Source organism: Vitis riparia, chromosome 11 (assembly GCF_004353265.1).
Source record: "Vitis riparia cultivar Riparia Gloire de Montpellier isolate 1030 chromosome 11, EGFV_Vit.rip_1.0, whole genome shotgun sequence".
In the NCBI taxonomy this organism is placed as follows: Eukaryota; Viridiplantae; Streptophyta; class Magnoliopsida; order Vitales; family Vitaceae; genus Vitis; species Vitis riparia.
Genome location: NC_048441.1, coordinates 6,264,520 through 6,408,698, shown reverse-complemented (window position 1 = coordinate 6,408,698; position 144,179 = coordinate 6,264,520). Strand labels below are relative to the sequence as shown.

Sequence of the window (144,179 nt, the reverse complement as noted above, 5' to 3'; positions counted from 1 at the left end):
ACATGCTTACACTGTATACAATACCCAAGCATATCAAGGTAACTGCAATAGAAAACAGAGAAAATTTGCACTATGGACAAATCATCTTAGCTCAAATGTAACTCTATAATAATTGATCACTTAAAACAACAAATAAAGCTTGAAAACAAATTATACACATATTACCTCTTCGAATTTTGTCTTCCCAATGGCAACCTTTTCTTTTGTTTCCGACATGCCCTTCCTTAGAAAAGTACCTGTAGAGGCAGCAGCTGAAAGAAGACGGTCTTGCACAGCGTGTCTTGTTGATGGCTGCTGAAGGAGTGACCACCTACTTTTAACCATTGAACCAAGTCGTCCTGCCACATCAAAAACGTTGCCTTTTGCATCCTTCGCAGCCTCTCCCATAAAGTTCCAGCAGATTGCCCAGCTTCTTTAAGCTTCACCCCTGTATGCTAATCATAAGTATGCAAAGGGACAAATTAAGAAAATGATGAACAAGAAAATTTTTATATAGTTGGTTGGAACTAACCTGAAGTTGAAAAGAAATCACCAGCTTTCTCATGCCACTGAGGTGAGAGTGGAGAAGGCATTGGATTGACACCAAAAATCAGAATTGGATCCAAAAAAGAATCAACAAAACCTGATCCAAATAGACCCATAAAAGAGGTTCTATTATATGTTAGTAGAACTTCCCATAAACAAATAGTTAAAAATCACTGAGGAGCTGTTTGGCTGCCAAGAAAGGTAAGAAAACATAACAATATTTGAAGGCTTATATTTTCTGCTTATTAGTTCCCAAGGAAAGGAAAAACGCAACGTAACCAAATATGTACAAGATTTATTGGATTTAAAAAAATAAAATTAACTGTTTGGCTACGAAGAAAGGTAAGAAAACATAACAATATTTGAAGGCTTATATTTCCTGCTTATTAGTTCCCAAGGAAAGGAAAAATGCAAATTAACCAAATATGTACAAGATTTATTGGATTTTTTTTTTTTAAAAAAAAATTAACAACTGTTTGGTTGCCGAGAAAGGTTAGAAAATGTAGCAATATTTGAAGACTTATATTTCCTGCTTATTAGTTCCCAAGGAAAAACACAACGTAACCAAATATGTACAAGATTTATTGGATTTTTTTTTTTTAACAAAAAAAATCAAGTTTATCACTTATTTCTTTTATTCTCTCTTCCATGTTCTCAGCAATCAAAGAAAGAATTATTCAAATATTCCAAAAAGGTTCAAATCAAACCACTTTCAACCATTTATTATTTGGATGCTTAGAAAACCGAGGAAAGGATAGGGAAAAAAATAAAAGAAAACAAATTTTGAGCCTTGTGATTCCTATTATCTCTATTCCATAAAATTAGGAAAACCTAGATCAACTAGCCCATTAGGATTCTCACGCTTACTCGAGTAGGAGCCCTTAGTTTCTCAGGTTTAAACATCCTTCAAATTTTGGGTCTCTTCTCATTTCCTGTATTTTCTTGGCATTCAAACAAGTTTAACAAAATAAAGAAACCACCGATCAATCAACAGTAAAACTCTTAACCCGTTTCATTTATTTAAAACCAACACTATGTTGTTTCCTCATCATGTCAGCAAAAGCCAATACAATTCCACCAGGATCGATCTCAAAGAGTTTTTCAATCATCTTGGTGTAGGCAGTTTCGTCTTTTCCCTTGGCTTTGATACCATGTTGAAAGAGAGAGAGAGAAAACCTTAATTCTCATTCATATTCTTAACTTCTTACAATAGAGAAATATATATACAAGGCTAGGTTTAACTAACTACCATATGTGACCTATATTAAGAAAGAAAAGAAACTTGTACACTATAAAATACATTATATTCAACAGATTATTTGAACTTTCTGGCAATCTCCTTTACAAACTTACATGCACCTGAGCATCTAATAATTAATGTGAAAGATGCTAAGAAGTGGGAGAATTTCATTGAGAATGCAAGCACAATTTGCAGCGGCTTAGTTGTTCATCTTTTTGGTTGTTCGTTCTCATTAATTTTCACCATCATCATCATGGTCACAATCAACTTAATCATCATCATAATCTTCGGTGTTGTAATAGCTCTTAATCATCACATTATTTTCCCACTACTATTTTTTAGCATGTTTTCCTTTCAACATTTTCTTTAGCAGCCCATAACATAGGCATAGGATAGCAATATCTTGACTATTGATTTGTTTACGTTGAGGCAAAACATAGGATGGTGTCCCAATGATGAGAAACCAAAGGAATAAAGAATAAATTTAGATAGAACTTAGGATGTCATCCCAATGATGAGAAACCAAAGAAACAAATTAATAAGCTTAGATAGAGCCAAGGATGGCTTCCTGCTGATGAGAAAGCAAAAGAACAAATTAATAAGTTTAGATAGAGCCTAGGACGGCATCCTAATAATGAGAAACCAAATGAACAAATAATAAACTTAGATTGAGCTTAGGATGACATCTCAATGATGAGAAATCAAATGAATTAAGAATAAACTTAGATAAAACCTAGGTGGACATCCCAATGATAAAAAACCAAAGGAACAAACGAAGAAACTTAGATAGAACCTAGGATGACGTCCCAATGATGAGAAACTAAAGGAACAAAGAATAAGTTTCGATAGAACTTAAAATGGTATCCCGATGATGAGAAGCTAATGGAACAAAGGATTAAGCTTAGATAGAACCTAGGATGACATCCCAATGTTAAGAAACAAAAAGAATTAAGAAGAAACTTAGATAGGAGCTAGGATGGCATCCTAATGATGAGAAACTAAATGAACGAACAATAAACTTAAATAAATAGAAAGAAAAAAATAAAGCTATGCATTGTAAGCTCCAAAGCTGAACAACCTTCTTGAATTTATTGATATCTTTTTGAAAAATTAAAAAAAGGAGAGAGGGGAAAGAGTTAGAATTAAGATTTGATAAGTATCCATGATTATAAAAAGATGAGTTCATTTTTACTCTGTTAGAAGTTATAAGTTATAAACATTTTTATTTTAAAAAAGTAAAGAACAAATATTGTAAAGAGATTAGCATATTTAACATTTCTTTTAATTTTTTGATAGACACGATTTCTCATGCTCGTTGTGTGATCATTTAGGAAAACATCTAAATACAATGAGATAATGACTTTGATGGAATCTCATAAAGGAAACAAATATATATAAAAATATATCTATAGATTAGCACTAAGATTATGCTAAATGCTAGTTGATGATATATAAATATTTGTTGCCATATTCTTTTAAAATGTGCTCCCATGGATAAGAGGGTAGGATGTGGTAATGGACAAAAGCAAGAAATAGTATATTCTTGCTTGTAAAGCATGGATTCCTTGGAATCACTTGCTATCATTGTGTAGGGTATAGGGTGCTAAAATGGATTCATAAATTCTTCCCCTAAAGGATCTAATTCCACAATTAAGAAACCTTAAAAATTTTGGGAGCAATTCATATTTAAAGTGTGACCACAATTATTATAATGGTGTATTCTTGGCAAAGTCAACTTGATTTTAATGTCCCTAAGCATCCAATTAGTAGAGAGATTCTTCAAAATTAATTGATTTTGTTTATTCCCCTCTAAAATATGTCCATTACAAATTTCAAATGGACCATACATAATTGGCTCACCATGCTTGGATGGAATTGAGAACAAATTCGCAATGAACCTAAGTTAAAAATAAAAAATAAAAAATGAGGGTAATTTTGAATCAATTTGTTTACTATTGGTTTAGGTTTAGACACACTCACTATTTTATATTTTTTTTTTAAGTTAAAAAATAATAGTAACTTTTATATAAGAGATAAGTCTAAAAGTGTTATATTAAAAAAATTAATAATTTCAAAAATTATTTAAAAAATTGAGGTATCAAAAGATTTCAAATCAATGGATATTACCATGTTGTATATTAATATATGTCTTGTTTTAAAAATTTTGAGAAAAATAGAAGGGAAATAAAAAATATATATAAGGAAAAAGTTAAAGAAAATAAAAAATAGATTTAAAATTAATAAGTTAGTTATTGTAGGCCCTCCATTTTGTCCTCCTAGCACATGTCCTTTTATGTGTTTGTTTGGTACTTTACCGTAGTTCCTTGGTGGCCCATTGCTGCTCATACTACTTACCTTTTTTTTTTTAATCACCTCGGAAATAACAATGGTGATGAAGCACATGGGTCCACCTGCAATGAAGATACAGTGAGGAGAATTATAATTCCTCTTCAGTTTTCATCCGATCATCCAAATTATCCTGGTCATGGAGATCATATACTCTCAAGTGATGTGGTGATTGAAACAGTTAAAGCAGAAACAGTGGCTATAGGTGCTGCTAGTAGTGCTAATAGTGAAGATGTAATTCCATCCAGTAATCAAAATTGTCTAGATCCAAAAGATCTTTTAATCTCAGGTGATTCAATACCTGAGACATTTCAAGCAGAACCTGTAGCTGTGGCTGCTGCAGCTGCTTCTGGTGCCGACGGTGAAGATGATTTTCCATCTGGTTATCCAAATTATCCAGATCCTAAGGATCACCTAAACTTGGATGATTTAGTAATTGAATCAGTTCCTGTGACATGCTCTGCTCATTTTGCTGCCAATGGACTACATGGCTGTTCACTTTGCAAAGACTTGCTGGCCAAATTTCCCCCAATGCTGTTAAGATGAGGCAACCATTCTGCATGCAACCTTAAGATTCTCCTCCAGAGCTTGTCAAGAAAATGTTCAAGGTCCTTCATTTTCTATATACTTACCCTGTAGTAGTTGACAGCTTAGCAGTGGATTGCTCCTTCATGTGATTAAAACTGCAATTTTCTTGGGTTACTTCAATCGATTGAACAAAATGAGTTTGTGCTGAAGTTTTGGAAGAGATCTATGAATCCTTTAACATGGACAGAAATACCGTGTCAAGTTTTGGTCGCAGCTGGTTTTGGTTCAAGAAAAGGTACCTTGCGGAAGGAAGCCCTTGATAAGGAACTGAATTCTATGGTAAAGTATGGCTTACGTCTTGGTACTTTGAAGGGTGAACTGTTTAGTATTTTATCGAATCAAGGAAATAATGGTATGACAGTTCCAGACTTATCAAGGTGTGTGCAGATTTCTGAATTGAATCTTGCTGACACGACTGAGGAGTTAGAACTTCTAATGTATTCTACTCTTTCAAGTGACATTACTTTATATGAAAAGATTTCTAGCTTTTCATATGACTCTGGAAGCACTGACGATGACTTTAAGAATAGCAGAAAATATAGCAGTAACGATGATTCTGACTCAGATTCAGGAACTTTCAATTTAGAGAAAACTGGTGGTGGTGTGGAGAAAGATCAAGAACTAAATGTTGGTGTTGTTGTCCGTGATACTGTTATAGTTGATAACCAGGATGGTACTAAAGGGGATGCCTGTACTGATAAAAGCGAAACTGCTGGTCTAATTAATAATGAGGAGAAACAAGAAACAGAAACCAAGCCAGAAGCTGATTCTGAAGCCACAAAGAACAAGCATATTATAAAGGTAGTTGCTGATGGAGTACAATTTGTGTATAGAGGGAAAGAAGTTGTTGGCAATGAAGATCAGGCAGTGGAAAATGACGCTGAATCTACCACAGAGAACCTAACACTTGAGTCAAACAGTCTTACACATGTTAATGCGTAGGGCGCTGAAATGGAAAATGCGGTCTCTGGCAAATCAGAGTCGCCTGAATTTGCGGATCTCAGTTCAGTTTTAAACACAACAATAAAACTAGATGAAACCAATCATCACTCAGATGAAGATGATAAAGAAAGTGAGATTGAAGGCTCGGTCACAGATGAAGAGTCTAAAGGTATGGTTCTTGAAGGTTCTGAAGCTGCCAAACACTTCTTGGAGGAATTGGAGCAAGTATCAGGTGGAGGTTCTCACTCCGGTGCAGAGAGTTCTCGTGATCATTCACAGAGAATTGGTGGTCAAATTGTAAGTGATTCAGATGAAGAAGTGGACACTGATGAAGAAGGAGATGGAAAGGAGTTATTTAATTCTGTTGCATTGGCTGCTATTTTGAAAGCAGTAACAAATACAAGTTCTGATAGTGGCAGTATCACAATAACCTCTCCAGACGGATCCAAGCTTTTTTCTGTTGACTGTCCTGCTAGATTGGAATCTGCAAACTGGTCTCAGAAACCTGCTCCCCTCCCCGACCAAACCATCCGATCTTTTTACCCCTTCTAATCTTGCAATTGGGGGCGACTCAGAGAACACCTTGAGTGAAGAAGATAAAAGAACGCTGGTTTTTTTTTTTACAATACAAATGGTGCCTGGACATGTGAAGATTGAGGAGCCTTCAAAATCTGAAACTGGGCTTGATTTTTGATAAATCTTCCCAGAATGCTGAACTTCATTCAGTTTACTCTGTCTTGAATTTAATGAAGATGGGAAGAACTTCCAGTGATAGTGATGGTCCAAACCAGATTCTTTTTACCTCCATTGAGGAGCTTGATTATGCTTCAGTGCATTTGGGAGAGGAGGAAGATGCCTTAATGCCCGATGCAAGGCTATCTTCCATCTCTCCAACCCTAGCCAGAGTACCAGGTTGATGCTCGTGCAACGAATGACCAAGAATCTTATTACTCTATCCATTCTCTCCAGAAAGTATGGTCTTCTGATGAGAGAAGCAATTGAGAAGTATGCTAAGGAAATAGAAGATGCAGCCTTTGCTACTGTAAACCAACACTATGAGAAGGAGCCTGATGGTGATGGAAGTTCTGCTGTGCAACCTCATGCTAAAGAGTCCAGTAAGCTTATGCTGGAAATCCTTAAACAAGGCCCTAAGACAGAGGAGGATGGCAAAAAAGACTTCTTACCTACAACGACCGAAATTTATTAAGTCGTCTTGTTCTTGATAAGTAAATGTCATCATAAGCAGATTTTGTTCTTTTTCTTCAGCTGAGAATCAAATGCATCACACCATCGCATGGTTGAAATCTTTGAGGCGGAACAGAGAAGGAGGCAGAACAGAGAGAGCAAGGTCTGAAGGGAACCATTCAAAATGGATCAATTAAGAAAAGTCTAAATGGTATCGTTTCTGCTGCAATTGATAGTTCGATGAGCTTCAAGGCTAGAAATGAATTAGGGAATGAGGTTCTAGTCCCAAAATGCATAAGTGCCCTACTGCTTATCTCGGATAACTTGTTGCAGTCCCGTTCTAGATTTTCCTCTGAAACTACGGAAGGAAATGCAGTAGGATCTGTACCTGACTTGACTGGAGGGCATGCTTCTTTGTCTATTCCCCCAGATGCAGAAAACGAGTTGGCTTCTGATGCCCATGAGGAGGAACCTGATCCCACTCTTGAGAAAATATTAGGCAAATCTACTGGTTATTTGACAATTGAAGAGAGTCGTAGGGTATTATTAGTTGCTTGTGAATTGTTAAAACAGCAAGTTCCTGCTGTGGTCATGCAGGCTGGTCTATGACTGTGTGCTCGCCTAACAAAAACACATTCTCTAGCCTTGGAGTTCCCTGAAAATGGAGGTATGGCTGCTCTTTTCAGTTTTCCAAGAAGCTGCTTCTTTCCTGGATATGACACAGTAACATCTGCTATCATTCAGCATCTCCTTGAAGATCCGTAGACACTTCAAACAGCTATAGAATTGGAGATACAACAAACTCTAAGTGGAAGCCGGCATGCTGGCTGTATGCTCCCTTGAGCCTTTTTAACATCAACGGCACCGGTTACCTCTAGAGATCCTGTGGTTTTCATGAAAGCTGCAGCTGCAATCCGTCAGTTGGAATCATCAGTAGGGAGGACTATCATCGTGTTATCAGAGGAAAAAAAAAAAAGAGAAACCAAAATCCTCCAGTGTTGAACGTGATTTATCTTCTAATGAATGTGGGCGGATTCATGAAAATAAGATACCTGATGGACCAGGAGAGTGTTTTAAAGGCCACAAAAAGATCCCTGCGAATCTTACTCAAGTTATTGATCTTCTTCTTGACATTGTACTGAAATACCCTGCTGCAAAAAGCCCAAAAGATGGTACAGGTTATTCAACTGCTATGGAGGTAGATAAGCCAACTACCAAGGTAAAGGGTAAGTCAAAGGTTGATGAGGCTAAGAAGATTGAGTCAGACAGTCTTTCCAAGCAATCTGCAGGATTTGTTAAGCCGTCTTAATGAAGGGCACGGGCAAGTAATCAGTGAACTTGTTAAAGCATTATCTTTATTTTCAAAGCTGGAGTGCAATTCTTCGAAGAGTATTTTATTGCCAGATAAAAAGTAAAAAGCATGATAGATAGAGGAATGGTTCAGTGCCTAACTAGCATTCTTGAGTGATCAAGTTTTCAAGTCTGATGGTCTGAACAAGAAAAATCCACAGCTTTAAACAGAAGATCTGATGATCAGTTGATCGCGCCATTGGTTGCAGAGATTGGTGGCGATAACCAGAATAGAAGCAGCCAACAGGAAATCATGGATGCGGCAGGAACAGAGTAGCGACAGCCTCAAGGAATTTCGCAAAGCGAAAGAAATCATCTATTCGCAGATTCAGTCCGATAATGGATGAAAAGTAAATATGAGAAGTCTGCTTAGTGATGAGAGCAGACAAAGAACCTGTAGATTGCTCGAATGCTCATGTGGTCGTTAATAGATATACTTCAGATTTTTTTTGAACTCCTAATAGACTGTCAAGTTCGCTAAGGAGTAGGAAGAATTAGAGAAACTCTAAGTCCATGTGCAGAACAAATGCCTACAGTCCGCTCAAGCCGAGATGTTTCCCTAGAACCTGCAGAATCCGCGCCTTCAATTGCAGAAAGAGACTCAACAAAGTTTGTTGTCTCACCAATTAGTGGAGAGCTAACTCCCATTAGTGAGATGGATTTCACTCCATTCATCCCAGATACAAAGAACAAAAGGAAATGATGTTTGCTAAGGTTCGAGAAATTCCTGTATAGGATGACCAGATATCCAGAAATATAGTGGGGCTTGTTGACACCACTCGTTTCACTCTCTTCCAATTCAATCAAAGTTCCAAAGTCTCAATCGCCAGGTAACGATACACCCAGTGTTGACAATTTCTGGTGGATAACAGAGATCATTGCAAGGAAATGGGAAGGTGCTGTTGCGGTTCTTCTAAGGGAACTGAACTGAATGGCATTCCAGCATACTATCACTGCCCAAAAGCGTCAGCAGAACATGAAATCTTAGCATCTCATCATGGAGCAGCCTCTATGCTCTCTACAGGGCTCTTGGTTGATACAAATCTGGGAATATCACCTCCTGACACTTATAAACTACCCTCTGCACCCATTCCATATGATGTGGATTTAGGACATCCTCAAACTCCATCAGCTGCTGAAAATGCCTTTAATGGAAATGTTGAAGTCCATGTCCGGGATTAAGTTTCTTTGTTCATTTCCAGAGATATATGAAGGTTTACATAGTCGGTTTATATTTGATCAAAAGCTAATCTGAACAGTGCTGGAGTCGCCTATGCAGCCATGCTGGACACTGGAAACTTGGTGCTTGCGGGCCACAATTCCACTTATCTGTGGCAGAACTTCAATCATCCAATAGACACAATATTACCCACCCAGATGCTGAATCAAGGCAGCAAACTTGCCGCTCGTTTCTCGGAGGTGAATTATCCAAGTGGAAGATCCATGATTATATTGCAAACTGACCAGAATCTCGCACTTTACACCACTGATTTCTCAATGGATTCCGCAAATCCATACTTCGAATCATATAGAACAAGAAAGTTGCTTTGATGCTCCTTCAAAATCTTGTCTAAAAGAATCTTCAAGCGAACCTTTGGTCTCAGAGTTCCCATTGCAGTCAGCTGAAAAGAAATTAGAGAGTCCTAAACCAGCAGTAGATCCATCAGAGCCAAGTTCAGTTTAGAGAGGCCTGATTATGGCTTACTGACTTCAGAGGAAGAAATGGTTTGAATCTGTTCTTACCTGTACAAACTGTTGAAGATATAACTTCAAGACACGCTCCTGCATCCTTACAGAGAGAATTGATCCAACCTCTGGACCACTTAGCATTGGAACTTGCTTTAGAAGAAAATAAGCTTTAAAGCACTTGCCAAAATTCAGAAGGGGTACCACACACATACAGTTGGGAGATGTTGCTACAGTCCGCGTATTTATTCGAAAAGCTACATCAGTGAACTTCCCCATGCAAGCTAAAGATGATCAGTTAGCACTACTGAAAAGGCAAAAGATGAAGTTCGTGATGAGCTGGAAAACTCAGATTCTGAACTACAGAAAAATCCAGAAGTGAACTATAAGAAAATTGATGAATCAGATGAACTTCTGAGTGAAGATTTGAAACTTGAGAATGAGTGGCAGCAAGTGAGCACATGCTCTGAAATGAATACGGTCAGTTCTTCTCCAAACATGCCAACAATGTACAAAGGCCTCTTCACACGTCCACCAACAATGCAAACTTAGTCATACCCCCTGGTCTCACTCCAACATGGCCACCTTGCCACACATCGTACTCCTCCTAGTGTTTCTTCTTCTTCTCTTTGTGATCTTATACATCTTAAATCTGGATTTCAAAACATTTTTCTGTCAAAAATAACTCTAGTTTTCTTTAAAATTCCTTAGGAGTTTCTAAGCATAAAAATCCAGATTCTAACACACCATTTGCTGTCATTTTCCTTCCGGCACACGTTTTCACTATTTTCTTTGACTTTCAACCATTTTCTTGATTTTCTCGATTTTCCACAAACATGAATAACCTTCATGATTCCAAACAATGGAATTCATAGAATCAACTCATGCGAAATTGATTAGGGCTTTGGAGGGGGCCCGACATCCATGATATTTCCTTTAGCATAGCTTGTTTGATATTTGATTGATTGTGCTTCCTCTTTGTGGTATATATGAGATTATTTTGAATTTTTTATTAGGCTAACTTCGTTTCCCATAGAGGAGTACTAGCTTGCTATCCAAGTACGCTCCTCCACACCTACCCTTGAGAATTCTATGGACACGTATGCTACTGATAACTATATCCATACTTGATGTGATTCTTGGGTGCTTAGGTGTATACTTGATTTGCTTGGATAAACCCCGTGTTGTGTGATATATTTATATACTAACCATTGATGTTTTATGATAGCACTTAAGAAGTGGTTCAGGTACGCACCGTAACTCTCCTTTATTGTGATTTGATCTTTTTTGGCATGTTATTTCTTGTAATCATCTTAGTCAACCTAGGTATCCTTAGTTAATCAATTAATTGCCACATCTCCCTCAACTTAGTCAGTCGAGACCTTTATAGAGCTTAGAGGGGTGCTACCTCTTTGAGGTACATTCCCAATAAGTAACCTGATTCCCAAACCTAGACTCAGGTTTTTTAAAGACATGCTTTTCCAAAAATTATGGAGTCACTTTTTTAGGGTTTTTCTTTCTTGTTTTATTTTCCCTTTAAAATAAAAATAAAGTAAGTGGCGACTCCGACTTTTCCAAAAATTAATTTTTCACAAATAAAAGCGAGTCTCGCCAATCGAGTGGGGACGCACGTGAAAAATGCGGGTCCACAGTTATATATATTTCCTTTAACTCACTTCACTTAAAGAGTATTAATAATATTTCTATTTGAAGTACTTTTAGTGAAAATGTCTAATCTAAAAGCGTATTTTAGAATCACTTATCAAGTGTTTCTCTATAAAATATTAGAATTGATTTTTCAACCATTTAAAAGTGTTATCTAAATTGTGTTAAATGCTGGATTTTTATTTTTATTTTTAAACACTTTATACTAAAAGTGTTTCCCACTTCCAAACAAACCACCTTTATCGTTCATCATCTATATAAAGATTAAATAGTTTATAAATACATATTTTTTTAATTAATTTCAATTATATTTGTTTTTCTTTATATTTTTCATGCTAAATCAAACTTGAGAAAATCATTTTCTTATATACTATGTTTGTTTCTTGAAAATTTTGAAAAAAAAAATGGAAAGGAAAGAAATATAAAGAGAAAAGGTAGAAAAAAAATGATTAATGGAAGAAATAGAAAATAGATTTAAAGTTAATCAGTTATTTTTTTCAACTACTTTAAATTCATTCTACTTATTTTAATTCTTTTATACAAAGATTAGAAAATTTAAAAATACATTAATTTCTAATTATTTTTAATTATATTTAATTTTCTTTCATATTTTCTATAATAAACTAATATAAAAAAATAATTTTTCTTAACATTTTTCGTCTTTTCTTGGTGCTAATCACGTTTGTTTCTCGAATGTACACTCTTCAATTTGTAGTGAATAAATTGTTCAACTTTTATTGTTGTCTAGTTCTATTTTAAGTCATATTGGAAGCCTCATGTTTATCACGTTCTCATTTGGAGAAACCAATGTTAGGATATTATATCTTTTTTTTTTATTCTATTTCTAATTCTCTTCACATGTATTTGTCATCAACAACAAATAATTTCAGGAAAACAATTCTTTCTAGATAAGAATGTTAGGTGTTGTGAAAAGTTAGCATTTCAGGGTTCATGGCAATGGAAAGAACAAAATAAAGATGATGACTAAATACTATTTCAATCAAAGAATAATTTTTATGGTTGTCTTTTGCACATATTATTATGTTTCTAAGTTTTAAATTTCAGTTTCATGGTAAGTTTCACATTGGTATAAGTTTAAGTTAGTTTGTTTGGAAGCGTTCTTGCCAATAGTGCTAAGTGCATCAATCGATTTTGAATGAAGTTTAGTGCATTTGGATACTTTTGGTCAAGTTCATTTGTTATAGAGACCCAAAATATTCATTCATCTTAAAAAGCCTGGCCTGGTTTAGATGCGCATTCTTCAAATGTCTTTCCCCTCAATGGTTACCTAGCCCCAAAAGAAGAAATAGGGGCAATTTAAAATTGACTTTTACCGAGTTCTTGCTTTAGGCCCCTATGAGTGATGCTTGATATTGGCTAGCTAGATTCCTAAAAGAATATCGGGGTCGTAGCAGGACTTACTTAGATCATATAATAGACAGTTGAACTAATAAAAACTGTACAAAATCTTCCTAGTTGCATTAGAACAACTTATAAGTGCCCTTAGGCAGCTCAATGCACATTTATTCGCATTTATAGAATAAGGTGAAGATGCATTTCAAGTAAAAACTTGTATTCCGATGAGCCACAAATTTAGGACTAACTTTTTGGTTGGATGTTGGGTTTGGGGAGTAGGGAATTGCTTTGAAACATTTATTCCTAGATTTGTGTAACATGAGTGCCAACAAAAATGCTTGGGTAGTTGATTTGTGGGGGATGATTGGGGTCATCCAAATCCAAGATCATTTCTGCAATTAGGCATTGGAGTTAGGGAAGTCAATTTTGCAGCTTATCCATTAAGTGGTGGTTTGTGGTGGGGATGATGATAAGATGGTGTAAATATTTCCAATATTGTTTTTTCCTTTAATGAAGTCTTGTTGCAAATCTTTAGGTTTGGAAGTTATTTGTTGTTTTATGGAAAAGCATGTGTGAGGTTCTAGCTCCTTCCTAAGTTTATTTTTGTTTGATCACTTGTTAATGAGCGTTGTTAGTGTAAAAAGAGGAGGAATTGGTGATCTCCTCATCCACTACAAGTGTGTGTGCTTGTGGTCTTTGTTGATCTCCTCATTTAGAGTATGTTGGGTACTGTTTAGTTTGATGTGAAGGCTATAATGTTGCATTGTCTAGTTGGTATGGAATTTTTTTAGGTAAGGACAAGAAGTGAGCATTGATGATTGCATCTTTGCGATTGTTTTGTTGTTTTTGAAAAGATGGGAATTGTTGGGATTCTTTAAGGTTTGAAGCCCTTTACTTGTATGGAAAGTTGGTTTTCTCTCAATTCACATCAAGACATAAAGTGAGTTTTCTATGAAAAATGAGAACCATGGAAGAGCACTGTGGACCCCGCATTTCAGCTCAATGCATTTCCCACTCGATGGCGAGCTCGAATTTTTATTTGAAAAATTGATTTTTATTGATTATTTGAAAAAATGACTTGGAGTCGCCACTTATTTTTGTTTTATTTTTAAAGGGTAAACAAAATAAGAAAGAAAAACCCTAAGTGTGACTCTTTATTTTGGAAAAGGCGGTCTGTGAAAAACCGGATCGGGTTCGGGGGTCAGGTTACTTATCGGGAAGGTACGGTAAAGACCGTAGCACCCCTCTAAGTCCCTAAAGTCGGGTCTCTACTAATAAAATGAAGCTGACATGGCAATGGATGAATAAATCAATGAATACTCAGAGTGGAACATGCACATACGGGAGTCAGAAAATGCACATAGACTAAACAGAGTAGGAATGAGTGTGTACCTGAGCAGCAAACCACTATGCGCTATCAAGAGAGGGGGTTAGTGCACAATAATGATCACAACTATGTCACTTATGTCACCAAACAAGATAAAGAAAGCATCAACAGCACACATAGCCTTTCATTCAAATTCATTTTTATTTTGAAGAAAATTTATTTGATGTCGGGCCCCCACCAAAGCCCATTTATTTTTGAGTGAATCAATTTCATAAATTCCATCATTTGGAATTATGAAGATAAATTCACGCTTATTTTAAAACGTTTCAAAAAACGAGGAAAATGTGAACAAGACTTGCCGAAGAGAAATGGCAATCTATTTTATTGAAAAGCGGATTTTTGGAATCTAAGAAAAATGCTAAGGATGAGAAAATTTGAAGATTTGAAACTAATTAAAAAAAACAAAATTAAAGAAATCATTTTAGAAAATGAGGTTGAGGAAACTTATTTTTAAAGTCAAAAGGGAAGAGTTCGGGAGGATGACACGTGGCCCTAAGGTGGCCATGCAAAAGGTAACCATGCAGAGAATAGAGCTATTCTGGAGGATAACTCATGCTACTGCCTCTTATTCCAATGTAGAGAACCCAATTTGAAAGGCTAGGTCAATTTCAGGACTTGCAGCCTTCCAGCTTCTTGACCACTTCTGGAATTTTGGGGGCCATGAGCGGGCAAGTGTAGAGTAGACAATTGAGTCACTTCCCTGGTGTCATCACTCTTCGTTTCCTTCTGTCTTGAAACCTTCCAATTAGCAGCCAAGGATCCCTCCTGAGTGAATCTGGAATTGAGATTTGCCAAGCAATCCTGCAACAGGAGTAACGTCACCGGTTCCCCAAGTAACTGTTTGGCAATGAGAGTCACTCTCATTCAAACAAGTCATGCACCAGGAGTATGTGGGGGCAAAACGGAGCTATGTGAAGGCTATTGAGCATTGGTTATTCAGTTTTGAACAAGCCCGGTTTGCTGAGAGAACAAGGCGACGACCCCGAAAATAAAGAACATGAGAAGCATCCCAGAGTACTCAAAGTCATTCGTGTGAGATGGGTTCAAGACCCCATTCACAAAGAACTTGAGATGAGTTGAATACAAAAAACCCTGTGCACATATCAATAAAAGTTCCGATTGCCACCACATAAAGCTCCAAGTATCTAAGCCTTCCATCAAAACCAGACACTGGGTTCGACACCCGAACCTGAAACCCCTTTGGGTTCGTCACAAATTCACTACTGCGCTGCGTATGTGCCACAAACTCACTGCTAGAAACAGCATTCCAGGCAGAACATGCTCCATGAATGAAACCTATTCCTTTTCAACCAAGATCAAATCAGAGTAACAATTGATCTCTCCAACCAGTTTTTCCTATTTCAACAATATCTTCCGCAGCATCGAGAAGAATTTGGAGATATATCCGCAGCCATGGATGAGAATATCTGTGACTAAGACCAACTCGGTCAACTAAGGAAACCCACAATTCTTTATATGGATCCCCTTAATATGCTTGATTGTCAGCGGTCTTTCTCAAACATTCGTGATCAAATTTAGTAATATTCAAAAGAACCCGTTTTCCTTCAGTCATCTCCTTCTTTACATCATCTGATTCAATAGTCGATTCACCTGGACTGCCACAAACAACTTTTTCAGTCTCGGGTTCATGTTTTCATCTTCCCGTGATCCCATTCCCTCATCATATGGGTTTAAAATGTTTGCCTTAGTATTATTTGTTGCTTCCTATGAATCTATTGCTCCTTGCATCACTCGTCTCACTTTACAGCATGTGAAGTCCTGTACTGCCACTGGAGCCCATGCTAAACTGGTTATGGGTGGCTTGATGTAGTTGCACTTTCTCTCTCATTCTCATGGTATTCCAATCTGCTTCCACGGATGCTGCAACCGACACCACGGCCTCTTGAACGCGAGTGGAATCCAGATGGCAATGGACCTAATGGAGGCCTCTCAATGGGTTTACTTTAAGAGCTTCTTGAGGGCCCAGAGGATATAGCAGAACCTGGACTTAGGGCGCAATCTGAAGGGATTATCATGATAAAAAGGACCACGTGGCAGTTATGTTGGATGGGTCAAAGTTCCATGGCTTGAGGCAGCAGCTGGGTGAGAGATTGATCTGACACGGGTACATTTTGTATAGGAGCAGGAGCAGTCATGACCTGTATATTAGAAGACACTATGTATCCCTACAGGACATTGGGTATGGTAAGTGAGGACATCCTTAATGAACAAACATGGTGATGGGCTTGATGAATACAAGGGATGGGAACTTGGGCGTGTTTATGAACTTGATGAGCATGGGGGGAAAAGAGATGAAGGGAATGAATGATAAATGGCGGGTATGGGTATGGAATAGGTGTGAAGAGATGGGTGAACGGATATGAATGCATGGTGACGGGTATGGTGAGGACCATTAGGGGTGATGGAAAGTGGTGAAGGGAGAATGGACATCTTTGATGAAATGAATGATGGATGGTGGTGAGAGAAACAAGTCTGATGGGTATTTGAAAAAAATGGAAAACGTGGGCATTATGGATTGGGGTTGTGGGTGGATGGATATGTTGGGGTATGAAAGCAGTGGGTTTCATGGGGGAGTGAATAACGAGAGAAATGGATTAGTGGATATTGAGAAGGTGGTGGAGAAATGGAGTGGATTTGTAAGGCATGATGATATGGGTATGGTAGCATAGGATGATAAATGGGGAGAGAGGTATGGCTATGATGCTCCAGACGTGTAGTTGTGTGGCTTGGAATCATTGTTTGGTATTGATTGGACTGCTTCTGCCACTCGTATCGCCACTGGATAGATAATCAGCATCACAGTACTGGTGTTGAGAGATTAATGGTCTTTGCATGTGAAAGGCGGTTGAATCAGCTTCATTACTTCTCTGTGTTGAACAGTGTCCCTTAGCCTTGAAACAGCTTGAAGATCATCATTTCTCTGAGATAAAACTCATGGCAGAAGTGATTTAGCAGCAGCGTAATGACGATAGTTGGAGGTAGGGCAAGCAGTTGGAATTGAGCAGTTTAGTGGTAGGAACTGCCACTTTCCTTTATCTAAAGCTTCGGTGATCTCTCCCTGATGTTATAATGGAAACATAGGAAAGTTGTAAAATAACAAGTAGCCACCGCGATAGGTTCAACATGACCGCAGCCCCTACTAAACCATATCCCAGTTCCAACCTCTATCATCAGCTAGGTACTGCATGTATCATCAACACCACTGCCGACATCCACTAGGATTATCAAGCCTACTATCGATACCTCTAAGTACCAGGTAGGAAGCAGGCCCATAGCCACCATATCGTAGCCACGAAACTCCTACAGCAACTGACGTGATGATCCATGTGGATTAACGTCAGAAACAACCTTCATCAGAGTCAAGGTATTAATATATCCACTGTCAGTGAAATCTAGGACATCAAGGATCCATGGCTTCCAATACCAAGCAACTGATGCACCGTCTGATTGATGATCATTACCACAGGAGCTTCCAAGCGTCAGTATCTTCTCTGTTTGAGTGCTGCAAATCGGATTGATATCATTCTGCTCATTGATGCAACAACCCTCTTGACTTTATTCACTTCAAAAGTGACATCAGTATCAGAACCCCAACGAACTTGCAGAGAAGCTGCAAAATCTGCTGTCATACCTATCTTAGCGAGCCACCGGAGAGATTCTCCTCTCAAATTCTCAGGTGACATTTCAGCTATGTACACAGGCACTGTATAAGAGATAATTCCCACACCAAATCTTTTCAACAACTTTCCTATGTACAGGAATGAACAATCTTCAGCAAATGATATTGTAAGCCATCCGATCGTATTAGGAATTATAGCAATCATCAATGACCCTTTTCGCCCAATAGATTCAGCAATCTGACCGAAGACTATTACCCCAACCATGGTTCACCTTCACAACTTGATGAAATGAAATGCTCAATGGAACCCATTGATTCATAAAAGCCCCCAGAATGATATTTGCAACAATGGGATGGGGCACTGAACAGGTTCCCATTTGTGTTGACCCCATTCTCAATACTGTGACTCAGGACACTAACACCAGCTGAACCAAATCAACCACTGCGAGGCTAGTGCTCACCAGAGAGCCAGTCCCGACTTAGCAAATCTTTTACCACCTTACCTCCTCAGACAGAGATGAAATAAATGATGTATGCCATGGATGGATATCAAGAAACAGGGGAAGATGGAGAAACAGAGCATAAAAGAAAATGAATAAATAAAGAAAAACTCAAAGTCCTCACTTCATGAATCGTCAGTGAATCCTCTGATTTGGTGAGTAAAACCCATCTCAAATACAACTATGGGCATTGGCATAATAGAGGTATAGCATACTCAAATCAGCAATGGCAAACATGGATGCAAGATTATCTCAATAAGCAAACAAGTGGCCTTCATTATCCACCCCAAACAATATAATGCTAAGAAAAACAATAGCAATCTGAGGAAAGACAGTGAATGAGGAGAAATGAAAAGATTGCAGAGTTCATACCTGAGTTCTTCAAGCAAAAAGCCTACCCAAACAGAGAATCCCTTCTCTAGCTAGAATCTGTTCTCCTCTAACCATCCAGCTTGCTACCCGAACTCACAAAGCTCTCTAAAAAAAAAGGTATCTCTCTCTCAAACGCGCCCCCTGAAAATCTCCTCTAACAGCTGCCCAGACCACCCTCTCCCAGCTGGAAAAATATCCCTCCGGCCGTGAAAAACTCTCTCTCTCTGGCAATGGAAATCTCCTAGCAAAAATCCTCTCCCTGGTTCTCTCTAGGTTCCAGAATCCTCTCCTCACTCCTCTGCTGCCCTCCTTCACCAGCCTCTCCCCCTAGCAATGGAAAAAGACCCCCCTCTAAACCTGCTGCCCTAGCTCTCCAAAAACAACCAAACAACTAGCACCTCCTAAAGGATCTCTGCCACCTTCCTCTTCTAGGCCCCCCTCCTCAGAAAATATCTTCCAACGGCCAGGAAAGAGAGAGACCAAGCAGCTGGCCACCCCGCTCCTCTAACCGTCTGCAACTTTTTGCAGATTCCTCCGACACGTGTCGACCTCTGGTTGGTCCTCCAAACCACTAATCCGATTCCTCAACAACCAACCATGCATGGACACGTGGCTCCTTGAGATCATGACACTTGGCAAAATTGGGTTGTACAAAAACGAGCCCCAAATGGGGGTCTACAAGCACATTATTCAATGAAGAAATTTATGGGTCCAAATGACATGAGAAGGTGGTGTAATGAGAGCGTCATCAGTTGATTGGTAATGTTAGCAGTCGAATTGGTATTAGGATAGGTGTAGAGTTCAGAGGTATGACAAATATTAAGTGATATGCTGGAAGTGCATAATGTACCAATTTATGATTACTAATTGATCATCTACAAGCTATTGATGATGATGAGGTTGAGAAGACTACTAAAAGCTCAACAAATACTAGGGCTAACAAGCCACTCATCATCATATGTCTAGAGCTTTAAAAATAACTTATCAAGGGTAGAAGCAATAGAAGACTCTTTGTCAAACGAGCTTGAGAGATCAAATTAGTTTTATATATTTTTCATAAAGTAGATAGCCACGTGTGGTAAGCATCTAGCATCTTAACATTAGAATTTTCAAAGAAAATGAATGTCTTTCATTTTGAATTGGGCTTGTGAATTTGAAAAGAAAAAAGATTAAGGTCTTTTTGTAAGATGAAGTGAAGATAAGCATAGCTTCATTGCATGATTAAGGCTTCATTTGGGATAACTTCTTGTTTTTGGCTTTAGTTGGAAGTTGAAACTAAAGCTAAAGTCACAATTTCTAAAGCAGAACATTGATACTATAAAAGTTTTATTCAAGAACTTCTTACATAAGCCAAATAGAGCCTCTACATGAAGCTACATTTTCCTAACTTCCACATTAAGCTCTTGTTTTAAGCCATAGGCTTTTTGAACAAAACTAGTTAAACATGCATAGAAACTCTTATTGAGCTTAAAAAATAGTTTTTTAACTTCTTAAAAGTCTATCCAAATAGGGCTTAACCTTGTGATTATAGCTCTAAGCTATTGTGAATTTTTGGTGAAACCCTAGTGACTATTGGAAAATGGTACCAATAAGCCAGTCAGTAGTAGTGAGATAGGATGCTCATGGTCAAATTGGTGTTAAAGGCATTTTTGCCTCATCCAATTTGCTTTATATGGAATGATGTTGAGATGTCTTACTATATGTTGAGCTCCTTGCCTTTGGATAGGATGTAAAGGGAGATGATCAAGATGATTTTAAAGATGTTTTTGGAAGTAAACTCTTCAAACATCATTGGGTCAATCATAATGTTTCAGTTTCTAGGAGAATTTTTTGGTTGCTTAATGAGAATATTTGTGTATCTATAAAACGATGATTACCATATCATGAACCCCCTTAGTCTAAAAATTTAGAGGGATTCAAGGACTTGATGTTAGGCAAGTTCATATCCTGCTTTTAGGCTTATGTCTCAAATGTTGATTTTGAAAGTGTTTGCCAACATTTGTGGGCTCAAATCTTTTGTAAGGACTGGCTTATGCTTCCCTACTTTGAAGCTTAATTGTATTACTTTATGAAAATATCTTTTTTAGCTTACAAATGTGCTTTTGTGCATGATAATGATATTGTTTGTCATTTTTCTTGCCTTATTTTATTTTTTGAAAATTAAACTATACATTACTAAAATTGTGGGTGCCATCCATTTTTTTTTTTTAATTCCAAAATAATTTATAAGTGTTTTTTTTCTCTTTCAAGAATTTGTGAAAGAATTTGCAATGACTCATCAAATGAATTTCCTAACCCTTGTGGAACTCAAGATTTAAAATAAATATTTCTGAAATTTGAAATCTATTTTTGTTTAGAATTGATGTTAACAATATAATATGATCTTCTAATATGGTAATCTTTGTTACCTAAATTCATTTTCTTGGAGTTGTTGGAATTTTGATCAAGTTTCTGTAAATCGTTAATATGTAACACTCTAGTTTTTTTTTTTTTTCACTTGCTTTATCTTTAGAAAAAACAAGTTGATTCTTTTTTCCCTAGTTTTTATTATTATTATTATATATTTTTTTTCATTCTGGACCTAAATATTTTAAGTTCTCATAAAAAAGTTGACTCATAATAAAAAAAAAGGAAGAGATTGCTTTTTCTACGTTCTTTTAATTGTATATGTGCTTGGATTCTATTAGTTTACAAAAAGTTTGAAAGTATTTCTATTTTCCTATGGTGTTCTAATTTCTTTTCTTTTTTCACCCATCTAATTAACAATTTCATCATTGCAATCAAGCAGATATTTGTTCAGACATGCTTTCATAGGTGATTCATTGTACCTTATTGCTTGTGTATGCTCAGATCTTTTTTTTTTCTTTCCTATTCTTATGGTCAAATGTATGACTATCCAAATCTCTTTTCAACTCTTGCTCTAATGTTCTCATATGTTGTAAACTTGTTATACATGCAATTGGTTTCATAAACTCATCCTTTCTATGTTTTTGCCTTTCTAAGAAACAAATCCCTAAGCAAAAAGCACTTTGAATAGCCAAAAGACATTCAGAAGCTCAAGCTTTTGGCTTCTAGGAATCCAATCCAAGCAGAACCTGAATCTCTATCTTGAAAGGAAATGATACTCTATAACTCATATTTGTAAACAGACTTGGTTAAAAGGACTCCAACAACCTCTAAAGCCAACCCCCTAGTTCCAACAGTCCAATATCAGCTAAACTGTTAGATTGAACAAAACTGGCAAGCAATCCTTCAAAAGGTCTTACAGTACCAAAAATTAGTGCAAAATTTAGTTGAAAGGCCATTAGAAACACATTTTATCTTGACAGTCCCACCAAACCATTATTATTTATTTCCAAAGCCCCTATTCTCTAGGGTGTCATTGCCCCCACACCCAAACCACAAACCAACCACCCACCACCACCACAACACCAAACCCATCCCCACCCCAAACCCAACCAAGAGTCTTATTAGATCAAACTATTTCCTATCTTACCAAATGAATATTCCTTCTGTTTGAGTCATAACCCAAGGAAGTTCCTCTTGATCTTCTTAAGTCTTGTTTGCAACTTCCTTGGGATCAGAAAGAAGACATAACAAATTGGGAGACTAAAATGGCCAATTTTTCAAAAGCATAATTTTGCCTTTACTCAATAAGGTCCCACAGTGATGTGATTTTAAAGGGACACTTAATAGCAAGCCAAGATATGTAACAGGGATTCCTTGCACCATCATAGCAGGATGTCTTGCCCAACCAATGAGGAAAAAAAAAACCCATAAATCCAGGACAATAATTTACCATAAACAAGATTACCTAAGTTCATAAGCATCTACATCATCTTTCAGCATTGATGTAAAAGAAAGAATTCAAAGATCCTACCTTGAGTTACCTCATAGTAAGACTATTGAAACTGAATTTGGTGTCAAATGAAAACCGTATAATTTTCATGGTTATGAAAATGTTTTTAAATCATCAACCTTTTCTTTTTACAAACTTTATTTTTTCAAATAGGTCAACCTATTAAATTGTAACATGTATTCCTTTGCACCTAAAATAGTAAGGGAAATTACCATTTGAATGTTTACAAGTTGATAATTCCTAAAACTGATTAGCAGTTAATTAGGAAATGATTAACCAATGAGATTGCAGGCAAACCTTAAATGTCCAAGGTAGAAGAAAGAAAGCCATTATAACATATTTACTACTACGGAAAATGAGAATTAGGCTTTATACATTCATATATTTTATATGACCTAGTGGGTCATAGAAACATTCAACTAACAAAATTGGAAGACATGGGGTGTGTTAACTAATTTCTCAAAACCCTTCATAAAATCGACCTTTGAAACTGGAATTGGGTGACAAGTGTAACGACCCACTCCTAACCATGTAGATATTGTCATTTTTCAGCTCAAAGAGGACAATATCTACACAATTAGGAGTGGGACATTACAAACAGTATCGAAACCAATCCTCGATCTCGTTGTGGTGGTTTATTTAGCCCTATAAGGGGTGTTTATTTGTTTGGGCCCGCAATCCCATGAGACACAACAAGAACGATGTGTCTACATGGGTGGGGGGGTTGTTTATGATATTCCACATGGGATAGGGGGGAAAGTTACCAGAACTATATATGTATAAGCTCTTCTTAACCTTATAGACTCGTTTTAAAACTGCGAGGACTCTTTTGGATCCAGAGCGGACAATATCTACATGGTTGGGTGCAGATCGTTACAAATGATATCAGAGTCAATTCTTGATCTTGATGTGGGAGTTTGTTTGGCCTCGTGACAGATGTCTATTTGACCCCACAATTCCATAGAACACAACGAGGACGTTATGTCTGAATGGGGGGAGGAGGGGTATTTGTGATGTCCCACATCAGATAGAGGAGAAAGTTTTTAATGTTATATAAGTATGGACCTCTTCTTAACCTTGTAGATGTGTTTTAAAGCCGCTATAGCCTCTTTAGGCTTGAAATAGAGAATATCTACATGATTAGGAGCGGGTCATTACAAATGACATTAAGGCCAATCCTTGACCCCAATATAGGGGTTTGTCTGGCACGTTATGGGTTGTTTGTCTATTAACCCTACAATCCCATGGGACACAACGACGATGTTGTGTCTACATGAAAGGATGTTTGAGATATGTCACATTGGATAGAGGAGAAAGTTACTGAAGCTATATATGTATGAGCTCCTCTTAACCTTGTAGATGTTTTTTAAAGTCGTAAGGGCCCCTTTGGGCTCGGTTGGGTGCGAGTCGTTACAGCAAGGGGCTAGACCAAGGATAGGAAATGTTCTAGATTTGATTCCTGTACAAAGGAAAATGAAGAAATAGGCTATATACAAAGAGAGAGAAAGAGAGGGAGAGTGAAGGAGTCAGGGTCTTCATAATAACAAGTTATGGAAGAGCATTGAGATAAGAGGTTGCATTGCTTTTGATGCTTATATTAATGGGAGAATTATGTTTTGGGGGTAGATGGGTCTCCAAATTAACAAAAGGTCCATATAACTCTTCAAATTGAGCCCAAGACCCAATGAAAGTATGGAAATTGAGTTGAAGGATATCATCTTTCAGTATTTCCAAAAATGCCCTTTGTTGATTTTGAGAAAAAAAATTAATATTTTTCAAAAATACTTTTATTTAATTTAATATTTTTAAAAAATAAATTTATTTAATTTAATATTTTTAAAAAATAAATTTATTTAATTTAATATTTTTAAAAAATAAATTTATTTAATTTAATATTTAATTTAATATTTTTGAAAAAAATTTAATTTAATATTTTTGAAAAAAAAATTATTTAATTTAATATTTTTGAAAACTACTTTTATTTAATTTAGTATTTTTGAAAAAAAAATTTATTGAAAAAAAATTATTTAACTTAATTTTATAAAATATTTTATATGTGTTTTTAAAGGGTATATTTGTCCGTTACTATTTCATATCCTTCAACTCAATTAGAAGAGTTAGATGGACCTTTTGTTAATTTGGGGGTCCATCTACCCCCAAAAGATAATTCTCCCTATATTAATCTATATGACTTGATTATGGTAAAAAAAACAAAAAAAAAAACAAAAGGTTCAAAAGACTACTCTCAACACCAATTGAAATAAAACATGCAAGATGATCATTAAGCAAATAAATTAGTAAATTCCTAAGGGCATGTTTTAATATGATATTTTATGAGAAACCCATTGTAATTATGCATAATGATGAAAGAAACAAACATTCCCATCAGAAGCCCAATCCCAACTGAATCACCAAAAACAAACAAAAAAATAAAACCTAGGCTTCATAGTGGGATTTCATATATTTATTAGGAATCAAACCCTCCAACCCTGTAAGAACATAACTCTACCTTTCTTCTCATAAGAAGATTTCCAAACCCTACTGTTATCCTTCCTGAAATCAAACCTACTTGTATAATTCATCAATGTCGCATCAAAACCTTCTATTGTTTCTCTAATTTTTTTCTTCTCTCATGATTGGACGTGAGTATTCTTCTTCAGAATTCTCCTTTGGGTTCATTGACTCGAACGGATCATCAAAAGCATCCACAGTAATGTCTGAACTTCAAACATTCAAATCATTAAGCAAGTTGATAAACCCAAAATCAATTAAAACAAATATATTGATTCCACTAAAAACCAAATGCTAAAATACATGATGGTATCAACTTATTTTTTTTATACTCTCACTAATGTCAAAAATGAGATTATATAGAAAAAATGGACTTTCGATTAAAATGTAACTATTGAGTACCCTATGTGTTGATATTGAATGGACAATATGGATGGAGTAATGTCTTGAGTCACTAAACTACTAATTTTGTTCAAGTTGTTTTATTAGATCTTCATAGATGAAATAATCACAAAATAAGTGCATATTTTTAAAAGCAAATAATGTCGATTCAGAAAACAGAGAGATCTTCCAGGAATTTGGGAGAAATTGGTGAACACTTGCCTGTTAATATGCGTACAAGAGAGAGGCCGTGTATGAGGCCGGGGTTTAAATAACATCTATTTAGAGTGATTTGAAATTAATGGTTTTGGAAAAAGGAAAAATGGTAAATAAAAATTATTAAATTAAAAAAAAAAGTATTTATTTCCCTAACAAAATTTTCAAAGAGGTTTTTCATAAACTTAACGACAGCATGATTGCTATTTATTTTGAAAATCCAATTTTACCATTTTTGAAATGGTCTATTCCGAATTTCGGATAAGATATTTTAGATTTAGAGTTTGCAAAGATGCCATTCAATTTTCTTTAATCCAAAAACTTCCACATTAATTTTTCCCATTTACAATTTCACTCCCCAATAACTCTTTGAATTTTATTGTTATAATAAAACATTATTTTATATAAATTAAATAAGTATATGCTATGTTTCTCCTAAACTTCAAAAAAATTTATTTACAAAACTAATTTATAACAATTATTTTAAGAATCGGAAATTAAGGCCCCATTTGTTTAAAAATAAGTTTCAAAGAATATAGTTAAATGGTTCATATTTTTCTTTTATTTTTAAAAATTGATAAAAATAATTTTTACCTGTTATCTAAAAATTATTTCTTATTTCAATTTGTTTTTAAAAATTATTTCTAAATAACAATGGTCAAATAGTGTTGAAAATTTTTAAAAATAGTTTTTTATTTCTCAAAGTATAAAATTTTTTTTAAATCACATGATCAAACATAACACTAATTTATTTTTTTTTTTGTACTTTTTCTAAAGATATTTTTTTCAAAATAAAGAATGCACATTTTTATTTAAAGTTTATTAGAAAAAAAATCAATCAAAACAATGGAAAAAATAATAAGAGTTTATTTGATTGTGATTTTATAAAACACTTTTACCCTAAAAAAGTGTTTTTGAAAACAAAAATTAAATGTGTATCTAACAATATTTTCAAGAAAAATATTTGATTGATGATTTTCTTAAAAATGCTTTTAAGTAAAAATACTCTCAAACGAATTTTTTTTTCCTTTTTAATTTAACAATTTATTTACATAGGCAATATATAATTCTATAATCCAAAAAATTCCACATTAATTTTTCCCATTTACAATTTCATTCCCCAATAACACTTCGAATTTTATTGTTATAATAAAACATTATTTTATATAAATAAAATAAGTATATCTTACGTTTCTCCTAAACTTCAAAATCGGAAATTAAGGCTCCATTTATTTGAAAATAAGTTCCAAAAAACATGGCTAAATGAGTCATATTTTTCTTTTATTTTAAAAAATAGGTAAAAACTATTCTTACTTATTATTATTATTTTTTTTCACTTTATTTTTAAAAATTATTTCTAAATAACAATGGTCAAATAGTGTTAAATTAATTTTAAAAATAGTTTTTAAATCACATGATCAAACAAACACTAATTTATTTTTTTTGTACTTTTTATAAAGAATTTTTTTTTTTTAAATGAAGAATGCACATTTTTATTTAAAGTTCATTAGAAAAAAAAATCAATCAAAACAATGAAAAAAATAATAAGAGTTTATTTGACTGTGATTTTATAAAACACTTTTATCCTAAAAAGTCTTTTTGAAAAAAAAGTTAAAAGTGTATCTAACATTATTTTCAAGAAAAATATTTGATTGGTGATTTTCTTAAAAGTACTTACTAAAAAAATATTTTTACTAAAAATACTTTAAGTAAAAATACTCTCAATGCATTCTAAATATTTTTTTCCTTTTTAATTTTACAATTTATTTACATAGGTAATATATAATTCTATATATTCAATTTTTTAATTTGTTGATTGTTTTTAAATGGATGAAATTACCATTTTTTTATGTATATTTCATCATTATTTTTATGAACATAAATGAAAATTAAAATAATTCGAATAAAATAAAAGCCATAATGATTTTATTTTTTAAGATTTAACTTTTTAATATAATTAATGTGAGAAAAAAAAAATTGGTGATATCTTTTAATGTAAGGGTTCATGAACTCTAAATATTTTAAAACTTTTGAAATTAAATTTAATTTTAAATAAGAAAAAAATTATTTTTCATTTTGTTTTAAATTACAATGTTAAACATGTTTTTCAATTATTTTTTCACTTAGGTGTTTGTTTTTTTTTTTTGTTGAATAGAAAAATTAAAATATTTTAGAATTTTTTATTCAATTAAAAGTAACTTATTAATATAGATTAATTTTATTAAAAACAAACACCACCTTACCTTTTTTTTTCATTAATTAATCTCATATTCTTGTTTTAGATTAAAGCAAATATATATATTCCATATGAATATTATTTTATGATCTTAAAAGGAGAAAATAGATGGTGAAATCAAAATGTTATGTCATATTACTATTTATGATATTTTCTTTGACTTGTAAAAGATGTTTTAAGAGCTCTATCATATTATTTATTTATTTAAAAATTATATAAAAAATATTCATAAAAATACAATAGCAAAAGAAATAATAACAATAATAATATGTTATAAATTTCTTGTTTGACTAAGCATTGAAAATATGAATATATATATTTAAAAATTTATGTACTTTGCCAACCTTGATTTGAAAAAATAAAATAAAATTATAATTATTTATTTAAAATCAAATTTATCGTTATAAATTTAAAAACAATACAAATCATTTCATCCAAACAAGTTTTTTTTATTTTTTGTTTTAAAAAACTATTTTTAAATTTTTTTTTTTACCAAACACTCTAATTTTAAAAAAATGATAAAAGGTTGCTTTTTAAATAATTTTTTTAAAAAAAATTAAAAACATCGCCAAACCCTTATATTCTCAAATAATTTTTAATGTAGGTTTTTTTTTAAATAAACGAGTGAAGGAAAATAGATAGTGTGACGAGGTGAATTGAGAAACAATTTTTTTAATTTTTGAATTTGTACAGTTTCCACAGAAAAGGCGCGAGGATCAATCGAGAGGGAGGGGGAGAAGGAGAGAAAGAGAGAGATCGACGACTTCAAAAGAGAGTTGCAGAAACGAGCTCCGAACTGCAATTCGTCAACTCAGCGACCGTTGCCTCTACTCTGCTGCCAAATGGTAACCGGTTACTTTCAAACCCTAACTCCTTTACTAAATCCATTTCTCTGTTCTCGGTTGCCCATTAACGGAAAAGAGAAACCATTTTTGTTAATCTTAAGCTGAGAAATGTTCTTATACGAGTCTTAATGGAAAGTTTAATTTTGAGGTTTGTTTGTGTTCGACCAAAAGGGGCGAAGCTGATTTTGGCTTTGATTTGATTACTGTTTTCAGGGCAGCGGAGCAGTTGGTGGGGATCGAGCAGGATCCGGCCTAATTCACACCGTCGCACACGAGATTCCAGCTAGGTAGTTCCAGCATTCGCCGGAGATTTCGCACTAATGAGATTGCTTCCACACCAACCGCCGGCGTATCTTCCGTATCTACACCAGTGCTGGAGGAGGACGAAGCCATAGATGGTGATTTCTACCTTTTAGCGAAGTCGTACTTTGATTTCCGGGAGTACCGTAGGGCTGCTCATGTGCTTCGTGATCAGACTGGAAAGAAAGCCGTGTTCTTACGATGTTATGCTCTGTATCTGGTTTTGAACTTTGATTATGTTGTGCGTGTGGACGCTTTCTACCCTGGCAAGGGGTAGGCATGGAGAAGGGGGAAGTTCCAGGTTTAATTCCATGTCATAGCAAAAAGAAAAAGGGAAAAAATATTACCTACTGAAAAATAAAAATAAATAAAAAAAACCTAGTTTTTAATCATCAGGAATTATTTCTCCAGGATGTTGTTTGTAGATTATGAAAGTTAAATTGGTATGCTGACAGTTTGAGTTTGGTTGGCAGATTGGAGTGTCTGACACCTCAAATGTGCATTGGATGAGCCAATTATTGAGTTTGAATTATGGTGATTTCAAGAATGTAAGTTTAAGACTTAAAAGGACTTTTTGTGGGGGTAGGAGATCTTAAGGAAAAACACTATCAGTCAATTGGTCTACAATTTGCAAACCCAAGAGAAAAATGAGGGTCTCTGCTTTAGAAATTTATCTGTTTTAAACTTTGCTCTTCTTGCGTTTGGAGATTTGTCTTAGAAAGAGAACTTCTATGGAAGTGGGTTATTATTGGCAAGTTTGGGAAAGAAAGGGGATGTTGGTGCTCTAATGTGCCAAGGGAAGGCTTTGGTGTAGGATTGTGGAAGACAATAATGTACAAATGGGAAGCTTTTAAAAGTAGAGTTCACTTTATCGTATAGGACGAAAGGAGTGTAAAGTTTTGGTTTGATAGGTGGTGTGGTGACTCCCCTTTAAGAGCCTTCTTCCCCTTCTTATATGCCATTGCTAGTTTAAAAGACTTATGGGATCAGGCCGGGGAGAGGGGTCTTTGGAGCCTATGTTTTTAAGGCAATTTCATGTTTAGAAATTAGAGATGGTAGAGGCCTTTTTGAGGACTCTTCAAAAGCATATAGTGAGATGGGGCATAGAGGATATTATGCCATGAAACAAGTGAGTGTCCTAAGAAATGACAAGTGTCACTAGTGTTTTTTCTTTCAACCTTACAATCGGCAAAATCGGCATCCGAAAAACCAATGAATTCAAAGTTATCACTCTTAAGATACCATAAGCCTATGTCCATTGTCATTTTCAAATATTTGAGGATTCTTTTTACAACATTTAAGTGAGATTCTTTAGGATAAAATTGAAATCTAGCACACAAGCATACACTATATATAATGGGGTCTATTAGCGGTCAAATATAGCAAAGAACCTATCAAGCCTCTATACATAGTAGAGTTAATGGATTTACCTTCTCATCCTTATCAAGCTTGATGGATGAACTTATTGGAGTCTTCATTGTTTTGGCTTCTTCTATGTTGAACCTTTTGAGAAGATCTCTTATATACTTTGATGAAGGTTCCTACCTTTAGTTGCTTGATTTGAAGTTCAAGGAAGAAGTTGAATTCTCCCATCATGCTCATTTCAAACTCGCTTTGCATACACTTAAAAAATTCTTCACAAAGAGAGACATTAGTAACACAAAAAATGATGTCATCAACATATATTTGAACTAATGACATATCATTTTTTTTGGTTTTTATGAAAAGAGTTGTGTCAATTTTTCCCATTTTAAAACCTTTTTCCAAAAGAAATTTACTTAATCTTTCATACCATATTCTAGGTGCTTGTTTCAAATCATAAAGTGTATTTTTAAGTTTAAAAACATGGTTAGGAAAGTTGAAACCTTGAAAGTTGGGTGGTTGTTCAACATATACTTCTTCATTTATAAAACCATTAAAAAAATCATTTTTCACATCTATTTGATATCAAACAAAGTCTTTGAAACATGTAAAGGCAAGTAGCATCCTAATGACTTCCAACCTAGCTACGGGGGCAAAGGTTTCTTCATAATTTATCCCTTCTTCCAACCTAGCATCCTAATGGCTCATGCCTAAGGGCATATCTGTTGAAGTAGATTCTCTTGTTTGATCGATCAAAATCCCTTCTCAAATCTTATAAGCTTCTTCCAAAGTATACAATTAAATTTTATTATCGAATGAAAACGCACGTGAAAAATAAGAGTCCATATTTGTACTTTTAAAAGTCTTTTCTAAAATTTAAAATTTTAAGGAAATGAAAAATTTTTACTTTCCTAAATTTTAAAAATGTTATTTAAAATATGTAAGATATTTACCTACTTTTTGTACAAAAACTTCTATTTTAAAAATAAAAAGTGTAATTGTATCCAAACAAGCACAAAATATTTATTTTCAATAATCTTAATCATATTTAAAGGGTTACTATATACAGGCTATAATTAGTATCTTTATTAAAATTGTGAATATTAATATCTCAAAATTTAACATTGAAATAATGAGATTCATAAATTTTTACACAGATTTATAATTTTTTTTAATATAATATATTATGATCTTATTCCTGATCTATTTATAAGAAACCAAAAGTCCTTTCTTAAGTTTAATAAAAGTTTTTATACATGTTTGATTAATTTTATTCCTTATAGATTAAAAAAAGAGCATACTTTTTTTATGAAAATTTTATTTTTACTTATATATATTAAGTTCTTTCATGTTTAATAATTTTTTTATAGTAACATTATTGTTTAAAAGTTGTTTCTTTTGATTTTAAGAGTCAGTTTTATTATATAATTTAAAAACAGCTTTCTATTTTTGAAAATTTTTAATACGGTTTGAACATTATTTTCTAAAAATAATTTTTAAAAATAGAAATGAAATAAAAAATAATTTTTAAAGAATAACTCAGGAAAATATGGTTATTGTTTGATCATAGTTTGTGAAATTTGTTTTTAAAAATAAGTTTTAAAAAAGTCGACCAAACGCCCCGAGAGTATTCGGGTTTTTGGATAGCTCACATGCCTGTCACGTGTGTAATTTATTTGCTAGTAAAAGGCAAGAAATAAAACGACCGGGGTCTCACTTGTACCGTCTGTCTACATTCACGTAATACTGCAATTGGCATCATCTCCAGCCACCCAAGCAAACCCATATACGCCGTCATAGTGGCGGCGATGGCGACGACGGCGACGGTGGCCGCCAGCGCCGCTCTCCCTCACGATCTCATCATCAACATCCTTACAAGATTGCCAGCCAAAGCCCTCTGCAAATTTAGGTGCGTGTCCAAACAGTGGCTCAATCTCATCTCCGATCCCTATTTCGTCAGCCTCCACCATACTAGATCCCGATCAAACCCTAATCTCCTTTTGGTTCGATCCTCACCCCACGATGCCACCGATGCTTCCAATGAGAATTTAACTCTCGATATCACTTGTAGCCAAATGAACTCATACTCAGATCACGAATTCGCTGTAACCATCAAAGAATCAACAGTTCACATGTTGCCGTCGAGGTGGGACTTGGTGTTTTTCGCCGGAGAAAATGCGTTTTACGTGTGTAATCCAAGTATCCAAGAGTTTTTTAAATTGCCCCATTGCAGTACTTGTACTTCTGGTGAGGTGAATGCTGGATTGGGGTTCAATAGTGCGACAAAGGAGTATGTTCTTGTGCATTTGTTCGATAGGAGCATGGATACTTATGAGTATGACATTGGTATCGAGGTGCTTAGATTGTCGGAATGCCGCCTTGGTGGTAGTGATTCAGGTAGTTGGAAGGTGGTTGAAGGGAAGAATTGCCCATGTCAGATAAGGGGGTGGGGGGTTTTTGTTGGAAATTCATTTTATTGGATGATCTGGGATGAGTTTGAGCAACCTGGTGAGGAGGCAATAGTGTATTTTGATTTGGATAGGGAGGAATTTGGAGTTGTGGCGGCACCTAAGGGTTGTTTTGATACCGAGGAGGTTTGGTTCTTGGTGGAGCTGAGGGGTTTCTTGTGTTTGGTTGATAGCACAACAAGGCCTTTCACAATTGATATATGGATGATGAAGGATTGTGAGAAAGTGGGGGAGTGGGTGAGAGAGTATAGCATTGATTTGAGTGGGTTTAGTATTAAAATTGTGAAGTCCATTGTGCCTTTGGATTACCGGGACGGAGAAATATTGATGGATTCAAATCGAGAGAGTCTAGAGGCTTATAATGTGGAAAACAAAAGCTTCAGAAGAATGAGCAATCGCATTGAAGGGAACTGGACATGGTTGCGACTCTACACTGATAGTTTCTTCTCTTTAGGAAGTACGTAGACATGGCCGTCCATTTTTTTTTCTTTTGCTTTTTTTGTCTTTTTCTTTTTTAGAGTTTCAATACTATTTTGAGTTTAGGGATTTTGCATTTATAGACAATAAGAATTTATATTTTATTTGTTAAGGTAAAGCTTGGTTGGCATTTTATTTTTGCTCTCAGAAGAAAATTTACTTCTGAAATGCTAGCCAGTTGATGCATTAAGTTTTTAAGTTAATGCATAAGAGATGTTATATGTTCAAACAATTCGTTTTTACTTTTTTTTTTTTTATTATTATTATTATTATTATTATTATTATTATTTGGTGTTATTATCAAAGCTTTTGGTTAAATTAAGACTGAGGTTTAATTTTGAAAGCAATATTGGGTTTGAAATTATTTCCATACTCTATTTTTTATTTTCAAGTTCTTTACTCTTATGTTTATTATTATTTCTGCAAAATGCTGTGATATTCGGGGACATTTTCTCCAAGGTGCTTCTGAATATTTGAGTAGATTCTCTCTTACTACCCTTCTTCACTTGGATTAAAACACCATGCTGAATTTAAATGAGAATGGCTACGTTTTCATATCACCTGGTTTAACAACCAGCTTGTTTGATGAGGTAACTAGTTAAATTGTGACTTTTTTTTCTATTGGGAATTGACTTCCTTTGTGACAAATAAATTAAGCAGATCCTGTTGATTTCTTGTGATGATACTTTTCTGCAATGATGTCTAAGATTGGATCATTATGTTTTGTTCCATGTATGGCTCTAAAGCTTAACTTTCAAGGTTCCCTCATATGGGCTAGGCTATTGTTCCAACTGATTAATTAGTTTCTATCCTGTGTTGGAAAACAGAAATTTATATATTTATTTATTGATGTTGATAGGTACTTTTTTCTTCCTTTGTTGGAATTGAAAATGGAAACTCTCACATCTACACTACCCCTTGCCACTTGAGTAAAATCAAGTGAAATCTCAAGGGCAGTTTGAAAAGGAAAATTTATGTCCTTTAGAGGGAAATTGCTCTTAGTAAAATCTGTTTAGAACGGTCCTGTTATATTTTATCAGCTGTGGTCTCCTCATTACACATTTCACTATCAAGACAATAAAGATTTAATTTTTAAAATGTTTGAGGTCATAAAAAAAGAAAAATTCAATAGAAGGTTCTTTGTCATAGGAGGTCAATTATGTGGATGGTTAGCTATTGGAGCTCAAGAAGACTGTGGAATGAATTGAGAGGTGAGAGAAGGTTGTAAAGTATGGCAAAAGGCCCTGGAGAATGAGCTTGAGATGGAAGTGGGCAAAACACTTGAAAAGTGACCTATTGAACCTTTAATAGGGGTTTGATTAGTAGCTAACTGTTTGAAGGTTTAAAGCTAATGTTGAGATCTACTCTTAGCTAAGCTTGCAAGACAGGCATCTTGCCAAGGGTTGGCTTAGAGCTATTAATTGCCTGTGTAGCCTCACCAAGCTACAAGGAGGGAATCACATATGTAGGCTTTGGGCTGATGAAAGTCTTTGGATAGTGGTAAGAAGGGAGCTGGTAAACTAGGCATATGGGGATGGTGGGAGGTGCACAGTGTTATTGTGATGGTTGCTGGCACTGTTGGCATGCTCGATCTATAGCAGTGAACCTGCCTTAATGAGCCTCTGACTCCTTGAACTTGCATCCTCTAGGAGGTCTGGGGTCATAAAATAGGTTTCTCAACAAGGCAGACATGATCCCTATTGAAGGTGGAAGTTGGTGAAAGAGTATCCTTCCCTCCCAAGATCTCTTTGAGGTCCAGAGGTAGGCATAAGTGAACCCAAGGTAGAAACATTTATTCATAAAGGGGGTGCTTCACCTTGGTTCATCATGTGAAGTTATATAATTTGCATCAGCCCCCCTGCAGTGGAGTAGAGAGGCAAATTCACTGTGCTTGCCGTTATGGTCATCTAAGGGACTTCATCATCTGCTCAACAAGTGACACTTAAAGAGTTACGGTGCTACCATGCCTTGGTGTGGTAGAAGATCTGGAGCCCATGGCTGCAGGGCCATATAGAGATAAGGTTGACTATGGGACAAGAACAATGATGATTTGGCTCTTGTTGATGGCTCATCTGCCTATAGGCTCACATGTCACAGATAGACACATGACTGTGAAGGCATTATGAAATTGCATACCAACAAAAAGTCACATTGCATTAGGATTGAACAGGAAGTCTTTCTGTCCATTTTTACATTTTTATTTTTGTTCCAAGCTCTATAGAAATTTTGTGATAGGACTTAGGCCAGCAATTCTCCAAGGTGCTGCTGATTATTAAGTGCATTTTCTTATGCAGGACATAGCCGAACCTTGAATATTGTTGTCTATAATCCTCTAATGGTTTTTGTGGACTATAGTTTTATGGTTTTGAAAACGGTGATAGTTATTGGGATTTAAGGCAAGGTTATAAAGGTAAATAGTTGTCTAAATTCCAGAAAGTAGGTTTGATGAGGATGATCTCCAAGATATATATTAAGAAAGGGAATTAGTATTAGTCGCAATTAAATTAGGATTAATATTTGTTGAAGTCAAATTAAGAGTAGCTAATTTTAAGTTATAGGAGAATTAGAATTAAAGTCAAAATAGGCTATTAGAATCTTAATAGACTTTGGATTTCTTAAGGAAGCCTATGAATAAGGTTAATTGATGTAAACCAAAGTTGATTAATAATTAATAATATTATATTTTCTTACATACTTTGTAATTTTCAATGGTGAAACTCCATTGATTTTCTTCTAGGTGGGACTTCAAAAAGGTCTCTATGTGACTCTAAGGTTTCAATCCCTTCTCTTTTTCTTCTTTCTTTATTTTTTATTTTGCTGCCATAAACTTTGTCCTTATTCCAGTCTTCAAACCCTAAAAAATAAAAACTTAGCTCACCTATTTGATTGTAGCCAACCATCCTAGGGTTGTCACAAGTAGAAAGAAAATCCCTTGTAAACTTGATTTTCCTCCTTTTTGTCAATATGCACTGCATCGTTCTCTTGTATGACTACTCTGTTTGAACGTCCTTCTGTTTTACTAATTAACAAAACTAGTACTTGGTTTGCATTTCAAAATGGGAACTATTAGCCTGAGTTTGGAAATATTATCACAATTGTCAGAAAAATGACATCCTCCAATTGCATGGATTCAGAATCTTGTTTAATGAGGTAAGAAGTGTAAGTTTGAATCTAAAAATGCATCTTCTTAATAGAAAAAAACCAACTGTATTATTTTCACAAAATGATGCAAAAGATTGGTTGCTTAGATTTTCTGTCATGAGAGTTGGGCCAAGGCTTAATAGCTTCAGTGCCGCCTAATTTATGGCAGGTCATTATCTTCCATTCTGTGGTAAAATGGAAATTTTCTGTTTTGGGAGGTGAATGAAGGCTTTCTAGAGTCTCTTCAAGTTTATCTATGCTCTGAATCAAAATGAGCTATGTGCCCTCTCATCCTGATTTTTTTCCTACAAAATTTCTCCCCCTTTTTTTCTCTTTTTCTTTTTTGTAGTTAAGGTAATTGCCGTATCCAAAAGAAGATATGTACAGGTTTCTTCTAGTCTTAAAAATAGTATATAATGTGTGTCATGAAATTAATTATTGGACTATTGGAAAGGCTACAATGCCCTTCCAAATATATCCTTATTTTTGGCATAAATTTTTCAAAAGATGCAGCTTAAAATTCTATTGAAGATTTGAAAATTGCCTTCGTGCTTTAGAGTATGTTGCATTTCTTAATGCCCTCTAAAAATGTGATATCAAATATCATAAGGGAGGGATTGATTCTATAAGATGGTCTGGGTTTTTGCAGTTTCTCTCTGTTAAGTAAGTAAATTTATTCCTCCAAAAAAAAAAGCAAGTCTTATCTTTCTAAAACACCGCATGTTGTGCCTCACTAAAGGATGCAGTGTGGATTTTTATATTAAGAGCCCGTTTGGCAGTGATTTTAGGAAGTGTTTCTAGCCTTTTTAACACTTAAAAATTTATATCATTCAAATGTTAGAAAGACTAGAAACATTTTCTAGAATTATTACCAAACGCACTCTAATACTCTTTTGGAACATTCTAATTTTGTGAGGTTGCAGAATATAAGATCCATTCTCATGTGGCAACACTTACATGCATCTTCAGAACATATAAAACTCTTCTGCGATTACTAATGTTTTTTTAGCTGATTTTATATCTGAAATTCTCAAGTATCATACTAAATTATGAGTTCAGTTAGGCTTCATTATTTGTGAACCATAGACAGAACAAAATCGAAATTCAAATCAGCTTGGCTACCAGAAGAAGGAAAGGCATGGTTTTTGAATTCAGAGCTCTCTTTATCTTGGAGATCTCATTTTTTAAAGGGTTTAATTTCAATCACCTCAAATGTGACAGTTTGAGTTTGGTTGGCAGATTGGAGTGTCTGACACCCCAAATGTGCATTGGATGAGCCAATTATTGAGTTTGAATTATGGTGATTTCAAGAATGTAAGTTTAAGACTTGAAAAGATCCAAAAGGACTTTTTGTGGGCGTAGGAGATCTTAAGGAAAAACACTATCAGTCAATTGGTCTACAATTTGCAAACCCAAGAGAAAAATGAGGGTCTCTGCTTTAGAAATTTATCTGTTTTAAACTTTGCTCTTATGGACAAGTGAGTTTGGAGATTTGTCTTAGAAAGAGAACCTCTATGGAAGCGGGTTATTATTGGCAAGTCTGGGAAAGAAAGGGGATGTTGGTGCTCTAATGTGCCAAGGGAAGGCTTTGGTGTAGGATTGTGGAAGACAATAATGTACAAATGGGAAGCTTTTAAAAGTAGAGTTCACTTTATCGTATAGGACGAAAGGAGTGTAAAGTTTTGGTTTGATAGGTGGTGTGGTGACTCCCCTTTAAGAGCCTTCTTCCCCTTCTTATATGTCATTGCTAGTTTAAAAGACTTATGGGATCAGGCCGGGGAGAGGGGTCTTTGGAGCCCATATTTTTAATGCAATTTCATGTTTAGAAATCAGAGATGGTAGAGGCCTTTTTGAGGACTCTTCAAAAGCATATATTTTTAATGCTTACATGCATCTTCAGAACATATAAAACTCTTCTGCAATTACTAATGTTTTTTTAGCTGATTTTATATCTGAAATTCTCAAGTATCATACTAAATTATGAGTTCAGTTAGGCTTCGTTATTTGTGAACCTTAGACAGAACAAAATCGAAATTCAAATCAGCTTGGGTACCAGAAGAAGGAAAGGCATGGTTTGTGAATTCAGAGCTCTCTTTATCCTGGAGATCTCATTTTTTAAAGGGTTTAATTTCAATCACCTCCCCTCAGGATTTGGTTAAATACACCTAATCCCCATAGATTTGAAATTTCATCAAAATACCTCATTTATTTTGAGCGAGAAGAGAGGTGAGTGAAAATAACAAATGAAAAGGATAATGGAGGTGTATTTCATATCAATGGGGGGTTAGGTGTATTTAGTCAAAACCTAAAACCTCAGGGAGCTAAATGAAATTAACCCTTTCTTAAAAGATTAGTGGAGATGATTTGTTAGAATGATAGGAGATTGGCCTGACAGTTTCAGTTATAGTTGCAGCTCTTATAATGTTTACAGAAGTCAAAGACATTTTAGATGGTCTAAAATATGAATCAATAGCAGAACTTCAATAACATAATGGTTTATACTGATCAAAGAACTCATGCTTTATCTGCTGGCTTAAGGAGAAAATTGAACCTAGCATTTGGATCTGCTTTGGAGATCTTATGGCTGCGTATTATTGTCTCTTTGCATAGTAGTTGATAGATTGAAGAAGTTTATTTCCTTTGTGAATAGTCTGAGATTTCTCTGGATTACATTATCCTTTCCTAAACTTGACAATAAGAGGTTCATCATTCAATCCTAGCCATTGATTCCCATCTTCATAAAACACACCCACATTCCCACAAACAAGCTTACAGAAACTACAAACACTAGAGCAGCACATGATTGGATAATCTTTCTCAATCCTCTTTCTTAAACCAGTTGCTTACTGTGTTGATGCCTGGATGGCCTATCAACACACCAATAGTTGCATATCTCCGCCCAGTGATCTGACTGATGTCTCCAAACCACACCATTGATTGCACACAAGTTGTTGCAGCATGGAATGCAATGTTCATGTCAGAAGACAATCTTATGACCTTGTCTTTAGGGTCCACTGGCAAGAATCTGATCGGGAGACCATTCGAGTCTTGGAGGCTTTCTTGTATCACATAGAAAGGGCATCTTGGCTGTGAATCATGACTGCTAGGCCGCCACCATTTATGGGGGTGACTGGGAAAATATAGTATTTTGAAGCTGATGACCTTCTACATCAGTTACTGGGGAGGGCTTGGAGAGTGTCAAAGAAGAAGAGAGGAGCAAGAATGATAGAGCTGAAAACTGAAAAGGGACCTTCATGGCTTAGCTATTTTCAACTTAAGAGAGTAAATGGCCTGGGTGCACTTATATGGTCAAGGGGAAACACTAGGTAGGTGTTGGGTTTGGATGGTTTGGCTGAATTTGTTAGGTCTAGAAATATTATATTGTATGCTAGTAGAGATGTATTAGACTATCTAAAAGTCTTCAAAAACCAGTAATGAAATTGGTCTAAAACATAATCATGTGACAGGTGTGATGGCTCTAATAGGTCCAGATGTTTAGATATTATAACATGCTTCTTTGTTTCTTTGTTTTCTCTGTTCTGTTCGAAGAGTGATATAGCAGTAGTAATAAACAACATGAACCTGGTTAAAATTTTCAATTTATACTGTGATATGATCTGTGTTATGAATGCTGACCTACCAAGTGTTGCATGGAACAATATAGGAGAGAATAATGGTGTTTGCTTCTTTGACATGGTTTCAAGCTCATTGATTAAGTTATGGTTTTAATTAATTTTTCTTGATTTAAGAGACTAAGAAGAATGATTGTTAGCATATTCTCAATCAACCATGCTTTCCGGGCTGTGATTAGCAAACATGTAACACAAACAAAACATTGCTTTCAAGAATGGGAGAGATTTGGGCTTTTATCTGTGTCCTAATGTATATGTAACATACCTGTGCACTGTGCTTTAGTTGATCCAAACTTGTGTTTATAATATTATGGCCAGATGTTAGCCAGTTATATTGCTTAGATATCCATTTGAGTTGATCGTTTTATCATTTCTATGGGTAACATCACTTTATAGATAGGAACCATGGCCTTTGCTTGATCATAATGGGCATTTGCTATCAAGAAATGAGATGTGACTTTGTTTGAAGAAGTTGAAAAGAAGACATAAGCCCTTACTAATTATATGTAGCCTTTAGAATAAAGATCTGTCTTCAACATACCAATGATGTTCTATGAATATTAGGTCCACATCATCTTATGTCCTAAATAGCACCAGGAGTCAGTAGAATGACTGGTCTTCTTCCCAAGGGAGAAAAGATGAAAAAGGAAAAATAAAAAAACCACACAGAAAACTGATTATCATTAAGAGTTTACCAACCTTCCACTTGTTTTAGGGTCCCTAGAACATTGGAATAAGCTCTATACTAAACCAACTCCAAATTTAGTAAATAAAAGATACAGAATCCAACAGTAGAGATTTGGACTGCATAAGGAAATGAAAAAAAAAAAAAAACAGAGCAGAGCAGAGCAGGAGCTTAGTGGTAGTAATAGTGATGTATGAAGCTATCACTGATTAGTCCAGTGCAGACACTAAAACAACTTGTCATCGTCCAGGGTTGCATTTAATGCTATGCAGCAGCTGATAGGTAATTAGAGAGGGTAATGAGCGAGCCACCTTTCCATCATCTCATAACACTGTCTAGTTTTGTAAGTTGCAGGTATGTGACCTGCTCCCTATACAAGGCGCCAAACACGATGTTTCCTTTTGTTAGTACTTACTACTTTCTTTGTTTAGAATAAACCAAGTACCTACTCAGGACTCAAGAGGAGTGTCTAATTGTTACCTTCACTGTTGCATACGTTAAACTGAAATCTCCGTAGGTATACCTCTTCGTATATCTACATTTTAAAAAGGAAAATGAGAAAATGTCAAAAAAAAAACTTTAAATTTTACTAAATGAAAGGAATTGTTTGCAAGAGATTGGAAATGAAGCTTTTGAAACTCACCCTGCAACTTGGGCATCAACCATCCAAGCTCGCCAGGTATCGGCTAGAGTCATATTGAGAGACCTAATCCATTCTTGGGTACCAATATTCGGAATCGACATATCATGATCACCGCTGTTGGTGGTGGCGGCGGCAAACAACCAGCGATGTTAGTTGGAAAACATTCACACTCACATTCATACACTCAACAAAATCTCACAAGGCTGCAACATCTTACCTATATATCAAAGCTCGTAAACTACTTGTATGACTGAAATTTCTATGATATGCAAGAGTTGTTGTAACATCCTCGGTGTACCCTGTTAAGCTTGAATTGCAAGACTGCCAATTTCCTTTTGTTCCCTAATCACAAGCCAGAACCACCATCAATACTAGTTAGTGACATTGCTCTTTTCTGGTTTCCTTTTTCTACTAGAATGTGAACTCTTCACTCCATATAAGATCCACGTACATTTCTAACATTAAGAGCGGCCCGGACAGATTCATCATTTGCCCAGATGCTTATGGGTACGCTTGAATACAACTGAGAAGCAAACAAAATTCAATACTAACATGCCCTTGTAAATTATCTGGATTATGAGAATTTTAGAGGGAGAGAGAGGGGGGTGATTATTACGTCACATGAACGATAATTGGCCTCTTCCAAAGATGATCTTCGATTCCCTTGTCTCTCGCTTGGCTTTACGGTGAAAGGATAACAGTAAGGATGCAGAACTTGTGCTACATTTATATAGCGCAGCAACTGGTGAAAATTCAAAGCTTTAACAACGCATATGAGGATCAAGGTACGTAAGTCACAATTGTCCCAAGTATATTCTTTATACCTCATCGATGGCTTCAATATCCAATGCACACGCTTCACTGCTTACATTCACATAATTTCCTTCGCAATTTGTCTTTGCAGACTGTAAATAGAATGACCAAAGATTAGGAGGAACAAGAGACGAAGTGCAGGATAGTCAAATTAAGATTAATTATAGGTTGGTTTGGTAATCACATTATAGAGTTCATGTGATATAAGTGTTAGCCCGTGAGCAAACGGGATCTTTGAATTATCATCAATAAATGAATCCGTAACAGGGCTTCCAAGCACGTAACCCTGAAAATTGACAGTTCAAAAAGATATCAAACCAACAGCAGATGATGATGATAAGGAGACAAAGGAGATGATAAGGTTCCAAAGCTCGAGGTTTATGGTTAGAGAAAAGCACCTTGATGTTCATGCCTGGGTCGAGTCCAATTCTGTTACCTGCAACTCCACAATGGCTGAAATTAGAGCTTAAATTCCATGGAAAAGGCATATAATTTGTAAATCTCTCTCATGAACATGAGTTACCCACCCTCAATTATCTCGTTAACGATCATAGGAACAGGTATGCCCGAATATGAAACACCAGCAATGTAGAGTTCATTCTCCAGAAAATCAGGGTGTTGCACCAGCCACTGTAATTATATATGTATATATAAAACCTTCAATTTTTAACTCCACTTGAATATGAAGAATGTTAATTTCCACATACCTTTCTTAAAAACTCATATGTCTGAGCAGCATTTTCAGCGTCATCGACATAGTAGCCTTGCGAGGTATTTGAATAAGAGAAGCCGGTGCCAACTGGCGCATCTATGTATATCATGTTTAGGCTCTGAATAGGAATCAGAGTCAAACACGTTATAAACAAATTTTGATAAATGTTTTCTAAAATATCTAATTTTTTTTTTTTTTTTCAAAAATGCTTTTTATATTAAAAATGGGCAATGAATCGGTCTACCTGGGTCCAAGCATCTGCGCTCAAATTAAGTGAAGGTATGCCGCCATCATAGTATTGATAGTTTAGATATATTGGACCTGTACAAAAATACCTATAGCTTTCAATTCAGAAGTTATTATATTAAGAACCTTTTTGAGTTTGATCTAAATCTCATACTTTTGGGAAGAAATAGGAAGGCATGAAAAGAAAGAGAAAGTGGTACCATTTTCGTAGAACAAGGAACTGAGGGAAGAACAACCAGGACCACCAGCAATGTAAAGCATGAGAGGGTCTTGTGAGGGAGAGCCCTGAGACTCCACAAAATAATAGAACAGCTGCACTTCCTCCGATTCACCTACGCCCACATATCTACACCCCCGCAACTCCCACTACCCTTTTTAAGTTTTAACACTAATAATAAAAACAATGACTCAAATGCAACTGGAAAACTGAACTTACCCAGTCTCAAGAGTGAAAGGGAGAGTCCCAGAAAAACCAGGCAGAGAGGTGACGATGGTTTGCGAAGTTACAGCTTTGCTTGCGAAAAGCAAAATTGTGAGAAATAGATGACGCCCCATCCACATTGACTCCATTGCTGCTGTAACAAACTCAACTCCCGCACTCCTCTAAATCCTACCACAACTCCACACCATGTAAATATTGTTCATTATGGAGATGGAGATGGCGTCTCCTATTTCGGTACAACAAACTTTTTGGTCTCCGATGCGATGGTCTACGCAAAGTCATATCCTATTGGGGGCTACCCATCAAACGTGACAAATTGTGTTTAATTTTCATTAAAAAAAGAATTTTGTACTTATTCGTTTTGATTATTATACAATATCTCTTGATTATTTTGTTAGATTGATTTAGAATCTTATACAACGTCTTGGGAACATTAAAAGTTAAAAAGGAAGACATCATTAAGAGATTTAAGTAATTTTAATGGAGGTTAACGTTTATTAAGTTAACTTAATTTTAAATTAAATTATTTTTAAATGATTAACTTAAAATTTATTACTTATTTTTTACTTTAAGTATTAAAATGGTGTGATAAAATTAACTTAAAATTTATTTTAAATTATTGGATTAACATATTTATCTCATTAATTATAATTAATATTTATTATTAAAAAATTTAATTAATTTTTATTTTAATTAATCTTAAATAATAAATTTATTATTTAACATCCATATTTAAAGTACTGTAAATTTATAAGATAATTTTAAAATATTTATTAGAAAAAATGAGTAATAAATTTAAAATCATGGTTGTTAAATGTATTTTTATTAGACATAGGCAAATAATAAAAAATAAACAAAATTTGTAATTTAACTTAATACAAACCCCTTTGAGTTGGGTCCTTGAATCTTATAAAATCATTGCAGTTGCATCCCCCATTCAAAGGTCAAACCAAAGGCAAAAAGACAGAAGCCAATTCGGAGAACAAGGTGGGAGTTTTGAAGTTCTGTTGACAACCCAAATTCAACCCTGCCGTCACGATCATTCTCATACTCATACCCTCGACGTCGCGCTACATCTTTTTTCAACTCCATATAAATAAATAAATAAATATTATCTCCTTTCTCATTCGTGTCGTTGGAATATTCTTTTTATACAAAACTGACCCCTTTGCAATTTAAATAAAATGACTCCTTTAGTCTAAATTAATATTCAATATTTGCCAACTTACATCCCCTTATCCCTTCTTATGTTATAAAATTGCCCTTTCCCAAATTTTTTTTAAAATGAAAAATAAACAAATTCTTCTTATAATTAAAATATTTTTATTGTCTTGACTAAACTAATTCTAGATATCAATTGATGAATGTTTGAATATTTTTCAATTTTACTTATTTAAAATTAAATATGTATTATTAATCTGAAAATATGGGCTCCTGGTAAAATTTTTCTATCCAAACTATCCCTATAAGTTAAACTGTTCTATCCGAAAACCTTTATAAAAATGATTATTTATTTATTTTTGTATAAATAAGCAACATGTCTTTCCCATTTCTGTTATTTACATTTTTCCATCAAAATGATCATTATTATGTCTTGGTTTTTCAAACTCTTCTTCAAAAATATTCTCCATAAAAAATAAAAAAAAATAAAAATTCTTTTATAATAAAGACCAAAACTCAAACCTTTCTTCAAAAAACCATTATAAAAACACAATGTTTTCAAAATAAGACCGGTTATCGAACCAAAAAAGTTATTAGTTCATGGTTCACAGTTAATTGGTCGAACCAGTGACGTCATAAATATATATTTTATATTTTATTAAAATTATAGCATTTCATTTTTTTGTATTTAATATGTCTATTAATTGATAAATATAAATATAAATATATTAATATATCAAATTTTATTAATAGAATATGTATAATATTTACATGTGAGAAGAAAATTATAACATTTAATTTTATCTACATATCTATGCATTTTATTATTTTAAAAATATTATATTAATTAATTTACATTATTTTCATATTTATTGTTAATAATTACTATAAAAAATTACAAAGAGTATTAATATAAAATATTGTTACCTATATTTGATAAAGGAATTGTGAAGCCATGGTTGTCTCTTTCTTTTCTAAACCTCAGATTTGAGGTTCAAATTCTCACAATTGAAAGGAGTAGCCTTTATTTTTTTTTATAATCACATCCCACGTCGGAAACTCACAAATTTAATAAGCTCTATAAATACTTCTCAATGGGTTGCCTGATGGGTGGGGGAGTGGGATGATTTTGGGTCCAATGCAGCAAGGCCCAATGGCGTTTTGGTCAACCCACATGTTGATTGGTTCATAGAGAATCGGACAGTTCGTTCATTTGACGGATCAACTATCCGATTCGAGGCCGGTCCAAAGCCTCTACCGGGTCAAAAGTTGAACCGGTCCAATTTAGTCCGGTTTTTAAATCATTGTAAAAACACTAGTTCTCTTTTAAATAAAACTAATTAATATATTAAATAAAAACAATTTTATATAGAATCTTTCTACTATTTATACTATATTTAATAAGATGCCTTTTTGTTGAAATATGTCTTTTTTAAACTAAAGGTGTCTTTAATTGTTGAAATGGATTTTGTTGATTAGTTTTTATTCTCCCACTACAATGGTTATTGTCTTCTTCTAATTGGCTTGTTGTGTCTCTCATTTTTTGTGCAAAAGAAGATCCACTTGTAGGGATCAAGCAGTGGCGATTTTCAATGTCCAAATCCTCACTCTCTCAATTCCAACTTTAGCAATGGTGAGAACTCACACCTTATAAGGTTTCTTCTACAATGTCTTTTAAGTTTATTTGTATACCTAGGAGCTATGTGAAAATAAAATAAACCAAAAGTTTCTATTATTTGTTTATCATTGAGTGCTTTTGTTTGAACAAAAGAATTTAGACTTTTAATTGGTTTTGTTGTTTTTCTATAGTTTCTCAAGAGTCAAACTAAGAGTTTCAATGTAACCCAATCACTCAATACTCAAACTTATCATCATTTTCATTTTTTTTTCTTTGGTTCTTATCACACTTCTTTTATCAATATTTTTGTTTAAATACTCTTGTTTTTGTTCCTTTTCTCAAAATCTTGTGCAAATTTTTTTATTAAATGATAAGAGTTAGTTTGTTTTCTTAGTTGGTGATGTTATTTTACTTCATAAATTTCGAGTATCTTATCTTATATCAATATTGTGTTGGGTTTAGCCCAATGACCAACCATAACACTTTTTAAAAGAGACAAACACTATGTTTGGGTTATCTTTTAAGTGGAAGTTTTTTTTCTTTATACATTTTCAGGGGACAATGGGATTTTTTTCTGCCCCTGGGCCTTGCTTGGATCCACCTTTGCTTATAGTTCTTAAGTTTTCATTTATTTGCTTTTTATGAATTTTGTATGGTGAAAATGTCTATAGATGGAAAGACAAACTACAATTAAACTATTATTTTTTAATATTCAAATATTAAACAATCCTCTTTAAATTTAATGTAAACTCTTTTTCTTTAAATTTTTTGTATTATATTTTATAAAATATTAAAAAATATATAATTTACTACCTCACATTGCATGAATTTTTTAACTAGTATAAATAAAGGTCTCGTCTAAACAAAAATTTTAAAACCATTTTATTGTAAATTCATTGATAAATGCATTCAAACTACATATGGATGACCACAACTTTAACCCGATGTAACAAGTTTTATTTGAATGAAGGGTAAACCTTCAATGTAAGCCTTATAAAGAAAATATGACCGAATTCATATATTCGTTCCTATCTCTCTTCACTTTATATTTTATTTTTTGTTTAAAAAAAATATGACCTAATCCATATATTTCTTCCCCTTTTTTTCTATCTTTCTTTACTTTAAAATTAATTTTTAATAGCACGTTTTGATCATAATAATTATTATTATTTTTCATTTTTCTAAATAGGTAAACAAATCAAAAAATTTCATTACACAAAACATATTGACCATTTTGCTAAATTGCTAAAAGATTATTTTCAACCACTTTTTTAGGGACATTCTGGTATGAATTGAGTTAATATTTTCCAAACTTGTTAACAAATTCAATGTATTAAGTTTCATTTGACTTAGAGTATCTTTTCTTAATAATAAAATTCACTTATGAGCTATAAATTATTTTTAAAAATTACCAAACTCATTAAAAAAAAATCTAATATGTTTATTTCTTACTTTATTTGGAGTCTTTTACATAATGAGAAAATTTAAGGAAATTAGGAAAAATCCATCAAAACTTTGGTATGCATATTAGATACAATTAAAGGCATATATGATGAAACTCTAAATGAAGTTTAAGAAATAAGTATATATTACCCCTTATTCATGCATATTACCTTAAAGCTAAGACGTGTACTACTTTGACCATTGAACGTTCATGATTCACAAATTTCTTTGAATTTTGTTTCTAAGCAAATGGATTCAAAAGCAACCATAATTTAATACGTTAGCCTTGTTAATGATTTTGATAATTTTTAAAAATAATTTAAAACTAAAAAATTGAGTCAATCAATACCAAAATCTTTCAAGCCAAATTTGCTTTAGAATGATTATATTAGTTTTATTTATGCATACAATTATATTTTTGCAATCTTTCTTATCAAGTATGTGAATTCAAGTTAATCAAGTGAGACTTAATGTGTTGGGTTTGTTAGTAAGTCTAGCAATTTCTAAGAATATTTTGAAAACTCAAAATTAATCCAACTAAAACCAAAATTTCTTAAATCAAAATGGTATTAATTTGGTATTAATTTTTTTAATTTTAGATTAGTTTTAGGCTTGGTAATTCCAATATCAGTTAAATAGGTAATAATAAAATCATTATTACCTTATTCATTTTAAAAAATATTTTACATAACAAGTTAATATTTGTACCAAAAAATCTTAAAATAATTTTTCTCTTGAGTTTCTTCCCTTTTTCCATAATCAAACAAATTGTCGGTGATTTAATCAAAGGAAAATATTAATATGATTTTGAGAAAATATTATTTTATTTCTTTCCTCTTCTTTTTGGACAATCAAATAGAAAGTCACCGTTATTTATTATATACTTTACACAAAATATTAGAAAAATATTGATTTCCAATTTTCGACAACTAAATAGGGATTACTTCATTGACCAAATCAATATAAGTTATTAAATAAATAATTAATTGTCCTTTCTTGTCCTTAACATGGCCTATGGACTACTTTATTTTAATTGTTAGCTTAATTTAATTTTAAGAAAAGTAGGTTTTGATTGACTAATTTTAAAAAAATATATATAAAAAAAAGAACCCAAACTTTTATAAATAATATTTATTTTTATCCATTTAAAAATATTTTAAAATACATACATTTTTTTATAATTCAAATAATTAATTTCTAAAAAGACCATTTTATATATTGATAACATCAACTAACTAACTTTTCTTATTGTGAGAATTGATTTAAGATTAATAAAATAAGAAATTTTAAAAATTAAAAATACAATTAAAACAAAAAAAACTTTAATGCAAAAAATATAAAAATAAAATATTAAATTTCACTTCATTAAAACACTCTAGTGAAAAATATAAATATTGAGAAAGAGCTTAAAATACCATGAGAGTAAATACTTTATTTTTTAATTTTTAATTTTTAATTTTTAATTTTTGGTTTTTAATTGTATTTAATGTTTATGTATTTTAGTTTTAATTATAAAATTTTCTTATTTTATTATTGATGTCAACTAACAAAATTTTTATTCAATTTTATTAAATAAAATGAGAAAGTGAGGGGATTTATTTAATACATGATATAAAATCATTATTAACTAGGGGATTAAAAAGATTTTATTTATCACTTGAGAATCTTGGAGAATTTTTTCACAATAATTTACATCTCATATTATATAATAAAAAATTTATAATATATTTATTTGTAAAACACCTTTATTAAATTAAAATGATAAATTAATTTTACATAATTTTATTTAATGTTATCAAGTAAAAGGGTATTGCAAGAAATAATTATTTGAGTTACGAAAAAGTACATACATTTTAAAATATTTTTAAATGGATGAAAATAAAATTAATTTATAAAAGTTGAGGGTTTTTTTTTTATATATTTTTTAAAATTAGTGAATCAAAACCCACTTTGCTCTTTAATTTTAAACTTTATAGAACGAGTCCATTTACAAATCCTCAACTCTTAATATATAAATTAAAAGTTATGATATGGATTCTAGATCCAAATATTTACTTATAATTTACCAAATATGTGGGGGTTTCCCTCCATGCATCCTACCCCAAATAAAAAACCCTTGGTTTGTCCAAGGTAAACAGATGATCCGTCTAAGACCAAAAACCAAAACAAGTTTCGTCTAGTGCAAGAGGAAAGAGATTTCCTTCTTTTTGAATTTCATACGGAATGGATAGACCAAACCAACTGGGATTTTCAGACGGACCAACCAACACAGTCAGAGATTCCAGGCATTGAACAAATGGATAATCACACCCAATGCTTGAGCAACGGCCTAGACGACATTCGCGCCTAAAAGTCAATGTCTACTAATTGCTATGTGTAATCAGCGATATTGACAAACGTAAATGCATAGTCAATTACATGGTCTGAGACTCTTGCTCGACAGCCAACAATTGACACCAATCAACAAATTTTGTTTGGTATGATTGCCCAATCCGCACAAAGATGATGGCGTTGACGCATTTTCGTAATTATATAAGGTCACACGGGAGATAGTGAATAAGGTATTTGGATTATGCTAATTAATTAATTAGATGACCTAGTGTGGTTAATTAATCAATTGGGACCTATTTTAGGCTTAGATTAAGTGACCCAAGCCCATTTGGGCTTAAGTCACTTAAACCCTATAAATACCCTTTTATGGGGTTAGGGTTTCTTAATGGCCTTTTGACTATTGTCTTCCAAATCCAGAGAAAGAGTGAGAATCTAGGCATCCACTCTTCCAAAGTCCACTTTTTGGGGTGCCATGGACATTGCTTGAGTCATTGGGCGAAAAATTGTGTATAAGACCTCCAAAGCATCTAGACATGTTCTTCATTGGATGGATTTCGATTTAGGAACATTTGAATCGTAGATATGAGTTTTAATCTCTAGATCTGTATTATATAATGGTTTTTGAAGCCATTTATTTCCATTAGGTTAGATCTAGAGAATCCCTAGGGATAGATCTATGCACCCTACGAGATTCAAGGCATATGAACGGAATAATCAAGGGTTCCTAACAAATGAGAACTTAAGGTGGTCACATATATTTCGTCTCTTTGTTATTGACATAGGGTATTAGAGTGCAGTTGGTTCTCTATAGTGGAATGTTGAATTTTCTTCAAAATTGGATTATGAAGGAGTTAGTACTCCTATGGGTCCCAATGGTCGTCTTTTTAAGCCCATATATCATGATGACATAGTTTATAAGGGTTGGATTGGCTTTAGGTTCACTCTTGTGCATAAGGATATTATGATAATTATGCAAGGTTGCATAGGGGATAGTGAACAAGGTCTCTGGATTGGTCGAATCGATTAATTAGATGACCTTGTGTGGTTGATTAATCAATTAAAACCCGTTTTGAGCTAGATTAAGTGACCTAACCCCATGTGTGATCAAGTCACTTAAGCCTAATAGGGGAATCTTATAAATACCCTTATAGGGGTTAAGGATTCGAAGACTTTGTATGATTGTTGTCTTCCAACTCCAAAGAAAGAGAGAGCCAAAGCATATCCCTCTTTAAACCTACTCTTTGGAATGCTAAGATCGTGGTTAAAATCATCGAGCAGAAGATCTTAGGTGTCACGAGACCTCAAGAGTTTCAAGCATCTTCTTCATTGTACGGATTTGATCTAGAAACATCCAGATCCAGGTAAAGTTTTCTATAAGACTGTTCTACAAGGATCTAGAAGCCTTAAGATAAGTTTCATACACTTAACCTAAGCTTAGGATAAGGAATAAAGATATTTAGGTTTCCCTACATCTAAATCCTAAGCAAAAGAAGCAAAGAATACATTTTTAAACATAAACGAATCTAGATTACTAGTTATATAAAAACATTACCTCATATTTCAATGTTTCAAAATCTAATTCGTTTGAAGAAGATGAAACATGAAGTTTTTAGAGGTCTTAAATACTTAAGATCTTCCATCGTGATGACTCTACCTTGATCTTGGTACTTAATTAGTTGAGAAGTTTGAGAAGGTGGAGGCTATGCCTTTCTCTTCTCTCTAGCTGGTGGAAGATGACTAACTATAAACCCTAACCCTTAATGGGGTATTTATAGGGTTCCCTAATTGGGCTTAACTGACTTTGGCCCAAAATGAATCTTAATTGATTAATTTACCTCTTCGGACCTTCTAATTAATCAATTGGTTCAATCCAAAGACTTTGTGCATTAACCCCTATGCAACCTTGTATAATTTCCAAAATAACTTTATGCACAAAAGTGAACTAAGAGCCAATCTAACCATCATAAATCGTGTTAACAAGGTATATAAGCTCAAGCAATGACTATTGGGACCCATAGGACAATAACAGTTTCCTCATAATCCAATTATGAAGTTAATTTAACATCCCAATACAAAGAATCAACTAGACTCCAATACTCTATGTAAATAACAATAAGACATTATGTGCTCAAGTTCGTAACTTGCTATTCATTGCGTAAAGTCTCCTCATGAAATGGTGTTTCTAGTCTAATAAGGTGTAAACTATCAACTTTTCAAGACTACCTCTGTTATCCTTAAGTTATAGATCCTTCTATTATGTGTTCAACTAATGTATGTTAGCTCTCCAAAAGCTTATGTTAAGTTCCATTAAAGGAATTACTATGGTCATAGTTTACATGAACACACCCCTTAAGATCATCCAAGTGGACACACTGTTTCAATCCTATGAGATATCATGGTGCCTTTATTGAATACCTATAGTTACCAACTTCCATCATAAGTAATTCAATCCATAGGGAATATATGATCAACTTATGATCTCACCTGTACATAAAAGTATTGCTAATTTTAGCACAAAGTCAATATTATCTCAAGATTGAAAGACAATACAATCAAGTTGTTTGATGAGGTCATAACTACTTGATAGCCTTGCCTTGAGATAACAACAACAACATGTGTCTTATGCCATAGATTAAATGACCAACTATATCATCATTGGATTCAGTAAATTTTCAATTCAATGATTAGTCTGATTTTAAAAATATTACATTTTATTCTAAGTGTTATAAACGCTTTTGTTTTTTTTCATAGAATGTCACAACCACTCACTCTATTCTAACCAAATTCTCATATTTCAAGAATTGAATTTCATATTATCTATATCAATATTATTTGTTATGGGTTATTAAATTTCATCTCCTTGTATGCATTTACATATGTGTCATCTTTTATAAGTGTTGGAAATTTCTATAATCTCATTGCGAGTGGAAATAAATTAGAAAAAAAATGAACTAAATTCATGTCTTGAATGCACAATTTTATAATAATACAATGAAATTGTATCTTCAAAACACGACTTAAAGAATAATACAGTGAAATTATGTCTTCAAAACATAATTTCACAATGATGCTGTGAAATTTTGTCTTCAACATATGATTTTAAAATAAATTGTGATATGAAGTTTTTAATAAAACTTAGGTGGCATAAAGTGTTATAATTTTATCAATAATTTTGCAGCTACTATTTTTTATAAATATATTTTGTTAATTTACCATAAATTTATCAAAAAACCAATTCTAAAAGATGTGTACACTAATTTGGAGTGCACTCTTGTGTTGAATTTTTTTTTCCTTTTTTTTAGAAAACTGTTGACCAGGGCTTTCAATATGTGAGTGTGAAGGGCTCCTTGGCTTGCGTGTCGGCATCTCATTCATAGCCTCAGTGTCTTCGAATACTGCTCAACGCAGCCGATTATCACGCAGCCACAACCTACAAATAACAAAGCCCCCAGAGACAACCCTAGCAAAGCAGGAATAAGCGGAAGGAGATGAGCGAAACAACAAGCAATCCCACCTCTGCTACTAACAACAACAACCAGACTGCAGTGGTTGATAAATACAATGTCGAAACTGCGGAGATTCTCGCGAACGAGGCTCAGGTCCGCTCTCAAAATTCCAATCTCCACTTGAAATTTTCATTTCGTTACTCAGTGATTGATTTTTTTCGAACGGATTTAGCATTTGCCAATCTCGGAGGCGGTGCCCATATACGAGCAACTTCTCACTGTATTTCCCACCGCTGTGAGTTTGCTATACCCATTGAATTACTGATGGAGGTTTGATTTGCTTGAGATTTTGAAGCATATCTGTTTGGCATATCAATCACTACGTTTATGTTTCTTCATTTTGTCTATATGCTCTTAGGAGAATTAATTTTCAGCGCCCGATATTCAGTGCAGCATTTGGGATTTTTTTTAGGGATATCGAATTTAAAATTGAATAATCCTCTTGGTTTTGAATTACTCCCAAACTATACTTGTAAAGATCACATCACTTGATCAGTAATATGGATCGTATATTAGAAGGCGGAAAGGAGGCGCAACCTAGTTTTAATGATCAAATATGGGTGTGTTTGTCTGGCATTATGAGGGTGCATTGTGTTCAATAATGCGTTACCATTGAAAAAATTGCCATTGGCACTTTGGCTAAGAGTGCCAATGATGCATTTTTTGGGTTAATTTTATTAATTTTCTGATGGGTTTTCTTTACATTAAGGTGCCATGACTTGTGCTGCAATCCAAGCCAAGTGGGACTCTTACTTTGTTTCTGGGTGGCTGATTAGCCTTAGTTTGCAATCTTATTGCCAATGTTTTCTTTTCTTTGGTTATATACATACATACATACATATACATACATACATACATACATATATATACATATATACATATATATATATATGTATGTATGTATATATATGTATGTATGTATGTATGTATGTATGTATATATATACTGCTGTGAAGATCCTAGCATTTTGGACTTTCAAGGAGTCATGAGACTTTAAGTAATATCCAGGTCTGAGGTCATATACATTTAGAAGAGTCAAGGGCTTGAATTTTTTCATCCCTTAGCTGCTAGCCCTGGATAATACTCTGTTGAAAGTCTATTGCAGTGATCCAGTTCCATCTGATCTGAGCCTATTAAATCCTAAAAACCTGCTTTATTGAGTTCTGGTTCCACTTTATAATAATCTTTTGTTACTTTCTTTATTTTACCAAAGATTTATATTTGCATGCATTACTGCGATTGGATAGAGTAGATATTAGCCTTTTTTCTGTGCATCATTTGGGTGAAATTATGAGTATGGCTTATTAAAATCCTTAATTTCTTGAGGGAGAATTTTTGATACTTAAAGTTAGTTTAAGTGTTATGCTCTTGGCAAAGATGCCATCACCACCACCACCATCACTACTGTTGCCATTGCTATGCTTTGTAGTTGCCTCTAGTGCCATCTGTTTCTGCCAGCCCCTTCACAAGTACAATGGCTACAATAATTGCATTAACACTGCCATTGCCAACACATTGTGTTTATGCCATCTGTTTTTTCCAGCACCACCAGTAGAAGGTCACTCTCCTAGCTTTTCCCACTACTAACACTACAGCTACCACCACAGCCATCAGCTTTCTCTGAAATTCCCAAATTTTTAAGGCTCTAAAAATCTATTTTGTGTTGAAATTAAGCATGTATCTGGACCTGGCATTTCATGCATTCAGAAAACTCAATACAACATGTTACTGGAAGTGTCACATTACTAGTATGTCTATGTTAATTTCCAGTTTACACCATTATAAAATGGGCAGCTTTGCATTACTATCCAATTATGTTTCAGACCTTCAACTCTTATGATGGTTAACATTTCTAATGTTTGTAATTTCATGTTATTCTACCATGTACTAAATTAAATGTGACCTTTTGTAATATGAAAACATTGTGCTAGAACAGAAAACACATTGCCAGAATCTGTCTCCTCTATATGTAAATGAAGATTCAGAGTAATCACACCTGTTGACGTCTGGTTCCTTATCCCGACCTGGGGGAAGAAGTTCTTCAAATTTCTGCTAATTTTTTTGGCTATTTATGTAGCATACATGGCTGAATCTATCTACTTTTTAAATCAGGCAAAGTATTGGAGGCAATATTTGGAGGCCCAAATGGCTGTAAATAATGATGAAGCTACAAAACAAATATTTAGCCGGTGTTTGTTGAATTGCTTTCAAATTCCTCTTTGGTATGTTTTTGCTTTTGCTTTAATTGATATACCTTTGAGTGATGAACCTCATCACTTTTTGTATATATCCTGTATACTTGGAATGCACTCGCTTTTTGATAGGCTCCTATAAATGCTATTGACCTTTGGAACAATTTTTAGTTGTAATCCCCTTCCTCTTTGTCATACTTCAAATGCATGGATTTGAAGAATAAGTAAAAATTTATTTATTTATTTTTTGGTTTTGACTGTTACTAAGGATTCTATGAAGTATGGATAACTTGTAATGAAGGATTCTTTATGTTAGGAAAATATTCTTGTATAGCTTTTACCTATTAAAAAAAAAAAATTCTTTGTGTTAGGAAAATTTAAAATCTTGTTATAACATTCTTGCTATTTATGCTCTGACTTCTTTAACTCCACAGCTTTATCCTACCTTAAGGATTTTTGAAGTTAATTGTTGACCCTTCTATTTTTCATCAGAATTACAAATTTATTGAAACGAAAAAAAGAAGAATAGGAATCCTTCCAAAGTTACCAGATGTGGTCAAAGGTGAGAAAATGAAACGAAACTACTCCAATGTTAAGAACACTTCTATATTTAATTGTCCTAGATTATCCAAAGAAAAACCCTCAAATTTTAACTTTATAGAATCTACTAGAGGATTATTTCACTTTGAAAGCAACTCCTCAATAATTCTTGTATGCCTTCAAACGAGGTCCAGTCTAGCAATAAAGAGCTCAAAGGATTTCTAGTAAAGGCTTGGATTATAGAGGTCCAAAGAGGGGAGGAAATAGACCAAGTCTTACACATGCTTAATAGACCTCCATTTATCTTAAAAAGTTCTAGCATTCCTTCTTTAGGAAATGATCCAAAAAGTAGCCACATGCCTAAAAAGGGAATCCATCCAAACAAATTTGAACTACCCATGCAAAAGCTGAAAATTTACTGGGCAAATGAAAGAAGAGTTGATCAATTGATCACCACTTCTCAAACACATAACAGTGTGATTTGGATAGAGAGTTTTGTTGACATCCTCATCTTTTGCTTGTCATTGTTGACCTTCTTAATTACCACAAGCTATTCAAGGCCTTTACTTTCGGTGGACTTTAGATTTCCAAATGAAGTTAGCTAGAATTATAGGGACCTACTTCTTAAAATCAAAGAAAACTAAAAGGAAAGTGTTCAAAGAGAACATATATGAGGAAGGTAAGGACCAAAACCCTCCCACTTGGGAAGGAAATTAATAATTACACATAAGGTTGAAATAGATGGGATAGGGGATTGTAAAATTCTCGCCACTTTAAAGAAAGAAGCTAAAAATGAGAGACAAAACATTATCTGGTATATATTGTTGGCATTAATCGGACACAACAATTTACAAAATGATTAGAGAGGGATTATGTGAAGAAGGATGAGCTGTCCTTTAAACTCGAAAGCATGAAAACAATGATGAAGAATATGGTATAAAGTTTATAGATAACACGATCTTAACATAGCAGTTGAAAGAACACCACAAATACAAAAGGCTTAGGTGGAAAAATTCCCTTTCTTCATGTCAACCATTTATTGCTTTTGACTATATCTTTCTAAATGATTGGGTCACCGGTGTCCTGTTCGTTGAATCTTCTCTTCAACGTTCAATTATGATTAATTTACACCAAATCATTTAAGCATTTATGGGCTGACCTATTTCTCCTCTTCCTATAAATCTACAAAAATTCATTAGCACATAGAAATGAATAATAAAATTCTAAGTCTTTTGTTTCCTTTGCAAAATCCTGTTAGTAAATCGGTTATTTTTAATTATTTTAGTCACTTACATTTTGGGAACATTGCAATTCCATTCACAACCCGATGCACTACATGTTAGGTTCAGGACTTTTATAGCAAACTTTTACAAATTTAAACCTTTTTGCAAATTTAGAGTTGAGGCTCTGTATGCAACCCACCATTCAACTGTAGATATTAATAATTTAGTGGAATAATTCACCATTTTTTTTTAAAATTATTTATTTATTGATAGGTAAAGATCAATTGTGTTAAGAGCACATGGTGTATACAAGGTGGCAAAGGCCAACCACAATAAAGGAAAACACAAAAAACAATACCTTCGCCTTACTTAGAGTTCAATCCATTAATAAGGTCAATAATTAATAAGGAGCTATCTCCTATGTACACCCTAACCAATTCCAAAGTATTGTACATAAATGATTGTTTAATTGCTTGATTTGCATTTTCATTGTTGTTGAAAGATCTTTTCATTTCCTTTCTTCCATATGGTCCAAAATAAACACAAAGGAGTTACTCTCCATGCCAACTTAGGACATCTTTAATTGAGGAGAGCATAATAGAACTTAAATTAATTGCCAAAGCATGATTGCTTTGAAATAATAAAGGAGGATGTGGCCCACCATTTTTTCCTCTTCTTTTCACAAATAACACCTACTCGACAACCTTCAACTCCTCCTTTTGAGCTAATCAAAAGTCAGAATTCTTCCCCACAAAGCTTCCCAAGCAAAATAACCAACCTTCATTGGAACCCATGGTTCATACAATGTCGGATGGAAATGCCTCCATTTTAATATTTGTTAAGGAGGAATGAAGATATTTAATTGTAAATTTGCCACTCCTTGATATCGATCAAATAATAATATCCTGTACATCCCTTCTAATAGATGCCCTTGCAATCTCCTAAAAAACCTCTTACTCCCAACTCGTAGTCATTGTTTTGTCTTGTGAAGAAGGGATTCCAATGACCTCCCTCCCCATTTTGCTCCCATAAATCAATTACCTAGGCATCAAAAGAAGAGGCTATACAAAACTAACTCAAAAAATGCCTTTTCTAGGGAATCATCACCACACCAAGTATCCTTCTAAAATTTCACTGTCTCCCACCGTAAATCTAGTGTTATTACGAAACTCCTCCCACTCGCTCCTAATACCCTTCCACAACCCCGCTCCATATCCTTTCCTTAATGTTCTTGGACACCATTCCCCCTCTTCTTCCCAATACTTCCCTATAATCACATGCTTCCATTGGGATTCATTCTCCTCCAACATTATTTTCCAACAAGGGCCTTGTTTAGGACCGACAAATTTCTGATACCCAAACCTCTATCCTTTTTCTCCATGTAGGCTATTGATCGTTTCACCAAATGAAACCTTCTTTGGAGCTCTCCTCTTCCCTTAAAGGAAGTCCTCTAAATATTTTCTAGTCTTAAACTGACCTTTTAGAATGACAAATAATGACATGGAGTAAATCGATATGCTAGATAGGGTGATTTTTACCAAAATCAATTTACCAAAATCAACCTATCTCTTCTACATAGCAAGTTGTTTATGAAATCTTTTGTCCACTACTTCCCAAACTTGCATTGATTTGAATGGAGTTCTCATTAGGAAGCCTAGATAGCTAGTGGGGAGAGAATCCACTTTACAACCTAGAATTCTAGTCGGATCCTTTGAATTAACAACCCCCCTAGTGGGATCAACTCACTTTTCTCCAATTAATTTTAAACTTGAGATCACCTCAAGCCACATGAATGCTCAAATTAAGTATTCCATATGCCTCTTGTTGGAATTGTAAATAATTGGGGTGTCATCGACAAATAAAAGATGATAGCATATATCAATTTACACCAAACTGTTTTCTTCCCCTTTGGTAAATTCACAATCTCCCAAGTCTTATTTTCTCTAGAGCTCTCATTTCCTTTTTCATGGTCTCCTTCCATGGTTTTATGCTCATGGCCTCTTGAACTATTGAAGGAATTTCAAGGCCAGATAATTGAGTGATAAAGGCACCGTATTAGGAAAACCTCTATGAGGATAAAAAATGTGAAAGAGGATGATGGGTACATGATCAATTTCCTTTCTTATAAGCAATAGGCAAATTGAGATCATTGTTAGCTTTAGAAAACTTATTAACATTTTCATTACCTACCACAGGGTCCTCAAGTGAAGTATGCAATGTGATGAAGGGTTGTTTCTTCTTAGAATTCATATTGAAAATAGGAGTCTTAGGCTCCTTTGCTTTCAATCTCTGCAAAACTTAGAGAGTTTGGAATTTCTTTCGATTCTATAGGTGGATTTTCAAAAGGAAAGAGGTCCAATGAAGGTTCTTTTTGATTGGATGAACTTGGTAAAGGAAATTTAGGTGTGACAATTGTATTTAGTAGATCGAAAAGAACAATTGAATGTGACACTTGTATTTAGGTGTGACACTTGAATTTGGAAGTTATTGTCGATCGAACATCTTCCATATTGTTATTCTCCCTTTAAAGATAGGTAGCCTTAAAATAAGGTTGGCTTTCCATAATTGTAACTCCATTATGTTGTATTTTTTTCTTATAAGAGGGTGATAATTGATAACATTTATTTCCCTTTTATGTGATGGAGTCCCCCAAGAAGACACATTTGAGTGTTGTAAGATCAAGTTTTCCCCTCAAATTGTTGTATACATGAACACAAGAGACACCCAAATATCCTTGGAGGTAGATTTCCAGTCCATTGAAAATGTAGGAAAATGGTGGCATGTTCATGGGAGATTTGAACTCAAGGGCTTGAGTATCCAATTTATTAGATAGGTAGCTATTAGAATAACGTCATTCTAATATGTTTTTGGAACTCTAATTTGGAAAAGAAGTGATTGAGCAACCTCTAATGTGTCTATTTTTTTCTTTTGGCAGTCCCGTTTTGTTGAGGAGTATTTACACAATTTGTTTGATAAGCAAGACCCTCATTTTGAAGAAAAGTGATGGGATCTTGATTGAAATATTCTTTTCCATTGTTAGATCTAAATGTGTGTATTTTGGCCCTAAATTGAGTGCATATACAATTGTGAAAGATAGGAAAAATTGATGAGACTTCAGATTTGAATTTCATGAGGTAAGCCAATTGGAACGAGTGTAATCATTTATAAAAGTAATAAACCCTCAAGTACCAAAAATATTTGTAATATGAGAAGGACCCCAAACATCAAAGTGTATTAAACTAAGTGGAGAAAATTTTTTGATGAGTATTTATTGGAAATTGATGTTTTGCAAGTTCACATGTTTCACAATAAATATTAGTGACATTAAGTGGTTTCAAATAAAGAAAGGAACATTTTTTTCAACAAAAGAAAGGTAAATGTCTATGCCAATGCCAAATTTTGTCCACTTTTGGAGTAGAGGTAGAAATCAAGCTTTGACGTCTTATACTACCAGTGTTCCAACCAATGTTCTAGAGTATAACCCATCTTTCAATTTTGCAAACTCAATCGTCTTCCCTGTCACAAAATCCTAAAAAATTCAACTAGAAAATGTGAATACAACTAAATAATGTAGGTCTTTAGTGAGTTTTCCTATAGATAGAAGATTATATGACGGTTTTGGAACATGCAAAACAGATTTTAGGACCAAAGTAGGGGTTATCTGAATTGTTCCTTGACCAGCTATGGATGACAATGATGCATCAACAATCTTAATTTTTTATTTCCCGAACAAGTTGTATGTGGAAAACAATGTGGGAAAACTAGTCATATGGTCTGATGCTCTTGAATAATAATCTAGGTGTTGGAATAATAATCTTTAGAGGCATTCAGAGCATAGATATTACTTGATTGAGCCACATAATAATCACTTGAAATTGGTGTGGAGTTTGGAGCTTGATTCTCAAATTAGTTGAGCTGCTTCTTTAACCTCTCCAGACCAGTCTTGCCAATAAAGGTTTCTTGGGAGTCTTCCACCCTTGTTGTTTAGTGGGCTTGTCTGGGTTTGTTCATTTGGTTTCCTCCCTCTCTGTCAAATCCTTGTTGGGAAATAGTTTCCATGAAGTTTCCAACACGTGCTGGGTATGTCTTTGTTTATGACAATAGTCACACCACAACTAGTTTTTATCCATAGGTCTCTTTCCTTCTCCTCTATAATTTCCCCCTTGAAAATCAAATTTAGTGGTTGCCTAAGCAGAATTCTCAAGTGTTGGGTATTCTGATTTTTCCCAGCATCACAGTCTTTCAACTTTCTTCTCCTTAAACATAAGAAAATACCTCTCTTCTAATTGGAAGAGGTTCCTTGTCTGAATCTGACCATAAATGTGATTGTACTTTGGACTAAGGCCAACCAGAAAATAAAATTTTTGTTCTTTCTCAATCATATCTTTTAGTTTCTTTGTATCAGGTGCTGATTCTCCATCTCAACATCTTGGTGAAGGTCTAATTCTAGCCAAAGCCCTTTTAAGGGTATTGTAATACTTAGTGGTAGTCTTGAAACCTTGCTTGGTGGAGACAATCTTCTGCTTTAGTTCATATACCTCGGTTGCTACCTCTTTCTTTGAGTGACTGCCTCCCAAATATCCTTGGTAGTGGTTAGTAAGAGATAGGCTTTACTGTTTTTTGGTTGTTTTGAATGAAGGAACTAGGACATCAGCATTGAATTTTCTGCCTCTCATGCCTCAAACTTGGGATCCTCTATACTCAATGATGTTGTATGCCTAATGCATATTTCATTTCCCCTTGCTTTGTAGGAATAGCTTGGTAGATTGAGACTACTCCATGAAGTTTGAACTATTTAATTTCAAGGTAGTGATTTCTAGTGTAGGATTTTCATTAAACCTTGGTTTGGTATGGGATTGACAGAAGTAATGGCTTCAGATGTTTCTGGCATTTTAGGTAGTCAGGCGAGGTACTGAATAAAAAAATGGCAAGAAAAAGGATGGGACAAGCCTAGATAATAAAAATTAAGGTTGGAAAGAATATGAATGTTTTTTTTTTTTTTTTTTAAAGTGATTATTGACAGTAGAAATAGTGATTTCTTGCAATGAAGACCAGACAAGAAGTTTTTCTTGGCAATGCAAAAGCTGAGAACAGGTTGTGAAAAACTTAAATTTTTATTGATACGAAGAAAATGAATACAACTGATGGAAAATATATATAGTACAAACATATAAGACTAGGATTTGTTACAGTAGTTATCCTAATTTGAATAGGAAACTAATTTAAAATAGAAGATAACAATATCTATGTTTGTCTTTAAGGATGGAAAGTGCTTTAGGGAGAGGAGTTTCGAAAGGTGGTAAGTGTTGGTTTATAGTAGAATCTAAGACGTTCGAAATCTCCATTGAAGTGGTCCGAGGTAAACCGAGAGGGATTATTTTGGAAATGAGCAATCGCTTTTCCTCTTGGATAAGATTTGGAGAAAAGAGCTTAAGCTATCTGTTGGAAGGTGTGGAAGTTTGGTGTAGAGGAGAGTCAAGTTCGAGGCGTCTGAAAGTTTGGGAAGGAGGAAGAAAGTTCAGGCTGGAGTGTCGTTCAAATGAGGCTGGTACATTTTTACTCTGTTCGGTGAGAGATGTGGAAGCTAAGAAGTATTGTCTTGTTTTTCCAGAAGGAAAAGGCTTAGTAGGGGGTTGGTTTCTGTTGGCTAAGAAATTAAGGGCCTTAGGAGTCTCCACTCCAGCCTTGAGCAAAGTTTTTTTGGGTGTTCCCATCTCTGAAAAGGAGGGGTGTGGTGTCAAAGGGATAGAGAAAGGGTTAGGAACGTTTGCAGAAGTCACAAGAGGGAAGACGGGGGAACCAAGGGAGTCCTTATGGGTGCATTTAAGGGACCGAGAACTTCTTTGCAGGGAAGAGCAGCTAAGCCGATACTTGGTTGGCCGTTTTGGTGATGGTTTTGAATCCGTTCCTCTGCTGTCATCCTTGAAGGGGTGGGCGTTTGAAAGTTGGTTTCTAAAGGGAGGTTTAAAAATCTCCAAGTTAGGTGGGGCCCTTGTGTTGTTTGAGTTTGAAAATAAATGTGAAGCTTATTTGGCGCTTTTAAGGGGTAGTAGATGTTTTAAGGAGAGAGAGTTTCTCTTGCAAAGATGGGGACCTGAAGTGGGGTGTTCTTGGTATGAGAGCCATGCTAAGGAAGTTTAGGTGAGGGTTGTGGGACTTCCTTTTCATCTTTGGAGTAGAGAGGTGTTCAAGAGAATTGGAGAGAGCTGTGGGGGGTTTATAGCTGTTGATGAGGAAACAACTTTCTTTTCTCAGTTGCAGTGGGCTCGGATATTGGTAAGAGCCTTTGGGAAGAATATGCCCGGGTCTTTGCAGGTGGTGGCTGGACATACTTGCGGGGCGGTTAGTCTGTGGTGGGAAGCTCCTCCTTGGGTGTCTCAGGTAGTGCCGACGTCTGTTCTGCATAAAAGAGTTGGGTGGGAGGTTAGGGACGAAGGTGGGGGTGGTGCACACGTTGGCGTTAGCGTTAGTGTACGGGAGTTTCAAATTGAAAATAAAAAATAGGGGTCGGATGAGCAGGTTGAGTGTGGCAGAAGGCTTAGGGTTGCAACGGGTGCAGGGGGTAGGCTGGCTAAAGCTCCTAATGTGGACTCAACTACGAGTGGGCCTAGGCCTAAGACAACAGGCTGGGAGGTTTTTAAAGGTAGAGGCTGGATGGACTTAAGTGGTGGAGCGAGCTAGGCCGAGGGCCCAAAACCCTTTAGTCCTGTGGGCGCAGGCTTGGGAGAGAGCACTAAGGGGCCTTTTGGGCCCATTTTAAGTGAGGCCCCCTGAGCCTTTTTGGGAGGCCTTTCTCTTCTAAGGCTTCCACTGAGCTCATTGGGGGTGCTGTGGGGCTAGAGTAGGAGCTCCTAGCCGTTGAAGATGTCGACGCTGGGGGTTCGATTCTTGGTCAATTGAAGCTCACCGATGAGGCGCTAATGGATGAAGCATCCAAGTATCCCGTTTTACATAACCTCTCTCTTTTTTCTTTGGGGCTTGGGGTTTTTTTTCTTTTACTCCTTTCTTGAGGCCCGATGAAGCTTTATTGGTGCCGGAGGGGGCTTCCAGTGGATCGGAAGGGTCAGCGAAAGGGGCGATGGGCCGGGATCCTCTGCGAGTAGTGCTAATTGAAGATTTTTTGGCCCTCGATGGTCGGAAAGAGCCTCCTTGGGGTTCGAATGGCAGTGATAGAGCAACTAAGCTAGCACTTGTCCCGGTTGGATTAGGTTATGCGAGTCCAATAGCGGAAAGGGTGGCCTTTCAATTGAAAGAGAAAGGGGGGGGGGGGGGGGGAGATGAAGGGTGGAGCTCTAGCTGTCTTGTGAAGTTCAGTCGATGCCTCGGTATGCCGACGGAAGGGTTTGAAGAGGAAATTTTGTACTTATTAAGGAGAATGAAGGGGAGAATTGATCATAAAAGCTAGGATGGGGCGTCTAAAAAGACGAAATTGTCGGCTTCAAAATCCCGAAGGGAACTAAAGAAGTTGGAGTGGACAATAAGTTATAAAAAAGCTAGGGTGGTTACCAATGTAGGTATTTTTGGAGGGGCTTCTGGGTCGGGGTGCAAATGAAGATAAGGATTTTATCATGGAATGTTAGAGGGGAAAATGACAGAGATAAAAGAAAGGTCATTAAGTCAGTCATAAAATCCCAAAGAGTGGATGTGATTTGTCTACAGGAAACTAAAATTAAGGAAATGAATACGGGGCTTGTTCGTAGTCTTGGGGTGGGAAGACATCTAGACTGGAGAACAGTCAATTCTAGGGGTGCAACTGGAGGTATTATGGTGTTTTGGGATAATAGAATGGTTGATTTGGAAGAAAGGGAATTCTTAATTTCGTGCCGGTTTAAGAATTGTGTGGATGGGTTGGTGTGGGTATTCACTGGTGTGTATGGGCTAGTGTGCAGTAGGGATAGAGAGGGCTTCTGGGAGGAGCTTGGGTCAATAAAAGGTTTATGGAGTGACCCTTGGTGTGTGGGAGGAGGAGGGGTTCAAAGACCGGATGAAGACGTGGTGGGGGAGTTTAAATTTTACTGAGACCTTCAGCTTTGTTTTAGACGCAAAATTGAGAGCCTTAAAAGATATTTTGAAGATTTGGAATAAAGAAGTGTTTGGTCTCATTGAGACCAAAAAGGGAGAAGCTCTCAGACAGGTGGTGTATTGGGATGAAATGGAGAAATGTTCAGCTCTGAATCTGGAAGATTGTGAAGCTAGAAAGGAGGCTAGGAAGTCATATAAGTCTTGGGTGTTGAGGGAAGAAATCTCTTGGAGACAGAAGTCTAGGGAATTGTGGTTGAGGGAGGGAGGGGACAATAACACCATATACTTTCACAGGATGATGAACGTTCACAGTAGAAGAAACTGACTGTCCAAGTTGAAAGTGAATGGCTGTTGACATACGAAGGAGAATGATTTAAAAAATAGTGTGGTGGGGGCGTTTCAGAGGCTGTATTCAAAAGAAGAGGGGTGGCGTCCTTGTATTGATGGGCTCTCTTTTATGCGGTTAACTAGCAGTGAGGCTGAGGGATTGAAGATTCCTTGTTCAGAAGAAGAGGTGTTTGCAGCACTCTCAGATCTAGGCAATGACAAAGTCCCCAGTCTGGATGGCTTTACCATGGCTCTTTGGCTATTTTGTTGGGATGTGGTGAAAGTTGAGATTATGGGTTTTTTTAGAGAATTTCATGAGAGGAGCATATTTGTAAAGTCATTGAATGCGACTTTTTGGGTGTGAGAAAATCTGAAAGATTTTAGGCCGATTAGCCTTGTGACCAGCCTCTATAAGTGGCCAAGGTGTTGGCTAATAGAATTAAAAAGGTTATGGGGAAAGTGATTTTGGAGTCCCAAAATGCCTTTGTGAAGGGTAGATAGATTTTAGACGCAGTTTTAATTGCATGAGGCTATGGACTCAAGGTTGAAAAGCAATGTAGGGGGTGTGCTATGTAAGTTGGATATAGAGAAGGCTTATGATCATGTCAGCTGGAGTTTCTTAATGGCAGTGCTTAAAAAGATGGGCTTCGGGGAGAGATGGATAAAGTGGATAGAATGGTGCATCTCTACTGTGAAATTTTCTGTTTTAATAAATGGTTCTCCTTCCGGTTTTTTCCAAAACTCGAAGGGATTGAAACAAGAAGATCCCCTCTCCCCTTATTTGTTTGTGATAACCATGGAGGTGTTTAGTTGTTTATTGAGAAGGACTATTAGTGGGGGCTTCTTATCTAGGTGAAGGGTGAGAGGTAGGAGTGGAGAGGGGATTCTAATCTCGCACTTGTTATTTGCGGATGATACATTGGTGTTTTGTGAGGAGTCTCTAGACCAAATGACTTATCTAAGCTAGCTTCTCATGTGGTTTGGGGCTTGCTCAAGGTTGAAAATCAATTTGGAGAAGAGCGAGTTAATCCCGGTGGGTTGGGTGCTTGATATAGAGGACTTGGCCTTGGAGTTGGGTTGTAAAGTGGGTGGTCTCTCTTCCTGCTATTTAGGTTTGCCTTTGGGGACTTCCTTCAAATCAGTGGTTGTGTGGGATGGTGTTGAAGAGCGATTTCGCAAAAGACTTGCAATGTGGAAGAGACAGTATATTTCAAAAGGAGGGAGACTTACTCTAATCCGAATTACTCTAGCTAGCATGCCTATATACTTCATGTCTCTCTTTTACTTGCCAAGAAAAGTGAGGTTGAGATTGGAGAAGATTCAGAGGGATTTTCTATGGGGTGGGGGGAGCTCTTGTATAGAAACTGCATCTTGTTAGGTCGAACTTGGTTTGCTTGGAAAAAAGGAAAGGTGGTTTGGGTGTGAGAAATTTAGCTCTGTTGAATATAGCTCTCTTAAGTGGAATTAGCGTTTTGCCAGTGAAAGAGAGGCTTTTTAGAAGCAAGTCATCAGTCACAAGTATGGTGAAGAGGAGGGGGGTGGGGCACTCGGGCGGTAAGTGGGAGATATGGTGTTGGGCTTTGGAAAGCAATTAGGAAGGAGTGGTTGTTTTTAAATGGTAGGTTAGCCTACCAAGTGGGTAGTGGGCAAAGAGTGAGATTTTGGACGGACAAGTGGTGTGGAGATGAGCCACTTTGTGAGTCTTTCCTTTCTTTATTTTCCATCTCTTTGTCTAAGGATGCTTGGGTGTTGGATGTTTGGAACCCCGATGGTGATGAGGATGGTTGGACCCCTTTTTTCTCAAGGGCGCTTAATGATTGAGAGATTGAGTTGGTGGAGCGTTTTTTGCATAAGATCCAAGCCTTCCTGGTGCAAAGGGAGGGGGAAGATAAAGTGATTTGGACAACATCAAGGTGTGGCGCTTTCTCAATGAAGTCTCTTTATTCTATTTTGGAGCCTGGAGTTTCTCCTTTGTTCCCTAGTGGTAGTATTTGGAGGGTGAGTGTCCCTCCTAAGGTGGCCTTCTTTGCTTGGGAGGCTTCTTGGGGTAAAGTCTTAACTTTGGAGCAACTTCAAAGGAGGGGGTACTCATTGGCAAACAAGTGTTTTCTATGCCTCTCTGAAGTAAAGACGGTGGATCACCTTTTACTTCATTGTGTAAAGACGCGGGTTCTGTGGAATCTTCTTTTCTCCCTTTGTGGTGTGGCTTGGACTCTCTCATGTATAGTGAAGGAAACTCTTCTTAGGTGGCATGGAGCGTTTGTGGGGAAAGCTCGGAAAAAGGCTTGGCAAATGGCCCCCTTATGTATTTTTTGGTCAGTCTGGAAGGAAAGGAATTTGTTAACTTTTGGGAATGAGGAGTTTTCGCTTCAAAGACTAAAATATTCTTTTGTATGTAATCTTTGGTATTGGGTTAGGGTGTCTATAGTTTTGAGCCCTTCTTCTCTTGTAAGTTTTTTAGATTGGTTAGGCTCTAAGTAAGGGAAGGTGGTGTGTTTCTATCCTTTCCCCCTTGGAGTGTGACTTTGGGTTGTTTTTGTATACTCCTTGTATACTTTGAGGGCACTGTTTTTGGTGTTTCCTCTTCTCGTTTAATATACATCCTTTTATCTATCAAAAAAATAAAAAATAAAAATAGAAGATAACAATCCATGATTTATAGGCCTACCAACTAGTCTCATCACAACTAATTCTCCTAGAAATAGCTCCTAAAACAGCCTCAGGCTGATTGGAAGATATCAATCAAACCTAAATTGTTAGTTAAAGACTCTAATGCTAGTTTGGGAAGTCCTTTGGTGAATATGTCTGTCAACTGCTCTTTTGTTGGAATGAAAGACATGAAAATTAGTCCATTTTCCAACTTTTTCTTTGTAAAGTGTCAATCAATCTCTACATGTTTTGTCTTGTTGTTTTGTAATAAATTATGAACTATGTTTATTGCTGCCTTATTGTCATAGTGCAGTCTCATAGGAGCCTCTGTCCGTATCTTTAACTCTTTTAGAAGTTTTTAAGCTTAAGAAGCTTACATATCCCGTGTGCTACAACTTTGAACTCAGCTTTTGCACTACTTTTAGCAACAACCTTTTGCATCTTATTTTTCCAAGTCACAAGGTTTTCCCCAACAAATGTGCAAAAAGTTGAGGATGGAACCTGCCTAATCCGCGTTCGTGAAGGCTTCTACTATTAATTGTTCGCTTCTTTTGAATAGCAATCCTTTTCTTGGTGTCCTTTTTAAGTGCTTTAGGATCTTGTATACTGCCTCTATGTTTTCTTCACTCGGTGAGTGCATATATTGGGTCATAACACTAACAGAAAACGATCTTACTTTTCCAAGTCACAACGTTCCTCCCAACAAACCTGAGGATGGAACTTGCTTAGTCAGCATTCGTGAAGGCTTCTATCATTAATCGTTCACATCTTTTGAATACCAATCCTCTGCTTGGTGTCCTCTTTAAGTACTTTAGGATCTTGCATGCTGTCTCTATGTTCTTCACTCGGTGAGTGCATATGTTGAATCATAACACTAATTGAAAATGCTATATCTAGCCTAGTGTGTGACAAATAGATTAATTTACCAACTAAACTTTGGTAACGTACTCTATCAATTACTTTCCCTTTCTTGGACAACCCAAATTTGTGATTGGCATCAATGAGAACATCACCAGATTTACATTCTATCATGCCCACTTCTTTGAGAAAATCAAGTGTGTACTTCTTTTGTGAGACTTCCTTGTTAAACCAAGCTACCTCTATGCCTAGAAAATATCTCGAAGACTAAGATCCTTTATTTCAAAATCCTTAGCCTACGACCACCCTTCTCGTTCCGACCAGCCCTTCTACTCTTCCGGACTTCTTTCTTGAGTTCTCTGATTTCCACTTAATTATTTCCAGTTAAGATAATGTCATTCACATATACTATAAGGATAGTGATCTTACTATCAATCGAGTAGTTGAATGACAAAATGTGGTCAACTTGGTTTTGCGAATATCCTAAAGCTCTGATGGACTTTGAAAATTATTGAACTAGGCCCTAGGTGATTGTTTTAGGTTATGATACCTGAATCCTTCAATTTCACCTGACATACCCATCTTGACATGATATGATATGGGTGTGGGTATGAGACCCTTGTCAAACACTCCTATTTTACTTTGGGTGTGCTTAATTTTTTCATTGATATCCTTTTATTCTTTTAACATAATAATAATTATATTAGAGATAAAGAGGAGTTAGCTAAAAAGTGAATTTTTGTAATAATTTTTAGGAATATGAGGGGGAAAAAGATTATAGGGATAAGATGGGAGCTTTTAAAAGGGATATCTTACTTCCAATTTATTTTTAATTGATTTTTCTTTTATTATCCTAGTACCCATGCCCATTTTTTGGATCCTTCTTAGCCGAATACTTGTATCCTAAAATTTAAGTTGTGAAAGATTAGACACCTAGACATATACCCGCATTTGACATTCTACACAAACCCATGCAACATAGGTTTTAGGCCATATAAAGATCTCTTAAGCTTGCACACTTTTTCTCTTCCATAAAGGTTGTCAAAGCCTAGTGGTAGTTGCTTGTATACATGCTCTTTGAGTTCCCCATTAAGGAATGCATTCTTGATGTCTAGTTGATGGAGTGACCATCTTATGTTAGCTAAGAGTGAAAGTAGTCCTCTAATTGTGTTCATCTTGGCCACCAGAGTAGAAGTTTTTTGGTAGTCAATTCCTTGAGTCTAAGTATAACCATTTGCAACAAGTCTTGCTTTGCATATATATACTATCCCATTATCTTGCATATTTTGGTAAATACCCACTTGCATACTACGGGAGTCTTCGCTTTTGGAAGTTCCATTAATTGCCAAATGCCACTTTTTTTCAAGTGCCTACACATCCTCTAAGATTGCCTTTCTCCATACTGGAATCATTAGAGCTTCCAATACAAATTTAGGATTTTTTTCACTAGAAAGGTTAGAAGTAAAGGCTTGATAAGAAAATGACAACCTGTGGTAAGGTACAAACTTTGAAATGGGATGAAGAGTATATGACCTAGTTCTTTTTCTAAGAGCAATAGGCATGCCAAGGTCATTTATTTTTGTAGGAATGGATGCACTATTTGGAATAACTTTCATTTTTGTAGCATTCGGATTTAAGTCATGAGTTCGCACTCATGGAGGGTCAGCGTGTTCTTTCCTGTTTTGATTAAGCCACCTAGAATAGACATGAAGCTCTAGGTGTTGGAATTCATCTACAACCTGTCTTTCAATCACAATTAGTAAGATTGAAGAATTGGGACATGAAATGAAGGTGGCAGCTCATGTTGCACACACAAGGTTTGAACAAGAGGAACAAGAAGAGTTTCCCAAACTTATCTTGCTTATAGAATTCTCCCCTTGAAGAGAAGTTTGGGGAAACAAAGACTCGTTTTCAAAGAATTTGAAATCAAAGGTGATAAACAACTTTCTAGATGCAGGATCATAACACTTGTACCCTTTTAAGTCAATGAATATCCTAGGGAAATGCATTTTTACAGCCTATGGGTCTAATTTGCTTCTAAGGTGATTGTGTGCATGAACAAAAGCCACTCAACCACAGACTTTAAACAGGAGAGAGGTGAAGAGTTTAGTTAAAGGATAAATTTGTGTGAATGCACTAAAAAGGAGTTTGAAAGTTTAGAATGAGTGTAGGCATGTGGTTTATCAAATAGCAAGCCTTGAGAACTGCTTACCACCAAAAGTGTTTTTTTAACCCAATGTTGAACAATAATGAGTGTGCAACTTCCAACAAATGTCAGTTTTTTCTCTCGGCAATACCATTTGGTTGGGATTTATTGACACATAATGATCAGTGAACAATCCCATTTTTTGATAAAAATCCTTAGGATATTTGAAAAATACTCTTCCTATTATTGGTTCTTAGAACCTGAATGTATATTCCAAATTGGTTTTTTTACCATGGCATGGAAATTTTTGAAGTTTCTTCCGATCTTAAATTTTTCTTTAAGCAAATCAACCTAATAAAGGCATGTTTGATCATCCATAAAAGTAATGATATCTAGTTGCTGAAATGTTAGTGACATATGAAGGGCCCTAAATATTTTTTGATTAGAAACAAACACTTTCATTCATCAATCAATTGAAAAATATAAGAAGGATAAGCAATCCTTCAAAATGTACAAAAGTTGGTGGAAAGTTACCAAGAGCTAGAATCACAAAAAACATGCCCTTCCTCATAAAACCCGACATATATATAGGAGGAAAAGAACATTGAACACTTAAGGGGAAAGGAAATCTCCAACAAAGGAGGCTATATGTTTTGCTCCTTGTCTGGTGAACTAATTTGGGACTTGGTTAGCTAAATGAGGAATCTAAGAGAAGGAACACGCCATTTGATTTGTAGTAACTATGATTTTGCGTATCTAATTGTCAACCTTCCATGAACCTCTTTCCTTATTAGTTACCCAAGATATTACAATGACAAAATCTCCCTTTACAATTAGATTGGATAGGGATAAAGCTTTTGCTTGCATTAAACCCTCCAATAATGCCAATATCTTTGCCTTGATGGCTAACCCCATTTTTACATAGAGAAGGCTCTCAATACTGTACCAGAATGATCTCTAATCACACCTCTAATTGAAGCAAGTTATTAGTTGAAATAAAAATAAGTATTCCACATCTAATAGGAAAAAGAAAATCTGAAATTAAAAGAAATCTCTTAGCTTTAAGAGTATGTTTTGATGTGCTTGCTTTTTCTTTCATTTTTTTTCTTAACAAAATTTGAAAAAATATATGAGTGGAGGGGGATTTTGCAATTATGATTTCTTCGGTGTTTGAATTAGAAGGAGGTCCTTAGAAGTATGTGACTGGTTTGACCAAAATTTAAATGTTATTAGAAACTTGAATTGATTTGTCTCCCGAGTTCTATGTTCAGGTAATCATCTTATAGATTGATTAGTGAAACAAGGAGTCAAGGAGTGGGTTTCTTTTGTAGGGGATTTTTTATCCTTTTGACTTGCTTATCTTACTATACATGTTCTTGTTAGATCATTGAAATGTATCTATGTTTGTCTTTTCTTTTCAAGATTTTTTTTTTTAAATCAATCTTTGTACTTCTTGAATGGTTTCTCTACCTTTGTTATATTACAAATTAAGATTAAAGAGTTAGTTTGTTTCTGATTATTAAAAAAAAAAAATCTTCAAACCTCTTCATGATTAATGCCTTTTATTTCTTACACCAACTTTTATAGGTTAATATTTCCTTTTACTTAATCAATTAATTGTTACTAATGAACCATTTTCATTTTGTTGGCAATATGATTTTGTAGGCGATGCTACATCCGTTTCATCAGGAAGGTCAATGAGAAGAAAGGGGTTGAGGGTCAAGAAGAGACTAGGAAAGCATTTGATTTTATGCTCAATTTTGTTGGTATTTTTTATTCCTTACAACATCCAAGTGCATTTTTTTTTTAATTTCATTCTAGGACCTTATTTTTTTTAATAAAATTATGGTTGTTTATTCTTTTGTTACTCTTAAGTTATAATATATCTGATAAAAAAGGTTAATAGTGTCAAAGTTTCATAATTTAACATATAGACATGGTGTTTGTAGTATTGATTTTAGGTTTGCTTTTGATTGTACTTTGTGTGGTTGTGTTTTGTTTACTTGATTCTTTTTGTTGTTTTATTATAGTTGTTCTTTATTCATTCTCTTATTTGCTATCTATGCTTTTGGTGGTTGAAGGATCCCTCATCCTTCCTTTCATCTAATACAATCTCTTTCGACTTTGTGAAAAAAAAGAAAAAAAGGGCAAAGAACTATTTAAGCCAAAAAGCCTTAAGACTTTTGGGATATGTGTTGTGAATTTAGCTAATTGAACATAGGGAAATTACCAAAGAGGAGGGGATTGAATTAGTTGATGGTCTATTTTTGAAAATTTTTAAACCCAATAAATGCAAGCAAGAACAATATATGATAAATTGCTGAATGAATTTTCTTATATATCTCAAGGGTATTTATAAAGGGTATACAAGGCTATTTTAGGATAGCCAACTATACAAAATAGTCGACAACTATACAAACAGTTGTACACAGCTGTATGCATAGTTGTACATCACAACTGTACACAACTATACTGGTAGCTGGACATAGTTGTACCAACAGCTGGACACAGCTGCACCAACAGTTGGCTTTCCCTCTCACATTGGTGCATAGATATCACACATGTCCAATTTAGATAATGATGCATAAAATGGACCACTAGTAACAACATGAGTCAGCATATCTGCCAACTGATCTGTACTCTTGATGTAAGAAACCTTTATCATGCTAGAATCTAGGTTATCCTTGATGTAATTCCTGTCAAGTTCAATATGCTTAGTTCAATCATGTTGTACCAGATTATTTGCATTCTCAATAGCTGCTATGTTATCACAAAAGAGCATCATAAGTTTCTTGAGGCCAAACCCAAGCTTGCTTAAGAGAATTCTTAGCTAAGTAAGAGTAGTTGCATGATGGAGCGCACGGTATTCAGCTTCTGCACTAGACAATGAAACCACATTTTGTTTCTTACTCCTCCAAGTCACCAAATTTCCTCCTACAAATGAAACACACCTTGAAGTAGACTTTCTATCCAATCTAGATTTGATGAAGTCGGAGTTTGTGTAACCCTCAATATCTAGATGTCCGTGTTTGGAGAACATAATACCTTTGCCTGGAGAGGACTTTAGATAGGCCATGATACGATTTACTACATTCATGTGTCTATCACTTGTATTATGCATGAATTGATTTTCAACACTAACTACATATGGCAAGTCAGGCCTAGTGTGGGTCTAGTAGATTAATTTTGCTACTAGTCTCTAACATCTTTTTTTTGTCCGTTGGAATTTGATTAGGGAAGATGGACAAGCCATGATTTATCTCAATAGGAAGTACCTACAAGTTCGCAAGCGGAGTTACTGATTTCAACCAAGAGATTCAATGTATACTTCTGTTATGAGACGAAGAGTCCTTGCTTGGACCGAGACACCTCAATACCCAAGAAGTATTTTAGAGCACTCAAGTCCTTCATTTCAAATTCCTTGACAAGATAGCTTCGAAGCTTCTTTATTTTTGTAGAGTTACTACCTTTAACAATCATGTCATCAACATAAACAATAGGCGAATTAATATCATCATCATCTCTTTTGTAGAATAGAGTGTGATTTGCCATCACTTGTTTGAAACCATATTCCTTCATCGAGTAGCTCAAGGCAATTGCTTCAATCCATATAAAGCCTTTTTTAGTTTGCATACTTTGCCTCCTTTTGATGTGAACCCAGGAGGGGGGTCCATGTACACCTTCTCTAACAGATTACCATGGAGAAAGACATTCTTTACATCAAACTGTCTTAATTGTTGGTCCATATTAACCGCATCAGGTCATTTTAAGCATTTATGGGACACATTCCAATGGTTGGGATGCCAACACTATAGTCAGATGGCGTTGATAGGTGAGTTGCTTCAAACATTGAAAGATGTTAGGATTACTCGGGAGGAGGACTCAGTTGTTTGGAAGGGAGGGGGAAGCGGGCAGTTCAGAGTGAAGGATGCGTACGGCTGGTTGGATAGGGCTAGGGCTGTCAATTTTCCGAAGAATAAGATTTGGGTGGGAAGAGTTCCAACTAAAATCATGTTTTTTGCGTGGGAAGCTACTTGGGGAAAGATCTTGACTCTTGATAGGATCCAAAGAAGAGGGTGGCAGCTCCCGAATAGGTGTTTTTTGTGTGTTTGTGAAGAGGAAAGTGTGGACCATTTACTTATTCATTGTACAGTGACTAGAGTTCTTTGGGATTTGGTGTTGGGCTTAGTTGGGGTCAAGTGGGTGTTCCCTTATACTGTAAAGGAGGTTTTATATAGTTGGGGGGGTTCGTTTGTGGGGAAAAAAAAGAAAAAATTCTGGAATTCCATTCCTTTATTCATATTTTGGATGGTTTGGAAGGAAATGAATAGATTAGCCTTTAGGGGGGGGGGTCTTAGTCATTCAGAGGTTCAAATTTTCTTTTGTTTGTAATATCTGGGGTTGGGCTAAATTGTACATGGAAGAGGAGCCGCATTCCCTTTTAGATTTCCTGGAGTGGTTTGCCTCCAGATGAGGGTTGGTTTGTTTTTTGGTCTTTTTGCCTGTTTTGGCTGGTGCTCTTTGTATACGTCCTGTATACGTTGAGGTTTTTTTGCCTCTTTAATGAATTGTGTTTGCCTATAAAAAAAAAAACACTATAGTCAGATGGTCACATCGTTGTTCTTGGAAGGATATTGCACAAGTCTTTCAGGATTTTTCCAAGTATACTCGGCTTGTGGTAGGAGATGGGGAAAGAATTTAGTTTTGGGAATACTTGTGGTGGGGGGACCAACCTTTGGGTTCCCAATATCCAAGACTATTTAAAGTAGTCATGTATAAAAATATTCCTATATCTTCAATTCTCGGTTCTGCTCACCCCTTCTCTTGAAACTTTAATTTCCGTCGTAACCTTTCCAATTCCGAGGTAGAAGATTTAGAAAACCTCATGCGGTCACTTGATTGTTTGCATTTATCCCCATTGGTTTCAAATGCGAGATCCTCGTCTTTATCTTCTTCAGGGCTTCTTATAGTTAAGTCTTTTTTTCTAGCCTTGTCCCACTTTTCCGATTCTTCTCCAGTTTTCCTCACTAAGTTTGTATGGAATTCTCAAGTTCCTTTTAAAGTCAAGGCCTTTGTCTGGTTAGTGGCACACAAGAAGGTATATACTAATGACTTGCTATAATTGAGAAGACCTTATAAAGCTCTTAGTCCTGACATTTGTAAGTTGTGTATGAAGCATGGAGAATCAACAAATCATCTTTTCTTACATTGTTCTTTGACGATGGGGTTGTGACATAGATTATTTTAGTTAGCTAAGATGGATTGGGTTCGCCTGAGGAGCATCTCCGACATGATGTCCATCAATTATAAAGGTTTTGGATTATGCAAGAGAGGGATTGTTTTGTGGCAAACTGAGTGCATTGCTTTAATTTGGGTTGTGTGGCGGGAAAGAAATGCGAGGATATTTGAGGATAAAGCAAGGAATTTAGAGAATCTTTGGGATTCCATCCACTTCCTTGCTTCTCTTTGGGCTTTTTGTTCCATGGTTTTTAAGGACATTCCCCTTAATGTGTTACAACTAGATTGACTAGCAGTGTGTAGCTCCAACGGGATAGTCTAACCTAGAGAGTTTGTTTGTTTTTACATTGTAGGTTCTTGCTTTTGTATTCTTGTTATTTAGTTTTTCTTTGGTGGGAGGATTCCTCATCCTTCTCTTGTACTTCTTTTTTCTATCAATATATCTCTTTGTCGTTTCCTATCAAAAAGAAAAAAAAAAAAAAAATATTAACCGCAAGAGAGAGTATGACTAACGGTGTTCATCTTGGTCATAGGGGCAAAGGTCTCTTGGTAGTCAATTTCGTAAGTCTAGGTGTATTCCTTGGCAACCAATCTAACTTTATACTTGTCAATTATTCCATCTGACTTGTACTTGACTGAAAACACCCACTTACATCCCACTATCTTCTTTCCTTAAGGGAGTTCTCTCCCAAGTAGAGTTCTTCTGGTGAGCCTTCATTTCTTCTACCATAGCAAACATCATGACTCAAATAAAACACAATTTTATAGTTGTTCTACCCAATCCCAACCTCCATCCACTCTCCTCAAACTTCAATCACGTTAAGGGTTCCACTAAAACCAAATCTTCAATCGAAGTCTTTACTTCAATGCAATTAGATTATGGTTCCAATCAATCATTGCAATTCTACCTCAAGTGATTACCCTCACTCGAATCTTTCTCTCAAAGTTTCTCAAGGAATGAAAGAGCAAAGACAATCCTAGTGTGCAAGATAAGATCTCAAGATACAAATGAAAAGCTAGGATTGGATCAAAGGTGAATTAATGAATTTGCAAGTTGTTTGAATTGAATTCACTCAAAAACACTTTATGAGAATTCTTTAATTGGTAGGAAATTGAAAACTCAAGTTCTCTTGTCCATAAATGCACTTTAAAGCTCATATTTATAGGTGGAAAACTTAAAACACTTATTTGACACAATTTAGGTTTGATTGTTCGAACAATTGGTTAAACCAGTTCACTTACCGTTGGACATTAAATGCCGTAGTAGGTGATCATTGGGGTATAAGAGCTTGATTGGTTGAGCATCTGGTCAAGGCTTATGCTTTAATGAGTTAAATACCCATTCTACCAAACTTTGCACATTTAGGCCACCTTGATCGGTTAGGCCCAAGTGGTCGACCGGTTCTCTTGTTTTTTAAGCTATTTTGAAATTTTGCAATTTTGAGGGCAAACCAACAATAGGGAGCATCGAGTAAGCTTCCAAAACACCCCCAGAAACCCTTTAAAACATGATTTTTTTAGAGATTTAGGCTTAGGTTTAGAGTAAAATAAAACGTCATCTATTTTTGAGAAAATGAAATCAATTCAAAGCGTAAAATGGATGGTTTCAACCTTAAGTGCATGGAATATTTAAATTAATCCTAGTACACCATTAACCAATCTTACTCAAGGTTCCTAAGGTCTTTAAGGTGTCCAAGTCTTCACAAAATCAATATTGTCCTTGCTTGATTCTTGACTTGGCTTAATTCCTTAAAATCCTTAAATGATAAGCTTAATGAACAATTAGTGTTGTTAATCTCGTTTTGTTATCATCAAAACTTGATTAGGGGAAACCTTGGGCTAACATGTTTATGTATTTGTGTGAATATATGAAAAAAGGAACTAGGAATTATATTACTAGAAGAGAATTAGTTTACGAAGACTCTTAGTAGTTCTAATTATGAGCTCTTTCTTTTATAGATGGGTGAGAGAGAGAGAGCGATAGAAGGCGAGAGAGAGTGCGTAGGTGAGTGCGATGGTGAGGAGGGGGAGGAGGGGTCGGCGCCGCGAAGCAGAAGGAAGGAATGCAGCTTCATAGTGGAATCCAAGGCGTTCGAGATTATTGGGGAAGATAGAAAAGGAAAAATCCAGGTCCTCATTGTGGAAAAGAAGGGAGGGGTTTCGTCATGGGTGCGATTGGGAGCGTACAGTCTAGGGTTTGTCTTGGAAGGCCTGAATCTCTGCATCAAGGATGAGAAAGAAGCAAGATGGGGAAGAGAATGGAAGGAGCAGGGCCGAACGTATTCCATGTCTCGAGGAAAAAACAAAGCGGGGGGATTTATTCGGCTAGGGGTCTCTGATCTAGAGAAGAAATGGTTCTGCATCTTCATCCCGAGAGGCAGAAGGGATAAAAGGGGGTGGATGATCATGGCGGAGAAGCTTAACCAGATGGTAGGCTCTTTTGGTAGCAGACCAGAAACCCAGGAAGGAAAGGGCACGGGGAAGACTGTTGGGGGGAGATCGTATGCAACAATAGCAAAACGAGCACTGTTGGGTAACCCAAACGCAATCGCAGTGAAGGTGAAAAGGGAGGACTCAATAGAATTGCTAAAGAAATTGGAACATTGTGTCGTGGCGAGCAGGGAAGACAACTCAAGGGGAGATGATGACCTTGAGAAGGTGGGGCAGCTTTGGGCAAAATCGTGGGAGCTTAAGGGTAGCTTAGGGCTGGCTAAGTTGGATAAGGGAAGGGTTTTGCTGGACTTTGAAGATTTGGAAGAGGCCCGTCGTGTTGTATCTTCAGGAAATCGCACGATGGATGGGATTCAGTTAGGGTTGGATTTCTAGAGTCCTAGGAGTGGATGTTGGACAGAGGAGGAAGAGACAGAGGAAATTTGGGTGAGATTATTTGGGCTCCCTGTTTCGCTTTGGAGCCCAGAGGTCTTGAAGAAGGTGGGGGACGAATGTGGCGGCTTCATCACAGTCGACGACCAAACGAAAACGATGGGTGAGCTCCAGTGGGCCAGAATCTTGGTGAAAGGGAGAGGCGAAGTTAGACTGAGTGTCCTGGAAGTTGAAGTGGAGGAGGAGGTCTATGCTGTATCTTTATGGTGGGAATGTCGTCCGGTGATAAGGAGGAGTTGCAAACAAAATGATGGTCGTCACAGCAGTGAGGGTAGGGGTGAAGAGATCTCACGCGCGGAGAAGTGATTGAGGAAGGGGTGGGTGAGCGTGGGTCTCGAGACCCTGCACCCGTCAGATGATGGGACGGGTGAGCAGGGGATTGGATCGGGTCGGGTTGTATTCCAAAGCCCGACATCCAGGTCTTGGGCTCTAACTGGTGCCGTGCACCTCTTAAGCCCATCTGTGTACCCAAAGGAGCCAAGAGGGGGTGGTGGGCCTGGGCTGATGAGCGGAGTTATAGGCTTGAAGATGAAAGGTGTGGCTGCTAGCCCAGAAGCAGGCCCATCGCATAGGCGTGATGAAGTGGGCTGCTCTACTGTAGGCCCAGAGTCGCCAAAAGCCCAATTGTCAAACAAAGGCCCTGTTTTAGTTGTAAAGCAAAGGGAAGGCCCAACTTCCTCAGCAGCCCAAGATCAAAATAACCCTCAGAAGAAGGATTCTCTGTCGACGGGACATGTTCCAGGTAATCCTCATGTGCCAGAGCCTTTTGTGGCGCGGGAGACTGAGGACTTGAGGAAGTTATATGGAGTGGCTAGGATATCAGAGACGGATAAGGCGCTTAAAGAGGAGTCAATGAAGTATGGAATGAGATTGTGCTCTTGGGGGAAAAGGGTTTTGGGGACCTCTCTTCTCAATTCTTTTACTTTTGATCGGACTCCCGGGGGGGAGTTTTTCGATCATTCTGGGGACAAGAATGAGGAAGATCGGGCTGATAATACAATGTGGTTAACGGTGTATGAGGGCTGTAATGAAGGAAGCAATGGAGGTAAGGAACTGGGAGCAAATATAAGTAACAGTGATAAGGGCAGGGGGATTTTTGGGGTCGGAGATATGTTTGATGCCCAAACAGAGAGAGGTGAGCAGGAGGGCAAATGGGAGGAGAGTGGTTTGGCGAAATTCAGCCAATTCTTGGGTTTCTCCACGGAGGGGTTGGAGAAGGAAATCCTGAATTTTCTGACCAAAATCAGAAAAAGAAGGGAGAAAATCCATAGTAAAGAGCTACTGGAAAAATCTAAGTTCGAAAGGGAGTTAAAAAGACTGGAACGCTCCATTAATTATGAGGGGGGAATTAAACAAAAAGGCTCGGTACAGGGCAAAGGGCGCCAGATTGTGATTGCCCAATGAAGATGAAAATTCTGAGTTGGAATGTGAGGGGAGCAAATGATGGCTCTAAAAGAAAAGTTATTAAGACGTTCATAAGGAACCAGAGGGTGGATGTAATCTGTATTCAGGAGACAAAAATTCAAGCTATGTCGGACAGCATTGCGAGAAGTTTAGGATCCGGAAGATTCCTAGCTTGGAAAGCTGTGAATGCGGAAGGGGCTTCGGGAGGAATTCTGATATGCTGGGATAGAAGGACTTTGGATATTCTAGATTGGGAAGAGGGTCAGTTTACGTTATCTTGCAGATTTCGGAACGTAGAAAATGGGGCTATATGGATTATTACGGGAGTGTATGGTTTGTTCTCCAAAGTGGAAAGGGATGCATTATGGGATGAGCTTGGGGCGATTAGAGGGCTGTGGGAAGACCCTTGGTGTATAGGGGGGGATTTTAATATTACTCTGTTTCCGCGGGAAAGGAGTAGCCAGAGGGGAATGAATTCAGCAATGAGGAAATTTGCTGAAATTGTAGATGATCTGGGGCTGGTGGATCTTCCACTTCAGGGGGGTGAATTTACTTGGAATGGGGGACAAAACAATCAGGCATGGGCAAGATTGGACAGGTTCCTAGTATCCCCTAGTTGGATAGACCAATTCAATGGGATTAATCAGTGTAGGCTGCCCCGTCCGGTATCCGATCACTTTCCAATTACGTTAGTGGGGGGGGATAAGACGGTGCCCGACTCCATTCAGATTTGAAAATATGTGGCTTAAGGTAGAGGGCTTCAATGATCTTGTTCACAGCTGGTGGAAAGGAATTGAGGTTAGGGGCAGTGCTAGTTACAGATTGGCTACTAAGATGAAGGAAATCAAACAAAATTGAAAGTTTGGAATAGAGAAGTCTTTGGAAAGCTGGAGAGCAACAAATCCTTAGCCTTGCAGCAGGTGGAATTCTGGGATAGGGAGGAAAGTGAAAGAATTCTAACTGTGGAGGAAACAGAGCTCAAGAAAGAGGCAAAGGATAATTATAGAAAATGGGTGATTATGGAGGAAACTCATTGGAGACAGCTTTCTAGGGAAATATGGCTGAAGGAGGGTGATAGAAACACGGGTTTCTTTCATCGCATGGCAAGCGCTCACCGTAGAAATAACTCTTTGGAGAGAATAAAGATCAATGGGGTGTGGTTGATAGAGGAGCAGGAAATCAGGGAAGGAATAGCTAATGAGTTTCAAAGTTTGCTTTCAGAAGATATGGGGTGGAAGGCGGACATAGGGAATCTTCAGTTTGATCAGATCAGCCTACAAGAGGCTGAGAACTTGGAGAGGCCCTTTACAGAAGATGAAATCCATGTGGCTTTGATGGAGATGAATGGGGATAAAGCCCCCGGTCCGGACGGCTTTACTATGGTATTCTGGCAAAGTTGTTGGGAGTTCATTAAAGAGGAGATTTTAGAAATGTTCAAAGACTTCTATGATCACAGCTCTTTCCTCAAGAGTCTCAACAATACTTTCTTGGTATTGATTCCCAAGAAAAGTGGGGCTGAGGATCTTAGAGATTTCAGACCTATTAGTCTCTTGGGGGGGCTCTACAAGTTGTTGGCTAAAGTGCTAGCTAATAGATTGAAGAAAGTAGTAGGTAAGGTGGTTTCCATTTCTCAGAATGCCTTTGTGAGGGGAAGACAAATCCTTGATGCCTCTTTAATTGCAAATGAAGTGATAGACACGTGGCAGAAACAAAAAGGAAAGGGTATTATATGCAAATTGGACATAGAGAAAGCCTATGACAGCATCAATTGGAAGTTCTTGTTGAAGGTGTTACAAAAGATGGGCTTTGGGTCTAAGTGGGTGGGGTGGATGTGGAGTTGCCTATCCTCAACCAAATTCTCAGTGATGGTTAATGGAGTGCCTGCAGGTTTCTTCCCTAGCACTAAAGGACTTAGACAAGGGGATCCTTTGTCTCCTTACCTTTTCATTATGGGGATGGAAGTGCTAGATGTTCTTATCAGGAGAGCTGTGGAGGGGGGGTTTTTATCAGGATGCAACATAAGGGGTGGAAGTGGTCCTCCAATGAACATTTCTCACTTGTCTTTTGCTGACGACACAATTATATTCTGTGAGGCCAGAAAAAATCATCTAACTCACTTAAGTTGGATTTTATTCTGGTTTGAATCGGCTTCAGGGCTAAGGATTAATTTAGCCAAGAGTGAAATCATTCCAGTTGGAGAGGTGATGGAGATGGAGGAGTTGGCTGTTAGCTAGGCTGCAGGGTGGGGTCTTTACCCTCTCAGTACTTGGGTCTTCCTTTAGGGGCTCCAAACAGAGCGCCTTATATATGGGATGGGGTGGAGGAGAGAGTAAGGAGGAGACTAGCTCTTTGGAAACGACAATATATTTCTAAAGGAGGGAGAGTCACCTTAATAAAAAGCACTTTAGCTAGCATGCCAATCTATCAAATGTCTATTTTCAGAATGCCCAAGATAGTGGTTAGAAGGATTGAGAAATTGCAAAGGGATTTTTTGTGGGGAGGGGGAAATATGGAGGGAAAAGTTCATCTGGTTAATTGGGAGGTGGTATGTACAGACAAGGATAAAGGTGGGCTAGGTCTTAGGAAGCTAGCTTTGTTGAACAAAGCTTTACTTGGTAAGTGGATATGGAGGTATGCCTGTGACAAAGATAATCTGTGGAGACAAGTGATCAAGGTGAAGTATGGGCAGGAGGGTCTTGACTGGAGGCCCAAAAAGGCAAATGGGGCGATTGGAGTAGGGGTTTGGAAGGAGATTTGGAAAGAATCAGAGTGGTGTTGGGATAACATGACATTCCGAGTAGGGAAAGGCAACATGATCAGATTTTGGACAGATGTGTGGTGTTCAGAAGCTTCATTGTCTCAGTGTTTCCCTCATCTCTTTGGTATGGCTGTGCAAAGGAATTCAACGGTTGAGGAAATGTGGGATCAAAATTCGGGTCAAGGAAATTGGAACCTTCAGTTTGTGAGGGATTTCAATGATTTGGAGTTGGAGTTGGTTGGGGACTTTCTCCACATATTGAGGGGTTTCAAACCCTCCTTGGAGGAAAACTCAGTTCTATGGAGGAAGGGAAAAAGTGGTCAGTTTAGGGTCAAGGAAGCTTATAGTTTGTTGGCGAAGTCTGATGATATAGGTTTTCCTTCAAGAAGTATTTGGGTGGCAAGGGTGCCAACTAAGGTTGCTTTTTTTGCCTGGGAGGCGACATGGGGGAAGGTGCTAACTTTGGATAGACTTCAAAGAAGAGGATTTCAACTGCCAAACCGTTGCTTCTTGTGTGGCTGTGAGGAAGAAAGTGTAAATCATATCCTTATACATTGTACAGTGGTTAGAGCCTTATGGAATATTGTTTTTGGTTTAGTTGATGTGAAATGGGTTTTTCCAGAAACTGTAAAGGAGGTTCTAGCTAGTTGGAGGGGATCGTTTGTGGGAAAGAAAAGGAAAAAGATATGGGATGCCATTCCGTTGTGTATTTTTTGGACGGTGTGGAAGGAAAGGAATAGATTAGCTTTTAGGGGGGGGGGATATTGAATGTTCAAAAGTTAAAGAATTTTTTTGTTTGTAATTTGTGGAGTTGGGCCAAATTGTATGTAGGTGAGGAGGCGTTCTCCCTTATAGGCTTCTTAGAGTGGATAGCTTCCACTTAAAGGGAGGTGATTCTTTGTTTTTGTTTTTTGAGGCCTAATGTCACAGGATGCTTCAAATGACCCTCCCCATGGGCTTATATAGGAGGAAGGAAGCTTCTGGAGACTCCTGGAGCCATCTACACTAAGCCATTGGTGGGAAGAGTGTGGAAGGTTCTAGAAATGCCTAGAGATGTCCACACATCTCTACACTATGGTGGAAGGTATGAGAGAAGTCCAGAGCTTTCTAGAGAATTCTAGAGATTTCTTGTACATAAGGATGTACATAGATTAGTGTAGGGAGTTCTAGAATATTCTTGATTTGTAAGGAACCCTCCAAGGTTTTAGAGAGTTCCCTTGGTGCCTATAAATAGGTGAGGGCCTCATTTGGCCAAGGCACCACCCAAATCACTTTCTAACCAAGCAAGTGAGCATCCAAGCACTTGTAAAGGCTTCTTGGAGCAATAGAAAGCTTCCATTCTTTAAGGAGTTGCCTACCAAGCTTCTTAAGCATTTGAGTCGCGAGTGTCTTAGCCTAGCAAGCTAAGCATTGGGAGGAAGGCTGACTTAGCAAGATCAAGTGTCTTGGCTTGTCTAAGTGCCGCACGAGCTTAGTGAACGACTAAGTCCGTGACACTAAGCTGCCTTCTATACTTCCTGTATGCTTTGCGGCGTTTTGCCTTTTTAATGCATATCCTTTACTTATCAAAAAAAAAAAATTATGAGCTCTTTCTTTGATAGGAAATAATCGTTTAATTAAAAAGGGAGGAGAGCATAAAAGAGGGTGAGTATCCTTTAGACTAATCTAAAATAAAAATAATGAGACACGAAACTTAACAATAACAACAAAACTTTTTTTTTTTTTTTGATTGGAAACGCCTCAAAGATATATTAATATAAAAAAGAAGTACAAGAAGAAGGATGAAAAATCCTCCCACCAAAGACAACTAAATTACAGGAAAATACACATAAAACAAACGAACTCCCACTAAGGACCAATCCCTATGGAGTACACACCGCTATCCAATCCAGTTGAATCACATTAAGGGGAGTCCCCTTAAATGCCTTGGAACAGAAAGCCCAAAGGGAAGCAAGGAAAACAATAGAGTCCCAAAGGAACCCTGAATTCCTTGCTTTATCCTAAAAAATCCTTGCGTTTCTTTCCCACCACACAACCCGAATTAGAGCTATGCTCGCAGCTTGCCACAAAACTATCCCTCTCTTAGAATTACCGAAGCCTGTAAATTTGATAGACATCATGTCATATATGCTCCTTGGGGGAACCCAATCCATCTTAGCTAACTGAAATAACCTGTGCCACAACCCAATCGTCAAGGAACAATGAAGAAAAAGATGATCTGCTGATTCCTCGTGCTTCATGCACAGGATACAAATATCAGGACTAAGGGCTTTGTAGGGTCTTCTCACTTGTAACATGTCATTAGTATTCACCTTCTTGTGTGCCACTAACCAGACAAAGGACTTCACTTTGAAAGGAACTTGAGAATTTCACACGAACTTTGAAGGAAAGTTCTAAGGAGATCCAGAAGATTGAGATAATGCTAGAAAAAAGGATTTGACTGAAAAAAGCCCTAAAAAGGATAATGGCCATAATCTGGCATCTGGGATCGAAGGAGAGAGATACAAATCATCAAGAGACCGCATGAGACCTTCTAAGTCCTCAATCTCAGAATCTGACAGGTTACGGCGGAAATTCAAATTCCACCAGAAAGGTCGAGATGGACCGAGAATTGAAGAAATAGAAATGTTTTTATCCACGACTACTCTAAATAGTCTTGGATATTGGGTTCCCAAAGCTTGGTCCCCCCACCACAAATCTTCCCAGAACCGAATTCTTTCCCCGTTTCCTACCACATATAGAGTAATCAAAGAAAACCCCTGAAAGACTTGAGCAATAGCCTTCCAAGGACAGCGATGTGACCATCTGACTAAAGTGTTAGCATCCCAACCATTAGAGTGTGAACCATAAATGCTTAAAATGACCTGGTGCCAAAGAGCTGAACCCTCTCTAGGATACTTTCATAACCATTTCCCTAGAAGAGCGAGATTCCTCCAAGAAATATTCCCCAAACCTAAACCCCCTATTGTCTTCGGTTTGCACACAACATCCCACCTCACTAAATGATCCCTTTTGCCTTCCCTAACCCCTGACCATAAAAAATCCCTTTGCAACCTCTCGATTTTTGCAGCCACTGAAGCGGGAATTTTAAATAAGGAAAGGAAGTAACTTGGAAAATGGGTAAGACAAGATTGGATAAGAGTTATCCTCCCCAGATAGAGAATAGGGTTCCCGCCCAAAGGGAGACCCAGATAGAGAATAGGCCATCCGGACGCCTTACAATCAAGCATCACAACCAATCTTGAAAGATGAGCCTGATCAAGGTTGATGCCATAAATACTACTCTTGTTAAGATTGACCTTGAGCCCAGAAATGTGCCCAAACACTAACGAAAGACTCTTCAGAGTCTGCAGCTCTTCCTCCTTGAGTTAGAAAAGAATATGGTGTCATCAGCAAATTGCAAATGGGACACCCTAGTTTTATTTCTACCCACCCTGAAACCCTGCATCATATTTCTTTCCTCAGCTCTCATAAGCATCCTACTCAGTACATCTGCGACTAAAGTAAACAAAAAAGGGGATAAAGGTCGCCTTGTCTTAATCCTCTTGATGCCTTAACCCACCCTTTAGCACTACCATTCACCAAGATTGCATAAGATACCGAAGATAAACATCCACTCATCCATTTCCTCCATCTAGGACTGAACCCCTTCTTTTCTAACGCATGATCCAAAAAATCCCACTTCACGTGATCGTATGCCTTTTCAAAGTCTATTTGAATACGACGCCTTCCTCCCCTGACCGTCTTCTCTCGTCCACTATCTCATTCGCTATAAGAACCGCGTCCAATATTTGTCTCCCTTGAACAAATTGCTAAAAGGTACACTCAGACATATGGTATAGATTACCAAGAAACCTTTGCACTGAAGGAGATCATGTCAATCGGAGTTTTTTGGATCATGTTCTAGAAAGGAATGGCTTTAGCACAAGATGAAGATCATGGATAAGGGGTTGACTTTCTTTAACAAATTTTGCAGTCCTAGTTAACAGAAATGTCAAAGGTTAGGTTAAGGCCACTAGAGGTTTGAGACAGGGAGACCCTCTTTCTTCTTTTCTTTTTACCATTGTAGTGGATGTCCTAAGTAGGATGTTGACCAAAATGGAGGAAAGTGGTTTAACTGAGGGTTTCCTTGTCGGTAGGGATAGGACTACAGTGTCTCTGTTACAATTTGAAGGTGACACCGCTTTCTTCTCAAAGGCCTCTATGGATTTTCAACAAAACCTTAAGCTAATCCTTTTGGTTTTTTGCCAGCTATTTGGTTTGAAAATAAATTTAGAGAAAAGCATTCTTTCTGGTATTAATGTTAGCTAAGAGTTGTTATCCAGGCTGGCCACGTTGCTTGATTGTAGAGTTTCAAAGTGACCTCTCTCCTATCTGGGCCTACCTTTAGAAGGGAATTCAAAGACAATAGGATTTTGGGATCCAATGATTGATGGAATCTCAAGGTTGGATGGGTGGAAAAAGGCTTTTTTCTCTTAGGGGGAAGGACAAACTTAATTTAGTCATGTTTGACTCTCATTCCTAGCTATTTTCTCTCTCTATCTAAGATCTCATTAGCAATAGCTTCAAAGATTGAGAAAATACAAAGGGACTTCCTTTGGTCTGGGATTGAGGATGGCAAGAGATATCATCTTATTAGTTAGATAGTGAAGGTTCGAGGATAGGAAAGACTTCTTTAAGAAATAATGCTCCATTAGGGAAGTAGCTTTGGAGGTTCCCAAAGGAAAGTTGTCGTCTTTGGTATTAAGTTATTGCGAGCATTTATGGGACACATCCTCATGGATGGGATGTTAGCATTATGGTTAGATGGTCACATAAATGTCCTTGGAAGGCTATTGCACAAGTCTTTCAAGGTTTTGCCCCACCCACCTGCTTTGTGGTGGAGAATGGGGAGAGAATCCAATTCTAGGAATATTTATGGTAGGGAAGTCAACTTCTCTGTTCCCAATTTTCTTAACTCTATAAAGTTATCTTAGTGAAAAACCTCACCATTTCAACCATCCTTGGAAATTCCTATTTGCCTTCTTGAAATTTTAACTTCCATCACAATCTCATTGATATTGAAATTGATTCTCTTAAAAGACTCATGTCATCACTCACCTTGGTGCGCTTGTTTCCCACCACCACATATTCAAGGGCATGGACTTTATCCTCCTTTGGCATATTCTTAGTAAAATCTTTCTTTTTGGTCTTATCCAAGTCCTCGAATCCAATGCCATTCTTTCAGGCGAATTTGGTTTGGACATTAAAAGATCCTTCAAAGGTCAAGACTTTTGTCTAGTTAGTAGTACACAAGGAGGTAAATACGAATGACTTGCTATAGGTGAGAAGACTCTACAAATCCCTTAGTCTGCATTGGTGCATTTTATGCAAAGGAAGTGGAGAATCGATCAACCATCTTTTTCTACATTGTTCATTAGCTTTGTGGCTTTGGTGGCATAAAGTCTTCAGTTTAGCCAATATGATTTGGGTGCCACCTAGGAGTATTAGAGATATGATGATTATTTCTTTTAGAGAATTAGGGAATTCATTAAGAAGCAAGACTCTTTAGCAAATCATTTGCCTCACTATTCTTTGGATTGTGTGGCAAGAGAGAAATGTTAGGATTTTTTAGGCAAGATGATGTTATACCCCTCCCTTTGGGCCTCTTGTCTCATCACTTTAAGGGAGTTCCACGTAATGTTATTCAACTAGGTTGGCTTTTAGTTTGTAATTCATAGGATGTGTATAACATTGAGAGGAGTTCTTTTCAATTTCTATGTTATTTTGTTAATGCCTATGTTTTAGTTTCTCTTTGTATAGTGGAGAAGTATACTTTATGATGAGATTTTGTATTTTGTGGGAAGGACCCCTCATCCTTCTCCGTTTCTTTTATCCATAAAATTTATCTTTGTTTCTGACAAAAAAAAAAAAATATTTGCACCGATAGCAAAGCAAAGATAAACCCTATAAGAATTTTATTATTTTTCTCTGCTAACCCTTTTTTTTTTCCTTTTTTTTTCTTTTTTTTTTTCTTTTTTGATAATTGAGCAACCTTTCATGGCCAAACCTTTAGGACTCTCCATAGGGACCCGAATCTCAAAGTGCTGACCGCCCTGCAACAACCAGCACCGAGTAAATTCAGGATATCATCAGTAGCAAGATTTAAATCCAGGACCATGTGCCACTTACTGGGACCACACTTCCCAGTGTTTTCCTTGACCAACTAGGCTACTCTGGCAGGTATCTTTCTCTACTAACCTTGAATGACCTTTGCAACCATTTCATGCAAAGAATGCTTTCCTTCATGGAGATCTAGAAAAGGAGGTATACATGGATGTTGCTCCTAATTTCATACACAAATCTTAGACAAACAGAGTGTGGAGACTTAGAAAATCACTTTATGGGATCAAGCAATCCCCAAGAACCTAGTATGGAAGATGCACTAAGTCAATGATGATGAGGGGTTATCATCAAACCTAAGGTGATTACACACTATTCTTCAAACATTCCCCTCTTGGTTCAGTAGCTATTTTGATTATCTATGTAGATGATATCATTGTTACTAGCAATAACTTGGAAGAAATTAGAGAATTAAAGTCATACCTAGCAAAGGAATTCGAGAACAAAGACTTGGGTAATCTAAGGTACTTTTAGGGATAAAAGTTGCAAGATTAAAACAGGGAATTTTTATTTCTCAACGAAAAAATGCATAAGATCTACTCCAAGAAACTAGCATGCTAAGGTGCAAAATTGTTAATGCCCCTATAAAGTCAAACCATAAGCTAGGGAACAAAAATAAAGAACCTATGGCTGACTGGGGCATCCACAAAAGAATAGTGGGGAAACTAATTTACTTATCAAGCACTAGACTTGACATAGCATATGCTATAAGTGTGGTAAGTCAATTTATACATTCTCCACTTAAATCTCATATGGAGGTTGTGCATAGAATTATCATATATCTAAAGACAACCCTAGGCAAGGGAATAACGTTTCAAAAGAATGACGATTTCAAGTTGGGAGCCTATACCAATGCAAATTGGTCAAGTTCAATGGTGGATAAAAGATCAACCACTAGGTACTACATATTTCTAAGAGGAAATTTAGTCACTTGGAGAAGTAAAAAACTTGTTGTGGTCAAATCTAATGCAGAAGCTGAGTTTAGAGCTATGTGTCACAAGATGCTTCAAATGACCCTCCCCATGGGCTTATATAGGAAGAGGGAAACTTCTGGAGACTCCTAGAGCCATCTACACCAAGCCATTGGTGGGCAGAGTGTGGAAGGTTCTAGAGATGCCTAGAGATGTCCCCACATCTCTACACTATGGTGGAAGGCATGAGAGGAGTCCAAGGCTTTCTAGAGACTTCTAGGAATCTCTTGTATATTCTTGTACATAGGGTTGTACATAGAATAGGGTAGGATGTTCTAGAATATTCTTGATTTGTAAGGAACCCTCTAAGGTTCCAGAGAGTTCCCTTGGTGCCTATAAATAGGTGAGGGCCTCATTTGGTCAAGGCACCACCCAAATCACTTCCTAACCAAGCAAGTGAGCATCCAAGCACTTGTAAAGGTTTCCTTGAGTTAGTGAAAGCTTCTATTCTTTCAAGAGTTGCCTACCAAGCTTCTTAAGTTTTTGAGTCGTGAGTGTCTTAGCCTAGTAAGCTAAGCATCGGGGAGCAAGGCTGACTTAGCAAGATTAAGTGTCTTGGCTTGTCTAAGTGCCGCACGAGCTTAGTGAACGACTAAGTCCGTGACATATGGCTCACAATATTTGTGAGATATTATGACTGAAAATTAGACTCATAGATCTTAAGACTAAGATAAAGGAGCCAATGATGTTGTATTGTGACAATGAGGTGGCTATAACTATAGCTCATAACCTAGTCCATCATTATTGCACCGAACATGTGGGAGTGGATCAACACTTCATCAAAGAGAAAGTAGATACTGAACAAATTTGTACACCATATGTCTCCTCAACTAGGCAGTTGGCAAACATCCTCACTAAGGGTTTGCCAAATCTGGTTTTTCATCAAATCTTAGACAAGCTAGGAATACAAGACATCTTTGCACCTGCTTAAGGGTGAGTGTTGAAAGATTTGACAAAATATGTCTAAATTTGAATGCCTATAATTTGTTTGTAAATATCATGGTTGTATATTTTAGTTTTTTCCTTATTTCTTTCCTAGAAATTTGAATGTAATTAGGTTCCTTGATTTAGTCCTAAATTAGCTTTAGTCTAGTCAACCTTGTATCTATATAAGTTGTAATCATTCTTTTTTGAGAATTAACAGTGAGAAATTATTCATTCCTTCAATAGCTTTTAGAGAAACAAAGTCTAGAGGCTATTATAAAAATATTTCTTAGGATTGCATACCTTCCTGACTCTTTTCATAGGTCTTCTAGGATAATTTGGTGAGCCATAAGTTTTATTGTGAGAGACCTCAAATCAGCAGAACTGGATAATATGTGGGGCAATAAGAGAGATGGTAGGAGAGATTCGAACTTGGGATCTCTAGTTTTTTTTTTTTTCGATGAGTAAACACATATATGATAGTGAATGTCTGTGTTATGGTTTTCATCATAATAGCTGGTGGATACCTAGGTTTCAAGACTGGATGGGTTGGATATGAACTTCAAAGCGGCGTCGAAGATGAAGTGTAAAGTTGAAAGGATTATTGTGGAGAAAAAGTCTTTTCAGGTAGAGTTTGAAGGTTTGAATGGTGGAACTTGGGTATTGGTAACAGAGAGGAGCCGAGGTTTCGTAGTTTCAATAGGATTTGACATGGAGGAGCTAGATTGGTTGATGGAGCATTTGAAGAAAGCTATGGAGGTGGAGGCTTCCAGGGGTTTTGTACGAAAGATCAGGGGCAAGACTAAGACCCTCTTGATGGAGATATGCTTCAATAACAGAGGGCGGTTCATGAAAATTACAGAATTTGCTACAAAAAGGAAACCTTTATTTCTTATCGTCCCCGAGGGCGTCAAAGGGAAAGGATGGGAAGATATTAGGAAGGCGATCCTATCAGTGCAAGAGTATTCTGAACGAGACGAAGGAGCTTCGAAGGAGAAGAATGGTGATATCCGGATGAATGGGGACACTTTCAGAGGAGGACGGTCATATGCAAAAGTGGTGGTAAAGGCTGGTTTGAGGACTAGAGGTACGTTGTCAGCTGGAAAATGGGCCAGGGCTGTAATATGTGAAAGCCAAGAAAAAGTCCATGACTGGACTCACGAAGGAAGAGCCATTGCGAGGATGATGGGGATGAAAGGAATGGTGTCCATAAATCCCATTTCCGCTTTCAAAGGATGCTTCTTTGTGAGTTCGACAAGGAGAGCGGAAAGGGTTCATGATCAGGGAAGACTTTCAGTGAAAGGAAGGACGATTCTGCTAAGGAAATGGTCGCCTAAGGAAAATATGGTGGTTCAAGGAAAGTTCAGGAGGGGCTGGCTTGTATTGAAAGGTCTCCCTTTCCATTTGTGGGATGAAGTTCAGTTGAATTTCATTTTGAAGAAATGGGGGAGGGTAACGAAGGTGGCAAAGGAAACTTTGAAGTTGGTGGACTTGACGAGGGCGAAGCTGTGGGTGGAGATGCTTCCAAACGTCGTGTTACCAGCGTTGCTTGAGGTGGAAGATGGGGAATGGTCTTATACAGTAGCAGTTTCAGTCACCGGAGAAGATGACGATGCCGACGCTGTCTCGTCTGAGATAAACCGTAGCAGGAATGAGTGGGTGAGAGTGGGAGGTTGCGTCTCTCAGTCGTCAAAAGCTGCAGAAGGGCTACGAGGTAGTGTTAGGGACATTGAGTGCTAGAAAAAGAGGCGTCTTCCCCGGGAACGTTATCGGCAATCAAGGAGGTGTTTGGCGGATAAAGGGGAGATAGGAGGAGGATGGAGCAGATCGGGCCCAGCTGAAGCAAATTTTATTAGGCCCGAGCATGAGTCCTCTTTTAAAGCCCACAAGGTTAGGGCCCAAAGTGGGATGAGGCATCGTGGGCTTCAAGATGGCCCAGAAGCTCCTCAAGCCCACCAGTCTGCATCGGCTTCGTCCCTTTCTCCCAAGCGAGCTGTTTCTTCTACAAAGACGATCGCGACGCTCTGTCCAGACGGTGCAAGGGCCGGCACCGAGGTTTTCTTTGGAGAAGAAGGTCAGGCCGTTGAGCTAAAGGCCCAGTCCCTTCCCAACCCTAGGCCATTGTCAGACAACACCGTGGGCTGTAAGTTTAAAGGCCCGTTGGGGTTGGGCCAAAACTTAGGAGGAACGAAGCCCTCTGGTATGGAAGTCTGGTCGCGAAGGGAAGAAATCGAAGTGAGGAAGGGGAAAGCCCCTGCGGTTCACACGAGAGATGCTACGCAGGAGGAAGAGACGACAATTTCAAAGAAGACGTGGTCTACCCTCTTCCCTCCAATCGCCAATCAACGACAGGGACATCGGTGTAGCAGTGAGCCTATTTTCACACGGGGTTCGTCGTCGTCAAGTGAAGACTGCAACATGGAAGAGGAGTTTGGGATGGGCTTTCAGATGGAGCGAGGAATCAGAGTGAATCCTCTCTCCAGATGTCCTATGTCTGGTAATCTTTCGAAGGAGGACACCTCGGCGAGCCGCGTTGATGTCAAAGGAGGGCTAACGGGACGAGTGGGGTTTGATCCTCATGGCTATTCAGACACGGTTTCACCTTCTAATTCAATAATCAGAGGTAAAGGACTCATCTTTGAGGGGATTTGCGAAATTCCGGGAGCCAAAAACTTGGAGGTATGTCAGCCCTCTCCTTCTCAGCCATCCGAGTCACCTTCTTTTCCTTCCTGTAGTCCGGATTCTCCTTTGATGAATCCCTCTAGTCCACTTCTTCCCAATTCAGTCCCTCTTCCTCAGTCTCCTACGGAAAATAAAGGCATCTCAAAAAATTTTAATGAAAAAGGTGGTGTTGACTATTTAAAACATGGTGACATCCCTGACCGTGTTGAGGAGGAGAACTAGTGTGCTTTATCTAACTAGATGACCGAGAGCTGTACCCCTAAGGAATCTATTGTCAGGTCGCATAAGGAGGATGCGGGTGATTTCCTTATTGATGGTCTGTCCCCCGGGAAAATGGCCAAAGTGCGAGAGGTATTATGCTCTCTTGACATTAAGGTGTATTCTAGGAGGAAGAACAGAGGCCCCACAGGTTATTGAGACATGTTGGTTTTGGCTCGGAAGGTTAGGGTCTTTGTGTTTTCCCATGAAAATTATTAGCTGGAACGTTAGGGGTTTGGGTTCAAGGAATAAGCGTAGGATGGTTAAAGATTTTCTTAGGTCAGAGAATCCGGATGTTGTAATGATTCAGGAAACAATTGTGATAGAAGGTTTGTGAGTAGTGTCTGGACGGTCAGAAATAAGGATTGGGTTGCTCTTCCGGCGTCTGGGGCATCAGGTGGGATTTTGATCATCTGGGATTCAAAAAATCTGTGTAGAGAGGAGGTGGTAATAGGATCTTTCTCGGTCTCAGTCAAGTTCTCTTTGGACGGTTGTGGACCTCTTTGGATTTCTGTTATTTATGGTCCAAATAGTCCCTCACTTAGGAATGATTTTTGGGTGGAACTTTTTGACATATATGGATTAACTTATCCGCTATGGTGTGTGGGCGGTGATTTTAATGTCATAAGGAGAAGCTCAGAAAAAATGGGGGGTTCTAGCCTAACTCCAAGCATGAGGGACTTTGATAGTTTTATTAGAGAATGTGAATTGCTTGACCCACCCCTTCGGAATGCTTCATTCACTTGGTCAAATATGCAAGAGTCTCCCGTGTGTAAGAGATTGGACCGTTTTCTCTACTCAAATGAGTGGGGGCTGCTCTTCCCCCAAGGCCTTCAAGAAGCCTTAATCAGAAGGACATTGGATCACTAGCCAATTGTTATGGATACCAACCCGTTTATGTGGGGGCCAACACCTTTTAGGTTTGAGAATATGTGGTTACAACACACTAATTTCAAGGAGAACTTTAGTGATTGGTGGAGTGGGTTTCAAGGAAACGGATGGGAAGGTCATAAGTTCATGAGGAGACTTCAATATGTTAAAGCTAAATTGAAGGAGTGGAATAAGTTTTCTTTTGGAGAGCTTAAAGAAAAGAAAAAAAGTATTCTCAATGATTTAGCTAACTTTGACGCCATTGAGCAGGAAGGGGGTCTCAATCCTGATTTGTTAAGCCAAAGAGCCTCAAGAAAAGGGGAGCTAGAGGAATTAATATTGAGGGAGGAAATTCATTGGAGACAAAAAGCCAAAGTGAAATGGGTCAAGGAAGGGGATTGCAACTCTAAGTTTTATCATAAAGTGGCTAATGGCAGACGAAATAGGAAATATATCAAGGAGTTGGAGAATGAGAGGGGCTTAGTGCTGAAGAATGCCGAGAGTATCACAGAGGAGATCTTACATTACTTTGAAAGGCTTTACACAAATCTTATAGGAGAGTCTTGGGGTGTTGAAGGATTAGATTGGTCCCCTATTTCGGAAGAGAGTGCGTTAAGGTTAGACTCCCCTTTCACTGAAGAAGATATTTCTAAGGCCATTTTTCAGTTGGATAGGAACAAGGCTCCGGGGCCAGATGACTTTACTATTGCCGTATTCCAAGAGTGTTGGGATGTGATTAAGGAGGAGTTGGTGAGAGTGTTCGCTGAATTTCATAGAAGCGGAATTATCAATCAAAGCACTAATGCCTCTTTCATTGTTCAAATACCCAAAAAGAGTTTGTCAAAGAGAATATCAGACTTTAAACCCATTAGCTTGATCATTAGTCTCTACAAGATAATAGCCAAAGTGCTCTCAGGGCGTCTAAGAGGGGTTCTACATGAGACCATCCACTATACTCAAGGCGCTTTTGTTCAAGGGAGACAAATATTGGACGCGGTTCTTATAGCGAATGAGATAATGGACGAGAGAAGACGGTCAGGGGAGGAAGGCGTCGTATTCAAAATAGACTTTGAATTTGTTAAAGAAAGTCAACCCCTTATCCATGATCTTCATCTTGTGCTAAAGCCATTCCTTTCTAGAACATGATCCAAAAAACTCCGATTGACATGATCTCCTTCAGTGCAAAGGTTTCTTGGTAATCTATACCATATGTCTGAGTGTACCTTTTAGCAATTTGTTCAAGAGAGACAAATATTGGACGCGGTTCTTATAGCGAATGAGATAGTGGACGAGAGAAGACGGTCAGGGGAGGAAGGCGTCGTATTCAAAATAGACTTTGAAAAGGCATACGATCACGTGAAGTGGGATTTTTTGGATCATGCGTTAGAAAAGAAGGGGTTCAGTCCTAGATGGAGGAAATGGATGAGTGGATGTTTATCTTCGGTATCTTATGCAATCTTGGTGAATGGTAGTGCTAAAGGGTGGGTTAAGGCATCAAGAGGATTAAGACAAGGCGACCTTTATCCCCTTTTTTGTTTACTTTAGTCGCAGATGTACTAAGTAGGATGCTTATGAGAGCTGAGGAAAGAAATATGATGGAGGGTTTCAGGGTGGGTAGAAATAAAACTAGGGTGTCCCATTTGCAATTTGCTGATGACACCATATTCTTTTCTAACTCAAGGGAGGAAGAGCTGCAGACTCTGAAGAGTCTTTTGTTAGTGTTTGGGCACATTTCTGGGCTCAAGGTCAATCTTTACAAGAGTAGTATTTATGGCATCAACCTTGATCAGGCTCATCTTTCAAGATTGGTTGTGATGCTTGATTGTAAGGCGTCCGGATGACCTATTCTCTATTTGGGTCTCCCTTTGGGCGGGAACCCTAAGGCGTGTGGCTTTTAGGATCCAGTGATTGAGAGAATCTCAAGTAGATTAGATGGGTGGCAAAAGGCCTGCTTATCCTTCGGGGGGAGGATACTCTTATCCAATCTTGTCTTACCCATTTGCCAAGTTACTTCCTTTCCTTATTTAAAATTCCTGCTTTAGTGGCTGCAAAAATCGAGACGTTGCAAAGGGATTTTTTATGGTCAGGGGTTGGGGAAGGCAAAAAGGATCATTTAGTGAGGTGGGATGTTGTGTGCAAACCGAAGACAATAGGGGGTTTGGGTTTGGGGAATATTTCTTGGAGGAATCTCGCTCTTCTAGGGAAATGGTTATGGAGGTATCCTAGAGAGGGTTCAGCTCTTTAGCACCAGGTCATTTTAAGCATTTATGGTTCACACTCTAATGGTTGGGATGCTAACACTTTAGTCAGATGGTCACATCACTGTCCTTGGAAGGCTATTGCTCAAGTCTTTCAGGGGTTTTCTTTGATTACTCTGTATGTGGTAGGAAACGGGGAAAGAATTCGGTTTTGGGAAGATTTGTGGTGGGGGGACCAAGCTTTGGGAACCTAATATCCAAGACTATTTAGAGTAGTCGTGGATAAAAACATTTCTATTTCTTCAGTTCTCGGTCCATCTCGGCCTTTCTGGTGGAATTTGAATTTCCGTCGTAACCTGTCAGATTCTGAGATTGAGGACTTAGAAGGCCTCATGCGGTCTCTTGATGATTTGTATCTCTCTCCTTCGATCCCAGATGCCAGATTATGGCCATTATCCTCTTCAGGGTTTTTTTCAGTCAAATCCTTTTTTCTAGCATTATCTCAATCTTCTGGATCTCCTTAGAACTTTCCTTCAAAGTTCGTGTGAAATTCTCAAGTTCCTTTCAAAGTGAAGTCCTTTGTCTGGTTAGTGGCACACAAGAAGGTGAATACTAATGACATGTTACAAGTGAGAAGACCCTACAAAGCCCTTAGTCCTGATATTTGTATCCTGTGCATGAAGCACGGGGAATCAGCAGATCATCTTTTTCTTCATTGTTCCTTGACGATTGGGTTGTGGCACAGGTTATTTCAGTTAGCTAAGATGGATTGGGTTCCCCCAAGGAGCATATATGACATGATGTCTATCAAATTTACAGGCTTCGGTAATTCTAAGAGAGGGATAGTTTTGTGGCAAGCTGCGAGCATAGCTCTAATTCGGGTTGTGTGGTGGGAAAGAAACGAAAGGATTTTTTAGGATAAAGCAAGGAATTCAGAGTTCCTTTGGGACTCTATTGTTTTCCTTGCTTCCCTTTGGGCTTTCTGTTCCAAGGCATTTAAGGGGACTCCCCTTAATGTGATTCAACTGGATTGGATAGCGGTGTGTACTCCATAGGGATTGGTCCTTAGTGGGAGTTCGTTTGTTTTATGTGTATTTTCCTGTAATTTAGTTGTCTTTGGTGGGAGGATTTCTCATCCTTCTTCTTGTACTTCTTTTTTATATTAATATATCTTTGTGGCGTTTCCAATCAAAAAAAAAAAAAAAAACTAGCCTCACTTTGTACCTTTCTATGGTTCTATCAACCTTGTATTTGATGATATAAATCCACCTACATCCCACTGTTTTCTTGCCTTGAGGCAGGTCCACAACCTCCCAAGTTTTATTTTTTTTAAAGGCTTGTAGTTCTTCATTCATGGCATCTTTCCTTGGTTTACTATTTAAGGCCTCTTGGACTAGTTTCATTAGAGAACAAATGAATAATAAAGGCATGGTATTTTGATGGCAATCTCTGTAAGGGAAAAAAATTTGAGATAAGATGTTGGGTATTAGTATCAAAACTAGAATTAACATTTTCATTACCTGTCACGATTTCAGAGATTGGGGCATGTGCAAGTACTGTGGATCTTTTTCTCTTGGAGTACACATTGAAATCAGGTGCTTCATGTCTCTTATGCTTAGTTTCAAGAGACTGAATCTGCAATATAGGTTTTGAGGGATTTAGGTTCTTGTCAAGACTTGAGGAACTTGGACTCTGTTCAGTTTCAATGGACAGACTTTCAGGTTGATTTTTTTAGACTGGTTCACTCTCAAAAGGAGTAGAATGATCATAAAGATTAGATGACTGATTATATATAGCACTTGGTAAAACGTAATTTAAAAAGTGATCAGAATCGTGCTCTACAACCTGTCCAGAATCAAAATCTTGCACTAACACCTGACCAGAATCCCACCATCCATCTTCCATAATCTTCTTACTCTCCCCCGGAAGATAGGTTTTAGTGAAATAAGGTTTGTCTTCAATAAAGGTAACATCCATGGTGATGTATATTTCCTTTTGGTGGGAGGATGCTAACATTTACATCTGTTTTCTGTGTGAGAATGCCCTAAGAAAATGCATTTGGGAGGCTTTGGATCAAGCTTGCTTCTCAAGTGGTTATGAACAAGAACAAAAGAAACCTGCCCAAAGATTTTTGGAGGAAGAGAATCAATGCTTGAAAATTTTGAAGGAACTCTTAAAGGAGTATCTATAGGAGATTTGAATGCAAGAACCTAGGATGACATATGATTGATCAAGTAGATGGCTGTTAGAATGACTTCAACCCAATAGATTTTAGGAACTTTCATTTGGAATAGAAGGGACCTGGCAACCTCCAGTAAATGCCTATTTTTTTCTCTTGGCAACCCCATTTTGTTGGGGAGCATCAATACATGACGATTGATGAACAATGGCTTTTTTTTGAAGATATGTAATCAAGTCATTATTAAAGTATTCTTTCCCATTGTCAGATCCGAGTGTCTATATCTTGGTTCCAAATTGTGTACTAATGAGTTTATGAAAGATAGTAGAGATTTTGATTTTAAGAGATAAACCCAAGTGGTTCGAGTGCAATCATCGATAAATGTAACAAACCATTGAGAACCTAAATAATTGGAACACGAGAAGGACCCCAAACATCTGAATGTATCAAACTAAATGGAGAAAGACATTTAGGATTTTTTATTGGAAATGGAACTCGATGGTGCTTAGCAAGAAGACACACTTCACAATGAAAATTGAGATGGTCAAAGTTTTCAAACAAAGATGGAATCACCTTTTTCAACAATGGAAATGGAGGATATCCTAGATGTCTATGTCAAAGCCAAATCTGATCAACTTTTGAATAAGAGGTCAAGACTAAGCCTTGACACCTTAAAACACCTATCTTCCAATTAGTATCTATGTAGTATAGTCCATCTTTTTCCTTAGCATGTGCAATCGCCCTCCCTGTTACAGAATCCTGAAAAGTGCAACTAGAAGAAGTGAATATAACCAAGCAATTAAAATCTTTAATGATTTTTCCTATGGACGAAAGGTTATAGGAAAGATTGGGAACATGCGACACAGATTTTAGAGACAAAGTGGGGTTGATTTTGTCTATGCCATGACCAGCTATAAAAGAAAAAGATCCATCAGCAATCTTTGTTTTTTGCTCTCCAGAACATGTGGACTAGGTGGAAAATAATTTTAGAATGTTGGTCATATGATCTGATGCACCTGAATCCATGTGCTGGAAAAACAGTCATTAGAGACATTCATTGCATCGATATTACTTAAAACCTGAAAGTTGGTGTAGAACTTGGATTGTGATTTTCAAGCTGATTCAGCAATGAAGTCTAAGCACTCTTGATTTTCAAGTTGGCAAATTTAAACTGGATGAAAATGGGACTGATAGAAGGCTGATGGGTATAAGGTTCAACAATGAAGGCTAAGCACAACAGTCAGCGAAAAAGGCCAAAGAAAAAATGCAATGAAGGCTTAGAAGAAGATGAAACAAACTGTAGAATTTTCACTTGCCTTGATACCATGAAGGAATGAATAATTTCTCACTCTTAATTCTCAAAAAGGATGAGTAAAACTTATATAGATACAAGGTTGACTAGCCTATAGCTATTTAGGATTAAACCAGGAAAACTAATTACAGGCAGATTTCTAAGAAGTAATTAGGAAAGAAAAAAATATGCAACCATACAAATCAATTACAATATTTACAAACAAATTATAGCCATTCAAATTTGGACATAATTTGTCAAATCTTCTAATGGGTATAAAGATCTTTAATCTAAGCCTTAGTAGTGAAACTATAACTCAAGGTTTAAAAATGGTAAACAAAAATTTCATTCGCTATCCTTCCAACGTGACCATACATAACTGTTCCAAGATACCTAAAGAGCATGAATGGAAGTCTACTTTGATAGAGAGGTAGTTGGGGATTGAATTCAAGTTAAAGCCATCTTAGCATGCTTCATACATGAGGAGGAAACTACTAAGTAGCTGTATAATGTAACTCAAAGCAAATACCTTCTAATTGCTTTGAAATCAATGCCTAGGGAGAAGCTAAAAGGAAGAATTTTCTTGCGTCACCCTAGTTTAGAATGAAGATTCTTAAAAAGTTCTTTCCCCTAGGAGAAAATTTTCAACCAAAATTCAATAATTAGGTGGTGCAAGGTCCTTGGGTTCTTCTCTATTTCTACATCACATACCAATTAAAAGAGAGAGGGCTTTGGATGGTCATGTAAGAGGTTATAAGTTGTATCAACCTTTTATGAGCTACTAATGAAGTGAAGGCCTTGACTTGCAAGGAAGTTAAGTTTCTTTCTTCTTATACACCGAGTTTTCTGAAATGGAAGAATGGGTGCTATTTTCATCATGAAGAAAGCCAGGTAAAGATATGGATGAAAAAGACCACCGCTTGTAAGGGAAGATATTTCTTATTTTTAGCTAAGTGTGACAAAAGAGAAAGAGGTTAGAAGATGAAGATTGGGAGTGAACTCATTCGGGGTTATGGGATTATATGTGATTTTGTACTATGGTGTATATGTTGATTGGGATTTGTGCTTTCGGTGTTTTTTAATTTTTTTTTTTTTTTATGATTAGAACTAACCATTTTATTGTATTGAAATAGTAAATATAAGGGAGGATGAGAAATCCTTCTGACAAGTATAGAGCCTCATAAAAAAGGAAAATAGTTGTATGGTAGTCCAAAAGGCAAATTTATTTGTACAGGCCAAAATGGTTTACATAATGCTCACTATAGTTCATGGTCGAAATATTTTGTATGGTGGATGTGGTTCAAACACATCCACCACATGATTGCTTAAGAGGTACCTGATATTAGGAGCATCCCAATTCTAAAAAATATCAATAATTTTGTACAACCACCTTGTCATATTTCAATGATATATAGCAAAGTCTGTTTTTACAAAGAGATTGAAGAGGCCCAATGATGTAGGATCATAAAAGTTCCACCAATATAGAAGGGTTTATTTTTTTTGGTTGTATAATGAGAAGAGCAATCAAAAAAGACAAAGGCAAAGAAAAGAAAAAATAGACCTTTGGCAATTACACCAAGGTTCCTAAACTATCTTAGTTAGATGAAGGATAAGAGAATCTTGTTGTCATCTCATTGGAGGAGTCATTTCCTTCATCATTATTCGTTCATTGTTGTTATCGTGACCTACCAACCTTGTGTGAATATTGTTTGCTTTGGGCTCATAGCCATCATGACCTCCCTCATGGCTTTAAAACAGATTCACACAGTTCAAAGGTGTCACCCCTTATAACCTCTAGGAACTTCTCCTCCTTAGGTGATGCGGAGGAGTCCCTGAGTTGTGAATTTTTTATCCTTCTTTCTTTTGTATATTTTCTTACCTTTATTTAATACAACGAAAAGATAGTTTTTCATATATATATATACATAAAAATCTGAGCAAGCAGTTGTTTGTATTAGGCCATTAGCAACAAGAATACAACCTAAGCTGGGGCGTTGTTGATATGTCCCTCTTTAGGGTGTATTAAACTCAATTTCTATAGTTGTTTGTTAAGAAATCTAGGCAGATGAGGATTGATGATGTATTTCATGTGTCATGGAGAGGCCCTTCTTCATATCATATTTGATTTGGCTATTGAAGGAGAGGTCCTAACTATATTGGAGTGTTTGTTAAAGGCACCTTATTTGGGCCTTGGAAACCATCATATGGAAGGAGACTCGCCAATTGTTCTTTCTTTGGTCTCTCAGGGGAGAAGATATCCTTATAAAATGGCTTGGCTTTTGTTGGGGAGGTGCTTGTTCCTTGTGGTCTATTTTTGCTGTCACTTTTGTTTGTCTCCTCTGCTTTGTTCTTGTCTATTGGTTTTTTAATTATTCCTTTTGGAGGATATGCTTGCTCTTTGTGGTCTATTTTTGCTGTCTATTTTGTTGGTCTCCTCTGCGTTTGTTCTTGTCTATTGGTTTTGTTATTCCTTTTGGAGGATAGGTATTCATTTTTTGTAACTATCCCTTTCTTTCTCCTATAAAAAATTGTGTTTATGAGACTTGATTGATGGAATGATCCTATTTGATACTAAAGATGAATTTATCTGATTAGTGGAACTAGATTCAATACTGAATCATGGTGATCTAAAGATGCTTATTATTTATATTTATGTGGACCCCTGTGCCTGTCCTCAGTTTATGGCCCAAACATTTCCTTACTTAGGAAGGATTTTTGGGTGGAGCTCTTAGACATTTATGGCCTTTCCTTTACTTTCTAGTGTGTGGGCGGTGATTTTAATGTTATAAGGAGAATTTCAGAAAAATTGGGAGGCTCTAGTTTAACTTCTAGCATGAGGGACTTTGATGGATTTATAAGAGGTTGTGAATTAATCGACCCCCCTTTAAGGAACGCTCCATTCACTTGGTTAAACATGCAAGATTCACCTGTGTGTAAGAGATTGGACTGGTTTCTTTACACAAATGAGTGGGAGCAATTCTTTCCTCAAAGTCTTCAAGAAGTTCTTCCTAGATGGACATTGGATCATTGACCGATTGTTTTGGACACAAATCCATTCAAGTGGAGGATAACTCCTTTTAGGTTTGAGAATATGTGGTTGCAACATCCTAGTTTCAAAGATTGCTTTAGAAGTTGGTGAAGAGGCTTTCATGGAGTTGGTTGGGAAGGTCATAAGTTTATGAGGAAGTTACAATTTTTTAAGGCCAAATTGAAAGAGTGGAATAAGGAATCTTTTGGAGTGCTAAAGGAAAGGAAAAAAAGCATCCATAGTGATATTGCTAACATTGATGCTGTTGAGCAAGAAGGGGTTCTTTCTTTTGAACTTTCAGCACAAAGAGCTTTGAGAAAAGGGGAGCTGGAGGAATTAATTTTCAGGGAAGAGGTTCATTGGAGACAAAAAGTTAGGGTGAAATGGGTAAAAGAAGGGGATTGCAATTCAAAGTTTTTTCACTAAGTGGCTAATGGCAGATGAAATAGGAAATTCATCAAGTTTCTGGAGAATGAAAGAGGTTTAGTGTTGAATAATATTGATAGCATCACAGAGGAGATCTTACTCTTTTATGAAAAGCTCTACTCGAGTCCCCCTGGAGAGTAGAAGGCTTAGATTGGTCCCCTATCTCAGAAGAGAGTGCTTCTAGGTTGGATTCCCCTTTTACTGAAGAAGAGATTTCTAAAGCCATTTTTTAGTTAGATAGGGATAAGGCGCCGGGGCCTGATGGATTTACCATTGCAGTGTTTCAAGATTGTTGGGATGTGATCAAGGCGGACTTAGTGAGGGTATTCGCAGAGTTTCACAGAAGCGGGATAATTAATCAAAGCACCAATGCCACCTTCGTAGTACTTTTGCCAAAAACAGCTAGACAAAAAAAATTTCAGACTTTAGACCTATTTCCTTGATCACTTGTCTCTACAAGATAATAGCCAAAGTCTTATCAAGGCGATTAAGAGGTGTACTACATGAAACTATCAATTCTACTCAAGGTGCTTTTGTTCAAGGGAGGCAAATTTTGGATGCAGTTCTAATAGCCAATGAGATGTGGATGAGAAAAGACGATCAGAGGAGGAAGGAGTTGTCTTCGAAATTGACTTTGAAAAGGGTTATGACCATGTGGATTGGGATTTTTTGGATCATGTGTTGGATAGGAAGGGGTTTAGTCCTAGGTGGAGGTCCTGGATGAGAGGCTGTTTGTTATCGGTCTCTTATGCAATTTTAGTGAATGGAAATGCTAAAGGGTGGGTCAAGGCAACTAGAGGATTAAGAGAAGGTGATCCTCTATCCCTTTTTCTGTTTACTATCGTTGCTGATGTGTTGAGTAGGATGTTGTTGAGAGCAGAGGAAAGAAGTATGTTGGAGGGCTTCAATGTAGGTAGGAATAGAACAAGGATGTCCCATCTGCAATTCGTAGAAGATATCATCTTATTTTCTAGCACTTGTGTGGAAGAACTGCAAACTCTTAAGTTTATTTTGTTAGTGTTTGGGCAAGAGTAACCTTTATGGCATCATCCTTGATCATGATCATCTCTTTAGGTTAGCCCTGTTGCTTGATTGCAAGGTTTCTGATTGGCCTATACTCTACTTGGGTCTTCCTTTGGGAGGGAATCCAAAGGCTTGTGGCTTTTGGGATCTAGCGATTTAGAGAATCTCGCAAAGATTAGATGGGTGGAAAAAGGCTTATTTATCTTTTGGAGGTAGGATAACTCTTATCCATTCATGCCTATCCCACATTCCTAGCTACTTTCTATCCTTATTCAAGATTCCCGCTTCAGTGGCTGCAAAAATTGAGAGATTGCAAAGGGATTTCCTTTGGTTAGGGGTTGGGGAATGTAAAAGAGATCATCTTATTAGTTGGGATGTAGTGTGTAAACCGAAGGCAAAAGGGGAATTGGGGGTTGGAAAGATTTCTCTAAGGAATCTTGCTCTTTTAGGGAAATGGTTGTGAAGGTATCCTAGGGAGAGTTCAACTCTATGGCATCAGGTCATTCTAAGCATTTATGGGACACATTCTAATGGTTGGGATGCCAACACTATAGTCAGATGGTCACATCGTTGCCCTTGGAAGGCTATCGCAGAAGTCTTTCAGGATTTTTCCAAGTATACTCGGTTTGTGGTAGGAGATGGAGAAAGAATTCGCTTTTGAGAAGACTTGTGGTGAGGGGACCACCTTTGGGATTCCAATATCCAAGACTATTTAGAGTAGTCACAGCTAAAAATATTCTCATATCTTCAATTCTCGGTTCTGCTCGTCCCTTCTCTTGGAACTTTAATTTCCATCGTAACCTTTCCGGTTCTGAGATAGAAGATTTAGAAAGCCTCATGCGTTCATTTGATTGTTTGCACTTATCCCCATCGATTTCAGATGCGATATCCTAGTCTTTATCTTCTTCAGGGTTATTTACAGTCAAATTTTTTTTTTTCTAGCATTGTCCCACCTTTTTTATTTATCTCCAGTTTTCTCTACTAATTTTGTTTGGAATTCTCAAGTCTCTTTTAAGGTCAAGTCCTTTGTCTAGTTAGTGGCACACAAGAAGGTAAATACTAATGACTTGCTACAATTGAGAAGGCCCTATAAAGCTCTTAGTCCTGACATCTGTAAGTTGTGTATGAAGCATGGAGAATCAGTAAATCATCTTTTCTTACACTGTTCTTTGACGATGAGGTTGTGGCACAGATTATTTCGGATAGCTAAGATGGATTAGGTCCCCCAAAGAGCATTTATGACATGATGACCATCAATTATAAAGGTTTTGGAAAATCCAAGAGAGGCATAGTTTTGTGGCAAACTGCGTGTATTGCTTTAATTTGGGTTGTGTGGCAGGAAAGAAATGTTAAGATTTTTGAGGATAAAGCTAGGAATTCAGAGAATCTATGGGATTCCATTTACTTCCTTCCTTCTTTTTGGGCTTTTTGCTCCACGGTTTTTAAGGGTATTCCCGTTAATGTGTTGCAACTAGATTGGCTAGCAGTGTGTAGCTAAGAGAGTTTGTTTGTTGTTGTTACCTTTTAGCTTCTTGTTTTTGTATTCTTGTTGTTTAGTTTGCTTTTATGGGAGGATTCTTCATCCTTCTTTTGTACTTCTTAATTCTATCAATATATTTCATTGTCATTTCCTATCAAAAAAAAAAAAAAGATTCTTATTTCTGCTGTATGTATTAACAGGAGCAGACATAGCATCCGGGCCTGTATGGATGGAATACATTGCCTTTTTAAAGTCATATCCGGTTTGTTAAATTCTCCCCCAATATACAGATGGCATAAGATTTTTACTGCTATAAATTCTTTTGCTATTTTTTTAGTGTTCTTACAAGGTGATGTTGCAGGCTCAAACCACACAGGAAGAGTCACAGCGAATGACAGCTGTGCGGAAAGCATACCAAAAAGCTATTGTTACTCCTACTCATCATGTTGAACAATTATGGAAGGATTACGAAAATTTTGAAAATTCTGTTAGCCGTGCCCTGGTATTTTTTGGATTTGAATTTCTGTGTTGACTTTAACTTCAAAGATTTTCAAATTGTTATTTCTCAGTTACCTTGTAAGAATTGTAATTAGTAAATTTTTGGTTTGTTCTTGAATTGTTTTTTTCCCTCTTAAATTTTGCAGCTCATACTGCTTCTCTTTATGGGGCTTCTCACCTTGTTTTTGATCATATTTTACTGCTATGAAAGGATTTCTAATCCTTCTTGACCTTCTTATTCACTAGAAATGAATCAGTTTATTTCTGATCAGGTAAAAAAAGAAAAGGAAAAAAAAAAAAAAAAGAAACCTTCTAAGAAGTAATATATGCATGGAAAAAGAAAGCCTTATGTTGCTTTACTCATTTGGGAATAACATTTTTTGTTGTGGTTTAGCACATTGTTATTCTTTAGAGTCTGTTAGACTATAAATGTACTATCATCAGTAGGATTAGAGAATCAATCATTTCTTGGTGTACTTGGTTGTAAATGGTGTTGAAATGTTTCCTTCTGTAGCATAGCATTGTCAATTGTGTTGTAATTGCAAAATTTTAACAAACTAGATACATAAAATTACTGAATATCATGTGAATGGTGATTTGTGGATGTTATCTTAGGCTATATTTTCTTGTGGGAGCTTAAGGACTAGAGTTCTCTTGGAGGCTAACACCTTATCTGACAGGGTTGCCCTTGTCTACACCATGTAGTTGATGTGTTAGTGAATATGAAATACGTTTGAATGTAAATTACTAAGCAGAACCATGTGTGCGCTGGTTATCCTTAGTAGTATCGCATTAATGAGTAATGATAAGAATGATTTCAATGTGGTTAGAGGTTAATCTCTCTTCCATAAGAATACTTTTTTTATTGTCACTTCCCAATCTTCATTTGTACATCTTTCTATGATCTTAATACAAGTAGTAGTTTGTCTTATCCACTAAAAGAAAAGGCGTATTTGTTGCGTTTCTGCATATCTCTTAAGTTTTAGCTTTCTAGGTCCCACAGGTGTGTAATTATGGGTGGCATGTACATGTATTTTTGTTTTTTTTTTTTTTTGGGGGCATGCAGATAGGATATTTGTTTGTTTTCAGAATTCATTGACTGGTATTTATACATGATATTATATTTTGCAGGCAAAAGGACTGTTATCGGAATACCAATCTAAATATAACAGTGCAAAGGCTGTGTATAGGGAACAGAAGAAATTTGTTGATGAAATTGATTGGAATATGCTTGCTGTGCCACCAACTGGAACTTCCAAGGTAATTTCTCATTTCTTTGTGTATTTTTTTCTTTTGTCTTGATCATTTGCATACAGATATAAATAATATCTTTATAGAGAGGCTGATGAAAGATGGTAAGGGTTGGTTTGAAGTTGAATCCAAATCTTTCAAAATCTCAGTGGAGGTTCTTAAAGGAAAGGTGGAAGGTATAGTTCTGGAAAGGGGTTGTGGCTTCTCCAGTTGGATCAAATTTTGAGAGAGAAACACCTATCAAAAAATAAATAAATAAATAAAAAATATTGGAGAGGAACCTTTTCCTATTGTTGAAGGGAGTGGAGTAGTGGTCCTAGTGCAAGAAGGAGAGGTGTTTCCGAAAGTGTGGAAGGTAGGGGATAGGTGGTACAGGTTTGCCTTTTGTCTTCCATGATGGAAAGAAGCTCCCATGTTGCCCACCTTTAAATAACATTAATGCTATCCTTTCTTGAAATTTTGCTTTTTGTATAAACCTTAATGAATGCTTAACCAATGCACTTCCTTTCCTTCTTGGTCAGTTTGAAAATCCTTTTATTTATTAATATTTAATTTTATGCAGCAGATGCTCTAAGTCCTATAAGTTCTTGTTTAGGAGCTGGAATGAGCCCAAATTTTGTCTTGCCAAGTTAATTTAGAAAATCAAAGCCCCTAAAAAGTTAAAGAGTTCTTACATGGGTTATAAATTTATAAACCATGAAAAAGAAAAAAATAACAATAACAGGCTATAGTTAGAAGATTTTAGAAAGCCATTTGTCCTGACAAATGCTCAGAATGCATAGCTAGTGAATAAGTGGACCAACTATTCCTCCATTGCTTGAGGTTTGTTAAGGGTTGTCTTCAGTAGGGATCTTTTTGGTTGCTTTCTCGTTCTGATATGCTTTTGAGAAGATTTATGCTAGGGATCAGCCACTGTGCCATTAATTCCTGCAACTTCATCTCCTATTTAGTTTGAGAGATTCCCCATGTTGAGTCTCTTCTAATCCCCCTTATTTGGAAATGGATTTTTGTTGTCATTTGTTGGATCCTAAAATTGATGCCTCCTTCTCTTTCTCCTTCAATGTCATCAACCGTCATAAGAGGTGTTGGACTTGAATAATAATGACCTCTTCTCATCCAAGTCTTCCTTCTTTCTTCTTTCAAAATTTGATCCTCAGTTTTTCTCCCTCAAGCCAAGGTTATTTGGAAGTCAAGGCTTTTGCATGCTGGTGGTTAATGGGAAGGTTAATACTAATAATTTTCTTTAGAGCATGATGCCTTATAAATAATCCTGGTTGTTGCATTCTTTGCATGAGGAGGTGAGACACAATGGACAATTACTTCCTCCATTACCCCTCTGCATCAATGATATGGTAAGGTTGTTCTATTAGGCAAACATTGTGTAGGTGTTTTGGGAGAGGTTGATATGATGATTAGCCATGTGGAAAGGGGTTATCCTTGCTATGTTATGGGTTATCTAGTGAGAAAGGGGTTAACCTTGTCTCCTTTTTTATTCTTGTACTATTTTCTTTTCTAGATGGATCTTTATTTCTTATATATATATATATTTTTCTTCTCTTTTTATGTATACTACTTTCTTGTTTATTGTAGAACGAAACATATGCTTGGGGGATTTGGCAAGAAATGGAAGTTCTTTTTTCCAAGCATAGAATGGACAATTTGGATGGAAAGAAACACTAGAACTTTTGGGACTAATATGAGACTATGGGGGTTCGATTTTGTTTTCTTAAGTTTCTTTGGGTCTGAATGACTAAGGGGTGTACATTTATACCTTTGAGTTTCATATGCATGGATCAGAATGTGGTTTATTTTTTAGTTTTAGATGAGATCCTATGGTCAGAGGTGGAACCTTAATTGAGATGATTTGTGCTCTAATGGCTCTGCCTAAATAGATATTGGAGGGATTACCATAGATCACAGTGAAAGTGTTCTTTGAGCCTTCTTTGAACATCTTAAAGCGTCTTATTAAAGCCTAAATCATAGCCCGATGAAGGCCTTAAAAGGCCTCTTCCATAAGGATTCAAACCTTGATGGTGGAAGGGGAATTAGTAGTAGTTTTCAAATAGGAAGTTCTAGATCCAATTTGAGCGTCACTAGGAGACACAATTTCTCCATCAATCCTTTTTACGCAAGCCACTGGATTGGGTATTGTGGAGAAAAATTGCATTTCTCATTCATATTTGAAAAGTATACAACTTTAGAGTTACATACAACAACAAAAAAGAAAGAATAAGGAAATAATTGGAAATTACCCTATGAAAGATCCTTACAAATCAGGGATTATATACACAAATACACACACACAACTATACACATACGGTGTGCAGATTAGGCCACTTTCCAACTTCCCCTTTAATAAAATGTGTGTCTACTTACACATGCTTAGTTCTATCATATTGTACCGAGTTATGTCGAATGTTGATGGCCAACTTATTGCCACAATAAAGTCTCATCAGTGTCTCCCACATAATCTTTAAGTCCTCCAAGATAAGCTTATGCCAAAGCAAGGCACAAATTCCTTGGGCCATTGCACGAAACTTTGCTTTTGTACAAGATTTTGCAACAATGTTCTGTTTCTTACTCCTCCAAGTTGTCAAGTTCCCTCCATCAAAAGTGTAATATGCTATAGTAGATCTTCGATCAACAACTGATCCTGCATAATTTGCATCAGTATAGGCCTCCAATGATGGCTTAATGCTTTTCTTAAAGAAAATTCCTTTTCCTGGAGTTGCTTTCAGGTAGTGTAGGATTTTGTATACAACTTAGAGATGAACTTCCTTTAGGTTATGCATAAATTGATTTCCTAGATTGACTATATAGGTTATGTTTGGTTGCTTATGTGAGAGGTAGATCAGCTTGCCAACCAATCTCTGGTACATACCTTTGTTTATGACTGCATCCTCACTTTCTTCTCTAAGCTTGTGATTCGGGTCAATAGGCATGTAAGTCGGTTTACATCCTGGTTTTCTTGTCTCCTGCAATAAGTCAAGAACATACTTTTGTTAGGAGACAAAAATTTCTTTCTTTGAGTGAACCATTTCAATTCCCAAGAAATAGTTTAGTCTTCCAAGCTCCTTTATTTTAAATTCTTTTGCTAAGCACTGCTTCAATGTTTCTCTTTCTTCAAGGTCATTTCCAGTCACTATTATCTCAGCCACATAAACCAATAGGGTAGTCATTTCCCTTGAGGTTGAGTGTTTAACAAATAAGGTGTGATTAGCATGGATTTGTTTGTATAGCCAACAATTATCATAACTTTGGTAAATCTTCCAAACCAAGCCCATGGAGAATTTTTTAGCCCATACGAAGATTTCTTCAATTTAAATACCTTTTTTTTTCCTTTCAAGTGCATATTAAAACCAGGTGGAAGATCCATATAAATTTCTTCTTTGAGCTCTCCATGCAAGAACACATTTTTCACATCAAACTGGTGTAATTCCCAGTCAAATTGGGTACCCTAAGAAAGTAAAACTCTCAGTGTTCATCTTGGCTACTAGTGCGAAAGTCTCTTGGTAATCTATTTCATATGTCTAAGTATAGCCTTTGGCAATGAACCTAGCTTTGTATCTCTCAAGAGAACCATCCGCTTTGTACTTTACTGTGAACACCCACTTGCACCCTATTGGACTCTTCTCTCTTGGTAACTCAACTACATTCCAATTCCCATTCTTTTCAAGTACTTCCATCTCAGTTCTCATGGCTTGTTTCCACTCCTTACTATTTAGTGCCTCGGATAAGATCTCAAGTATTACTATGGTGTTTAGGTCGATGAGAAAAGTTTTATGAGATGATGACAATTTTCATAGGACATAAAATGAGAAAGTGGATATAAAGGATGTTGAGTACATGTTCTTGTGCCTTTTGTAATTGCAATAGGCAAATTTAGATCATTAATATCAACCGAATCATTAGAAATCTTAGGAGAAGATGAATCATTTACCTTACAGGAAGTTGTAAGTTCTAACTCTTGGACTTGCACAAGTTCAATGATGGTTGCTTTCTTCCTTGAGTAAACCAAAGTTGGCCTTGTAGAACTAGGAACCTGTTTCCCTGAAGGTGGACTTCTAAGGTTAGTACTTGTAGGTTTAGAACTTTGTGAGTGCTCAGACTTAGATACGAATGATTGTGATTGTGAGGGTTTAGACATAGATGGGGGCAAGTCAATTAAGAACAAATCTTCTATATTTGTATCTTCCATGAATGATGTCTCCCCTTGAAGATAAGGATGATTGACGTAGCTTTCATGTTCAAAAAATGCACTTAATTGCTTTTGGAACAAGACAAACATATGTTGTACAGTTTGGAAGTATTTTGAAAATTTTCCATTAGACTTTTGAACCACAAAACTCTATATGGAAACCAATTTATAAGATGAGCAACAATAAGTATTGCTTTCCCTCAATATGATTTAGGAACATTTTTCTACAACAAAAAAGCTTTTGTTACAGTAATAAGATGAACATTTTTTCTTTTAGCAACCCTATTTTATTGGGGAGTACTAATGCAAAAGGATTCATGAATAATACCTTCTTTTTGAAAATAAGGGGCGAGGACTTGGTTGAAGTAATCATTTGCATTATTAGACCTAAACTTCTTGATTCCCACTCCAAATTGAGTTTTGACCATTTTGTGAAAATTGGAAAATATAGTAGTTACATTCGATTTTTGTTTGAGCATAAAGATTCAAGTTACTCGAGTGCAATTGTCTATAAATGAGACAAACCATCTAGAGTTTGAAATATTAGGAATTGTGGTAGGACCCCAAATATTATTGTGAACTAACACAAAAGAAATTGAAATTCTTTTGTTACTTATTGGAAAAGAAGCACGATGGTGTTTTGCAAGTTCACAAACATCAAAATTTAATTTTTCTACATCAATTCCTTTGAACAATAAAGGAAACAAAATTTACGAACGTTAAACAATGGATGTCTAAGACGACGATGATGAAGTCAAATTTCATCTTTTGTCATGGATGGGATCTCATAAAAGAATGATAAGTGTACCTGGTTCTCAATCCTATTTTGACTAAATGACAACTCAAGATGGTAAAGTCCATCTTTTTCCCTAACATATCCAATCATCTTCTCCGTATCTTATTCCTAAAATACATAATGAGAGGGATAAAAAATCACACGACAATTCAGTTCTTTGTTAAGTCAATGAATGGAAGTCAATGAATGGAAACAAGATTGGTTTAAAGCTTAGGTACATGTAGCACATTTTTCAAAACTATGGAATTGTTCAAGTGAATTTCCCTTGACCAGCCATCGTGGCTAGAGAGCCATCAATAGTAGCTATTTTCTTAATACTAGGTCATGGACTATATGTACTAAACTTTTGTGAGGAATGAGTGAATGATCTCTAGCTCTTGAGTTGATGACCCAAAGCCTAGGAAATACATATCCAAGACACTAAAAGTAAGAGAAGGGGAATACTAGTCTGATTGAGAGAGAAAGCAAGCACTATTAGGACTCTCAAGGGTTCCTAGGAGATTCTTCAATTTCTCAATCTCTTCCTTGTTAAGCTTAGTATGTTCATTGCCACCATAATTCACCCTCTCTTGTAAAGGTTTTTCATTGGTTTGAGAGCTGGTGAAGTGTGCCTGATTTCTTTGCTGTCCACCTGTGAAACCTTGTTGTCCACCCTTGAAACCCTGATCTTTGCTCAAAGTTTGAGGCTTTCCATAGAGTTTCCAGCACCGGTCCCTTATGTGTTTCGACTTCTTGCAGTAGGTACACCAAATAGTGTCCTCGTTCATTGCTTTGAACAAATCTGTCATTGATGGAGGATTCACACTGTCGAAGTTGTCAACAATTAATCTTGATTAAAAAAGATTCATTGAAGTGGGATCTTTCATGTAACTTGAGGTTGGGAACTTTTTCTTATAAATACTTAGGTTGAAAAACAAGGTGGTTGATTTTTTGGCAAAGAGATAAGTTTGATCCCTTGTCTCTTTCATGTTGGGATTCTACTCCTATTTCCCTTTAATGGATTTGCTTTTAATAAATGTAATTTGGGCCTTGTTTTGTTTATTTTTGGTATTCTTTTTGAAGTGTCTTTTGTCCTACTTGTACATCATTTTGTGTTTGTTCTTTGTTTGATAATAAGTTCCAATTTCTATCATGAGCAAATTTAATTTCTTGTCATGCTCCCACAGGAAGAAATGCAATGGATGGCATGGAAAAAGTTTTTAGCATTTGAAAAGTAAGAATTAATGCCACAATATCCTTTTAAATTTACAAGTGATGCATTTATATAGCCTTGAATGTTTTAAGCAGGTGCTGAATATATTTAAGAGGTATGTAATCTTGATTAATTCAGTGTTCCATTCAGGCTTTATTACTAGGAGTTTTTGTTATTTAGAGATGAGATGCCTTGATTTTTTTTCCCTTGATGAGAAATTCCTCAAATTCATTCTTTTACAATGTTCTTTTCAAAATTTCAAGGATTATGATTATTCCCAAACCGTTGAAATGCCCTATTACTTTTATAAGAGATATGGAATTCCACGAGTGCTTTCTAATAATTCATCTATCCACTTGTAACTGTAGTTTCCAAAGAAATTAGATAACCTTATGGCCATGTTTGGTACTTGGGAATGGGGAATGAGAATGAATATTTTGTTTCCGATCCTATTTCTCTTTTAATAGAAATGAATTTGGTAATTCCAATTTTTGTATTTGAATCCACCTATGAATGTAAAGTTGGAACGATCATTTGTTTTTATTTCAATATTTGGTAATAATGAGAATGATAATAAAAATAAAAAATAAAAAAATGACAATAATATCCTTACAAGTAGTTTTTTTTTTTTAAAAAAAAAATATTTTAGAAGAACATCTTTTGAGTGTTGTTTTTTTTTTTTTTTTTTGCTAAATAATAAGGCTAAGAAAAATAATATTTACTTAATAAATAAAAATTGATCATAAAAAGTTACATGATCATGTAATTGAGAAAAGACCTTCAGGGAAGGATGGGGTAGTCTTCAAAATAGATTTTGAGAAGGCATATGATCATATGGATTGGGGCTTTTTCTGGATCACATAGTAGAGGGAAAAGGGTTTAGCACAAGATGGAGGTCTTGGATGAGGGATTGCTTGTTCTCAGTAAGTTTTGTAGTCTTGATGAATGGAAATGTCAAATGATGGGTTAAGGCGACCAGAGGTTTAAGACAAGGAGATCCTCTTTCCCCATTCCTTTTTACTTTGACTGTTGATGTATTAAGTAGGATGATGCTAAGAGCTGAGGAGAGCAGTCTTTTAGAGAGATTACTAGTGGGGTAGGGATAAGATTATAACATCTCATTTACAATTTGCAAATGATACCATCTTTTTCTTTAGAGCTTCTATGGAAGATCTGTAAAAACTTAAAGTAATCCTATTGGTTTTTGGGAATTTGTCAGGGCTAATGATATATTTAGACAAAGGGAAATACGTTGTTTTCTATGGCGAAGCGTTTTGAAGTGGAGAAGAAGGGCTTTGAGGTTAAGTTTGAAGGTTCCCATGGGGGAACTTCGATTTTAATAACAGAGAGGAGCCGAGGTTACTTCTTCTCAATGGGTTTTGGAAAGGAGGAGTTGGAATGGTTGTCGGAGCAGTTGAAGGCGGCTGTGGAGATGGATGTTTCCATGTGTTTTATTCGAAAGTTTAGGGGCAAGACTAGGATTCATTTGTTGGAGATTTGCTTCAATAGAAGAGGGAGATTCATGAAAATTACAGAATTAGTTACTAAAAGAAAACCCTCAACTGTGGTTGTTCCCAAGGGTGTTAAAGGTAGTGGGTGGGAAGCCCTTAGGAAGGCGATTTCTTCAGTGTAGGATTTTACTGCTCATGCTGTAAGTGTTTCGAAGGAGGTGTACTGAGATCTTCAAGCAGGTGAGGGCATTTACAGGGGATGTCGATCCTATGTAGATGTTGTTGCAAAGGGGGGACCAAGGAATAGAGCTTTATTGCTAGTTGGAAAATGGGCCAAAGTTGTAATTTGTGAAAGTCAAGGAAGAGTTCATGATTAGGTTTATGTTGGAAAGGCGATTGCGAGGATGATGGGTTTGAGAGGAATGGTATCTGTAACCCCTATCTCCACTTACAAGGGGTGTTTCTTTATGGATTCTATAGGGAGAGCCGAATGGCTCCAAGAACAGGGGAGGATGACAGTGACAGGAGAGTCTGTTTTTCTTAGGAGGTGGTCGCCTAGAGAATATATTGTAGTACTTGGAAAATTCAGAAGGGGTTGGAAACTAAGGGGTCTCTCTTTTCATTTGTGGGACGACAATCAATTGAGCTACATTTTGAAGGATTGGGGGAAGGTAATGGAAGTGGTGCAGGACTCTTTGAAGTTTGTAGATTTGTCAAAGGTAAAGTTGTGGGTGGAGATGCATCCAAATGTCGTGCTGCTTGCGTTGCTGGAGGTGGAAGATGAGGACTGGTCTTTCACGATTGCAGTTTCAGTCATTAGAGAAGAAGAAGGAATTCGCCTTTTGATGATTCAGTCAACTTGTAGCAGGGGCGGGTTGGTTTTAGCAGGAGGAAGCTTCTCCCTCAGGCCCAGAAAGGTTGAGGGGACACGTGGTGCCTCAAGAGAGTGAGGGATATGGCTGTATGCCCCTTTCTCGCTCCCGTTCTCCGTTTTCAAATTCAAATTTGGCTGGAGATTCAAAAAGAAAGAAGGGTCTAGGAAAGGGAGTCAAATAGGCCTAAGGGTGGGAAGCTTTTCTAGGCCCACTAAGGCTAGTGCCATTTTAAAGGCCTAGTCTTCATTTAGGGCCAATCTAGAGCGAGCCCATGTGAAGAAGAAGGTTTTGGGCTCCCTGTTCCAGTTGTTAATCAAGCGACAGAAGAAGGTAAAGCTAGGTCTTCCAATGGTGATATTGCAGCGCCTTCGTCGTAAAATTTTCAGGTTTCAGACTTTTTTGTAAAGGACGTTCTTTCTATTATGCTCTCTCAAGAATTGTCAAAGAGGAAAGGTCTTGTAGCCGTAGCGAGGCATAGAGGAAAAAGTTGGCCTCCGCACCTTAAGGTGTCACCATTTAGTCTTCAACCAGGGCATTAATCTTCCTGCTCCAAAAATTTCCCAAGCTTTTACCATGGAGACAGAAGAGGACGAAGGCTTCTCACACTACAATTTGTCAAACAATGTGTGTCTTCCTAACTTAGAATCCTTAGAGAAAGACCAACCTTTGGTCGGGGCTTTTGTTCCAAGCTCTCTTCCCATCTCTTTTGTTTCTACAGTTCATTTTGTTTGGTGCCAACCCCTTTCATTGAATCCATTGGAGTCAAGCCTTGCTTCTCAGGATGTTCCTGGTGACGAGTCTAGCCTTCTTGTTGGCGTGCCTATTTCGGAAGGTGTGGCGTCCCTTAGAGAAGCCTTTAACCAAAAACTTAAAGGTTGTTTTTTCCATATGGAACCACTTAGTAGCCCGGAGGAGCATTGAGTCTCAGGTCCAAGTTTGTCCCCAGCTTCAGAACCTCCCACTATCCCGTTGGAAGGCTTTTAGATTGAGGGCCTCACGCCTCGAAAGATGGTAAAGGTTCATTTGGTGTTGGAGAGTTTGAGGATCAAAATTGTCAAAAAAAGTGAAGAAAGTGTGGTGGTGGAGAGTAAGACTACTCTTTCTATGGACAAGGTCTATTTCAGATGAAAGATCAAAATTGTTTGTGGAATCCAAGGGGAGGCCTAAGTTAGTTGTGGTTTTTGCTGGGCGCTTTTCTGTTTGCATGAAGATCATTAGTTGGAATACAAGAGGGATAGGCTCTAAAAAGGAAAGGAGAATTGTCAAAAAAATTTTAAGCTCTCAAAATCTAGATATTGTGATGCTTCTGAAAACAAAGAGATAAATTTGGGAGAGGACGTTTGTGGGTAGTGTTTGGAAAGGAAGAAACAGAGAGTGGGTTTTTCTTCCTGCTTGCGAGGCTTCGGGGGGTATTGATCCTGTGGTATTCAAATAAGTTCAAGTGTACATAGAAGGTGTTAGAGTCTTTCTCTGTAACTGTGAAGTTGAATTTTGGTGAAGAAGGTTCCTTTTGGTTAACTTAAGTGTATGGTTCAAATAAGCCTTTATGGAGGAGGGATTTCTGGATGGAGCTACAAGACCTATATGGTCTAACTTTTCCAATATGGTGTGTAGGGGGGGACTTCAATGTAATAAGGAGGATCTATGAGAAATTGGGTGCTTCTAGGTTAACTTCGAATATGAGGTGTTTTCACGAGTTTATAAGGGAGAGTGGTTTGTTTGATCCCCCTCTTAGAAATGTGGCTTTTACTTGGTCAAACATGCAAGATGTTCCTATTTGCAAGAGGCTGGATAGATTCTTGTTCTCATGTGAGTGGGACCATTTTTTCTCTCAAACTCTTCAAGAGGCGCTTCCTAGATGGACCTCAGATCATAACCCAATTTGTTTGGAAACTAATCCTTTAAAGTGGGGCCCGTCTCCTTTCAGGTTTGAGAATATGTGGTTGCTCCTTCCTGAGTTTAAGGAAAATTCTAGTGCTTGGTGACAAGAGTGTTTGGTTGAAGGTTGGGAAGGTCATAAGTTCATGAAGAAATTAAAGTTTGTTAAATCAATGTTAAAAGATTGGAATAAAGTGGCCTTTGGAGATTTAAGAGAGAGGAAAAATTCCATTCTTTCGGACTTAGGTAGAATTGATCTTTTTGAACAAGAAGGGAATTTGAATCATGAGTTGTTATTAGAAAGGAGCCTTTGTTAAAGGAAGAAAAATTTTAGATGTTGTGTTGATAGCCAATGAAGTGGTGGATGAAAAAAGTAGGTCGAAAAGGAAGGGGTGGTCTTCAAAATCGACTTTGAGAAGGCCTATGATCATGTGGATTGGGGCTTTTTGAACCATGTGCTACAAAGGAAGGGGTTTAGCCCAAAATGGAGATCTTAGATGAGGGGATGTTTGCCTTCAATTAGTTTTGCAATTCTAGTTAATGGAAATGCAAAGGGCTGGGTTAAGGCTACTAGAGGTTTGAGACAAAGAGACCCTCTTTCTCCCTTTCTTTTTACCTTAGTATCAGATGTTCTAAGCAGGATGATGATCAGAGCAGAGGAAACTGGGTTAATTGAGGGTTTCATTGTGGGCAAGGATAGGACTAAAGTGTCTTTACTACACTTTGTAGATGACACCATTTTTTTCTCTAAAGCCTCTCTTGAACGTGTTCAAAACCTTAAGCTAATCCTTTTGGTTTTTGGGCAAGTATCAGGATTGAAAATCAATTTAGAAAAAAACACCCTTTCAAGTATTAATACAAGCCAGGAGTTGTTGTCTAGTTTGACTTTGATTCTTGATTGCAGAGTGTCAGAGTGGCCTCTGTCTTATCTGGGTCTTCCATAAGGAGGGAACCCAAAGTCAGTAGGCTTTTCAGATCCAGTGGTTGAGAGAATATCGAGAAAGTTGGATGGGTGGAAAAAGGCTTTTTTGTCTTTGGGGGGGGGGTAGGGGAGGATTACTTTAATTCAGTCAAGTTTGTCTCGCATCCCAAGCTACTTCCTCTCCCTTTTCAAAATTCCAATATCAATAACCTCAAAGATAGAGAAGTTGCAAAGGGATTTCCTTTGGTTTGGGGTGGGTGAAAGGAAAAAAGATCATCTTATTAGGTGGGATGTTATTTGTAGGCCAAAGGAGTTGGGAGGTTTGGGTTTCGAGAAGACTTCTTTGAGAAATATTGCTCTCTTAGGGAAATGACTTTGGAGGTTTCCTAGGGAAAGGAGTGGTCTTTGGCATAAGGTTATTGCGAGTATTTATGGGAAACATCCTAATGGATGGGAAGCCAACATGGTGGTTAGATGGTCACATAGATGTCCTTGGAAGGCTATTGCTCAAGTTTTCCAAGATTTCTCCCCATATATCCATCTAGTGGTGGGGAATGGGGAGAGAACCCATTTTTGGGAAGATCTATGGTAGGGTACTCAACCTTTATGTTCTCAATTCCTTGGTCTTTATAGAGTTATTTCTATGAAAAACCTTATCGCCTTAGTTGTCCTTGGTAATTCCTATCCACTTTCTTGGAATTTTAATTTTTGTCGTAATCTCACTGATACAAAAATTGAACTCATTAGAGACTCGTGTCCTCCCTTAGTTCAGTGTATTTTTCTCCTTCTATGGTGGATTCAAGAACTTGGTCTTTGTCCTCATCAGGCTTGTTTACTGTTAAATCTTTTTTCTTAGCCTTATCAAATTTCTCAAATCCTATCTTGTTCCTTTTGGCCAAGTTTTTGTGGAAATTTAAAGCCCCTTCAAAGGTTAAGACCCTTGCTTGGTTAGTAGTACATGGGAAGGTAAACACCAATGACAAGCTGCAATTGAGAAGACCTTACAAATCCCTTTGTCCTCAATGGTGCATTCTATGCAAAGGAAATGGAGAATCGATTGACCCTTTTCTCTTCATTGTACTTTAACTATTGGGCTTTGGCACAAACCCTTCTTTTTAGTAGGGTTGGATTGGGTTCCACCACGGAGTATTGAGGACATGATGATTATTGCATTTAGAGGTTTGGGGAATTCACTTAGAGGCAAGACACTTTGGCAAATCACTTGCCTCACTTTGTTATAGATTGTGTGGCAAGAGAGAAATGTTAGGATTTTTGAAGATAAAGGAAGATTAGAAAGAATGTTATGGGATTTACTTCTCTTCTATTCCTCTTTTTGGGCCTCTTGTACTATAGTTTTTAAATGAGTTCCTCTGAGTGTTTTACAACTCAATTGGACTGCAGTTTGTGACTCAAAAGTTTGAGATAGTTGAGGATTTCTTTGTATATTGTTTTCTATAGTGGGGTGCTTTCTTCTTTGTTCAGTTTCTGTTTTTGAGGGAAGGACTCCTCATCCTTCTCTTACTACTATAGAGGCTTTTTTTGTATATTTACTACTATTAATACATATTTCTTCGTTTCTAATATAAAAAAATGATCTATTTAGACAAGTGCACTCTATCTAGAATTAACATAAATCAAGGTTTGATTACCAAGTTGGCATCAATGCTTAAATGCAAAGCCACAGATTGACCTTTAACTCACTTGGGTCTTCCATTAAGGGGGAATCCAAAGGTAGTTGCGTTTTGAGATCCAATGATTGATAGGGTCTAGAGGAGACTAGATGGATGGAAGAAAGACATTTTTATCTCTAGGGGGTAGAATTACTCTAATTCAGATATGTTTATCCCATATCCTTAACTATTTCTTAACTCCTTTCCAGATTCCAGTGTTACTAGCATTTAAGATTGAGAAATTGCAAAGACATTTTCTTTGGTTAGGAGTTAAGAAGGGTAAAAAAGATTATCTCATTAGGTAGGACATTGTGTGTAAGGCTAAGTGAGTATGGAGGTCTAGGACTTGGGTTGATCTATCTGAGGAATTGTGCTCTCTTAGGGAAATGACTTCAAAGGTTCTATAGGGAAAGTTTTGGCGTTTGGTATCGAGTTATTCTAGACATTTATGGGACACATCTTGATGGATGAGACTAGAACATTATAGTTAGATGGTCACATAGGCGTCCTTGGAAGGCCATTACGTAGGTGTTCCATTTTCTTTTTTTCAAGTTATACTTGTTTTGTGGTGCATGATGGGATGGGAATTCACTTTTGAGAGGATTAGTGGTAGGAGGATCAACCTTCATATTCACAATTTTCATGTCTTTATAGAGTTGTCAGATTAAAAAATCTTACCATTTCAATCATCCTTGGTCACTCTTCTTTTTCTTGGAATCTTAATTTTCATCTCGACCTTATCAATTTGAAGATTGAGGACCTTGAAAGACTCACGTCATCCCTTACTTGTGTGCACTTGTTTTCATCCATCCTAGATGTGAGAGCATGGTCATTGACCCTTCAGGATTATTCACAGTCCAATCATTCTTCATGGCTTTGTCTAATACATAAGATTTTGTTCTTTTCTCCTTGACGAAATTTATATGGAAATCTAAAGTCTCATTTAAGGTTAAGGCCTTTGCTTGGTTGGTGACACATGAGACGGTAAATACCAACGACATGTCACACTTGAGAAGGCCTTTCAAATCCCTGGCATGATTGATATGTTTAATGTAAGAGGAATGGAAAATCTATTCATCATTTCTTTCTGCACTGTTTGATAACTTTGAGGCTTTAACACTATTTATTCAGACAAGTTAGGATTGATTGGATCCCACTTAGGAGCATATGTGATAATATAGGGGCTTGGGAAGCTCCAATAAAGGTAAGATCCTTTGGCAAATAGCTTGTCACATATTGTTTTGGATTGTGTGATGAGAGAAAAATGTTAGAATTTTTTAGGATGAGTAGAAGACGAGAGGGGTTGTGGGATTTCACTTCTATTCCTCTTTTTGGGCCTTGTGCATCACGGCTTTTAATGGCATCCTCTTAGTGTTATCCAACTAAATTGGCTTTTGATGTGTAAATAAAAAATGTTCGAACATCCTTTAGAGGAGTTGTGTTTGTTGTTTAAACCTTTTATATAGACTCTTTGTACAATAGAGGAGGTCAATCATAATATGATCAGGTTTTTTTGTAATCGTGGGAAGGACTCCTTATCCTTCTCATGTTTTCATTAATATAATGATACACATCTCTAGTTTTTGATTATAAAAGTCATACAAACATAATAGAAATGAAAAGGGGTAACATATTAATTTTAATATATACTATATCATTTCTTGCATCAAGAGAATCAAATATTTTTTGTTGAGAATCAATTGAAATCCCATTTGTTGGGGATAAAATGAGATGTCCATTCCTATGTACTAAACATGGCTTATGTTCAAAACTAAACCATATTGTTGTAAAGGGAATACCATATAGTGCAAATACTTTGAAATAGTAACTTTTCTTGGATAAAGTCCTATGGATTTGGGTTTAATCTTCCCTTTTATTTAATATAATGGTTAGATGGGACTAACCCACTTTGGTCAACTTTACACACAAAACACATAGCATAATAGGTTGTTAGTTAGGTCTTAATATGTTGTTTTGTTAATCCACTAGTTGACACATCTCTCTAGATTTAGTTGGGAGTGGAGAAATGCAACAACCACACAATTCTTTTCATTTGGAACTAAGAACTTAAAATGGGATAAACTTATATACACTTCAATTCAACACAATTCATAACCTTGATAATGAAGTAGGGTGTAGTTCCTTGTTAGGCTTTTTAGATAATGAGTCTCGAGGATTATCTTGAGAGTCACAAAAGTGACTGGGTAAGTTTGTGAAGACTTATAGACAAAAAGAGCCAAGACTTGAGAAGGTAAATACCAATGACATGCTATATCTGAGAAGATCTTTCAAAGCCCGTAGCCCTGATTGGTGCATCCTTTGTAGGAGTAGAGAGACGATTGATCATCTCTTCTTGCATTGTTCGATTACTTTGGGATTGTCGCATAGGATTTTTTCATAGGCTGGGATGGCATGGGTTTAGCCAAACAATTTTTGCAATATGATGGTGATTTTCTTCAAGTGTTTTGTGGGAATTCTATTAGTGGCAAGCCTCTTTGGAGGATCGTGTGTCTCTCTCTGTTGTGGATTATGTGGAGAGAAATTGGTGCAGTGGAAGGTTTGTTTCAAACCGAAACAAAAAAACACTCCAACAAACACGAAGATCACAATAGGATATGAAAATTAGGGAATAATTCTAAAAAAATATATTGAACTCCTAATAATTACCATAAGCCTTTAAATAATGTTTGTAATGCAAAAATAAAGGAAATAACTGAAATAGGAAACCAAGGTAATTGGAAACTAGGAAAGAAATAGGAAACTAATGATGAACTTAAAATAGAAACTAATGATGATTGTGTGCTGCATCAATCCCCTCCACTAGAAGAAAACTAATCCGGGGGACATGTGTGCGGCTTCTTGACATAATGAAATTCGGGTCCGTTATGTTGGTGAATTGCGGTTTATCTTTCTTAGTAACCGAATTGTTTTCTGACAATCAAGACTATAGCATCAAGACGATCTTCTTGTCAAACCATCAGAAGATGAAAGTATTATATCGACTCTTATAAGTGGCATCAACATCATAGTACCACGACCTCCCTAATAAACTATGACAAGCGTCCATATCTACCATATCACATACGAATTCATCTTTGTAATACTTCCCGATCGACAAAGGAACCTTACAAACTTCTAGCACTTGAACTTTTGGACCCTTCTTAATCCATGCAATCTTGCATGCAGAAGGATGCTTCTCAGTCTTCAAATTTAATATTTTCACCAAACCCTTGGAAACAACATTCTCGCTACTGCCACTGTCAATGATCATGTTGCACACTTTATTACGAATAGCACATCAAGTTCGAAATATTTTCTATCGTTGAGAGTTGTTCGGCTTCTTTAAGGTGAGCGAAAGTTGTTGGACAATGCACATCACTTGTTCTCCTACATCTCCTTCTGCAAACTCAACACCGTTATAGATATCTTCTTCAAGAACCTATTCCTCTTCACTGCTACCTTCTTTTACAAAGTTAACAAATCGTCTATTGAGGAATTGTTTGAAAGATGACCTTGTTAGTTGCACTAGAAACATTTTCCAAGGTTTGGACGCATACAAGGGTCATTACTAACTTGTTGTTGCTATTGGTTTTGGCCTTAACTATTAGATTGAACAGGGGCTAAAGTTCCACTTCAATTTTGCACCGAATTTTCAGTTGAAGTGACATCTTTATTGCTATCATCGTTGATGCCTAAAGTTGTTGAATCCTTTTGGAGCAGAAGAAGGTTCTTGGGTTGATTGCCGCAAGTTATTCTGCACACCATGGACCTATTGATCTGATTTTCCACTTTCATCGCCAAATTTACAACATCTGTCATGGTCCAACCCCTTGAAAAGCTAGTCGATCTTGAATAACTAGTTTTAAGCCTAAAATATAATGAGCAATTAATTGATCCTCCGTCGCAAACAAATTGACTCGGGCATGTAATTGATCAAATACCTCTGTGCATTCGTTCACGATGAGGTTGGCTTGCTAACAATTTTGATATTGTTGGTATAAAAATTGTTCATAATTCGAAGGGAGAAATTGTCTTTGTAACAACCGTTTCATCTTGGGCCAAGTACGATTTCCTTGTCGTTCAAGATTATATTGAAGTTGTTCCCACCATGCAGAAACTTTACCTTTCAACTTATTCACCACGAGCTTTACTTGAGTTTCTTTTGAAATATTCAAATTGTCGGAAAAATTTTCAATGGTGTGCACCTTTGCCACACATCCTTGCATTTGCCTAAACCAACTTGGCACTCTAATGGGCCAAGTTGAATTTTAGTCCAAGAGAAAGAGGCTTCAATGTCCTTAGAGATCTGGAGGATTCCCCTCAACCTGTGGCACAATGCTATGCCCGTCTAATTTCTAGGCTAATTCTAGAGAGACCAGCCAATCCTCTTCCACTATGAGATTTAAGCCTTACAATAAGGTTGATTCTCGGTTTGAATAGCCATCACAATCTCAGCTGGGGCAGGAAAAAATCCAAAAAGTACTATCGGTGTTTTAATAGGCCCCTCAATGCCCATCTTTACGTTGGCCCTTGAGCAAGTGTTGACACACTGCATAAGATTGATGAATATGCATTCCAATGATAACTCATAACTTGTTTGGGCCATACAGACTTTGTTGTGAACATAGATTTTGACAGCAGAATGTAGTTTGTCTCTTATGTCAATCTGAATGGACATAAACACCCTGCACACCAGCCAACTTATGAGTTTATTTTGAACTAATTTCATCATAAGAGTTTCTTTTTTCTTTCTTTTTTTATTTTATTTTTTTATGTTGAATTATTTTCATCATAGAGTTAAACAAGGGTCATATCTGGATAGGACTATTGTTTGTTGATTGAGAATGAACATGAATAAGTTAGTTTTCTGATTCTCCTTTCTAGTTTTGCCACCCAATTCATCTGAGTTTTCTTATTTAGGAAAATTTCTTTTATTTGTTATTTATTATTTCCTTTGTAGCATTTTTTTACCTTAAAAAATATGAATTCAAATGCCTTTTATTTGTGATGATGTGCATCTTATGTTCCTTTACTGCAAGTTAATCGTTTTAATGAAGTTTTCTTGAGATTTTTTACTTTAGTATAATTTCATTATCTTTATTTTCAGAGGAAACCCTCAAAGGATAGACAGTAATTCGTCCAACAAACGAATTTTGTACACGTATGAGCAGGTAGTAGAAGCTATAGTTGTGTTTTTTATTCCAGCACAATTATATCTGAAGTTGAGACTGTTTCACTGCAGTGTATGGCAAACAGCACTGTTCTTATATTGGATATGTTTTTAATTGCTTGCCTGGATTTTCCTGAAGTTATTCTTCACTGAAAAGTTTTCTGCTGTAGCCTTGTAGGCTAGCATGCTTTACTACTATCTTCTCGGATATGTTACTTAATGCTTTGTTGAATCATCTGAACCTATGTTTCCTTGCTTGCATATAACCATATTGTTTGGGATCTATTTATTGACACTCGTGGATTTGTGTACCCATCTTATTTGATCAGTGTTGTTCTGTTCAAGAATTTAGGACATTTCTGCTGATTTTTTCAGTGAGTTTCAGGTTTCAGTGGAGCTGGAAATGAAAATGCAGAGTAATGAAGTTTTTGAAAAAAAAAAAAAAGAAGAAAGGAAATTAATCAGGATAAATTGCTTATTTTTTTGCAAAAAATCAACATTAGATGTTTGGTGGTGAAATGTGTCAAATATTGTGATAAATAGATCATTTATCAGTGGTGTTGCTTATTTTTTAGGTGTTTTTCTTACAAATAAAGTGGAATTCCAAAAATTTTTAAATTGTTACTTAAAATTGAGGAAAATGTTCAGGTGTGTTAGTAGGACTCCTGCTCATGAAATGACATTAAGCTTGTCCCTGTTTTACTGGCATATAACCTTTTTTCTTTAGGGAAAAGGTTGTACGCTCTACCTATTCATTTAATTTGTGGCTCTCAGATTGCTCTCTGAATTGTGCTTTTATCCAGTGTCTGATGTACTTATACCATTATCCTGACATATGGTATGACTATGCTACATGGCATGCAAGAAATGGTTCAATTGATGCTGCAATCAAAGTATTTCAGCGAGCATCAAAGGCTCTTCCTGGTATTTAATCGTTCCCTAATTTTGTCTCACACTCAAAATCTTCAATTATTTAATTGTGAGCCAGTTATGCTTGTTGCTGTTCTTAGCTATATTTTGCATGTGTAGTTTTGATAATTTGATGTCAGTTAAAAGGCCATTTTTTGTTCATGAGTAGATTCAGACATGCTAAGGTATGCTTATGCTGAGCTGGAGGAATCACGTGGAGCCATTCAGGTACTAAAATTTGCTCTCTTTTCCTCAGGTCAAATTTCTTGGTAATTGTCTTCTTGATATGGTTTAACTTCCATGCAGCCAGCAAAGAAAATATATGAGAGTCTTTTGGGGGATGGTGTCAATGCAACAGCCCTGGTACATATACAAGTAAGGCATGCTTTCTTAGTGGACATGTTATGGTCAATCTGCCTGATACAATTGATGTAGCAATGTCAGAAAATTTTCTGGAACAGATCAGTTGTTTATGTTCACAGGCCATTCCTGTCATTTAGCATAGAAAGTATCAAACATTTAGTAGAATACAAAGGTCTAAAAGAAGAGAAAGGAAGATCTATAAAGGAGATTCTATGGAATGCATCACTATTTGTGTCATTACTAACCTCTGTAGATCTGGGGAGTTGTTTTGTTCTTATCTTACATTGTAGTTTGTTTGTATAGAGCTATGCTCGCTATAATTTTAGAAAAGAATCTGTCATGCTTTAGGATGTAATCTTTTTCATTATTAAAAGATATTCTTTGCTAGTAAAAAAAAAAAAAAATGGAAATATGTAATGGTAAACAATTGATGGGAGGTTGCTCTCCTCTCCCACCTTCTGGTATGCATGTGTCTCCTCTTGCCAATCAGTTGTCCTTCTTTCCCCTTCTTCTAGTTGCTTGACAAATGATTAGGCAATAGTGTCAGGATTTTGATCTTTTATTTTATTTTTATTTATTTATTTTTTCAGTTGGTTCCAGTTGCCTCCTTGTCCCTACCTTGAAGTAAAAAATAAGAGAGGGAGAAAGAGAGAGAGAGGGAGAGAGAAGCCCCATACCCACTGAAAGAACAAGGATGTACCTCTTTCTGAAGTTACTAAGTGTTCCCCTCTTTCCTTGGTGCATGCACACACTCACAGAGAGTGGAGCCCCACCATACCCACTGAAGGAACAAGAATGTGCCTGTTTCTGAAGTTACAAAACATTCCCCTTTTTCCTCAGCATATGTTATGGCCCATATTTATTCATCTTTTACATAGCACTTTTGAATGTTATTTGGTGGACACAGAAATCCGATAACCATTTGATCTGTATATTTTCCCAATTTTTGGCTTTTACAGAAAAGGCCTCATGTGGCCTCATGTTTGCTTGCAACTTTAAACTTTTTGTAACTCGTTTACTGTGTTTAATGTGGCAGTTCATTCGTTTTCTAAGAAGGACTGAGGGAGTTGAAGCAGCTCGCAAGTATTTTTTAGATGCTCGTAAATCCCCAAACTGCACGTACCATGTGTTTGTTGCATATGCCATGATGGCTTTTTGTCTTGACAAGGATCCAAAGGTAACTATGTCACAGTTTTATTTCATGATCAGTTGGAGATGGTATTATATATTATATAAAATGAATGGAAAAATAAAAGGCCAGGTCTTCATGCTTTACTGGTATCTTTTATTGAACAAAAAGTGGTTGAATCTGCTTAATTGGATTTTCTATTGGCACTGATAGAGGCAGGTAAGTCATAATTAGAAGGTATTTATGTTTGATTGTTTCCATTTTTCTATTTTCCATCTTAATGGGTGTCCCAAAATTTTGATGCCTGTATTTGCACTCAAATCCTAAGATTTGAAACTACTCTAAATAAGTTGACTTTGATTAGCCACTTTTAAACAGTCTATTGAGTTATATTTAGTTTTAAATTCTTTGGAAGTTTTCATTATCATTATTTTATATTTTCACAGGTTGCACACAACGTTTTTGAAGCTGGGTTGAAAAGATTTATGCATGAACCTGGATATATTCTTGAGTATGTTAAGATCTTCCCTTAATTAGAAATTATGCATATCAGAGTTCCTAGTGATGGCTGTGTTCTTGACTCTTCTAGCATTTAACATGGAATTTTTAAAGTATCATGTTCATGGGAAACTCTATTGATTCTTGTAATATGCTTGTATACATGTAATGCAATGCTTGTATGGATCTCAGTCTCTGACTAGACCTGTAGTGTCCAACATTCTGAAGTCAGAACATTCAGAATGTAATGTTACTGGCCAGATCAATATATGTCTAGTCCGCAAGCATTCCAAATACATAAGAGCAATGGAGCCAGCAAACACTTATAAGGGCTCTGTTTATGTGGATGTAATTTTATAGACAATATGACTTCTCCAATATCATTTATTATGTCCTGATCAACTGTTGCAGATATGCGGATTTTTTATCTCGTTTGAATGATGATAGAAATATCCGTGCTTTATTTGAACGGGCTTTAAGCTCTCTCCCACCGGATGAATCTGTGGAGGTACAGTCTTTATCTTTTATTTTGCCTTGCTTTGGACTTAATAGTATTAGTTAGAATTATAATCAAAATCTTTCTTATCATAAACTTTATTATTATAATATAAGAGAAATCAAATACATGGATGAGATGGGTGGATTGACTAGGCATGAATGGGATTGGAGGGTTAGTGGATTTCAATATTTTTTTTCCCTATAAAGGTTTGGGATACTCTTTCAATTGGATTCCTACAACAGTCTACTAGGTAGCAGATAAATTGGCTCAATCTGGAGCTTTGGCATACGGGAGTTTATTGGGGCCTTGCTATGCCCATGAGCTGGATTTTTCTTAGGTTTCCTTGTTAGGGCCTTTTTGTGTTATCCATTTCTTTTGTAACATTATATTGTTCAGTTCAAGGTCACTTATTCTTTCTTGTACTTCTCTTCACTAATAAAGTTTTTGTTTCTTATTGAAAAACTAAAGGATGAGATATCTTTCATAAAAGACGACTTTACAAGAAAAGACTATAGGGAAAAGGACCAAGAGCTGTTGAGGAGGGGAAAAATTGGCTCTAAACTCAATGGAGGAACTCCTCTATCAGTCAACGTATTGGTATCTTGATTTGTGAACCTAAACCTCCAAGCAAAAGAATAATCTGTCTCTAGAGAGATCCAGAATAATCCTCATCCAACAGTCACTTCTCCTTTGGTTTCTTTTACCCTAGGACACCTAAGGTGGAACGGTTGAAGAATCTTCCCCTGATCAAAATGTTGGAAGATGTCAAAACTTTTACCTCTTTGAGGTCCTCCAATAGAGCTAGAATCTTAGAGTGCATTTGGTACAACTTAATGCTTATTTTTTAACGACTTAAGTTGACTTAAACTATTCGTAAGTTGTTAACATAAAATTTCTACCTAAATTTTTACTTTAAATACTAAGGTTATTTAGTAAAGTTAATTTTTTTTTTTTTTAAATTATCAAGCTGACATATTTTCCCTAATTAATTTCAACTAATATTTATTTTCATTAATTTTATGTAATAAATTTGTTTTTTAAGCATCCATATTAAAAGTATCATAGAAGCTTAAAATTATATAATATAGTTATAAAATAGTTACTATAAAAAAATGAGTCATGGATGTAAAAGAGGTATGTGGGCAAATTGGGGAAAAGAGATTTGAAATTCAGAAGAAGTTAATTATTTTGACTTAATTCTTAAAATTGTTTTTGCTTTAAGTCATGCTATTAAGTTATTTTACCAAATATATGCTTAGTCTACTTAAAATTGAGCTATGAAGACCTATTCGGTCATTAAGTGAATTTACCAAACACTCTCTTAGTCTCAATGGCTAGACCAAACCTATTTGGCTTTCAGAGACTTAATAATCACCCCTTTATGATGTTGTACTCAAGGAATACAAAGTTAAGCTTGAAGCTTCCCTCTGGTGGAGGGTGGATTTTCAATAGATCAATGGTGTTGTTCATATATGAATTTGAAAATAAATCTTCAAGTTTGGTTAGAATTTCCTATATGGCAGTTCTCAGTAACAGTTTTGTGCTTCTAGCTTGTTTCACTCTCCCGAAGATTTTAAAATTCAAGGTTTTTATATATAATTTAAGTTTTTGCTTATTGACATTTTAGAAAATGGTTTTGATGTTATTTCTTTTTGCAGGTTTGGAAACGATTTACTCAATTTGAACAAACCTATGGAGATCTTGCTAGCATGTTGAAGGTAATAATGGCATTTGTCTTTATCATGTTTTTTATTTGGATCTTTATTCTCTCTCTCTCTCTCTCTCTCTCTCTCTCTCTCTCTTTTTCTTTCTTTCTTTCTTTGTTTCTTCTTATCCTTCATCCTTTGTTTTTTTTTTTTTTTTTTCAGTTGGTGGTGGGTGGGTTGGTTTGATTCCTGTTTCTCTGCATTTATTTTCCTTCCAATCAACTTTTTGTATTGTCATCAACAATGACATGTAGTTACCATCTTATGCTTGCCTCTTCTTACTGCTATTATTTGGATTAGAAAAAAGAAATCCATTGATATAAATTAAAAAGGCTATTGAAATATTTATCTGATCAATTAATGCCCTACAAGATACCAATTACCTAGCCTTTTGCTTTGCTAAACAATTTGTAACAGGATTTTCTAATCATAGAACCCAAGAGACAGAGATAGGAATCAGCTCTTGATAATTTTACAAAATGTCTTAAAATCAGCTCTCAATATACAAGGGGCTTCATCCTAGGCCTCAATATGCATGGAGCTGGCTGACTTAATGCCATAAAATATTCTTCTTTTATTTTTTTAATCTATGTTTTGAATTTAACTAGGAACCTCCTTTGTCTACACCTTAATCCCTTCCCACAAACTTGAGATAGCTTTTATGTGGAAAGTATATAGAAGAGTATTGGCTAATTATTATTATTATTATTATTTGATAAGGGAGGAACCTTCCATGGTTGAGCTCTTCAGACTCTCCATGGGGACCCAAACCTTGGGGTGCTGACTGAGCTTGCCAAAACCAGCAACAGGTAATCCAAGGCATTCAACCAACGTTAGGAATCGAAACCTGGACCGTGCACTTCTACCACACATCCGACATTCGCCCTAACCAACTAGCACCCTATCGGGAAAATGTATTTACTACTTATTAATTAGAAAACAAATAATTCCATTTCTTCTAGTGATTTTATTTATCACAAGCTTTTCTCTTTGGAGGATTGGATTCATTAGGACCTTGCCTTCTTGAATCATAATAGGTTATTAGAGTCCTAGTAGACTTTGGATTTTTTAGAGAAGCCTATAAATAGGCTAATCAATGTAAATCAAAGGGATGAATTGATATGAATATTATTATATTTTCTTTCATTGCAAGGTTGCAACCCTCAATAGTGAGACTCCATTGATTTTCTTCTAGGTGAGACTCCTAGAAGGCCTTAGTGAGACTATAAGGTTTTCCATCTTTTCTTCATTGTTTCTTCTTTCTCTCTATTTCTTATCTTATAATTTTCTCTACCATAAAATTTATCTACCCTTGAATGTAGGTTGTCCTACATGAATGTAGGTTAATTAAGTGACTAAATGTCTAGGTGGCAACGTGTGAACTTGTCAGTGACTTCATTGTTGTTGGATATTAAGCAAGTTGGAATTTTAAACATCTATGAATACAAAATGCATTCGGTTAATTATAGGATTCTCGGGATTGAATTAATAGTTGTCTTAGCCCAAGTAATTGCCTAATTATTAAAATGATTAACTCTTAGTTGTTTATCTTATAATATTTTCTTATTCACTCCATAAGATTTGTGCTCTGACTATTGTAATGTTGAGATAGGTTGAGCAAAGACGTAAAGAAGCTCTTTCTAGAACAGGTGAAGATGGCACAACAGCATTAGAAAGTTCATTGCAAGATGTTGTATCACGGTATAGTTTTATGGATCTTTGGCCATGCTCCTCAAGGGATTTGGATCACTTGGCCCGACAAGAGGTACCTTCATATTTGTTTAAATTGTTTTGTTATTCATATGCCTGTCATGGTGATTATTTTTCATTTCTAGGCATGCATTACTGAAGTTTTTAATATCTCTAAAACAAATTTTGAGAGATGACTCTCATATTGTTCATTATCTGCCATTCTTTGATGTTTTGCCATTTGGATGACTAAATTATCGAAATTATCGTACTGAGAGCCACTTCATTCTTCTATCACCATGCGTTTTAGTGAAAGCTGAAAGCTACCCGTATAAAGTTTGTGCTGGAACGTACTTGTAGACATCTGATGCACAAACACACACACATGCACACAATCTCTTGCACTTGCATGCAGTTAAGTATCATGGTTTATGTTTCTTATAATTACACTCCTCATCCCTCTATTTTTTTTTCCCATGGGATTTCTCTGCTTGTTTTGCTCATTTGGTTCTAGTTACTATCCATGTGCAGCATGATGCAACCATATATAACTCATACTATATACTTTTTGTTTTGTAAAGAACAGCATTCGCATCATTCATGGTCTATGTATGGTGATTTTTTAAAATGGATGGTGTTGAACTATTAATTTTCCTAAAAGGTTAAGCTTGGTAGGATTTGGGTTCACAATGTATATCATTCTCTCCAACACCCTCCCTTATGTGTAGCCCCACTTTTTGGGCTTAATTAATTGGGGCATTTTCAACACTCTTCCTCTTGTGTAGCCTCTCTTTTTTGGTCTTACAATTGGGCTTAATAAATTGGGAAAATAAACGTGCAGTGGTGAGATTCAAACACATGACCTCCCACCAAATGAGGCTTTGATACCACATTGAAATGCCAATTTTCCTAGAAACTTAAGCTTGTAGGATTTAGGGTCACAATGTATATCTTTCTTTGCAACTGATTGACTATTACTTTCTTTATAGTTTTCTGCTTTTGACTTTCTGCTGATAAGGATGAAAACAGAAGTGTGTGAATGCTGGTTTACTTAATCTTGTTTTGCTTTATTTCATTATTCTATTTAAATATGTAAATTAAGTTTACAATAAACAATGTGATCGTAATGTGATCTAGACATATACCTTATATTCAATAATCCTGACTTTATAGGCTGCAATTTTTGTACTTATTATCACCTTCATGGTTGCACCCCAGAAGTTATTGGTGCTATTCATGAACCTCTTTCTGTTAACATGAAATCTAGAGAGGGAGTTTTCTCTTCTAGATCTCCTCACTGTCATATCATTATCATTCATGTTCCTCCTTATCCATCTCATTACCTAACCTCTTGACCTTCGGATTAATCTGGATTCAAATTTTTCAGTGGCTTGCAAAAAATATTAATAAGAAGGTTGAGAAATCAGCTATTCTCAAAGGAGTAGGTTCCACAGGTACAATTAAGTGCTCATCGTTTGAACTGATATCTGGTTACACTTTCTGTTTAATTACCTTTATGAAGTCCTCTTTATGTGCAGAAAAGAGTGCCTCAGGTTTTACAACCAACTCCAATCCAGCTACAAAGGTCTTCTATCCAGATACTTCTCAGATGGTGGTCTACGACCCAAGGCAAAAGCCTGGTATGCAACTTTAGTTAATGATTATTTTCTTAGTTTTGTCCTCAACTTTAGTTCATGGTGTAAGACAAGGTCAAGGGGGTTGCCTATTACTAAACAAGGTAGAGGCTCAGACTTGGCTAGTTCGGGATTTAAGGAGGGGGAACCACTAATAATGGCAGTGGAAACAGGGAAAAAAGATGTAAAAACAGGAAAAAGACAGAATAGAGAAGGACTGAAGCAAAGTCTTTCACGATGGCCTTCTAGGAATCTCACCTAGAGGATTAGTGGTGCAGTCTCGTCATCACAAGCAAAAATGCAAAGAAAAAAATAGTATCATTTGCCTCAGTATTCTCTTGGTGTGAAAAGCCTTATTGAAGGCCTATTAAGACTCTAATTAACCTACTAGAAATTGTTAGCTGGTCCCCTAGGAATCTACATCCTCCCAAATAATAGAATTGAAATTAAAAAATAAAATAAAATAAGGAAACTGGAAATTTTCTAAGTTAATTAAATGTTACTAATTTGACTCCAGATAATATGAATCTGAAAATTGTTGAATTACCTAGACAGATAGCTTAGGATTTCTTCATTTTGAAATCTGAAAATTTTCAATAGAAGTACAAAATGTCTACTGGTCTAGAATATTTGTTTGAAAATTCAAACTTGATAATTGATTCTGAACTTTAGAACCATGGGATCAACCATGGTTTTATTTTTTTTCTTTTTCTTTTATTTTGATTCATGGTTGCTCCATGGATACTTTCAAGGTACCTGTGTTGTTCCCTCTGTTAGGCCCTAGTTAATGTTAAGATACAGTCTTATTTTACAAATGGAAAGGAAACATACCCATTCAATAGAAGATGTTTTGATACGATTATAGCATATGTTTTTTTTTTTTTAAGTATATTGTGTAAAACTATGGGCCTCTTTGGTAACTGTTTTCGAAAATAATTCTGAAAAATAGTTTTTAAAAACAATTTTTGAAATCCATTTATGATGTTTTGTAGAACAAAAATCTATTTGAAAACGTAAAATGTTTTTATCCAATTTTTAATATTTTTAAATATGTTATAAAAATAATTGTTATGTCTATTGTTTTATTTGTAATCATTCTACATGTTTATACAATTATTTTTTAAAACAAGTCTCAAAAAACTAGTGAAAACAACAGAAAACAACAAAAAGATGTTATCTAAAAACATCTTGTTTTCTGTTGGTTATCAAGCGTGTTTTCTTGTCTTTTTATCTACAAAAAAGAAAACTGTTCTAAAAAACAATTATCAAATAGACCCTATATCATTGTAGCACATGACTTCTACTCGGGGCCTCATCTTTATTTGACTGCAGGCACTGGGGCTCTTCCAAGCACAACAGCACCTGTACTTCCTTCCATTTCTGGCACCCTGTCAAATCCCAGTGTACCAATGGTCAGTAGCAGACCAGCCAATCCACTTGATGAAATTCTGAAATCAACGCCACCTGCATTGGTAGCATTTATAGCAAATTTGCCTGCTGTAGAGGGTAATCTCTCATGCATCCCTTTTAAAATATATTTCACATATTTTACAATTTCCATCTGTTTTTCCTTTCCTTCCTAGGTCAAATACAGAACTTAAATGATTTAATTGGAGTAGTCATTAATTGTTGTTTGTCAACATTATGGCATGGAGAGATATGCTTACTTTTAGGTGTTCATATGATTTCTTCTTCTTCTTCTCTCTCTCTCTCTCTTCCTCTCCCTTTCTCTTTTTTTTTTTTTTTTTGGTGTTAGAAGCCACAATTATCATATAAAAAAGAGAAGAATTTGCAAGGAGTGGTCCTTTACAATAGAAGCAATACAAGTAGAAAGGAAAAGAAACAAAGAAAGATAACAAGAAAGAAAATAAAATAAAATACCAAGCTATATGGCATGATTCAAAAATACGATATCAGTCACTAACTTGGGAGGTCTTTAAGGCATATCGATCTTGGTACCTTGTGCAATAAGCCAAATATATTAATTAAAAAACTAAAAAATATATATATTAAAAAAATTATAACAATGGTAAAACAAAATAAACACAGTCAAATGAACTCAATAATTAATAAAACAAACTTCTTTCATTTAATATTTAGTTACATTAGTATATTATTTTAAACTATTAAATATTAATAACTAAATATTTAACTACAGATCTATATAAATATACTAAAAATATTTAAAAATGCTATTATTAAGTTTTATGGCATTGAATTATTTATTCATTTTTATATTTATATAATTTAATTTATTAGTTGGAGTATAATTATTATTAATGATCAATATTTATCTATCTTAAAACTATTATATATCCATATTTAATACTTGTAACAGTTACCATACTTCAATTTGTTATGTTTTTAATTCCTTATGAATTTGTGAAAATTTCTTAAATCCATCTCAATTGCTCACTTTCCGAATTCCTAAATTCCAAACAAAAGCTAGAGCATGTGGAGAGGCATTGTTGCAGCACCACATTACCCATCGTCACTACACCCATGTGATTGGACTCATCGTCGGTAGACAATGAAAAAAGATGATATTGCCATTCAATCTTGGCACCAACACAACCAGCAAGTAAGCAAGCAACAAAGATTGAAGAAGAGGGCCACCATCGGAATCTTTTGCAGTGATGCCTCAACTAGTGTGGGCTCTACCACTCATTGCCAAAGTTCAATCCAACAACAAGGAAGAAGATCATATTGTTTTGTGGGTTTGAAGCCATGGATCTGAGTTAACTCAGAGTAGTTTTGGTGAACCAAAAACGTTACAACCTTGGCCTCTTAAGAACTTGATCGAGTTAAACGAATTTTACTAGATAGAAGAGGATTTTGGTTCTTCTCGTCTCCATATCAATTAGCGGGTCTGGGCTGAAATTTTAATGCTTAGATCTAGGTTTGGTTTGAATATATTTATATTGGTGAACCAAAAATGTTACAACCTTGGCCTCTTAAGAACTTGATCGAGTTAAACCAGTTTTACTAGATAGAAGAGGATTTTGGTTCTTCTCGTCTCCATATCAATTAGCGGGTCTGGGCTGAAATTTTAATGCTTAAGTCTGGACTTGGGTTGACAAATCTTTGATAATATATATATATATATATAGATAGATAGATAGATAGATAGATAGATATAGATATAATCAAATAAAGAAAAAAATTAATTAGAAAGGAATTATACAAATGGCTAACCTTAATCCTTGGTCAATAAATTATGGGTCAATATTAAAACAGGGAAACTAAATAATGTATAGGATCTCTTCCATTTGGTCAACCTTCCTTTTGAACTCATTAGAATCCTCATACTCAACCTCATGCTAGTAAGTAGATATTCTTCATTCTTAGCTTGCCTAGACTCGATTGAAATGAATGATATACAAATAAAAACACTATCTATGTTTTTTTATATGAAATCTAGAACCACCTCCAAATGTTTGGTCTAATCATGCTATATAGTATTGTGGATTATATTGATGATTGATCTATTATCATAGCTTCATTAAGCTTTCTCATTTAATTCCTAGATCTTTGAGAATAATTTTTAACCATAGTAATTCACTATTCCCATGAGTCATAGCTCTATATGCTGTCCCTGCACTAGAATTGATCACTACTGATTTCTTTTTACTCCTCTAAGTAACAAGATTTCCTCCCAAAGATCATGCAATATCCTGAAATTGACCTATAATCGATGATTGATCCAACCTATTCAACATTAATATCTGCCTTTAATCTTGGAACAACCCTCCAAGCATAGGAAGTGTAAAAACTATTAATGACCAGATTCATTGACTAATTAACCAACCAGCTGATTGAATGATTAAACCAAATAGTAGGCTGGTCAATTGTGAACTTTTAGGCTTTAATTACTTCTTGGACCATTAAACCAAATTGGGTTATCTCTTTTGTAAGAGAATTAACATTGGGCTCATTCACACCTTCAAGTGGGCTCATGTTGGGTTGTTTACCTGCATCACTCATGTTGGGCTGCTTACCTGCATCACCTCTTCAACCCTAATATTATCACTAGGGAGTCATAAAACCACCATAGGCTTCTCCAACTCTCTTGAAAAGCTGTGTGTCCCATAAGTGCAATGGCATTTCCACCAGTCTTACCCATGTCTCTTTGGCCTGAATGCATGGTAAAAAATAACCCCCCATTGCAGCCCACCTGTCCAAATGCATAAATTTGTCCTTGAATTGTCTCAATCCTTTGCTCAAGACCATATCTACATCCAAGCCTTCTTCAAACTCAAATAAGATGAGGATTATTCCCAAAGTAGATAGGTGCAAATCCCCTTCCAAGAACCAACTTTTGACAGCCAAACTTCTCAACTCAGACAACACTGGAGCCTGGTCAATAAAACCCCCCCATCGCCCTATTAAGCGGCACTGGAGGCTCCTCCCTTTCATCAAGCTGAACCCACACAGCTTCTCCCATATTAGGCTTAGTCTTCCTTTCAACAGCTGCTGCAGCAATGGCAGTCTCCTTGATAGGGACCCTTATCCCCATGCTCCATAGCTTATTGGCTAACCTCTTGGAAAACCCCTGCCTTCTAGGAATACCAAAGAAAATTTTTTTGCTCCATGGGTATAGATGGAACAAAGAATAAGGCGCACTGAACAATTGCTTCGTAGATGTAGCATATAAACCCTCTCTCCATCCTTCCAAACCTTCTGAAAAGGGGTCGTATTAATATTCTTTCCAAGCATTGCTTTATTAATAATCTTTTCATCCTATCGAAAAGGAAGATATGTCTTGTGCTTGAGCTAGCTTATAATATTTCAAGTAATCTAAATAAGCCTGCCTCCATTATCCCTGATTCCTAATTGAATTGCATGCTGTGCACCTGTTTCTGTTCCTTATCCACATACCATAGAAACTATCAGGGAGGGGAGCAATGCAAAAAATTTCTGCCTCCCATTTGAGTTTCTGCCGTTAAAGAATGAACAGCTTATTATTTATGCTATTACTAATGTCATGATTGATACCTGATATGCATCCCATTGGGACACTTACTAGTTAGGTCACTTAATTGTTATCCAGGCAATAATGCTTAAATATTTGCAGTTTTTCTGTTATCTTACTCATATTAGTCTCATCTGCCCAATCCATGCCTGCATTAAATTAGGTCCTATTTAAAGAGAGAACAGTTCTTCCTTATAGCTCTTACTTCTAATTCTGCTTATCTCGCAACCATTTACATTGTTGTCAAATTATAATTCATTCATAGGAAATTGAAGAGAGAAAGTGACCCTTAATCGTTGTCTCATCAAGGGATGAAGCTTTGCTCTCATAACTAATCATTGTCAGTCTGTTCCTGTTAGGTCCATCACCAGATGTGGATGTTGTATTATCAATTTGTTTGCAGAGCAACGTATCAACAGGCCAAACTGGGCTCTCAACACAGTTGGCAGCAGGTCCTGTTCCCAGCACAAGTGACCTCTCTGGCTCAAGCAAGTCCCATCCCATCCCAAGTGGTTCATCTTTCAAACCAATGAGAGACAGACAGCCTGGAAAAAGAAAAGATCTAGACAGTATGTGCCCCTTGTATCATTTTCAATATGCTTGTTATGCCTACAAAATTAGAAACACATTATGCTTGCTATCCTACAAAATTGGGAACATATTTTTTGGGCATAGATGTCATTTGTGGGAAATATTTGTTATTCATTTTATGAATTTCAATGCTTGAAGGCACTGTAACTTATTTGTGTGATGTTCCAATAGGGTGCTTTGTAGCAGACCAACATGTTGTAATGTGTGTCACAACTATGCTAGGCACCACATCTGAATTCACACCGTGTTATAGTAATAATCATTACATAAAGTAAAAAAGGAGTTATTTTTTGCTATGACAGTACTCTGAAACTTGGTTGAGTTTCATGTTTCACAATATTTGATTGAGGCAACAACAAACAGCAGGCGCCAAAACTGCTGTATAATTGTAGTTTTGAGAACTTTCCTATGTAATGTCACTAATATTAAAAGTTCACTTGTCATTGATAGGGCAAGAGGATGATGAAACTGCAACTGCGCAAAGTCTGCCGCTCCCTAGAGATGTTTTCAAGATCCGACAAATTCGGAAAGCTCGAGGAGGTACCACGTCACAAACAGGATCAGCATCTTATGGGAGCGCATTTTCTGGAGAGCTCTCTGGCAGCACTGGCTAATTTATCGTGTTTCTTTTGTTCTTGGTTAGATATTTGTTTAGGAAGTATTGTCTTTAGTTATTTTTTGTTTATGTAAAATGTAATCCTTAATTTGTTTGTACTATAATTTAACATCTATTTTCATTATGAGTAATAAAATAAAGATAAAAGTTGTGGATGTATGAGTTGAGTTTATTGAAATTCATAGACATCCTAAAAAGGGTATATAGTAGAATCTAGAAGTTTGTAATAATTAGATATGAAGCCTATCAACCTTGCATTAACTCTACTTATTATAAATATGTGTTCTTTTGTTCAATGGCCTTGAAAAATATAAACAATAGATCCTAAAAGTTGGATTCAAAAAGGGCGATGAGTAATAAAATAAAGATAAAAGTTGTGGATGTATGAGTTGAGTCTACTGAAATTCATAGACATCCTAAAAAGGGTATATAGTAGAATCTAGAAGTTTGTGATAATTAGATATGAAGCCTATCAACCTTGCATTAACTCTACTTATTATAAATATGTGTTCTTTTGTTCAATGGTCTAGAAAAATATAAACAATAGATCCTAAAAGTTGGATTCAAAAAGGGCGAAGGAAAAGGGAAAAACAAAATAAAAAAATCTTTGCAACTTGGGACCTTGCTACTTCTCTTGACCACTTAATTTTGTAGTTGAAATTTGTGTGTATAAATTTTTGCCACACTAAATGCAACGGGGTCTGCTCTTATCTCTTTCACGAATTTTTAGCTTCATCCAAGTCAATGACCTCTTAAGAAGATTCAAGCTACAAACATGTTAACGAGGGCGATGGATCACCATTACTCTTTCAACGCATATCACTAATGCAAACCCTACAACTTGTAGCAAATTTTAGGCAACTAGAACACCTTCAATTCGATACACAAATGTTACTTGGTAAAATTGGTGGAAATGTACAACAAACACCAACCAACCATTGCCTTAGCATCCTAGCAGCAAAGAAGCAATGTGCCCTTATGTGGAGAAACATTCACCATTGTGGAAAGAATTAACGGACAAGTTCATTCATTAAATTTTTTATGCGACCTCCTACACATTGATCTCTTTGAGGACAAAAAACCAAGTCCCTTCCTATGTAGCAAGATATGTGCCAATATTGAAGGAATCAAGGATAAATACCTTCATTCCGTTTAAACAACTCAAGGATGAGTTCTCATAGGTAAGTGACCAAGTTGCCAACCATAGGAAGAGAAAACTCATTGGTGTTGAAGGAATTAAGGAACTAAGAGCCTATTTCGCAGAGTCTTGTTTTTAAAAATTCATAACATCTGGTTATTGTTCTCTATTTTCTGTTTTTAAAAATAAAATGAAATAGAGAACAACTTTTAGAGAACATGTAAAACTCATTTTCACCAATTTTAAAAAATAATAAATAAATAAAAACACACGCACATTATTATTTCTCTTTTATATAGAATCATTATTTTTTTATTTGTTTTTGCTAACAAATTAACTTTAAATTAAACAAGACTTGAAGTATCGGATTTGTTAACAAGTCTATTAATTTTTAAAAATAACTTTATATTTAAATAATAAACTCATTAACATCATAAATGTATGAATATAATAAAAAATTTCATTTTCTAACACATAATAAAATAGTAAATTTTCTACTAAAAGTATAATTTATGATTTTAGTATAATATTACTATTTATGTTTCACTAAAAACTATTTTGATTTCATATTATTATAAATTAAATTTATAAAAATTTTATAAAATAAAAGTAAGACATTGTTTTTAAAAATAATACAAATTTTTTATCCAAACAAGTTATTTGTTTTTTGTTTTAAAAAAAAACTATTTTTTTGTTCTCTATTTTGAAAACAATTTTTAAAAACAAACTTTATGTAACATCATCAAAGGGGCCTAATCCTCTCATTCCATCTCTAACACCAACTCTAGTATGACTTCTCTAAGGCATAGTGCCAAGTTGCCCATAGTCAAGAAAGACACTCATAAACTTCAAAGGGATGATGAGATAAGTCTACCTACTCTATATGCTCTTAGTGAAATAAATAAGAACTATATTATGACAAAATAATTTCAAAAAGGAAATAAGAGAATCAGAGACGATTTAGTGGGTGACATGTTTCTTTTAAACAAAAA

At 36.3% G+C, this 144,179-nt stretch overlaps 3 protein-coding genes and 1 long non-coding RNA gene across 5 annotated transcripts; 3 read left to right on the top strand and 1 right to left on the bottom strand.

Moving 5' to 3' along the window:
• The first annotated feature begins 28,701 nt into the window (after window positions 1-28,701).
• LOC117925622 lies at window positions 28,702-29,462 on the top strand. The gene is made up of 2 exons (XR_004652997.1): window positions 28,702-28,830; window positions 29,044-29,462. It is a non-coding gene; the product is annotated as an uncharacterized LOC117925622 (long non-coding RNA).
• Window positions 29,463-32,223: 2,761 nt separating this feature from the next.
• Window positions 32,224-33,572, top strand: LOC117924669 (F-box protein CPR1-like). Its single transcript, XM_034843371.1, has one exon. The coding sequence runs from the start codon at window positions 32,301-32,303 to the stop codon at window positions 33,423-33,425; it is 1,125 nt and encodes a 374-aa protein (XP_034699262.1). The 5' UTR covers window positions 32,224-32,300; the 3' UTR covers window positions 33,426-33,572.
• Window positions 33,573-40,863: 7,291 nt separating this feature from the next.
• On the bottom strand, window positions 40,864-43,924 carry LOC117924503 (serine carboxypeptidase-like 13). The gene is made up of 14 exons (XM_034843127.1): window positions 43,746-43,924; window positions 43,510-43,655; window positions 43,308-43,384; window positions 43,059-43,181; window positions 42,879-42,981; window positions 42,750-42,787; window positions 42,536-42,637; window positions 42,363-42,443; window positions 42,155-42,280; window positions 41,990-42,061; window positions 41,756-41,880; window positions 41,539-41,652; window positions 41,376-41,430; window positions 40,864-41,265 (listed from the first exon to the last, which is right to left on the bottom strand). Exons 1-14 carry the CDS (start codon window positions 43,877-43,879, stop codon window positions 41,182-41,184), a joined length of 1,380 nt encoding a protein of 459 aa, XP_034699018.1. The 5' UTR covers window positions 43,880-43,924; the 3' UTR covers window positions 40,864-41,181.
• A 9,751-nt stretch (window positions 43,925-53,675) lies between these two features.
• LOC117925073 (cleavage stimulation factor subunit 77) lies at window positions 53,676-142,208 on the top strand. 2 transcript variants are annotated; one of them, XM_034843897.1, is made up of 22 exons: window positions 53,676-53,903; window positions 53,983-54,045; window positions 55,923-56,032; window positions 73,433-73,533; window positions 107,743-107,804; window positions 107,904-108,044; window positions 109,172-109,300; window positions 115,452-115,498; window positions 127,381-127,444; window positions 128,247-128,367; window positions 128,522-128,580; window positions 128,659-128,727; window positions 129,752-129,892; window positions 130,291-130,355; window positions 130,754-130,850; window positions 132,500-132,559; window positions 134,160-134,312; window positions 135,624-135,690; window positions 135,775-135,876; window positions 137,203-137,376; window positions 141,202-141,411; window positions 141,884-142,208. In XM_034843897.1, the coding sequence occupies exons 1-22, from the start codon at window positions 53,793-53,795 to the stop codon at window positions 142,045-142,047; spliced, it is 2,310 nt and encodes a 769-aa protein (XP_034699788.1). In that variant the 5' UTR covers window positions 53,676-53,792; the 3' UTR covers window positions 142,048-142,208. The 2 variants fall into 2 exon arrangements, with proteins under 2 accessions (XP_034699788.1, XP_034699789.1); XM_034843898.1 differs by lacking the exon at window positions 55,923-56,032.
• The last annotated feature ends 1,971 nt before the right edge of the window (window positions 142,209-144,179 follow it).

Coding starts and splice junctions, on each gene's coding strand:
- LOC117924669 (XM_034843371.1), top strand. CDS start 32,301: ATGGCGACGACGGCGACGGTGGCCGCCAGCGCCGCTCTCCCTCACGAT.
- LOC117924503 (XM_034843127.1), bottom strand. CDS start 43,879: ATGGAGTCAATGTGGATGGGGCGTCATCTATTTCTCACAATTTTGCTT. Junction 42,444..42,535: donor TATCACATGAACTCTATAAT/GTGATTACCAAA, acceptor TTCTATTTACAG/TCTGCAAAGACAAATTGCGA. Junction 41,431..41,538: donor GTTGATGCCCAAGTTGCAGG/GTGAGTTTCAAA, acceptor TTTAAAATGTAG/ATATACGAAGAGGTATACCT.
- LOC117925073 (XM_034843897.1), top strand. CDS start 53,793: ATGAGCGAAACAACAAGCAATCCCACCTCTGCTACTAACAACAACAAC. Junction 56,033..73,432: donor TGCTTTCAAATTCCTCTTTG/GTATGTTTTTGC, acceptor ATGATTTTGTAG/GCGATGCTACATCCGTTTCA. Junction 115,499..127,380: donor AAGTTTTTAGCATTTGAAAA/GTAAGAATTAAT, acceptor CTTTATTTTCAG/AGGAAACCCTCAAAGGATAG.